The sequence below is a fragment of the Erithacus rubecula genome, assembly GCF_903797595.1.
Source record: "Erithacus rubecula genome assembly, contig: SUPER_Z_unloc_1, whole genome shotgun sequence".
NCBI lineage: Eukaryota > Metazoa > Chordata > Aves > Passeriformes > Muscicapidae > Erithacus > Erithacus rubecula.
The window spans coordinates 1,484,550-1,604,266 of record NW_027635590.1 but is presented as its reverse complement, the minus strand read 5'-3'; the positions used below and the strand labels follow the sequence as shown (position 1 = coordinate 1,604,266).

The 119,717-nt window shown below is 41.7% G+C and overlaps 4 protein-coding genes across 8 annotated transcripts; 2 read left to right on the top strand and 2 right to left on the bottom strand.

Annotated features, from left to right (window-relative positions):
- Positions 1 to 827: 827 nt before the first annotated feature.
- Positions 828 to 10,237, top strand: LOC306814617 (serine/threonine-protein kinase PAK 3-like). Of its 2 annotated transcripts, XM_079330842.1 has the most exons (13): positions 828 to 1,236; positions 2,138 to 2,175; positions 2,579 to 2,701; positions 3,211 to 3,333; positions 3,559 to 3,739; positions 4,661 to 4,724; positions 5,919 to 5,967; positions 6,779 to 6,891; positions 7,444 to 7,561; positions 8,205 to 8,304; positions 8,741 to 8,937; positions 9,506 to 9,643; positions 10,027 to 10,237. In XM_079330842.1, exons 1-13 carry the CDS (start codon positions 1,158 to 1,160, stop codon positions 10,114 to 10,116), a joined length of 1,413 nt encoding a protein of 470 aa, XP_079186968.1. In that variant the 5' UTR covers positions 828 to 1,157; the 3' UTR covers positions 10,117 to 10,237. The 2 variants fall into 2 exon arrangements, with proteins under 2 accessions (XP_079186968.1, XP_079186969.1); XM_079330843.1 differs by lacking the exon at positions 9,506 to 9,643.
- Positions 10,238 to 12,908: 2,671 nt separating this feature from the next.
- LOC306814620 (serine/threonine-protein kinase PAK 3-like) lies at positions 12,909 to 82,845 on the top strand. 3 transcript variants are annotated; one of them, XM_079330848.1, is made up of 13 exons: positions 12,909 to 13,335; positions 14,237 to 14,274; positions 14,678 to 14,800; positions 15,310 to 15,432; positions 15,658 to 15,838; positions 16,760 to 16,823; positions 18,018 to 18,066; positions 27,032 to 27,144; positions 27,697 to 27,814; positions 28,460 to 28,559; positions 28,996 to 29,192; positions 30,285 to 30,408; positions 82,836 to 82,845. In XM_079330848.1, the coding sequence occupies exons 1-12, from the start codon at positions 13,257 to 13,259 to the stop codon at positions 30,372 to 30,374; spliced, it is 1,275 nt and encodes a 424-aa protein (XP_079186974.1). In that variant the 5' UTR covers positions 12,909 to 13,256; the 3' UTR covers positions 30,375 to 30,408; positions 82,836 to 82,845. The 3 variants fall into 3 exon arrangements, with proteins under 3 accessions (XP_079186974.1, XP_079186973.1, XP_079186975.1); XM_079330847.1 differs by lacking the exon at positions 82,836 to 82,845 and having other exon boundaries at positions 30,285 to 30,486; XM_079330849.1 differs by lacking the exons at positions 15,310 to 15,432; positions 82,836 to 82,845 and having other exon boundaries at positions 30,285 to 30,486.
- LOC306814625 (acrosin-like) lies at positions 44,088 to 47,025 on the bottom strand. The gene is made up of 5 exons (XM_079330859.1): positions 46,484 to 47,025; positions 45,968 to 46,180; positions 45,405 to 45,670; positions 44,986 to 45,122; positions 44,088 to 44,577 (listed from the first exon to the last, which is right to left on the bottom strand). Exons 1-5 carry the CDS (start codon positions 46,543 to 46,545, stop codon positions 44,242 to 44,244), a joined length of 1,014 nt encoding a protein of 337 aa, XP_079186985.1. The 5' UTR covers positions 46,546 to 47,025; the 3' UTR covers positions 44,088 to 44,241.
- On the bottom strand, positions 52,465 to 108,690 carry LNPEP (leucyl and cystinyl aminopeptidase). 2 transcript variants are annotated; one of them, XM_079330823.1, is made up of 19 exons: positions 108,418 to 108,690; positions 87,860 to 87,966; positions 84,892 to 85,732; positions 82,397 to 82,535; positions 80,053 to 80,184; positions 77,724 to 77,844; positions 76,928 to 77,082; positions 76,480 to 76,593; positions 68,096 to 68,227; positions 65,340 to 65,471; positions 64,084 to 64,244; positions 60,180 to 60,268; positions 59,350 to 59,530; positions 58,485 to 58,641; positions 56,893 to 57,077; positions 56,094 to 56,255; positions 55,150 to 55,290; positions 54,096 to 54,177; positions 52,465 to 53,119 (listed from the first exon to the last, which is right to left on the bottom strand). In XM_079330823.1, the coding sequence occupies exons 3-19, from the start codon at positions 85,707 to 85,709 to the stop codon at positions 52,988 to 52,990; spliced, it is 3,033 nt and encodes a 1,010-aa protein (XP_079186949.1). In that variant the 5' UTR covers positions 85,710 to 85,732; positions 87,860 to 87,966; positions 108,418 to 108,690; the 3' UTR covers positions 52,465 to 52,987. The 2 variants fall into 2 exon arrangements, with proteins under 2 accessions (XP_079186949.1, XP_079186948.1); XM_079330822.1 differs by lacking the exon at positions 87,860 to 87,966 and having other exon boundaries at positions 108,418 to 108,674.
- Positions 108,691 to 119,717: the final 11,027 nt, after the last annotated feature.

Genomic DNA, 119,717 nt, shown 5'->3' with positions numbered 1-119,717 from the left:
TGGTGCTGCCTGGGGCAGTCTGGACCTGCAGTGGCAGTTTCCTGCTCCCTCTCTGTGGCAGTGGTGGTGGCAGTGGTGATGGCGGTGGGTGTCTCTCTCCCTGAAAAGCTCTGTTTGGCACTGCCACTACCATTAGTCTGCCACACTCGGCATGTCTGTGGTGACTTGTACTGCTGCTTTGTAGCCTATTCCTTCTACACTGCTGGGCTCCTTTTTGGCTTGGCTGGACTCAGTTAATTGCTGCTCTGGGTTATGTTACATTGCTGGAGCAGAGAAACATTCCCACACGCCACCCTGCCCCTGATGGTTTAGGCAGTGTGTCAAAGCTGCCACTGCCAACACATGCCAACCATCTCAAACCCATGTGCTAAAAAATACCATGGAATGATGAAAATGAGTGGGGAAATGGTGGTGGTGCTGGCGCCTCAAGGCCTCGCTGAGCAAGACAGAATGATCCACTATGCATTTCTGGTGATGTCAATTCTCTGCTTAAATAAGAATCAGAACTATGATAGAATCTGATTTGAAAAAATAGCTCTAAAAAAATCCATGACCTAATCCCATTAGAGAAGGAGAAACATCTAAATAGTAGTGCTTCTCCATGTTTGCTGCTTTCTAAAACTAAGAAACAGCTGGAACAGGAGTTGTGGTTTTTGCTAAGAAGCATTAGTAGACAAAGATCACTACTATGCTTCCTCACATCATGGTCCCTTGTCAGTCTTCAGCTTCTCAGTGTAGACTATAGAGCCTTGGTATGTTTTTGGAGTCATTCTTAGATGCCATGAGCAATACACTGGAGACTAGGAGGACCTTCGAGTATATTTGCAACAGAGGAGAAATTTGCAGGCATTTTTTGGCATTAGCTGTAGAGAAGGTCTGCTTCTGCACATGACCTCACCAGCCAGCCTCCTCATTGTGACGCGGAGCTCCTATTGTGATGTCGGCGGCCGCATCCCGGCGCTGTCACGGCAAAGTTGCTGTGCCGAGGCTCGGGAGGCCTCAGTGTGCACAGCGGCTCGTTGGCGCGCTCACTGCAGCCGGGAGCTGCTGCTCGACGAGGTCTCTGCCAGCAGGCTGCACCCTGACAGCACTCTGAGCAGTTTTGTTTGTGCCCACAGGTGTTGTCTGGTGCAGGCTTGAGCAGCACTGCTGCAGCCATGGACAGAGTGTGTGCTGCTGCAGTTTGCACGGTTTTTTCCGTGGCTTATTCCGGCTACTTCTTCACCCAGCTGGCACGTAAGTAGAGGCTTTTGCTGGGTGCGGCATGTGGAAACCAAAATGCCACAAAGAGGCCTTTGGCTGGGTAAAGCTGCTGTCACCCTCAGCCTCAGCTGAGCAGGGGGTGTCTCTAGGCAGCGGGGCGTGGGCTGCATTTGCAATTTGCATTTGCTACTGCTGGCCAATGCCATGGCATGGCCTGTGGCAGTGGAGTCTGGAATCTCCTGATTTTGCTGGCTCAAGCAAGACAGGTTTCAAGACAGGAAAGCTGGGAGAGCTTGGCTTGTAAAAACTGTGTGCTGCTCTCCAGGCCTGGGGAGAAGCATCTTCTTGTCTGCATGCCCTCCTCCCAGGATGTGTCTGTCAACTTGACACTTGCTGTGCGCTAAAAGAGCCCTTCCCTGTGTGATGAAATCATGGGAACAAGTTGGACAAGGCCTCTGAAATCAACATTTCAGAAGAGCTCTTGGATGCTCCTGACCCTGGAGCTGTTCCTGTGCTGCGCCACAAAGGAACTGCCACCATGGCTAAGGGGGTTTGGGTGAAGCTCTTCTGAGGAACCGCTTTCAGCAAGCTCGTGGCAATTGATGCTTGCCATCTCTCCAGAACACTGAAGCCCAGGAAAGAGAGGAGCTATAGCTCCTGCTGGGTGGGGTGAGGCAGCAGCAGTGACTGTTCCAGAAGCACTTGGACTTTCTCAGTCTCAAGTTTCTGTGGGATGAGTGGCCAAAGAGGACAAAAGGTAGACACAGGGCAGTACTTTGTGCTCTTGTCTTGCTGGCTGTGTGACACAAGGGTTGCTGTTGGAGGGAAGTAGTGAAATCAGAACGCTCTGTCTTTGGGCGGGCTTTTTGGTGGGCCTGCCCAGTGCTGGCATTTTTCTCACAGCATCCGCTTCTTTTTGCCTTGTGTGTTGCAGGTCACATCGCCCGCGCCTGGAGAGAATCCGCTCCTTGGGTGAGTGGCAAAGGAGCCTTTGGCCTTGGTAGCGTTGGACAGTTGTGGAGCAAGGCGTGAGCTGGGCGTGCTGCAGCCCAGTGCCAGCCTGCTTGGATGAATGAAAGTACACTCCAGGCTCTTTGCAGCAGCAGCAGCGGCAGCAGCAGCAACATGCACAGGATCTCTGGCTGTTTCCTCCAGTTCCACTTCAGAGCTTTTTCAGCAGAGGAAAGTGGGCTTGCTCAGTACTAGGAGCCATGATGGAATTTCTCCTATCCAAGAGAGTGCAGTCTGCTCTGAGTGGCCCATTTTACTTGAGGCTGACCAACTTAGAATGCAGATGGTTTCTCCTTAGCACATGTGGCTCTACAGCTGAATATAATGAAGGTTGCCTGTCCCTGACATTGCTGTCTGTCTGCAGAGCCCAAAACCAAGCACCCAGCCTCCTGTGGCGGCATGTGCTCAGGAAGAAGAGGCCAAAGGGGAGCAAGATGCCCACCAAGCGGCAACTGCTGCCACTGCGGGGCCTGAGCACGCAGCATCAGTAAGTGGCAGCTGTGGGTAGCCCTGTGGCTGCAGCAAAGCAGAGCTGGAAGCGTCTCATCAGACAGCACCTGCCATGCGTGGCTGAAGATGCTGAGGGCTGGAATCTTGCCAGCACTTGCAGAGTGCTTCTCCAGGGCAGCGAGGCCTGGAAAAGGGGTGTGCAACTTGGGCGTTTGGGCATCAACTTCCCGCTGCTCTGACAGGGGCTGTGAATTTGCCTCAGCAAGAGACAGGAGGTAGCACAGGGGTGTCTTTGGATGCTCCCGGGGTACAAGTGAGGCCCTTTGTGCCCAGTGGCTGTGCAGCCTCCCAACCCCATGTGAGGGGAGCTGCACAAACACGCAGTTCACAGGAGACACTGTCCCCTGGAGGGACCTGGCCCTGTCCATGGAGCAGCTGTGGGTAGCTAAAGGGAGAGCTGAGATGCAGCGGGGCCTGTAGCTGAATACACGTGCGGCTCTGAAGGACAGGTTCTTTCCTGTCCCTCATGCTGCTGTCTGCCCACAGAGCGCAAGGGCAGCGCCAGCACCTGCTCTGGCTGCCTCTGTAGCCGAGGAAGAGGCTGAAGAGGAGGATGCTGCCAAGGAAGCTGCCCCTGCTGTCAGCCCACGGCCTCAGCAGCCAGCATCAGTAAGTGTCTGCTTTGCTTAGCAGTGTCTGTGGTGTCATTTTGTGCATATGCGGAAGCAGCCTTTGGATTTTGAGCCGGCAGTTGGAGTAGGGGCAGCAAAAGCCGAGAGGTCAAGAGCCCTGGATGTGGCCGGCAGCATCTTCCTAAGGGCTTGCATGTGAAATGGGACTGGCGGGGCATCTGTGCCGGGCACCTTTCTGACCCAAATTCATTTCTTGTCCCAGAGCTCCAGCGCGTCTCTCGTGCCACCTGCACCAGCTGCAGCTGCAGGCTCTGAAGAGGCCTCCAGTGGCCAAGCTGGGAGCTCAAGCACGAGCAGCTCGTGTACCTGGAGCACAAGCAGTTCCTCTGGCAGCACAGAGCATCTGCCAGAGAGGACAGAGGACGAGTGGCTGGCCATGCTGAGTATGTCCTTTGTGATCCCTGTCTGCTGGAGCGGGGCCTTGTGTGTGCGTGTGTCAGCACGAGCTGTCCCACCTGGTGCTGCTGCTCAGCTGAGTGTCGGTGCTGTGGCCTCCACACAGGAGCTGCTGTTGTGCTTGGAGGTGCTGAAGGAGCAGCGGGCTGTTGCTCCTGCCTCAGAGGGCAGCCTGGCCTGCTTTGCCTTTGCCTGAGCCTGCCTCGGTGCAAAAGGCAAAGCAGAGCTTGTTTCTGGCTGAGCAGGAGGCTGTGACCCTGTGAATGCGCGGGGCTCGGGGAGCTGCTGCGGGGCCCAGCTCCTGTGGGCCACGGCCGAGGCCATCTTCAGAGCTGGGCCGGGCCTCAGGGCTGGGGCCTCCTTGCTACGGCCATTGCAGGAGCTTCTGACAGCAGCTGCTGCTCTGGAAAGCCAGAAAGGCCGTGCTCAGGCAAAGTCCTGCTGTCAGCTGGAGATCGCGCCTCTGCTGGAAGCACTTGGCACTAATCTTCTGGTTCTGGAAAGGGCAGCTGTTGGTAAAGATTGCTTCCAGAAGCCAAGGTGCCTTTGCTGTTTGCAAGGATTAAAGCTTTGGTTGAATGCCACAGAATGTTCATTGCCGAGAACAGAAAGGTTTTGTTTTTCTAGACCGCAATCTAGGCTGCAGTTTTCTGGTCCCTGTCTCCCCTACTGTTTCCCCATGTGCTTCGATTTTAGTTCAGACTTGTAGCTTTGCGCAGGCCATGTTTGCTGCAGAGCTGCTGGTCTTGCTGCTGCTGTTCTGGCGCTGGTGGTGGTGCAGTAATGGTGTTGTTGCTTCTCAGCTGAGTGAGTTGAATGGGCTCAGTGAGAGTGGGGCCGCCTTTCAGATGTGCTGCACGGTGCGATCTCTCTTTTGAAGTGAGCATCATTCCTTTGCATTTCTACAGGGATGCTGGTGAGCCAAGGAGATGCAGAGGCTAAATACACAGACCTGGAAAGCATTGGCAAAGGGTGAGTGCAGCCACAGGTCCTTCTCCACAGGGAGGGGCTGTGTACTTTGCTGGTGTCACATCTCCCCAGAGTGATGTCAGGCAAGCTCCAAAGCTGTTCAGACACTGCGTTGAGATGCTGCCGTCTCTGAGTACTGGTCAGCATTGAGAGCTGTGCTCCAAAGGCATGGCAAAGACACCTGGATGGTGGCAATGTCTTTTCTGCAGCAAAGAGCAGCACCTGTCAGATCTCCTGTCCCTCAAGCTTTTGGACCCTGTGTGCTGCTTTCCTGAGCAGAAATAATTTCTGTGTGTCCCAAAAGAATACTGAATAAGTGGAAATGAAAGGAGGAAAACCTTCATTGCCTGCAAAGTCAAGGTAGCATCTCAGGACTGTCCGGGAAGAGCTCTCAGTAATAGTTCTTTGCAGCATTTTGCTGAAAACAAGTCCCAGCGGTTGGGATGAGCAGCAGCTAGTGTAGAAGCCAAAAGCAGAAATGAAAGAAGCAGCTCTTGTTTGCAGCTGAGCTGGAAAAAGTCAAAGCTTCAGGGGAAAGCCCAATGGTAATGCACTCCAGAAGTAAAGGAAACATCTGCCTGATGGCAGACCCCTGGTGCATCCTTGTGAGCTTTAGGCCTTTCCTGCAAGGAATCCACCCAGCTCTTCCCTTTTGGAAGCCAGCTCTGCTGACTGGAAATGGGATTGTTTTGCAACATTTCCTCTGCGAGGAGCCAAATGTCCAAGAAGTCACCTGAAAAGTGGAGTCCCTCCTGTGTCTGGTGTGCCAAAGAGAAGCAGCTGCCCATGGCTCTGCACCCAGAACGCAGCTGTCTGAGGATCCTCTGCTTTGAGTGCTTCTCCGTCTGTGTGTGCACCCGTGGAGACCTTGTCAGCTGGAGAAAGGATCTGTTTCTGGAAGCTTTCCTCTGCTGGCGCTTCCATGCCTTCAGGCTTCTCAGAAGGCCTGTGTGCTGCTGCCTGAGTTGGGCAGATAGACTCCAAGGAGAGGTGTGAGCATGCCCAACGGGCATGTGAGTGTCTGCAAAGATCCCCCACGCGCACAGCTCCAGAAGGAGAAAGGGGAAAAAGAGGCAGAGCACAATCTGTGGTGGTGCATTTGCTCCTTGTCCCAGGACTTTGTTTCCTGTTGGAGTGCAGTGTCTGGCACCTGCAGGGACTAAAGGCCTTCTCCTTTCTCTGCTGTTCTGTTTCTAGGGGTTTCGGCACCGTGTGCACGGCAGTGGAGACTGCCACAGGAGAAGAGGTAAGCGTCAGGCAGTGCTGCAGCTGCAGCAGCTCTCCAGTGCCCTCCCCTCTGCTGCGAGCTGTGCCTGAGCTTTGGCTCGCCGCTAGAGCTTTGCTGCAGAGGCAAAGGAAGTGCAGAGCAGAGTCTGCCTGCCAAATAGAGTGGGGACAGAGTTTGTCCTTGTCAGCTGCTGCAAGCAATGCCAAGAGGCCAAGGGGTGTTTTGTAGAGAAGGACATACTAGGTGGGTCTTAGCACCAAGGCTGTGTCTTAGAGAATGTCCCTGCTCTTTGGGGCTGCAGTTTAGGGTTCTCGAGTTCTCATTTGTGGCTCTTAGGAAATCCATGGGAATTGTGCTGGAAGTTCCTTAGCCTGCTGTAGTGCTGCCCTTGGCATGTGTGCTTAGAGAGAGAGGTCTGCAAGGAGCCTCTCAGGGGCCTAAGCCCTAACCCCAGCCCGCCATGTATTGCCAGAGCATCCAGGCCTGGCCTATTTCTTTTTACAGTCAGGCAGGAATTGCAAATGTCAGTGGTGTGCAGAAAAGTGTTTCAGTGGAGCAAAATGAAAGTTGCTAAAGTGACAAAGGGCAGGGAGATGTCCTTTATGACGTGGTCATCACCAGGGCATTTTTTCCCTAGGATTTGTAGGATTGCATGTCTTAGAGGGGCTAAAGGTCAGGAAGTTTCTAGGGTGCCATTTTATCCGTCATGTCTGTAAGAGTTTGCTTTGTTGTTGTGCAGCGGGCTGCTGGAGTCATGATCAAGCCCCCAAGTTCCCTTTGTGATCCTGTGCCAGACTCCTTTGGTTCATGGCTTTCTATGTCATTTTAGGTGGCCATAAAGAAAATTAGTCTCCTGCAAGAGAGCAGCAAGGAGCTGTGCGTGAAGGAAATCCAGGTCATGCGGGACCATAAGAACAGCAACGTGGTGAACTATATAGACAGGTGAGCGGTTCTGCTCCTCTGCCATGAGCGCTCTCTCACCTCCAGCAAGCCAGAGCTTCAGCGACTCCTTTGGTTGCTGGCAGAGAGTGGAGCTGTTAATTCCTCTTTCTGGGCTGACCTAGGGTATCTTGGGAGCAGATTGTGTTGGAGCTGCATTAATCTTTCCTGCCAACCCTAGTTTGAAGTGTGCCCTCAAAGACCAGGACTGGGCCAACGGCCCAGCTTTACTCAGTTTTACTGAGCCAACAGCCTCAAAGTTCCTCCTTCCAAGTGCTCCCTCCATGTTTTCTTGCTTGCTTTGGCCTTTGATTTCCTTTTCCACAAGGTTCTTAAGCGCTAACCAATCACTGGAGACACTCGTATCCCTTGCTCTCTTGCATTGCTGGGGACAGCAAGCAGTCTTTTAGACCGCACAGAGTTCAAGCCCTATAGAGCCTAGTGAATGACTATTCCCTTCCTCCTGTCTTCCTTGGAGAGAGAGACGGAAACAAGAATCCAGCAGGTCACGCAGGAGCGTGCATTCATCTCCAGGCTGTTGTTTCCTCCTTTCAGCTTCCTGGTGCACGAGGAACTCTGGCTGGTGATGGAATACATGGACGGAGGTTCCTTATATGACGTCATCAGGGAGACCAGGATGGCAGAAGGAGAGATTGCAGTCGTCTCGCGGGAGGTGAGGGACGGCGCTTGTGCTTCCCGTGCCTTGGGTGGGAAGGGTGGGAAGGAGAGGATTGATTTCACCTTCCCAGCTTCCTTTCTGCCTTTCTCTTATGACTGCCAGGAGTAAGAGCATCTGAAGTGCCTGCCAAGGTGCAGGCCCTTCTTCTAGTGTGTTTCTTTGTGTTTGCCACTCTAAACACTTGTCTGGAGCCTGTGCGTGTACTGCATTCCGTCCCGGTAACAGCAAACGTGCTGGTGTCAACTGAGTGGCAAGGACAAAGGGATACCCGCAGCACTCTCGCAGAGCTCAGTCTCAAAAGAGGACCTTGCACCCAAAGTGGCGTTTGCAAAAGCGTCCGCTGTCGTCTGGCTGGAGAGAGCAGAGCCACGGCATCAGTGCTCCTTCAGTTTGTGTTTGCAGGGCACTGGTCAGATGAAAGAATTGCCCTTTCTCTTTCCAAAATAAATACACCCTCACTTGGGAAGGCACTGCTGCCCTCATGTTGGAGCAGCAAACTCTTGCTCTTACCAGCAGCCTTTCCTGCCATGGCTCACCACTGCCCAGCAAGTCAGTCTTGCAGATGTGCTGCTTCCCTGCTTGTGGCATGCAATCAGATGCGGAACTCCTAGGCTCATGTTTCTTTTTCCTCCCTCAGTGCCTGCAAGGCCTGGATTTCCTTCACTCCAATAACGTCATCCACCGAGACGTCAAAAGCCACAACATTCTCCTGAGCTTGGACGGATCTGTCAAGCTGGGTGCGTGTTGCTGGCCAGGCTCAGCCGTCGTGGGCTGCGGGCTGGGGGTGCCTTTGAGTGACTGCCAGTTCCCCAAGAGTGGCGCCTGAGGCAGTGCAGGCTGCCCTGCTGCAAGGGCAGAGCACAGGCACAAGGTGCAGGGCGGATTGGCCTGGAAGGAGGTGTCAGGAGGGGCTTTGGCTTGTGTCTGTCCCTTGCCAAGCAAGGCACTTTCAGTCACGAGCTTCAGGAGACTAAAAGGCACTGTGTGAAACGGGGAGCTTTTGCTGAGGTGCCAATCCCATATTTCCTCAGCTGCAGGCCTAAGGAATGCCAGCATGGCCCCTTTTGCAGGTGGATTGCCCACTGCCTTCTTGGACATTGGTAGAGGGGGGAATTCTTCTGTTTGCTTTCCTAATTCCCGCTGGCTTGATCTGAGTGGGTTTTTTCTCCTCAGCTGATTTTGGACTCGCTGCTCAGCTCACGGCTGAGCAGAGCAAACGGAGATCAGCTGTCGGGACTACTTACTGGATGGCGCCCGAGATTTTCACCAGGAAGCCCTATGGCCCCAAAGTGGACATCTGGTCCTTTGGCATCGTGGGCATGGAGATGGTGGAAGGAGCGCCTCCTTACCTGATGAGAAGCTCCCGCACGGTGCGCTGCAACTTCTCTCACCCCCTCCTGTCACTCTAACAAAATCTGCCCCCATTCTTCCGCCTGGGAAGCTTGGTAAAGCCTGAAGACCGTGGCTTCTGGGCTGCAGAGTCTCTTGTGCTTCTTGCCCTGTATTTTCCCCTGCCATTTCATTATGAACAGTCCAAAAAATGGTGATGCCCTTGCCTTGATGGAACCTTTGCCTTAAGGTTGCAGCCAGCAGCACCGAGCTGCATTTCTAGGTCAAATCCTTGGGAATAGTAGAGTTGCACCAAAGTGCCTCTTCCAAATGGACTGTAGAGGTGGTGTCAGCCGTCAGAGAAGCAAAGGGTGCTTTTGCTGGTGGACTTGCTCCTAATTCCATCAGGCAAGGAAATCAAGGCTCAAGGCAGGAGCTCTTGCACATTGGGCTGGCTGTGCTTGCCTCTGGCTTTGCGTTCTGTTGCTTGGGCTAGGAAAGGCAGGGAGGAAAGCGCCACTGGAGAGTGGAGCTTGCCCAGTGGGGTGTGGGTGAGCAGTTTTGGGTGCGGGGGAGACAGGTGCAGTGTGACGTTGCCTTCTGCTCCAGGTTCGACAGCTGATCAGCACCGGGGGCACCCCGAAGCTGCAGAACCCCAGGCAGCAGTCCGCTTGGCTGCGAGACTTTCTGCGCTGCTGCCTGCAAACAGACGAGGACAGGCGCTGGTCTGCCCGGGAACTTCTGCAGGTAAAAGGCAGAGCGGCCGCAGGCTGCGCCAGCTGCCCGCTGCCAGGGGCTCCTCCTGGGCTCGAGTCCAAGGTGTCAGATGGGCCCCGCTCCGGAGAATCTCCAGTCTGGGGGCTTTTCAAAGGAAAAGCAAGGAGAATGCTGGCCTGGGATGGGCTTGGAAGGAGCCCTCCAAGGTCACCAAGAGCAAATCTCCTTAAGCTGAAGCCATGTGGTTTCATGCCTTTGTGGGACTGTGAGTCACAGTGGCCTGTGGTAGCAGGGTCCTGGAGACAGAGGTGCACAGCATGCCCTCGTTTCTGCCTCTTTCTGGTAGCCAGAGAAAGGCTGATTCGGCCTGTAAGGAAAGTAGATGCTCATGTCTTCTTTTTCTCTTTGGGCAGCACCCGTTTGTAACCTCAGCCCAGCCGACCTCCAGCCTGACGCCTCTGCTCATGGCCGTGCAGCAGTTTATGGCTGACAGCAGATTCTAGCCCTGGAAGAGGCCATTGTTCTTTGTTGTAGTTTGTAGTTCCTAGTTTGTAGAGTCTAGTCAGTAGTTTCTAGTTTGGAATTTGTTTGGATTGCTAGTCAAAATAAAGACTATAAAACCTTCACTGTGTCAGATGCTTCCATTTGTTCTCACCCTGTGAACAAGCTCTAAATTTGCTTCTTAATGGTCAGGCGTTTCTAACCACGGAATGACTCCCGGATGGGCACCGTTTGTGGCAGAGTTTGGAAGTGGGCAGAGCTCTTGTTCCTTCATTGTCTCCAGGACATGACCTCCTATGGAGATAGAGGCTTTTAGCTGTGAAGAGAGGAGCAGAGGAGAACAAAACCCAGCAGAGCTGTGGTGTCACTGCTGGGGACGCCGCTGTGGCCGTGGTTGGGTTGGAGCTCCAGGGAAAGGTTAAGAGTGTCTGTGTTGCTCTGGGCAGAGGGGGAGGCAGCCAGGCTTCTCCACAGGCTCAGGTGCACGTGAGTGTCCACTGGGGACGTGAGCCCTGCCAAGGGGAATAAGGCCAACATGAGGGAGCGAAAACCTCTGCAGTTTTGGATGTGCGTGAGCCACGGCCTGTGTCAGCTGGGCACCCGCCACAGCTGAAGGAGCCGCCCAGACAGAGCGGCCTGGGGTCACGCTGCGTGCCAGGAGGCTGGGAGGAGACACAGCCAGGGCAGGTGACCCAAAGGGGCCAAGGAGCTGCTCCAGAGCCTCGGACATCCTGCTCAGTATTTCAAGCTGGCACAGGGAAGGACAAAGGAGGGCACATTTGGAGTGAAGGCATTTGTCTTCCCAAGTCTCTGTGAGGCTTGAGGGGCCCTGCTGTCCTGGAGATGCAGAACACCTGCCTGCCCATGGCAAAGGTGATGGCATTCTTTGCTGTGGGAATTGCAAGCACACACAGCTCTCAGGGCCTTGTGTATACAGGCTCAGAGATAGAGATGGATACAATGTTTTCCCTGAGACCTTGGAGAAGGCTTGGAAAATTCAAATAGTGAAAGTGAAAGGAAAGCAGACTGTAAACAAAATTGTAAGTTTGTAGTTTAAGTAGAAACATGTTTTATGCAACACAGAAATATGTATTCTGTCAGCAAGACAATATGTTGGCTAAGTTAAGAAAAGATTTTATTGTTTAGCAATAGTACCTGTTCCAAGGGTAGTTAAAAGTTTCAAGATGTATCAATGGAAGTTTGAGAAGTGTTACACAATTGGTTGAACTTGGATGCCTCGTGGCAAAGCCAGAAAAAGGGAAGCAATTAATGATTGGCATGAAAAGATTCTAAGAAGTTTCATGGGAGTATGTGATTAGCTAAACAACTAACAGAAGGCACTGTTACTAAGAATTAAAGGGCTTCTGATATTACGGCATTGGATGCAACACCTAGAATGTCACACCCTTCTAGGAGACTGATGGCATAAGGCAATCCACCATTCTTTAAACATTTTCTCAGTTGCCCCATCTCTCGTAACTTGAAGTTCCCAATGCAATGGGAATATGAGTTCTGTCACGGGGAAAAAAGCCAACATGTAGGGAGCGAAAACCTCTGCAGTTTTGGATGTGCGTGAGCCACGGCCTGTGTCAGCTGGGCACCCGCCACAGCTGAAGGAGCCGCCCAGACAGAGCGGCCTGGGGTCACGCTGCGTGCCAGGAGGCTGGGAGGAGACACAGCCAGGGCAGGTGACCCAAAGGGGCCAAGGAGCTGCTCCAGAGCCTCGGACATCCTGCTCAGTATTTCAAGCTGGGCACAACAGGGGGTGGGAGGCCACATTTGGAGTGAAGGCATTTGTCTTCCCAAGTCTCTGTGAGGCTTGAGGGGCCCTGCTGTCCTGGAGTTGCAGGATACCTGCCTGCCCATGGGAAATGGTGCAGGAGTTCTTTGGGTTTTTTGCCTGTGTGCGTGCCTTAAGCATTCCCTATGCAATTGCATTGTTCTCCACCTGTGAGCTTTCCAGCTTTTACACTTTCAGTTCTCTGAACAGTCCAGCCTGCTGGTGGGGCATTGAGTGAGAATGGCTGCGTGTGGTGCTTGGTTGCTGGCTGGCCTTAAACCACAACATGAGAGATAGAGGGAAAAGCAGTTTTCATGCAAGAGGAAGAAGAATGAAGCATGCACATTTTGGAATGGTGCTGGTTGCCTGTTTTCCTAAGCCTGCCTTCCTGGAGCCTGTCCAGCACCTGATCTATTTGCTCTCTGCCTCACAACTTCAGTTTTTCTGGAACCGGCCCGCTTGGGCCCACTGCTTTCTTCCTACTAGCATTTTGTGAGTGGCCCACAAGGTGTTAGGATTTTCTTTTCCTTTCTTTGCCTCGTGTCCACAGCAGGCAGTTCCTTTTGATGCATACGTGTGTCCAGGGGAGCTCTCTGAGGTGCACCTCAGTTGGGCAAGGCTCCTTGGAAATGCCACAGCAGTGCAACAGCAGCATGATGTGTTTGCAGCGGATGTCTGGCTTAGCTTTCCATGGCTTCATCGGTGCTAGCCTTTTTTGCAAACCCTGTCCCACCTTGTTCTGCAGCAAACGTGAGGAAGAAGGTCTACCAAAGTGCTTCCTGAGGTTTTGCCCCCAGCTCTCATGGAAGCACTGATTTCTTTGATGCTGCGTTTTAGAGCCCAAGCTGGAAGAAGCCTTGTACTTTGCCACAGGAGAAGGAGTGGCCAAAGATCCTCTTCTCTTTTTTGCTTTGCTCACATCATGGTCCCTTCAAAGTGAGGGCTATGGGGGCTCGGTGTGTCTTTGGAGTTACTCTTAAATGCCTTGAGCAATAGCATAATGCACGAGGAGGACCTTGGTGTTTCTTTGCAGCAGAGGAGAAATTTGCAGGCATTTTTTGGCATTAGCTGTAGAGAAGGTCTGCTTCTGCACATGACCTCACCAGCCAGCCTCCTCATTGTGACGCGGAGCTCCTATTGTGATGTCGGCGGCCGCATCCCGGCGCTGTCACGGCAAAGTTGCTGTGCCGAGGCTCGGGAGGCCTCAGTGTGCACAGCGGCTCGTTGGCGCGCTCACTGCAGCCGGGAGCTGCTGCTCGACGAGGTCTCTGCCAGCAGGCTGCACCCTGACAGCACTCTGAGCAGTTTTGTTTGTGCCCACAGGTGTTGTCTGGTGCAGGCTTGAGCAGCACTGCTGCAGCCATGGACAGAGTGTGTGCTGCTGCAGTTTGCACGGTTTTTTCCGTGGCTTATTCCGGCTACTTCTTCACCCAGCTGGCACGTAAGTAGAGGCTTTTGCTGGGTGCGGCATGTGGAAACCAAAATGCCACAAAGAGGCCTTTGGCTGGGTAAAGCTGCTGTCACCCTCAGCCTCAGCTGAGCAGGGGGTGTCTCTAGGCAGCGGGGCGTGGGCTGCATTTGCAATTTGCATTTGCTACTGCTGGCCAATGCCATGGCATGGCCTGTGGCAGCGGAGTCTGGAATCTCCTGATTTTGCTGGCTCAAGCAAGACAGGTTTCAAGACAGGAAACCTGGGAGAGCTTGGCTTGTAAAAACTGTGTGCTGCTCTCCAGGCCTGGGGAGAAGCATCTTCTTGTCTGCATGCCCTCCTCCCAGGATGTGTCTGTCAACTTGACACTTGCTGTGCGCTAAAAGAGCCCTTCCCTGTGTGATGAAATCATGGGAACAAGTTGGACAAGGCCTCTGAAATCAACATTTCAGAAGAGCTCTTGGATGCTCCTGACCCTGGAGCTGTTCCTGTGCTGCGCCACAAAGGAACTGCCACCATGGCTAAGGGGGTTTGGGTGAAGCTCTTCTGAGGAACCGCTTTCAGCAAGCTCGTGGCAATTGATGCTTGCCATCTCTCCAGAACACTGAAGCCCAGGAAAGAGAGGAGCTATAGCTCCTGCTGGGTGGGGTGAGGCAGCAGCAGTGACTGTTCCAGAAGCACTTGGACTTTCTCAGTCTCAAGTTTCTGTGGGATGAGTGGCCAAAGAGGACAAAAGGTAGACACAGGGCAGTACTTTGTGCTCTTGTCTTGCTGGCTGTGTGACACAAGGGTTGCTGTTGGAGGGAAGTAGTGAAATCAGAACGCTCTGTCTTTGGGCGGGCTTTTTGGTGGGCCTGCCCAGTGCTGGCATTTTTCTCACAGCATCCGCTTCTTTTTGCCTTGTGTGTTGCAGGTCACATCGCCCGCGCCTGGAGAGAATCCGCTCCTTGGGTGAGTGGCAAAGGAGCCTTTGGCCTTGGTAGCGTTGGACAGTTGTGGAGCAAGGCGTGAGCTGGGCGTGCTGCAGCCCAGTGCCAGCCTGCTTGGATGAATGAAAGTACACTCCAGGCTCTTTGCAGCAGCAGCAGCGGCAGCAGCAGCAACATGCACAGGATCTCTGGCTGTTTCCTCCAGTTCCACTTCAGAGCTTTTTCAGCAGAGGAAAGTGGGCTTGCTCAGTACTAGGAGCCATGATGGAATTTCTCCTATCCAAGAGAGTGCAGTCTGCTCTGAGTGGCCCATTTTACTTGAGGCTGACCAACTTAGAATGCAGATGGTTTCTCCTTAGCACATGTGGCTCTACAGCTGAATATAATGAAGGTTGCCTGTCCCTGACATTGCTGTCTGTCTGCAGAGCCCAAAACCAAGCACCCAGCCTCCTGTGGCGGCATGTGCTCAGGAAGAAGAGGCCAAAGGGGAGCAAGATGCCCACCAAGCGGCAACTGCTGCCACTGCGGGGCCTGAGCACGCAGCATCAGTAAGTGGCAGCTGTGGGTAGCCCTGTGGCTGCAGCAAAGCAGAGCTGGAAGCGTCTCATCAGACAGCACCTGCCATGCGTGGCTGAAGATGCTGAGGGCTGGAATCTTGCCAGCACTTGCAGAGTGCTTCTCCAGGGCAGCGAGGCCTGGAAAAGGGGTGTGCAACTTGGGCGTTTGGGCATCAACTTCCCGCTGCTCTGACAGGGGCTGTGAATTTGCCTCAGCAAGAGACAGGAGGTAGCACAGGGGTGTCTTTGGATGCTCCCGGGGTACAAGTGAGGCCCTTTGTGCCCAGTGGCTGTGCAGCCTCCCAACCCCATGTGAGGGGAGCTGCACAAACACGCAGTTCACAGGAGACACTGTCCCCTGGAGGGACCTGGCCCTGTCCATGGAGCAGCTGTGGGTAGCTAAAGGGAGAGCTGAGATGCAGCGGGGCCTGTAGCTGAATACACGTGCGGCTCTGAAGGACAGGTTCTTTCCTGTCCCTCATGCTGCTGTCTGCCCACAGAGCGCAAGGGCAGCGCCAGCACCTGCTCTGGCTGCCTCTGTAGCCGAGGAAGAGGCTGAAGAGGAGGATGCTGCCAAGGAAGCTGCCCCTGCTGTCAGCCCACGGCCTCAGCAGCCAGCATCAGTAAGTGTCTGCTTTGCTTAGCAGTGTCTGTGGTGTCATTTTGTGCATATGCGGAAGCAGCCTTTGGATTTTGAGCCGGCAGTTGGAGTAGGGGCAGCAAAAGCCGAGAGGTCAAGAGCCCTGGATGTGGCCGGCAGCATCTTCCTAAGGGCTTGCATGTGAAATGGGACTGGCGGGGCATCTGTGCCGGGCACCTTTCTGACCCAAATTCATTTCTTGTCCCAGAGCTCCAGCGCGTCTCTCGTGCCACCTGCACCAGCTGCAGCTGCAGGCTCTGAAGAGGCCTCCAGTGGCCAAGCTGGGAGCTCAAGCACGAGCAGCTCGTGTACCTGGAGCACAAGCAGTTCCTCTGGCAGCACAGAGCATCTGCCAGAGAGGACAGAGGACGAGTGGCTGGCCATGCTGAGTATGTCCTTTGTGATCCCTGTCTGCTGGAGCGGGGCCTTGTGTGTGCGTGTGTCAGCACGAGCTGTCCCACCTGGTGCTGCTGCTCAGCTGAGTGTCGGTGCTGTGGCCTCCACACAGGAGCTGCTGTTGTGCTTGGAGGTGCTGAAGGAGCAGCGGGCTGTTGCTCCTGCCTCAGAGGGCAGCCTGGCCTGCTTTGCCTTTGCCTGAGCCTGCCTCGGTGCAAAAGGCAAAGCAGAGCTTGTTTCTGGCTGAGCAGGAGGCTGTGACCCTGTGAATGCGCGGGGCTCGGGGAGCTGCTGCGGGGCCCAGCTCCTGTGGGCCACGGCCGAGGCCATCTTCAGAGCTGGGCCGGGCCTCAGGGCTGGGGCCTCCTTGCTACGGCCATTGCAGGAGCTTCTGACAGCAGCTGCTGCTCTGGAAAGCCAGAAAGGCCGTGCTCAGGCAAAGTCCTGCTGTCAGCTGGAGATCGCGCCTCTGCTGGAAGCACTTGGCACTAATCTTCTGGTTCTGGAAAGGGCAGCTGTTGGTAAAGATTGCTTCCAGAAGCCAAGGTGCCTTTGCTGTTTGCAAGGATTAAAGCTATGATGGAATGCCACAGAATGTTCATTGCCGAGAACAGAAAGGTTTTGTTTTTCTAGACCGCAATCTAGGCTGCAGTTTTCTGGTCCCTGTCTCCCCTACTGTTTCCCCATGTGCTTCGATTTTAGTTCAGACTTGTAGCTTTGCGCAGGCCATGTTTGCTGCAGAGCTGCTGGTCTTGCTGCTGCTGTTCTGGCGCTGGTGGTGGTGCAGTAATGGTGTTGTTGCTTCTCAGCTGAGTGAGTTGAATGGGCTCAGTGAGAGTGGGGCCGCCTTTCAGATGTGCTGCACGGTGCGATCTCTCTTTTGAAGTGAGCATCATTCCTTTGCATTTCTACAGGGATGCTGGTGAGCCAAGGAGATGCAGAGGCTAAATACACAGACCTGGAAAGCATTGGCAAAGGGTGAGTGCAGCCACAGGTCCTTCTCCACAGGGAGGGGCTGTGTACTTTGCTGGTGTCACATCTCCCCAGAGTGATGTCAGGCAAGCTCCAAAGCTGTTCAGACACTGCGTTGAGATGCTGCCGTCTCTGAGTACTGGTCAGCATTGAGAGCTGTGCTCCAAAGGCATGGCAAAGACACCTGGATGGTGGCAATGTCTTTTCTGCAGCAAAGAGCAGCACCTGTCAGATCTCCTGTCCCTCAAGCTTTTGGACCCTGTCTGCTGCTTTCCTGAGCAGAAATAATTTCTGTGTGTCCCAAAAGAATACTGAATAAGTGGAAATGAAAGGAGGAAAACCTTCATTGCCTGCAAAGTCAAGGTAGCATCTCAGGACTGTCCGGGAAGAGCTCTCAGTAATAGTTCTTTGCAGCATTTTGCTGAAAACAAGTCCCAGCGGTTGGGATGAGCAGCAGCTAGTGTAGAAGCCAAAAGCAGAAATGAAAGAAGCAGCTCTTGTTTGCAGCTGAGCTGGAAAAAGTCAAAGCTTCAGGGGAAAGCCCAATGGTAATGCACTCTAGAAGTAAAGGAAACATCTGCCTGATGGCAGACCCCTGGTGCATCCTTGTGAGCTTTAGGCCTTTCCTGCAAGGAATCCACCCAGCTCTTCCCTTTTGGAAGCCAGCTCTGCTGACTGGAAATGGGATTGTTTTGCAACATTTCCTCTGCGAGGAGCCAAATGTCCAAGAAGTCACCTGAAAAGTGGAGTCCCTCCTGTGTCTGGTGTGCCAAAGAGAAGCAGCTGCCCATGGCTCTGCACCCAGAACGCAGCTGTCTGAGGATCCTCTGCTTTGAGTGCTTCTCCGTCTGTGTGTGCACCCGTGGAGACCTTGTCAGCTGGAGAAAGGATCTGTTTCTGGAAGCTTTCCTCTGCTGGCGCTTCCATGCCTTCAGGCTTCTCAGAAGGCCTGTGTGCTGCTGCCTGAGTTGGGCAGATAGACTCCAAGGAGAGGTGTGAGCATGCCCAACGGGCATGTGAGTGTCTGCAAAGATCCCCCACGCGCACAGCTCCAGAAGGAGAAAGGGGAAAAAGAGGCAGAGCACAATCTGTGGTGGTGCATTTGCTCCTTGTCCCAGGACTTTGTTTCCTGTTGGAGTGCAGTGTCTGGCACCTGCAGGGACTAAAGGCCTTCTCCTTTCTCTGCTGTTCTGTTTCTAGGGGTTTCGGCACCGTGTGCACGGCAGTGGAGACTGCCACAGGAGAAGAGGTAAGCGTCAGGCAGTGCTGCAGCTGCAGCAGCTCTCCAGTGCCCTCCCCTCTGCTGCGAGCTGTGCCTGAGCTTTGGCTCGCCGCTAGAGCTTTGCTGCAGAGGCAAAGGAAGTGCAGAGCAGAGTCTGCCTGCCAAATAGAGTGGGGACAGAGTTTGTCCTTGTCAGCTGCTGCAAGGATGCCAAGAGGCCAAGGGGTGTTTTGTAGAGAAGGACATACTAGGTGGGTCTTAGCACCAAGGCTGTGTCTTAGAGAATGTCCCTGCTCTTTGGGGCTGCAGTTTAGGGTTCTCGAGTTCTCATTTGTGGCTCTTAGGAAATCCATGGGAATTGTGCTGGAAGTTCCTTAGCCTGCTGTAGTGCTGCCCTTGGCATGTGTGCTTAGAGAGAGAGGTCTGCAAGGAGCCTCTCAGGGGCCTAAGCCCTAACCCGAGCCCGCCATGTATTGCCAGAGCATCCAGGCCTGGCTTATTTCTTTTTACAGTCAGGCAGGAATTGCAAATGTCAGTGGTGTGCAGAAAAGTGTTTCAGTGGAGCAAAATGAAAGTTGCTAAAGTGACAAAGTGTTGCCCGATGCCCCAAACAGAACACAAACTAACAGAGTCAGTTTATGCGGTGCTTTATTCAGGGCCCAGGGAACCTGCGGACTAGCGTCTAAAGTCAGGATCTCATAGCTCCCTTTTTCCATTAGGTTTTTATACTTTTTTATAAAGTGGTCTACGTGCAGAAATACACATTCTTCAAAACAATACAGATACATAAATCTTGCAGGTATCATTCCTAAAAGTTATAAATTCTGCATGCTTGTCTACTTAGAACTATAGGCTACCCCCCTTAATCCCCCTTGTATATTTGCCCATCACCAGAATCCTTTAATTATTATTATTATACTTTAGCCTTATCTTGAAAGTTTCTAGATGTCCTATATGCCTTACTAAATTCTTTGATTATTGTTTTCACAGTTCTAAATGTTCTATATGCTCTACTAATTCTTTTCACTATTGTTTCACAAGGTAGGTTTTCAGGGCCTGTCCGAAAACTGCAGTTTTCTAAGCCTTAGCATGACTACTACTATATCTACATTAGTCCTTTTTCTCATTATTTCGGTATCAACTCCCCCCTTTTGAGCATTCTTCAGATTTTCTGCAAGGATGCTCAATTCTTCAAGTTGTGGTTTCTATGTAGAACGGTGAGTCTTCTTTTCGAGTTGGCAGGATTACTTCTTTCCGGGTCAGTGCTTTCATGACACGTCGAGTATTAGTTCCCTCTTTGGCAATCATTCCTAAAAGACATCTATACATAATCATGCATACTACAATAATTAATACAATCATTATTACATATTGTACAATTGATGATATCCAACCAGAGACTTGGATTCCTAGGGAGCTAAACAGTGCTCCTACCCAGTTATGTTCAGCTTCTTCCTGGACTTCATGCACTTTTGTTTCAATTTGTTCCAATTGACTTATGTCTTTTTCTACTTCTTCTGTGACATTTGGGATATGTATGCAGCAATGATCAACCTTTCCTTGGAGGTATTCACAGACTCTATGTTCTTTTAATAAAAGCAAATTTAATGCCATTCTATTTTGGATTGTCATTTTTGTTGTTGCCTGCAATTGTAAATTTAGATTCTTAAATCCTTTCTTTGTAACTGTAGCTAGCTTCTCAGTATGTCTTAGCAATTTGTACAGCATCTCCCGGTTTCTATATGTAGAAATTGGTGCAAACAAGGATTCCAATACCCACCCAAATTTAACTCCTGATGAGGGTTCATGCCATTCATCTTCATTTCCCTGTCCTAGTTCTTCTGCTACTTTATTTGTTTCTTTCTTTGCTCGTGACTGCATCTCTTTCTTCGTTAATTTAGACTGTTTCTAAAAAGGACATAATGTGGGAACCCCTAAGGTAATTTGTGTTACAGGCCCGTCTAATGGCAAATGTGTTGTCCATTGTTCATGTCCCATAATCCATACTAAATTTCCTGGACTCCTGATAGTTGTATCCTTACAGCTCAAAGTTTTTGTAGATGTGCTGGTTTGAGATACTTCTGTGTGAGTGGCATTTCTGCTTCCCGTCCATTGGACACACCAATTAACTTGTCCAATGTAACTATAATGTTCTAATATGCTGGGGCCCCATACCGTTTTTTAACTGTCCCACGAGGATTCCTGCCGGGATGAGTTCTGGCATATAATTTCATAATAGCTTTCATTTTTAGGTATTCTTTTCTTTTGCCAATGTGGTAGAAAACATTCCCACTTAGCATCTTCAGGTTTTACTTTTCCCCCTGTCACTAATTGAATTCCTCAATCCCTAATTTGTCCTAACCTTCCATGGCTAATTAGACAATCCTTATAGGTTAATATTCTTAATGTTTCTTTAACCTTTTCCCATTTTACTTCAATTTCGATTTTATTTCGTAATTTTAATTTACAACTTTCATTCTTACCTCTTTTTATTAGGGGTAAATTTCCTACTGGAATCACTCCCCAAGGGATTGGTTCCCCTGCAGCTTGTGGCAGAGGTAAACATGCCGTTATTTTTGATACGTTTTGTATTTGTCCAAAATTTCGAATTAACCCTACTACTAAATTTTGTTGTTCCTGGTTTCTCTGTAGTGCCAGGCTTGTATCTCTCAATCTATTCCACACATTTACTCGTGCACTGACTGGTATTACCTGCACCGAGTACCCCCTTCGGGTTTTATTTTCCTTTAAAATACCTACATTTATGTCCCCATAATTAAAGTTTTCTCTAATCCACACAATGCATGAGAATTGTCCTACCTGATCAGCTTGCATATGAGATATTGTCAATGTGGTGTTACTTCTTTGCTGTTCCATATCCCAAAATGTCACGATTCCTTCTGTAAATACTTCGTCTGTGGTGATTTGTCTCCAGGCTACCTTTACTTCTTTTAATCCAGCTCTCTGGTTGTCAGAAAACAAACAGGTTAAATTTATTCCCGCACCTTCTGGCACCATTACATCTGGCTCCGGAACTGTAATTTTAACAAATGCTTCTCCCACCTGCATTATACAGACTAATGTTAAAAGAACTAAGTCCTTGCCCTGAACACCAGCTTTGTTGCAGACAGAGGCTGTACTTCCCATCTTGACGGGACCTTCTTGATTCGAGTGTAGTGAATCCAGTTGTCGATCTCTTGGACTTTCACTGCCGTGTAGGTAGTCATGATTACTTGGTGAGGACCGCCCCATACTTCTTTTAAGGGTTCTGTATTCCAGTTCTTTACATATACTTGATCTCCTGGCTGGATGTCATGGACAGGATTTTCCAAGGGCAGAGGCCGGTTCCACTGCAATGCTCCCCACAGCGCTGTAAGGACTTTATTTAAAGACAAAATGTAACTTAACAATACTTGATCTCCTACTAAGTGAGGGTCCCCTTTGTAAGTTGCAGCATGATATGGCTTGCCATACAAAATTTCGTACGGACTTACTCCTATCTTTTCTCTGGGTTTAATCTTGATTCTTAGCAAGGCTAGAGGTAGTGCCTGGGGCCACTGTATCTTTGCTTCCTGACAAATTTTCTTAATCTGCCCTTTTAATGTCTGATTCATTCGTTCTACCTGGCCACTAGATTGTGGTCTCCAGGGCGTATGGAGATCCCAGGCTATCCCTAATACTCTGGCTACCTCTTGGACTACTCCAGCTACAAAGTGAGGTCCCCTATCTGAGGACATTTCTAATGGGATCCCAAATCTAGGAATGATTTCTCGTAGTAAGGTTTTAATTACTTCCTTTGCCTGGTTAGTCCTGCACGGGAAAGCTTCCGGCCACCCTGAAAAAGTACACACATACACCAGTAAATAACGGTACCCTTGTGCTTTTGGTAGCTCTGAGAAATCTATTTGCCAATAGTCTCCTGGTTGCGGCCCTACTTGTAACTTTCCTAGTTGTACTTGCCTTCGTGTCACTGGGTTATTTTTAATACAGACAGGACACGTGGCGTTAATCCGTTTTGCCATTGTTAACATCTGGTTGGAAATTACCTCATGTTTTAAAAATTGTACCAATGCGTCTGCTCCCCAATGGCACTTGTTATGTTCGATTTCTAAAATTGTTTTCATTACTTTTGTCGGCAGTAGAACCTGACCTACAGCTGTGACATACCATCCTTTTTCATTCTTCTGGGCCTGGAGAAATTGAGCAAGCTTCTCATCTTCATGTGTATACCATGGTTTCTGCTCAAGAAAAGAAGTTGCAGGGTTAATTCGCACTGGCAATAAAGCTAATTGTGTCCATACCTCTCGGGCAACCTGTTTGGCAACTCTGTCAGCCAACTGGTTTCCTTGGAACGCTTTTCCCTCTTCCTTTTGATGTCCTTTTACATGCATTACTGCCACTGCCTGAGGTTTATGCACTGCTTCCAATAGTGCTAATATTTGTTCTTTGTGCTTAATTTCTGATCCTTGAGAATTCAACAGTCCTCTTTCTTTTTATAGTGCTCCATGTACATGTATTACTTCAAAGGCGTATTTTGAATCAGTCCAAATGTTTACTTTTTTCCCTTGACTCAATTCTAAGGCTCTTACCAGAGCATGTATCTCGGCTTTCTGGGCTGAAGTTCCCGGGGTTAAAGCTTGAGCTTCTATTATTTGTGTCAAAGTCACTACTGCATATCCCGCATACCTGGTTCCGTTTTCCACAAAGCTGGATCCATCTGTAAACAGTTCCCATTCCGGATTCTCCAAAGGCTCGTCTTTCAGGTCTTTCCGGCTGGCATACACCTGTTTAATGATTTCTACGCAGTTATGTGTCAATTCGCCTTCTTCTTCCTGGCTGCTGCTCCTAAGAAATTCTGCAGCTGAGCTTTTTCTTTCGATACTCGGTATCCAGCTTGTCCCAGCATATTAAGTAATTCAATAGTGAGTCTGAGGCAAACATTCTTTTCTGTGGAGGCTATAAAGATGTCATCAACATATTGTAGGAGAACATATAAGAAAGGTGATTCTTTTACCTGAGTCGTCTTCCATTCTTCTAACTCTCGAGCCAATTGATTTTTAAAAATAGTTGGTGAGTTTTTGAATCCTTGTGGTAGACGCGTCCAGGTGAGCTGCTTCTTGCGTCCCGTGTCTGGGTTCTCCCACTCAAAGGCAAAGTATTTCCTACTTTCAAGTGCCAAGGGGATACAGAAAAATGCATTTTTCAAATTAATTACTGTGAACCACTTAAACTTTTTTGACACAGCTGTCAACAATGTATACGGATTAGCTACTACTGGGTGTATATCTTTAGTGATGTTATTAATTGCTTTTAAATCTTGAACTAATCTATACTTACCATTTGGCTTTCTGACTGGGAATATCGGAGTATTGAATTTTGACTCACATTCCTGTAAAATTCCCAAGCTAAGAAATTGTTTAATCATGGGTGCTATTCCTATTCGTGCTTCCAATTTCAAAGGATATTGTCTTACCCTTACTGGGGAGGCTCCTTCCTTTAGTTCTATTACAACCGGTTGTGCTGCTTTTGATTTTCCAGGTACTCCTGTTTTCCATACCCATGGTACTACAGCTTGTTTTATTTTTTGTGGTATTTCTGCTGCTTCAACTTCTTTTACTACAAACAACTTAGCAATATTCTCCTCAGGAAATTCCAATCTTACTCTACCTTTTTCAAATATTATCTTTGCCTCTAACATTGACAATAGATCCCTCCCGAATAGCGATTCTGGGCTATTTGGCATATATAAAAATTGATGATCAAATTCTTTCCCCCCAAATTTTATATCTAATGGCCGCAAAAATGTTCGTTCCTCAACTTGTCCCGTAACCCCCACCACTTGGATAGTAGAATCACTCAAAGGTCCTAGCTTAGTGTTAACAGCTGAATATGATGCCCCCGTATCTACTCTAAATTCTAATGGTTCCCCATTTACTTCCATTATTACCTTTAAATCCTGGTCTAGTCAGCTCTGATTTTGGTAATTCCCCATCATGAGGGCTTGGGCGACACCTTGGGGATTTCCCGGGAAAGCACCTGTATTATTCATCAATCCCTGATTTCCATTTCCGCTGGCTATAATTCCTCCCCCAAAACCCATGCCTTGGTTGAGAGGACACTCATTTTTCCAATGTCCTCTATTTTTACATAGAGCACATTGATCTATCCCTAGCTGTATTCTCCCTCTTCCCATATTAAATTGACCCATAAGTCCTCCCGCACCCATTGGCATTTCCCCCTTTGCTATTCCCCTTCCTTCTCCTCGTCCACGTCCACGACTCCCCCCTCTCATATTATTTCCAGCCGCTTGCTGTAACACTGCCAACATAGTAGCCTGCTGTTTCCTGGCCGTTTTTTTTCCCTATTATTATATACCTTCCACGCAACTTCCAACAGTTTATCTAAATTCTGAGTATCCTTTCCCTCCAGTTTTTGTAATTTCTTTCTAATATCTTCTTGAGACTGCCCCATAAAAATTAATGCTAGCTGTAATTTTCCCGATTCCCCTTCAACTTCTAAATTAGTGTATCTACGAGCTGTCTCCTTAAGCCGCTCTAAAAAGGTTGACGGAGACTCATTCTTTTCCTGCCTGACCGAATACAACTTAGACCAATTCAAAGTTTTTGGTATTCCATTCCGTATTCCTTCTGTTAACAAATCCTGATAAGCTTTAAGTCTCCGAGACCCGCCCGTCAAGTTGGGATCCCACTCCGGATCTTCCCTAGGTACCAAATCATTTACTGTACCATCCACAAGCCGCAACCTAATCATTTCTCGTGCTTTCTCTGTCATAGCTTTAAACACCATTTCCTTTTCAGTAGAATCCATTATTGTGTCTAACAAAACTTGTAAATCATTCCAATCTGGGTTCTGAGTCTTAATTACCATTTTTACCACCCGCGCAGTTCGTTCAGGATCCTCCCGATACGCCCCCGCTGATTGTTTCCAAATTAGTAAATCATTCGGAGAGAAGGGAACTTTCACTATGACCCGTTCCCCCTGCGGCCCGACAGCTTCACGGAGCGGAACCATTAAATGAGCACCTTCTTCCTTTTTCTTCCTTTCCACCTCCCACCGCCCTCTCCGAGTTCTTTCACATAAGGGGGTCCGAGGTATATCAGTGGTTTCTATTTTTGCTTCCCGATCCCCCCTTTCTACCTCTGGCATACTTTCTCCACGTTCCTCCACCGGAGGGGCACTAGGGGCTATCAGCAAAGAAACATCCTCCTCAGGTTCCGAAAACCTAACCGAGCATTCCTTCTCTTTCTGCCAACCCTTACATCCATCACAATTCTGCTTTAATGTTTCCAAAACCATGATCCCACACTCCTTTTGCCACTCCGGTTTATCTTTCAAATAATAAAAGAGGTCTAGATACGGTATTTCATCCCATTTTTCATTACTTTGCAGAAAATGCATCAGAGGTGTAATAATGTCAGGATTCAGTGTACCGTTCCTAGGCCATTGCATACCATCGGGTTCATATAAAGGCCATACATAATTACAGAAATCAATCAATTTCCTTTTACTTAGTTCTTGACCAAAATTCCCCACATTCCAATGTTGTAATAAACAGCCCAAAGGCGAATCGTCCGGGATTTCTATCCCAGAACTTGCCATAGTTCTAAACGTTTTTAAAGACATCATTTCACCCTTTTTTTTTTTTTTTTTTTTTTTTACAATATACACCACACAACACTCACACCCTTTCTACAAACCTTACCACACTGCACACCACACACAACACTCACACCCTTTCCACAAACCTTGCCACACTGCACACCACACCAACACTCACACCCTTTCCACAAACCTTGCCACACTGCACACCACACACAACACTCACACCCTTTTCCACCAATCCACCAATCTTGCCTTTCTCGTCGCCGCGAGTGGCAAGTGCTGAACCTGCGCAGTCACTGCCGCGTCTGACGGTCAGCGCCTAGGCTTTTCCACAACCTTAAAGACGTCTGTGACCCCCGTGCGGAATCGCCGTTCCGACTTAATCGGCAGGCCCCCCTTCCCCTCAATAAAAGAATAAAGCACCTTCGGGCTTACCTCCAGGTCGTCCGTCAGGCGCGGGGTCGGGCACGGGTTGATGTTCTCCCCAGAAATCACCTGGTGCCGGCGTGGAGTGGATCAGCCCACGAACCGCCCCAGCCACCTCCGGAGTCCCATCTGGGTCGCCAGGAAAACTGTTGCCCGATGCCCCAAACAGAACACAAACTAACAGAGTCAGTTTATGCGGTGCTTTATTCAGGGCCCAGGGAACCTGCGGACTAGCGTCCAAAGTCAGGATCTCATAGCTCCCTTTTTCCATTAGGTTTTTATACTTTTTTATAAAGTGGTCTACGTGCAGAAATACACATTCTTCAAAACAATACAGATACATAAATCTTGCAGGTATCATTCCTAAAAGTTATAAATTCTGCATGCTTGTCTACTTAGAACTATAGGCTACCCCCCTTAATCCCCCTTGTATATTTGCCCATCACCAGAATCCTTTAATTATTATTATTATACTTTAGCCTTATCTTGAAAGTTTCTAGATGTCCTATATGCCTTACTAAATTCTTTGATTATTGTTTTCACAGTTCTAAATGTTCTATATGCTCTACTAATTCTTTTCACTATTGTTTCACAAGGTAGGTTTTCAGGGCCTGTCCGAAAACTGCAGTTTTCTAAGCCTTAGCATGACTACTACTATATCTACATTAGTCCTTTTTCTCATTATTTCGGTATCAAAAGGGCAGGGAGATGTCCTTTATGACGTGGTCATCACCAGGGCATTTTTTCCCTAGGATTTGTAGGATTGCATGTCTTAGAGGGGCTAAAGGTCAGGAAGTTTCTAGGGTGCCATTTTATCCGTCATGTCTGTAAGAGTTTGCTTTGTTGTTGTGCAGCGGGCTGCTGGAGTCATGATCAAGCCCCCAAGGTCCCTTTGTGATCCTGTGCCAGACTCCTTTGTTCATGGCTTTCTATGTCATTTTAGGTGGCCATAAAGAAAATTAGTCTCCTGCAAGAGAGCAGCAAGGAGCTGTGCGTGAAGGAAATCCAGGTCATGCGGGACCATAAGAACAGCAACGTGGTGAACTATATAGACAGGTGAGCGGTTCTGCTCCTCTGCCATGAGCGCTCTCTCACCTCCAGCAAGCCAGAGCTTCAGTGACTCCTTTGGTTGCTGGCAGAGAGTGGAGCTGTTAATTCCTGTTTCTGGGCTGACCTAGGGTATCTTGGGAGCAGATTGTGTTGGAGCTGCATTAATCTTTCCTGCCAACCCTAGTTTGAAGTGTGCCCTCAAAGACCAGGACTGGGCCAACGGCCCAGCTTGACTCAGTTTTACTGAGCCAACAGCCTCAAAGTTCCTCCTTCCAAGTGCTCCCTCCATGTTTTCTTGCTTGCTTTGGCCTTTGATTTCCTTTTCCACAAGGTTCTTAAGCGCTAACCAATCACTGGAGACACTCGTATCCCTTGCTCTCTTGCATTGCTGGGGACAGCAAGCAGTCTTTTAGACCGCACAGAGTTCAAGCCCTATAGAGCCTAGTGAATGACTACTCCCTTCCTCCTGTCTTCCTTGGAGAGAGAGACGGAAACAAGAATCCAGCAGGTCACGCAGGAGCGTGCATTCATCTCCAGGCTGTTGTTTCCTCCTTTCAGCTTCCTGGTGCACGAGGAACTCTGGCTGGTGATGGAATACATGGACGGAGGTTCCTTATATGACGTCATCAGGGAGACCAGGATGGCAGAAGGAGAGATTGCAGTCGTCTCGCGGGAGGTGAGGGACGGCGCTTGTGCTTCCCGTGCCTTGGGTGGGAAGGGTGGGAAGGAGAGGATTGATTTCACCTTCCCAGCTTCCTTTCTGCCTTTCTCTTATGACTGCCAGGAGTAAGAGCATCTGAAGTGCCTGCCAAGGTGCAGACCCTTCTTCTAGTGTGTTTCTTTGTGTTCGCCACTCTAAACACTTGTCTGGAGCCTGTGCGTGTACTGCATTCCGTCCCGGTAACAGCAAACGTGCTGGTGCCAACTGAGTGGCAAGGACAAAGGGATACCCGCAGCACTCTCGCAGAGCTCAGTCTCAAAAGAGGACCTTGCACCCAAAGTGGCGTTTGCAAAAGCGTCCGCTGTCGTCTGGCTGGAGAGAGCAGAGCCACGGCATCAGTGCTCCTTTAGTTTGTGTTTGCAGGGCACTGGTCAGATGAAAGAATTGCCCTTTCTCTTTCCAAAATAAATACACCCTCACTTGGGAAGGCACTGCTGCCCTCATGTTGGAGCAGCAAACTCTTGCTCTTACCAGCAGCCTTTCCTGCCATGGCTCACCACTGCCCAGCAAGTCAGTCTTGCAGATGTGCTGCTTCCCTGCTTGTGGCATGCAATCAGAAATTCGGAACTCCTAGGCTCATGTTTCTTTTTCCTCCCTCAGTGCCTGCAAGGCCTGGATTTCCTTCACTCCAATAACGTCATCCACCGAGACGTCAAAAGCCACAACATTCTCCTGAGCTTGGACGGATCTGTCAAGCTGGGTGCGTGTTGCTGGCCAGGCTCAGCCGTCGTGGGCTGCGGGCTGGGGGTGCCTTTGAGTGACTGCCAGTTCCCCAAGAGTGGCGCCTGAGGCAGTGCAGGCTGCCCTGCTGCAAGGGCAGAGCACAGGCACAAGGTGCAGGGCGGATTGGCCTGGAAGGAGGTGTCAGGAGGGGCTTTGGCTTGTGTCTGTCCCTTGCCAAGCAAGGCACTTTCAGTCACGAGCTTCAGGAGACTAAAAGGCACTGTGTGAAACGGGGAGCTTTTGCTGAGGTGCCAATCCCATATTTCCTCAGCTGCAGGCCTAAGGAATGCCAGCATGGCCCCTTTTGCAGGTGGATTGCCCACTGCCTTCTTGGACATTGGTAGAGGGGGGAATTCTTCTGTTTGCTTTCCTAATTCCCGCTGGCTTGATCTGAGTGGGTTTTTTCTCCTCAGCTGATTTTGGACTCGCTGCTCAGCTCACGGCTGAGCAGAGCAAACGGAGATCAGCTGTCGGGACTACTTACTGGATGGCGCCCGAGATTTTCACCAGGAAGCCCTATGGCCCCAAAGTGGACATCTGGTCCTTTGGCATCGTGGGCATGGAGATGGTGGAAGGAGCGCCTCCTTACCTGATGAGAAGCTCCCGCACGGTGCGCTGCAACTTCTCTCACCCCCTCCTGTCACTCTAACAAAATCTGCCCCCATTCTTCCGCCTGGGAAGCTTGGTAAAGCCTGAAGACCGTGGCTTCTGGGCTGCAGAGTCTCTTGTGCTTCTTGCCCTGTATTTTCCCCTGCCATTTCATTATGAACAGTCCAAAAAAATGGTGATGCCCTTGCCTTGATGGAACCTTTGCCTTAAGGTTGCAGCCAGCAGCACCGAGCTGCATTTCTAGGTCAAATCCTTGGGAATAGTAGAGTTGCACCAAAGTGCCTCTTCCAAATGGACTGTAGAGGTGGTGTCAGCCGTCAGAGAAGCAAAGGGTGCTTTTGCTGGTGGAGTTGCTCCTAATTCCATCAGGCAAGGAAGTCAAGGCTCAAGGCAGGAGCTCTTGCACATTGGGCTGGCTGTGCTTGCCTCTGGCTTTGCGTTCTGTTGCTTGGGCTAGGAAAGGCAGGGAGGAAAGCGCCACTGGAGAGTGGAGCTTGCCCAGTGGGGTGTGGGTGAGCACTTTTGGGTGCGGGGGAGACAGGTGCAGTGTGACGTTGCCTTCTGCTCCAGGTTCAACAGCTGATCAGCACCGGGGGCATCCCGAAGCTGCAGAACCCCAGGCAGCAGTCCGCTTGGCTGCGAGACTTTCTGCGCTGCTGCCTGCAAACAGACGAGGACAGGCGCTGGTCTGCCCGGGAACTTCTGCAGGTAAAAGGCAGAGCGGCCGCAGGCTGCGCCAGCTGCCCGCTGCCAGGGGCTCCTCCTGGGCTCGAGTCCAAGGTGTCAGATGGGCCCCGCTCCGGAGAATCTCCAGTCTGGGGGCTTTTCAAAGGAAAAGCAAGGAGAATGCTGGCCTGGGATGGGCTTGGAATGAGCCCTCCAAGGTCACCAAGAGCAAATCTCCTTAAGCTGAAGCCATGTGGTTTCATGCCTTTGTGGGACTGTGAGTCACAGTGGCCTGTGGTAGCAGGGACCTGGAGACAGAGGTGCACAGCATGCCCTCGTTTCTGCCTCTTTCTGGTAGCCAGAGAAAGGCTGATTCGGCCTGTAAGGAAAGTAGATGCTCATGTCTTCTTTTTCTCTCTTTGGGCAGCACCCGTTTGTAACATCAGCCCAGCCGACCTCCAGCCTGACGCCTCTGCTCATGGCCGTGCAGCAGTTTATGGCTGACAGCAGATTCTAGCCCTGGAAGAGGCCACTGTTGTTTGGTGTAGTTTGTAGTTTCTAGTTTGTAGTTTCTAGTTTCTGGTTGCTAGTTTGTTTAGATTGATAGTCAAAATAAATAATACTTTAAAACCTTCACTGTGTTGGAAGCTTCCCTTTGCTCTCATCCCGTGGGCAAGCTCTAAATTTGCTTCTTAATGGTCAGGTGTTTCTAAACCATGGATGGGCACAGATTGTGTCACAGTTTGGAAGTGGGCAGAGGTCTTGTTCCTTCATTGTCTCCAGGACATGACCTCCTATGGAGATACAGGCTTTTAGCTGTGAAGAGAGGAGCAGAGGAGAACAAAACCCAGCAGAGCTGTGGTGTCACTGCTGGGGACGCCGCTGTGGCCGTGGTTGGGTTGGAGCTCCAGGGAAAGGTTAAGAGTGTCTGTGTTGCTCTGGGCAGAGGGGGAGGCAGCCAGGCTTCTCCACAGGCTCAGGTGCACGTGAGTGTCCACTGGGGACGTGAGCCCTGCCAAGGGGAATAAGGCCAACATGAGGGAGAGAAAACCTCTGCAGTTTTGGATGTGCGTGAGCCACGGCCTGTGTCAGCTGGGCACCCGCCACAGCTGAAGGAGCCACCCAGACAGAGCGGCCTGGGGTCACGCTGCGTGCCAGGAGGCTGGGAGGAGACACAGCCAGGGCAGGTGACCCAAAGGGGCCAAGGAGCTGCTCCAGAGCCTCGGACATGCTGCTCAGTATTTCAAGCTGGCACAGGGAAGGACAAAGGAGGGCACATTTGGAGTGAAGGCATCTGTCTTCCCAGATCACTGAGAGGCTTGAGGGCCCCTGCTGTCCTGGAGATGCAAAACACCTGCCTGCCCATGGGAAATGGTGAAGGAGTTTTTTGGGTTTTTTGTCCCTGTGCATGGCTTCTACATTCCCTATCCAAATGAATTGTTCTGCACCTGTGAGCTTTCCAGCTTTTACCCTTCCATTTCTCTGCACATTCCAGCCTGCTGGCAGGGCATTGAGTGCAAATGGCTGTGTGTGGTGCTTGGTTGCGGGCTGGGGTTAAACCACAACATGAGAAATAGAGAGCAAGTGGTTTTAATGCAAGTGCAGGGAGAATGTAGCATCCAAATTTTGGAATGGTAGTGGTGATCGTTTCTCTGTTTTCCTAAGCCTGCCTTCCTGCAGCCTGTCCAGCACCTGATCTATTTGGTCTCTGCCTCAGACCTTCAGTTTTTCTGGCTCCCTGTGATGCACAGATGTGCCCAGAGAAGCTCCCAGAGGTGCACCTCAGTTGGACGAGGCTCCTTGGAAATGCCAAAGCAGTGCAGCAGCAGCATGATGTGTTTGCAGTGGATATGTTGCTTAGCTTTCCATATTTTCTTAAAGCCTACCCTTTCTTAGGCCTGTGTCCCACCTTTTTCTGGGGTGGACCTTTTTGAAACTATGAATGTATTTCCTGGGACTGGCGATTCAGTGTTGTTGAGGTTGCGTTTTCACTTCTTATATGTATTACTTCCTTGCTGGCGTTATCTCTGAAGTAAATGGAGAAAATCACAGGCTTTCATATATAGAGAGTTACAGTGGATTTTCATTACAATTTATCTTCAGTAGGATTTCAATATAGCACTGCAGTTTCTCCAAGTTTGAATCAATTTTCCATAGCCCCTCTGACTTATAGTGCATGCAAGGGTTCATCCCTAGCTTTAGCTTTAGCACCCACTTTTTCTGGTGCATTGTGTCACAACTGACGCGATACGGTGTGTGGTGTTCCTAAATAATTCTTTTAATCCTGAATAAAGACACCAGATAACATGTCAAGGAATTGTTTCTTGGAAATGTGGTGAACAAAGAGAGCACAAGAGATAAAGAGGGAGACAGCGGGACTGATCCACTATGTTTTATAGTTTTCATGGTGCACACATCGTATTTGAAACAGATTTTTGCCAGTGTTTCGGGCATGTGCAGTCAGCCCTTAGGTGTTTTCCAGGATGGGACTCAGGTGTTGGAGTTCATACAGCAACACTGAGCACAAGTCTCAAGGCAGAAAAAGAAGTTGGCTCAGCTCAGCGTTTTCCCATCTCCACAGCACTTTTTCTTCCAGCCACAACTTTTCTGTAGCAACAGTCAGAATGTTTGAGATAAAACATGCTTATGCCTGCTCTCTACAACAGGTGATTGTGTAAGTTATTATCTTGTTGTGCACAACACCAATTTTTTATTACTCTAGTAATATCTGAAAGCATGGAGTGTTTTAATATCTTGTGAGATTTTTAAAGAGGAATGCAGCTTTTATGCTTCTTGCAGAACTGCTGGCCAGGAGGGTGAAACATGCAGTAAATAGCATGAGTCAGCAGTGTAAGGAAAACTACTTGGTTTACCTGAAATGATAGAATCACAGAATGCTTTGGGATTTCAGGGATATTAAAAACCATCTGGTTTCAACCCCTGTGTTATGGATAGGGCCACCTTCCACTAGACCTGGCTATCCGTGTTCCGTCCAACCTGACCTTGAACACTGCTAGAGAAGGGACAGATGCAGCTTCTTTGGACAGCCCATGCCAGTGCTTCAGCAATCAAGAATTTCTTCCTAACATCTTATCTAACCCTGCCTTCTCTCAGTTTGAAGCCATTTCCCCCTCTTCTTTCACTGCTATGTCTTTTTAGTGTCCCTCTCCAGCTCTCCTGTAGCCCCTTTAGGTTCTGGAAAGGGGTGTAAGGTCTCTCAGAGCCTTGTATTCTCCAGACTGAACAAGCCCAGTTCTCTCACCTGTCCGTCATAGCACAGGTGTTCCATCCCTCCATCCTTTGGCACTTGCTCTAACAGGTCCATGTCTATCCTATGCTGGGGGATCCAGAGCTGGATACAGCGTTCTGGGTGAGGTCCCACCAGGGCAGAATGAAGATGCACTCCCGCTGACCTGATGCCCATGCTGCTGGTGATGCAGCCCAGAACACAGACAGCTTTCTGGGCTGTAGTCCCAGCTTTCTTGAAGCTGATGAGGTTCCCATTGGCCGACTTGCTGAGTTTGCCCAGGTCCCTCTGGATGGCACATCACTCCTCAGGCATGTCACCTGCTCAGCATGATATCACCCATAAATTTGCTGAGGGTGTGCTAGATCCCTCTGTCTTCTGTCCTTGATGAAGATCGCAACTGGTTCCAGTATGGGCCCCTGAGGAGCACCACTTTTTACTGATGCCCATAGGGACAGTAAGTCATTGACTACTACCATCTGGATATGCTGGTCCAACTAATTCCATTTCCACTGAACAGTCCAATTAATTCCACTTCCACTGAACAGTCCCCATCAAATTCACCTCTCTCCCATTTAGAGCAAAGAATGTTGTGAGAAATAATGTCTCAGCCCTTACAGAACTCCAGAAGATGACATCTGTGTCCTTTCCCTTGTCCACTAGTGTAGTCACTCCACTGTTGAAGACTGTCAGGTTGTTCAGAGGAACCCTCCCTGGATGAATATCTGCTGGTTGGCCAGCTGGGCACCCCTCCCTTCTCCTGAGAGATTTTTTTTTTGCCACCCAGATTCTTGTGTGTTGATGCTTGGTTGGCAAGTAACAGACATGGCTCAGCTGAGGCCTTATTAGCAGGCCATGAAAATGGCTCATCTGAGGACTCAGTGCAAGAATCTAGCTGCTAAACTGCATGCATTAGCAAGGTTAGACTATAGCAGCCTATTCATAAAATTGATACTACTGCAGCTAGAGGATGTGAGAGAAGGAAGAGATGGTTAGTTTGTTGCTATATAGAGGATAGATGCAGTAGGTTTGCTGCTAAAAAGCGCGTATACAGACATAGCTGAAAAAGTAGAAGGAGTGGACATCTCACGCTTGCAAGAGCCAATAGTAGGAGAGGTGTATGTACTTAAAACCAATGAAATTATGCCAAATATGCTTAAGTCATTATGTTTTGGATTATAAATATAGATGGTGCCTTCAATAAATCAAACTATGCTTTATCAATCACACTGATTGGTTGCATATTTCCCTTGCCAAAGTTCCTCCACACTTGTGGGTTGAGTCATGCTCAGAATGCATCTCACAGAATGTTGGTGGTGTGCACAGCACACACTTAGTCTGGGAAGCCAGCACAGACTCCTGCCAGAAGTAATTTCTTTCTGCTTTCCAATAAACAGATCACCCAAAATACAAACTTAATGTGTCCAAAAACAATTTCTAAAGTTTTAAACAACAACACTAGATGAGTTTTTTTTTGTATTTTTGTTTGTTTGCTTGTTTGTTGGGGTTTTTTTTGTTGGGTTTTGGCGTTTTCTTGGTTGATTTGTTAGTTTTGGGGTTTTTTTGCTGATTTAGTTTTTTGAAACATACCTGCAAAATGTATAATTAGTGTCCTTATGAGCAGTGCTTCTGATATTACCTCCTCTTCCACTCCCCAGTTTGATGCATATTTCCTTTTCCTCCTGTCCTCTTTGTATAGTGCTGTAGATTGATACAGATTAGAGTGCATTCTACATTAGTGCAGGTTATAGTGCATTCTACACTAATGTGTAGGTTTTTCCCTCCCAGTGATTGAATGAACTCCAATTGGTTGTATCCTCAGGCTGTGCCTGTCCTCTGACTGTACATCATCAAACTGTACATTTTTCACTAATGTCTTAGGCAGAAATTGTGTAAGGCACTATCAGATTTTTCCTCTTCTCATGTGATGAATGCCTGGTCAATCTTTCACTCCTCATACCTCTGTTAGCATCACCTCAGTGCTTGCTGAAAAGCTTTTCAATCATCACGGCTGCAGCAGGATTTCCTGTGTGAGGAGGCAGATGAAATGGCCCTTGAGTCCTGGGGACACTTGGCTGCTGGTGGAGTGTGAGGGCCAGAGAAAGGCACTGGCACAGAGAGAAAGCAGCACTCAGAGACTTTGTCAGGGAAATGACAATTTATTTTGTTTTCTTTGGCTGAAGAGCTCGTGGAGGCATGCTAGTGCTACTGGCGGGGCGGTCTCTTCTTGAGCCAGGGAGAATCTTGAGATCTGGGGATTCTCTTCTTCCGGGCACGCCGGGGCTTCCTAGAAGAGCGATTCCTGCCCTGGGTAGGAGCAGAGGGGCTGCAGTCCCGAGCTGATGGACCTGCCATCACCACCGTCTGCTCCTGCTCTTCCTGGGGCTGGTCCTGCTCTGAGCAGGTGGGCATAAATTGGACATGGCTGGGACTCTGTTGGAGATTGGTTTCTGATGTACCAGCTTCTTCCTCTACCTCAGAGCCTGCGGGTCCACTGGTGTGAGTCACCTGCTGGGAGCTAGTGTAGCTGGAGCTACTGGAGTTGGTGTTGGCATGACGGAAGCACAGCAGCCTCTGGGCTTCACTGCTGCACTGGCCTGCAATGACATTGATGGTGCCATAGACCAGTGATGCTGTGTGCCCATTGAGGAGAGGCTCCAGCAGCTCAACTAAGGTCTCTGCATTCGGACCGCAGACACAGAGGCCATGCAGGATGGAGCCCTCTGCAGCCTCTGCTCGCCACCACTGGTCCTTGTAGAGTGCTGCCAGCCTCCAGCGCAGCCAGGGAAGCACAGGGTCCAGCAGTTGCTGTTGTCTTTGGAAGAGTTCTGCCCAGACCTCAGGCAGGAGGCCACCAATGAACTCTGACTCTGCAGCCTCCTGCTCATCTGGAGAGAGCATCCTTTGTGGAGAAGGTGGAAGGAACACCCCAGGGTGATGGGGTCTGTTTTGGGCCAGGTGGAATGGAGCACTCCCTGCCTGGCTGCTGTCCTCTGCCAACTCTTCTGAGGCTGCGATGGCAAACTGCAGATAGTCCTGTTCACTCCGCTCAGAAAACTTGACAATCTCTATAGGTCTGCTGCAGAGTGGACATGCTGGATTTGTCTTGGCCCACCGCAGGATGCAGCCCAGGCAGAACTGGTCATTACAGGGCAGAGCAGAAGCCACATCACTTCGAGTGTTGTGGCAGATGGGGCAGCTCCAGTCTGCCCCCGTGGCCATGTTTTCTTGCTGCAGCAGGCTGGGGAGAACTGAGGGCCAGAAGCAGCTCCCACTTGCAGGCACACGCAGTAGAAGTCCAGGCTTGAGCTAAACTGTTCCAGCCAGGCTCTGCAGGAACACATGTAACCAATGAGGGATGTGATATCACAGTCCATCTCCTGATGATGGAATTCTCCACCACCCAGTGATGTCACAGTCAAATAGATGTCTGGCCCCTGAATACAAGCAGTGAGGGATGTTAGGTTACAATCTGTCTCCTGGTGATGCCATCCTCCCACCCAGTGATGGTTTACAACAGGATATCTGTCCCTGCATTTCCTTGTGCCTCTCACATATGTCCAGGGCTACTGCAGCTCCATGTTACACTCTCTTTTCTCACTCATGCCTTTGGCTCACCACCACAGTTAGACGCCAGTCACCAACGCCTTGGCCATGTCTCCAGTTTTAATATAATTTCATCACTGGCATTTCTATGGACATCCTTGTGAATTTTTAGCTGAATTTTGATTCCTTATTTTGAGCAGGATTTATCTTGTGTATCCACAGCATCCATAAGCAGTTTAATTTTCCCCTTTTTCCTACCAAGCATTTCAGCACTCTTATGAGGCCACAGCTGTTTCTTGAATGAAGCAGTTAAAAGGTGTACAGGGTGGAAACAATAGAGTACTTTTGACAAGGGAGCCCAGGTCAAACTTCATAGAAATAATTACCTGAAGGTAATCCACAACCTGGCTCCCCTCACAGAGATCTTTGACAAACGATTCTAAAATAATTTCCACATTATAAGGAATGGTATATCTTTGGGTATAGCTCTTCTGCTTCCTTTGTTCTCCACTTTCACTAGAAGTGGAGAATTAGAACAACAAGAACAATTTACAATTGACTTTTTTTCATAAAGGAAACCCCACAACAAAATAGATCTCTTGCTCTACTTCAATGTTCTCCCTTTTTAGGCTGCAGAATTTTTTCAGCTCACAATTCACCTGGACCAGGTGGACAGTATAAATTAGTGCTCAGCTGGTGTTTTTCAGTAAAAGTGTGCTTGAGTTTATGTCTGAAAATTAGTGTAAAGGGACATGATTACCACAAAAGCTGTTCTCAAACATAGTGAGTTGGGTAGAAAGGTAGGTGAGTAGGTGGGTAGGTAGCTAGATATTTGGACAAACGGATGGACAGACATAAAAACTGCTTTTTGTTAAGCTTCGAACTATGTTGCACACGAATTTAATTCTATATTAACCCTAGGATGCTTGTCCACTAGAAATGTAAACAAAATACATTAATTTTTAATTGTATATGTAATTGACAGCATCCAGTGGATAGATATAAAAGGAAAGAGCATAAAAATTGGACAATAATATCTCAGTCACCTATCATCATGAAGGAAAATTAGCAGCATTTCCTCAAATAAGCATTAAATCAGGAAAGCCCCAACACCTTTGATATAGTGGACCAAGAGAGGGAATTAATCCCCTATGCAGCTAAGAGTGCTTACTGAAGTAATGATAAATTAACTCTCTGAAATGGATTTTTGTCTTCCCAGCCTTGTGAAACAAGATTCATCACTTGAAAAACAGTAATGATACCAGTAAAGTCAATAGCATGTGACAGAGGTGTATTAAAGCAATTATTTAGGAAGTTCAGTGCATAAAATGGATTATTGGGATCAAAATGGGGTCAAAAGCCCTTGAATTTCATGAATTTATAGGAATATAAGAGGAATGGGAAAAAAATCCTTTCTTCAAGTAAGTGAGGGAGAGGGAAATGCTTCCTTGGAGTTTTTGTGCATTCACTCCTGTATGCACAGGTATATTGTCCGAGCTGAAAATAACTGCAAATGATTCTGTGAAGACAGAACTTTTTTAGTGATCTTGCAACTTTCATGGTCTTTTGAGTTGTATAACCAAAACAGAAGTATAAAAATTTTGCATCTGTCCTTTGATGACTGTAAATAATCAGTCTGTCTGATGAATAAGGCAGAGTCACTAGTCATGCTAACAAAGCATCAGCAGTTTGGCTTTTAGCCTTGTAGTATCTGTTTCTTCATACAAATGGACTTGCTGCTGTTGGCAATCAACATGTTGGAAGTAGTTAATACAAATAGATTGAGATATCACTCACCACTTGCCCCACCAGACTTGCAGAAGTGATAGAATTTATCCTTCAGGATTTCATATCCTCAGTGCATATATCTGTATTTTGTCAGAAATGGCCAGAAGACTGAATTTAAACATTTATTTAATAGTGTAAGGAAGGAAAAGAAAGTCAGAAAATATGGGGGAAAAAATTTCTGTAAGCTATACCAAAAAAAAAGGATCTGTCACAACTCTGCCTAGCATTGCTAGATTAGCTTTCCTTATTCACTAGAAACAAACAGTAATCCAACATCATGCTCTGCAGAATGTCAATAGGATATTCCCTGAGAAAACTAAACATTTTTCTCTATTACCAATTTTATTTGCTGGTAATATCCTTCTCTTTTATATATATCTAAGTTGTACAGATTATTACAGAATAAAATATTCAAATAAAAATGTCTCGTGTTTTCTCCTGGTGCTATTCTAGCCGTGCCTAGTAGCCTACATCTAGTGAAATATTATTTTGCTTTTTGTTAATTAGTAAATGACTCCTAATTTTCCATGTCACATGCAATTTCACGTGTAACACAGGCTCTCTCAGTGTGCCTTTTTTCCTAAGTATGAATATCTAAACAACAGATACCAACTCAGTGTCACCAGGTGTGGATAGTCATCATGGTATAAAGACTGACAAAGAAAGTCAGTTAAATCCAATGCCCATCTGCTAAGACATTTATATACAGAGAACTACCAAAGCTGCAGCCTACAGCAGAAAGTCAATGGAGTGAGCATTCAGATGTTTGCTGTCAAACATATGCTGAAACAATGCACAGAACTGTGATTGTATTCAGTAGACAGACAAGGACTTGTGCATGCATGTTTTATAACATGGCACAAAGGGAAGAGCTGCCCATCATCCTGAATGAAGCACTTGATATTCCTCACTCCACAACATGGCAGTACTGAATTATTTGCAGTAGAAAAGACCCTTAAGATAAGTTCACCTGTAAACCAAAACCCTTGTTATAAGTACAAATCCAATTATTTAAAGTTTACAATTTCCTGCAGGGTGAAGGAAGGTATTGCTTTCCCAGATGCAGCAGAAATGCATAAGCCAAGAATGATTCCTGACAGCAAAACAATGGAGGAAATATCTAGCAATAAATGCAATCCAGCAGGAGTCTAACCTGGTATGTTTCCTGTTTAAATTGTGGGCAATGGACAAAGCAAAGGAGAGCTATCATGATGCTGGCAGGTGATGATAAATGAGGGCAGAGGAGGAGGAGGACCAGGCCGTCAATATGTACAGGAGCAGGGCTGCCATCCGTAGATACCAGAAGTGGGGGGAGGAATGAACTAAAAGGAATCCCATCAAATTCAGCAAGGACAAAAGGGGTTATCACTTCTGCTTGGCCCTTGTCAGACCACAAAAGGATCCTGCATCCAGTTCCTGATCCACAAGTCAAGGATGGAAATTGGCAAAACAGGATGAATCCAGGGAAGGCCACCATGAGAGTGGGGCTGGAGTGCTGACTCTGATAGGTGCAGTTATGGATCCAGGACTGGTTCACTCTGGAGAAGAGGCCATTCACAGAGGTGCCTGGCAGGAGAAAAGAGAAAGTGGTGTCAGTTGAAGCTAGAGAGATAAGCTGGAGATAAGGAAAAACCTAGGTCAGTGTGGTGGAGTGAGGGCCCAGAGAGGTTTTGCATCCTTTAACTGGTAGCTTCCCTCTTTTCATTATAAATCTCCTTTCTTTAACTCTTGGCTCTTCCCAGACTTATCTGGGTTTTTAGTTCCTGTATTGACCGAGACCTTTTGCATATTTTTGTACAGCTTCATAAAAAATGCATATTTTATTAATATACACAGGCAATGGCCTTTGAATTGAGTAAGAGCAGACTCAAGGTGGAGAATGTGATTGTTTTGAATTATCCATATCCTATTACCCAGTGTGATGCCTTTTCTCTTCTGTAAACTTACAGAGTTTTCGAAAGCCTTTTTTTCCTTAAGAGAAGGAAATGTTGTAGGCTCTAAACACTCATTCATCTTCAAAGTACATATGGCTAACCTATTTACAAGAGAGACTTATATTCTTGAACAGGCGATAATGAGAATATCTTTCTGACTAAAGATAAATCCCAAATACTTACCTTCGGGCCCTTTCACTTCCTCAGTGGAACAGAAAGCTAACTTTGGTTAGGTTAGACAACTTAGGTTGTCTAGATTTATAAGCTCTTTTTTACCCTATAGATTTTTGCCACACAATTGTGGAAACATACCCATGCAGCAAATGTTTGCTTGCAAAATACATACAGCAGTAGAAAAGAGCTCCAAAAAGCAAGCAATATGTTACCATTTAACAATTATTACATTATTAATTAATAATTAGACTTAGCAATTGGATGAGGTGGTGTGAGATTCACAGCCAGAAATGTATGGCTTATGAATGTAATTTTGAACCACACAACCTGTGCAGTGGTTTGGGCGAGATCTCTCAGTAGTAACACACATGTAAATCTAGTGGTAACTAGACGTATTTTGTTGTTGCACTTACAGAGTTAGAGGCATATGGTTATTTAGAGAGATGCTCCAGCCAGGGGGAGGAGCCAAGCCTTTCCTACCTAGATAAAATCTGAGATTTTGAACAGAAAGATACCTTCTTTCCACTGGATTCCAGAGGAAAGCTGGACCTTTCCACATCATCCCTGGACCTTCAGAGGAAAACTGCACTGTTCTACAGGAGCACTGCTTCAACAGAACCACACCTGCCACTGCAGGAGGATGCAGCCACCATTTAATGGGACTGCTGCCAACACTGGGTGTCAGGATGTATTCTGACTGACTGGGTGTCAGGAGGTATTCTGACTCCACCAGTGTTTTGCAACTGTTCTTTGTAATACTTTCTATTTCCTTTCTCTTTTTCTTTGTAATAATTTCTATTTTAATTTTCTGTTCTTTGTAATACTGTATTTTTATTTTCATTTTCCTAGTAAAGAACTGTTATTCCTATTCCCATATCTTTGCCTGAGAGCCCCTTAATTTCAAAATTATAATAATTTGGAGGGAGGGAGCTTACATTCTCCACTTCAAAGAGAAGCTTCTGCCTTTATTGGCAGACACCTGTCCTTCAAACCAGGACAAATTGTATTAATCCAGTGCCAGGTGGTCCCATGACCATGCCAAGGAAGACCTGGGGGTTTTTTACAGTCTCAAGACTGTTGCAAGAGTTTTCTCTTTTGACATTAAGCAACACCTTGTAGAGGAACTTGCCACCACCATCTCCTTTTGCTCTTTCTGGGGCTGCACCTGCTCTGTACCAATCGGCACAGATGGCTGGAGGATGCGGAGCGCACAGAGGGCAACTTCTGATGTGCTGGGCTGGTCCTCCATGTCAGAGCCTGCAGGGCTGCTGGCAGGGGATGGATGCCAGGTGGGAGTCCCTCCCTGGGAGCTGGTGGAGCTGATGGAGCAGGAACAGGCCTCAGGGCTGTTGTCCTCCTTCCCAGCAGCATGGGAGCACAGCAGCCTCTGGGCCTCCTCACTGCATTGGCCCACAATGAAACTGACAGTGTCTTCAACCAGCTGTTCTGTATATTCCTCCAGGACAGGCTGCAGCATCTGGACCATGACCTCCCCATTGTCACAGGTAGATTCAGAGCTTTAGACAAGCCCTGCCTTAAACTCAAACTTTTGGCAACACCTGAAATTTAGGTGGCCCACATCTAAAATCATTTTGGCCTGCAAGTTCTAAGGATGGCAGATCAGGTCTATTTATAAAATGACTTATTTATTGAACAGACAGCAGATAACTGAAACAAGGCCTTAAGAGTTACTTACTGCATGGTATAAAACAACAAGTTAATCTAGTAGATTACATAAAACAGTACACATTATTATTGTATCTATATTAAATCTAGCAAAAGAAATAATATAAATTAGGAGTCAGATGTAATTTACCGCTGAAATGATGATAATGTACACCAAATCATTTCACTCAGCCTCAGAGAAGTAACCACAAATCAGCCGTCCTCACTTTGGAGGAAAATCCCACAAATTTGTGGAGGAGATTTCCCACTTTGTGAAAATTTGGTGCAGCTTTTATAGTTTTTAAGGTAAGGTGTCCATCAGTCAGAAATTTCAGCTTATCTTTCCAGATGTCATTTCCACAGCAAGACGTTTGCTGTCAGCTGGGAGTATTACTCCCATGGTGCAAAAATAACTCACTACAAGACAACTTGTTTTGTTTGCATTTTTTCATTAGTAAGAAATAGGTATGTCCTTCTGGGGCAAGATGCTCTGTTACTCCACCAGATAAAAGCAACAGATAAGCTCTTCTGGGGTGAGATGCCCTGCTGCAGCCATCTGGACCACAGAGGTACAGGGTATACAAGACTGCTCTCACTGCCAGTCACCATGAGGATGCTGCCAGCCCCCTCTTAGCTGGTGAGAGCGTCCCCTTGCAAAGAAGATTGAGGAACAGCTGCAAGGTGCTGGCAGCTGTTTCCATCCAGGAGGCTGAGAAATCCTGCCTGGGTCCAGCCTTGCATCTAACCTGGCTGTGGTGTTAACTGTTTGCTTAAAACTGTCTCTTTCTCTCCCTCTGGCCCTCCCCTCTTTCGTATTCCTGTCTTCTCTCTACTTCACTGTTTACTGTTAAATAAAATCCATACTATTGACTTTGGCACACAAGTGTTGTCTGCACCTCAATTCCTCCATAGATGTTCATAGATAAAAAAAGAATGGCAAAAACCAAAAGGGTCCAAAAAAACCCCACAAATTTTTATTAACTACACACTCACCATGGCAATTGGCATATGTTTTGCCACTGTCTTCTAATAGGAAGAGAAACAAAAGAATAAAAGAGGGAAAAAGAAGGGAAAAGAAATCAGGTAGGAGAGCAAGGAAGTTCACAGTCCTGAGTCCTGCATTGGTCTAGCCAACAGGTTTCCAGGGTCCCAAGAGAATGCCACCCAGCCTCTGTGGTGGTACATTTTTATAGGTAAATTGTCCCATTCTGGTATTGGGCTCCTCACTCTTCATGTAAATGAGCTAGCATGTGCAACCCAGTATTCTGGACCTTTCTGGAAATGGGCTGGGGGGCTTTGAGGGTTTTTTGGTGATCTTGATTCTCCCTCTATTGGTCTTGCCTGCTCCTCGACCCCACTCCTGCACTTAAGCTGTCCTTTTTGTTGTGTAATCACTATGGACTGTAACAGGAAATTCAGCTCCAGAATGGTGCTTCATGTGGCTCCCCTTTCCAGGCACATCCTGCTATAACTTGCCTACTTGATGAGTGTTGATGTTTAGGGCACAGCAATGCATTAACACTTTACTGCTTATTGGTCAAAAAACCCAGTAACCATCTGTTTGGGACAAAAATCACCCTTAGGACACAGAAGGGCTCCACATTATTAATGACAGGACAACATCTGCACCCCCTTTTTCCTTTCTCTTTTTTCCTAGTCTTGCACTTGTTGTTGTTGCAGAATTAAGGTGCCAGATACCACTTTTCCACTGCAGAATAACAAAATGTGTAGGGAAAGCATTGATCTGTACAAAAAGGAGTGTGAGGCCAAATCCTTCCTAGATGAGGATGAAGGGATCCCTAAGTTCAGGGCTGCTTGGGCAATGATCAAGCCAGCAGAATTTTATAAAATTTGGATACAGTATATTCTCAGAGCAGAAAGTTTGGTTTTTTTTTGTTTTTTTTTTTTTTTTTTTTTTTTGCTTACAATTCAAAATTTAATTCAATTTAATGAAATTCAAATTAATATAACTCAGAATGAAAGGATTGTGGTCCACTACAGACCAAACTGCAGCTGGTCCATTCTGGTCTTCAAAATAATTTTTCCTTTAGGTATCGCAAGATATCCTTCAGTAGATTAAAGAATTGCAGCAGCTTCTCACGTGGAAGTGGACAGGGCTGTGTTGGACCTGCAGGTACTGTCTGCAGAGGGGCTGAGGTGAAGGTTGGCGCTGGTGTTGGAGTAACTACTGGAACGTGGAAATTTAATCCCGTCTTGTACCGGATCCAGTTGTAGTAGTACTGAGTGGAGCTGAAGATTGTAGGCCGTTTATATCTAGCACAGCCTATTGCCCAGCTGGTCACACCAAGTTGCCAGTAGAAGCCACGATTCTTATCTTGGCAGACAAGAGGCCCCCCGCTGTCACCCTGAAGCAGAGCAGAGAGGATTAACATGTTTTTGTGTGCCTGTCAGCAGTTAGAGCTGGGTACTTTCCTCATCCTTTACTCTCCCAGCCCCAGCTGGAGAACTGGATTCCTTGCAGAGCAAGGTTCTGCTCCAGTGCTGGAACCTGCAGAACCTTGACACCCTTGGCAGAAGGTTGAGGGCCTGTAAGGTGGGGCTCTCTGTCTCCCCTGTGCTTGGACGTTTCAGGGTTGGCAACCTCATTGAGTAAGGACCCACAGATGGCAAAGGGGGCAAAAGCTCCAGCAGTGGTGCAGAGCTGGGGGTGGGAGAGAGACTACCCAGGGAAAGCAGGTGCTGGGCTGTGCTTGGGTGGTGTGGTAGGGCTGCCCACTCTGCTGGGGGCTGGGGGACTCATAGCATGCTCCTACCTGGCAGGTGGCAATGCCGCCTTGCCCAGCACACACTTGGAAGTCGTGAATGAGTCCATCCATCCATTCGGTACTGTTGCAGGTGTCCCTATCCACGTACGGGACCTTGGCCTGCTGCAGGATATCATTACCTGCAGCTGTGAGCAGAGAAAGAAATGAGATCCCAGCAGCTCCTTGCTCATTCTCATGGCCTGCCTGTGTGTTGAAATCCTTCCCTAGGGCTTGGCTCTGCTCCTAGAGCAGTGTTAGTGCTATGTCACTGCTGTCTGCCGTTGGGCAGTAGGCCAGGCCCATCTCTCCAGAACCATATATCCCACAACCCAACTCTCATTTTGGCCTCTGCTGTCAGGAAGCCCCAGCCATCTCTCCCTGGCATTCCAAGCTTGCCCTCAGGACACAGGTCCTTTATGAGAACTCACATTTCACGATTCTGTCACCCCAGCCAGCAATGTAACAGTTGGTCAGCTCCGGTAGTTTCGTTGAAGGACTAGGCAGGCAGGCGGTCTGAATGGTGAAGCTGCACTTTGCTGGACGCACCAATTCCAGCAAGGCAATGTCGTGAAGTATAAATGGAATATTATATTTTTCGTGTACAATCAGCCGCTTAACCCGGTGCACTTCCACCTCAGGGCCTATCTGGCCCAGCGTGGTGGCTCCAAGCACGATGGCCCATTTCTTCATGGGACTGGAAGGAAGATGGGGAGAGGTGTGAGAGGGAGTCATGTGCTGCGACAGCCCAGCACTTCCCCGCCTTCTGCTTCCTGAGGCAGAGAGGAAAACAGAACTACAGAGAGCAAAAGTAGGCTCGATATATTTAAGCTGGAGGCTGCTAGGAAGCAGTGGCATGAGCCCAGGCCTCTCTGTGAGCAGTCTCTCAGCTGGGCCCTACAACGTCCTGGCACTAGGCACACTGCAAGGAAATGGGATGGGAATAGCACACATTGGTGTTGTGGGGATACCCCTGTGCCCAGGTCCTCCTTACGTTGTGACGTTGTCAAAGCAGTGGGCCGCTGTGAGGATCCACTTGGGGCTGATAAGGGTCCCTCCACAGATGTGCAGAGTTAGTGGTGGTTCCCAGAGAATGCGGACACTGGCAAGGCCGGCCCAGGCCCCATACCCGGGCATGACATTTGTGCCACCCACAACACGAGATGAGCTGAATGTAGGAGGCATGGGCCGGAGTCCACAGGTCTTCCTGCAAGCAGAAAGTCATTACTGTCCTGAGAGAAAGCTTGCTGCTTTGCACACTGAAGGTCAGCCAGCTTCCCTTCTCACAAGGCCTTGGATGCAAAGCTAGCACAGCCAAGGAATTTCCCTGGGAGCGCAATTTCTGCTTTAGCCCTGTTGACAAGTGGCACCAGCAGCCTGCGTGCTGGTCATAAATTGAGACTCCCACCCAGCGTTTTAGAAATTGGTATGGCCACAGGTGGCAAGCAGGCATCCTCAGGGAACCCCCTAAGCTTTTGCCTGGGCCCCCTCAGAACCTGGGGCTACTTACCCACAGGCGCCATGTGCAGGCCCGCACAGAGCCAGTAGGATGAGGATGCACAGCAAAATCATTGCTGTCAGAGACACAAGTCAGCAGCAAGGGGAGAGAGAGAGAGAGAGGACGTGTTGCCTCCAAGGCAGCTGCCAACGAAGTGCCCACAGAATTTGCAAGGCTGCAGAGCCCTTGGCGCTGGGGCTGATGTCACAGAGGGACGGGTTCTACGTTGTCGGCATGGAGCTGGCCTCTGGAGACGGTGGGGAGGGACAACATAGGGGCATAGAACCACAAAAAAGTCTGATTGGAAGGTACCTTTAGGACCGACTGGTTCCAAACCCCAGCCATGCACAGATGCCTTCCACTACACCAGGTTGCTCAGAGTCCCATCCAACCTGGCCTCAAATGGTGAAAGGAATAGGACAGCCACAGCTTTTCCAGGCAAACTGTGCCAGTACCATGACAATGATACGAGATTTTGCTTGTCATCCAAAACCCCTACAGAATTTGCAGCAACAATTAAAAGCAATACACATTCTGATTTTTAAAACAATTTGTGACATCGTTTCCATTTGCTTTGCTTGAGACAGAAAAATCAAACAAATGTAACTGTCCCAAGGTCTAAGCTCTTTTGGTGTTGTTTAGAAACCAACTATGAAAAACCCTTATTTAAAAGTAATTTTCCTTCAAGAAGCTGTAGCCCCTTCAAAGTTGAGCCTGTTTATTTAGCTGCTTCCATTAGACTGCTAAACAGCTTACCCCTATTTCAAGAGGTACAGCAGCTGTGCATGTGCATTTCAGCTACTGCCAAGTTCCTCTCTTTGATTACCAAACTGCAATTTCCTTAGCTTTCTTTTGATGAAGTTCAGGGAGGACCAAGAAGATGGAAGGTTCCTGCCCACAGTTCAGCTTCAAGTTCCCTGGTGTGCTATACAGCACACACATGGAAGGACCAGGTGTCAGCAGCCTAAGACACTGCATTTCCAGCTGCTGTCCCCAAGCCCCAGAGGTCCCTAGAACCTGCAGTCCTTTATTCCACTGCACCTTTGCCCTCCTCTCTGACTGCACACAGTTCTGGCCCTTTGGAGGGACCCTTTCCCTCTGTGCCTGACATGTCTGCCCTCAGCTTCATTTTGCAGATCCCAGTTCAGGGAGGCCTTGCCTCGCACAGGAACTGGCAAACACAGTTACCTGTGAAAATAAGTGTATTTTCTTAGGGTCACTAAAGGCCATTTTATTTCTACAGCAATTAAGTCACCATCAGCCACTGCACACATGTGGAGGAGGAGTGTGGGCAGGACAGTGTGGGTCTTTGGCACTGAGACTTCCTTTGGATCAGAAGGCATTGCCCCAGAAGGAAAGGTTGTGCTCTGCTGCAGCCTGAACGGCTGCCAATGACTCCTTCCCTAGTATGCCTTAGGCTCCCACTTCCAAGCTGCAGTTGTAATTGAGTACAAGATGAGGCTGGGTTTTTGTTTCTTTGAACTCAGTAAATCTGGTAATCCCCTTCCCCTGCCTTCCTCACACGGGAAAAGAGAAACAAAAATATTTGTTTTGGTTTGTTGCTGTAGTTCTTTGGCTTTTAAGGCTGAAATATTCTTCAGGCAGTGCCAGCAGTGGTATTTCAGGCAAAGTGGGCATGAGCTCTAGACCTTTGGCTTTTGCAAAGGGAAAAAGAGAAAAAATAAATAAAGAAAAAAAGAAAAAAAAAAAAAAAGAAAAGAAAAAAAAAAAGAAAAAAGATAATAAAAGGAGGATAAATGTTTCCCCTGGAAAGTGTCTTTGCACCAAGGGAAGCCTGAATCTCGTGTGGCTGAAGTCTCACCCTTGCAGGTTCTTGAGGGCTTTTGTTGCTGATGGCCATGTCCTGTGATCAAGTATGATCTAGGGAGGACTGCAGGTGTCACCTTTGGGCACTGAAAGTTGCTGTGGTCAAAACTGTGGGTTTTTGGTTTTGCTTTGGTTTGACACTTCCTCCAGTTTGGAAATACCCCCTTCCCATTGCTCCTCCTTCTTTTACCCCCTTAGAAGGGCAGGAAATTTATTTTTAGGCTGAAACCCTCTGACTCCCCCTCTGTTATAAATATTTTTAGATTCCCATTGTATACAATGCAGATTATATTACAGGCTGTTTTATATGAGTATGGGAAAAACTGCAAGCCAGTGTTTTCACAACTGTGCCTTGGAGGAGAAGCCATGCCGAGGTGTGATGGTTATGGACTTGGATGGATGCAGGAGTGGATGATGCCTGGCTGTGCACACCCAGCCCCAGCTTGTACCTTCCCCCTGCTATACAGATGAAGAGGCAGCAACTAACTGGGGAATGATGAGCAATGTTGTCAATATTTAGTATGAGAAGGTGGAAGGGGAGTCTCTGCTGAGGGTCACCACTGTTGTGGGTTTGTCCATTGCACAAAGTCCCTGTTGCAGAGCATTACAGCACACGCAGCAAAATGTGCCATGATACTACATGAATAAACACAGTTATTTCCACAGGCTTTTAAAAGTATCACAGCCTTTTAACCAAGGGGAAAATCCCCAAAGGTTCTGCTGTGAGCCTTCACCACAGGGCTGGATAATTCATAGTTTGATTTTTCACAGAGCCTGTTCCTAATGATGAGATGGCAAGACAGATGTTAGTCTGTGATTTTCCTTCTTTTTTTGTTCTTGAGTTCATTATCATGATGCTGATTTGATCTTGTAATCTTGTGCCATGCAAAGATTTTTAAAAAATCTGTTGTGTCATGAACAAATCTGAGTTGTCCACTCAAAGCTGAAATATGAAAAGCAGTTTCATAATTTCAGGAACATTTGTGGACAGCATTTGTTCCAAAGCTGGAGCAGAATGGACTTGGGAGAAAGGACAGCTCTACACCATCAAGGGATACAGTGAAAATGAAATTAAGAGAAGTTGGTATTTCCTCCTTAGATGGATGCACTGATTTCTCCATCAGCTGGCTCCCCATTATCAATAGCAAGTGCCACTTTTTTGCAGACCTCTGAACCCTGCGCAAGGATGTGCAGACACCAGTGGTCATGCACAGCCACTGGCATCATGAACCCTGTAGCTGGAACCATCAGAAAGAAGAGGACTTCGCTCCAACAGAGCAGGACTACTACTTTAACAATCCACATCACTCATCAACTTCCTTGGGGCTATGAGAGGTCTTCTGCAGGCAGGCCCATGTGGCTCGTTGCTGTGAGGGAAAGATGATTTTTTATTTTTTTTTTTTTTCATTTTATGTGCATAATTTAGATAAACACTTCTTCCTTAGAGGGATCCTGCCTTTAGAAATGGACATGTGGGGGAAGAAAGCAGTCCATTCTTACACAGAGGAGAAACATGCGTGGTTCTGGGCCAGCCTGCACAGACCTAGGGCTAAGGGCCCTAGTAATAATGGCTGGACTCGTATGCACCTGATGCCCACTTGGAATGTGAGCATGATAGCCACAATAACAGGATGGAGTTTTGTCTCCTATCCCCAGACACCCCACCCCAGTGGGTACAGTTCATCCTCAGGACCAAGAAGGATGAGCAACACATTCTCCATGACTTGTTCTCTGAGCTGGATGAGATCCGTATGAAAGAGGCTGAGTGGAAAGAAATGGCAAGTCCTGTTTGCCAGCTGCAAGGGGACAGAAGTGCCCATGCTGGCAGTACTCTTGGGGCTCTGCTTTCTACTTTCTGGAACATTTTCTGCAGCTGCAGGTGCCATGTGAGCAGCCTTCTCCTATTGCTACCCCAAAGCTTTGGCAAAGGAGTTTGAGATCTGGAGCTGATGAGCAGGTAAAAGACAGTATCAAGTGCAGGATCAAGCCCTATGTGGTCACTCTGACCTTGCACAGTGTCTGAGCTGAGGAGCTACACCACCAATGAAAGGATGCTGCTAGACAATTGTGCCAACAGCACCAAAGATACTGAAGGCAATGTGGGAGCCACATGTCTCTGGAAGTGGCCAAGCTTGGTTTGTCACACAGCCCTTCACTCCCAAATCAACCCTGCCCCAATGACATCCTTTTTCAGAAGTTCTACTGTACGTTTAAATTCTGTAGTCATCCCTCTAGAATTGTTAGACTGGCTCATTAAGTCAATTCATAAGGCCTCCAAAGAAACATCTGCTTACTACATTTCAGCCTTTAAGTTTGCATTTTGTACAGCCCCTAATACTTGGTGTCCTACACTGGGTAGTTTCACTTACTAAGTACTACTGAGTAATACTATGAATTCCATAATTCTGCATTACCTGGGTTAGCTTGAACAGTTCAAGTTTTTGTCCTGCACCTATGGCTAAGCTTAACTAGCCATACCAGCTAGCCACACTGGCACTACTCCTAACCAGAATCCAGCTAATGGGACATCCAACCCTCTGGCTCTTAGGATGGAGTGGCAGTCCTTACCTTCCCTTGGAGGCCTTTTCACAGCCCTCCTAACACTGAATTTCTTTTCTTTGTCTTGCACTGACACTTCACCCTTTTCCTGACCCTCACCCTGCCCCTAAGCCCATGTCCAACATGAACCTTGCCTGCAAAGGCCGTCTGCCTTGCACCAGGTCTTAGCCATTTCTGTCTTCATCAATTCCCAATGCACTCAAAAAAAAAGAGAATTATATTTAAGCATTTCTCATGGAAGGAGGAATTGACTTCAGTACAACTTATTAATAAGGCTGGAGACTCCCTAACAGAAAAACTATTTAAAAACCTCTACAACTGACACAACAAAAGTAGGCATATGCAACAAATGGCAAAACGACAAAAAACCTCCCCAACTTTCCAGATTTTCTTGGTACACTTTCCTGTCTAAAACTCAGTTCCATGTTACGTTTCATAGTTGTCACTAAAGCATTTTAATAGAATAGTAAATTTATAAAATTCCAGAGCAGAAATTGCGAGGAAGATGGGATGCTCTTTCAGAGTTTTGATTTTAAATGTTTTAAGACTCAATACTGTGGCCAGGGATGAAATAAAACATGTGTGAGGGGACAGCAGGGATAGAAAAATGGAAGTTTACAACTGACTTCTCATTTAATTTAAGAAGTGATTAGAAAGCAAAAGATTATACATATATGTATACACACACACACATGTATATATGCAAATATTAAAATATGGAAATAGTACTTCTGTAGAATTTCAAAGATTAAAAATAAAGGATGAATCAAAATAATAACACATGACAGTATAAAAACTCCAAGAATATTAATTGCAATTCTCATTCCATAATTTAACAACAGTTCTAAATCTGCTTGCATGAATCCACAAAAGATACTTTTTTATCTTTTCATTTCACTACCAATGTATGTTTACTCTTTCATGTATTGTATATTTATACACACTATACTTCCAAAATGGCTTTTTCCACCATTTCTAAAAGACATAGATTGCACTGCAGCTTGCACATCAGGTTTTGGCTCGTATTCTTCAAAAGACTTTAAGGATTTGTCTCATAAGATTTTTTACAATAGTATAAAAATAAATAATTAAAATCTAAATTAAAAGCTTTTCTAAAACTAATGCCTAAAGAGTGAGCAATTATGACAATATACACTGTGATTTGAGAGTCATCAGTCAATGAAAGACCAGAAGTTTACAAAACTGAGGTGACTTACTGCAAACCCTCTACAACAAGCAGTGAAAGTCAGTAGTCAAAAAGGCACAAATCAGTATCAGTCTAAGAGATGAACCAACCCGAAAAAATACAATTTTGTGTATTTTGGTCAGAGTTGGTCAGAGACTGATACAGCAAAACCAGTAAAAGGTCGACCATTAATGATGAGATTCTCAAAACTATCTGACAAATTCAGAGTAGAAGTTCCAAAGCCACACCACTGTTTCTGGAAATCCCATCTCTACAACACCTGTTTTTGCTATCTGTTTCTTCTTTTCCATACTACCATCCAGCCACTTCTATATCTCAAACTCTGTACTATTAGCATAAGATTTTTTTTTTGTGTGTGTAATTCCTAAAGAACACTATGAAAATAAAAAATCCAAACTTAAATTGTAATTGTATTTATTTCACCTCTTGAACTTTGTAACATTCACTACTACTTACATATCTGAAATATAATTCTGTTTCACAACAGTTTCTAGACCTACAAATGTGGAAACCACACACAGTTCCGCATTATGAAAAAAAACCTACTGCTCCACGAGCAGTCTGCAAAGAAGTAACAGTTCATGGTAAGTCTTTCTTTTTTACCTGTCAGTATTAACCCACTGCCAAGAAACTGTAACACAACTCCAAAGGAAAGAGCGTAAGTTCCACATATAAAAGAATATTTAATCATTTGTGCAGATGTTTGGTCTACAGATGAAAACAGTTTCAGGGTAAATACTTACATATTGCTCAAAATGCTTCAAGGAAAATAAAAATTTATCTGAGACATGCCCTGAGCTATCTATATTCCTTAATAGTGCAATGTTGCAGTGATGCCTGGTTTCACCCTGGCTTTTGCAAATGAAACTCAGTAACTGCTCACAGAGCTCCTAAATGGCCGACACAGCACAGTATTGTATGCACTACAGCAGTTCTTGTAGCTTTGCCAAATTTCTCTCCATCCACTGGATGTTGAGTTGAATTGTATCAATTGCTTCTTTTACACAACGCAGTTGAGAACTCTCCTCTGACTTTGACTCAAAAAAAGACTTGACCTGCATAGCAAGAACAAAGAAAAAAAAAAGAAAATATTAATTTAAATCAACACTTATCAGACAAATAGTTTCAGCAGCAAAGGCTATACACATTGCAGGAAATCCATTTTTGAGAACTGTTTGTATCCGTGCAAATCTCTCAAAGGAGTTCCCAAAATGCAAGGAAAGCATTTTTCATGGATAGAGCAGCAATAACTCATTTGGTTTCAATATGCCATTTCACCAATAAACAGACATTAACTTACTATATCACAATGCCAAAAGAGACTATGCAGTGCTCTGGAAAAGGAGTCCTATTCTCTGACAAAGAATTGTTTGTTGTAAGCAACCCTCTTCAGTATTCTGGAACAGCCCCCACACCCTATCATCATCATAATTGTCAACGCTAACACTTAAAATATTACAGATCAAACCATTAACATCTCTCTCTACCAAATTACTTGAATGAAAACATTAGACTGAACCGTAAACAATGCTTGGTACATTAACTTCAAGGTCTTGCTAGGGAAGACAACAGAGCTTTTTAACAGTTATTAAACAATTCTCAGCTGATACTCAACTTCCACAATAACTCTTTGGGATTGTTGATGGAAAAACAACATAAAGCAATTTTTATGGCACAGTACCACATTTCACAGATACAGAAGTCATAGCTTGTTTACAAAATCTAGACCAAAATTACTTTTAAATCTTATCATTATTTTGTGAGACACTGTTCCAGTGCACAGGAAACACAACAGTACAAACCAATATCTGAGTTCAACTCTGTAATGTAATTCTGTCACAGACTTAGTATACAATTTCCCAGTGTCTGTCCATATATTTACCATGGGTCAAATGGGGAAAGCAACTGATATATATATACTTGCAACAGGGTGTCAAGGATATAAAAAGATGTGTTTTCCTCATTCTTCAACTAAATTAAAGCAGCATTGGCACTAGAAAATACCCCTTTCTGGTAGATCAAGCCACCAACCTCAAGTAGATGTGCCTTTGTTGCAAACTGAGAAGTTGACCAGCTAATGATATTCTGGATAGTATATGAGCCTAGGTGAAACCTGAAAAACAAACAAATATTTTCAACTAGGAGACATTTTAAGATGCCATTTTGGTATATGCATACATTCTTTTCTACTATTTCTACCTTTTTGTTTAGAAATAGGAAAATATTAAAAGCACTTAAATTCAATACCTTACATTCAAATTACATACCTTATTTTTCAAAAGAAGTATATGGACTTAGAAATCCAAGCCTCTAGCTCCCTATTCCCTCGAAAAATATAAGAGCAAAAGCCATGGAAAATTTTCAAACTCCTATCACAGATAAAAGAGTAAAGAACTGAGGACACCACACAGTGAATATCAGGATCTCTATTTGTGGTATGTATACGCTCTAAAGCTTTACCAGAACTGAACTTCCAACCAGGCTTTCTTTCAAGCACGGTAACTGTAATATTGGTTATGAAGAGCTTGTTAGAGCAGAAGTTTTCACGAGGAGAAACTTTTTTACAGCATGCAATTGTTTAAAGTCAAAGTTGGGATTTAGAAACAGAACTTTCAAGTACTGTTGGCTTTTCGAAGACTCGGGGGACCAGCTTTTCTGCTAGGTACCCTTCAAGGCCAGTGAAAGACACCATATTTCTGAAGCAAGTGGGATATTTTGGTTACTTGGTTTTAAGAGTGCTGTGACAATTCAGAAACAGTAAATGCTGAAATAATTCCCTGGATGTCCTTTTGAATCCATTTGATTCACATAAATATCCTGCAACTGAACCAATCATCCTAGAGATGGCAACCTTCCAAGAAAAATTAAGATTGTTTAGCATTACTCTGAGGCTCTGCAACAATTGCTGAGACTTCAATTTTATGTAGCAAGTTATATTTGTACACTCTGATTTTCAAACATTATTTAGAATTTTAGTATTAATCTTCTTATATGAATGCTACTATTTATTGTCATGTTTGAAAGAAACAAACAGGTGCTTTTGCCACTGTGAGTTTGAAAGTTTCAGCTGCATCAAAAACCTTACTTTCGTGTAAGTTTTTCCCAGTTCTCTTTGACGAAGTCCCAGGCCAGCAAATATCCAGGCAAACTCTGGCTAACGGTTGCTATGATATGTGAAAGCTCCTGTGACCTGATGATTTCTCCTTCAAGACTGTTCTGCATTAGCCTAGGAGACAAAGTATATGCTAAGAGACAGAAAAAAAAGTCTGTTCACATGGGTTTCCTGAAAGTCCTCGATTAGATGGAAAAGATTATATAATATATCAAGCAAACAACTTCTGACATCTGGAAGAAATCAATGTTACATTTTATTACAATAACTGTATATACTTAGCTTTAATTTTCAGAAATCAGAAGAGTGACCTTAGGTCTAATCCAAGCACCTAAATTTTCACTGGTGTTGGAAAAGGAAATTCTAATAACTTGTAAAAGAAAAATAATACATCAAAGAGCAAAGAGAGGGAAGCCAAAGACTAAATTATCAGGACAAGTTTGTGTTCTCCCTGCAGTATAAAGTCTACAGAGAGGAATGTAATGTAAAGTCAAATCTTTACCCAAAGAAAGAAATGGAAATAGAAGAGGGAAAAATCCAAACAAAAAATAGACCTCAATTAATTAATTATTACTTTGATTATAAATACATATCAATCTTTTAAGGTTCTATAGAATAGCCTGCAATTTTGTTACCTGCACTGCAAAATCTGAAATTTCGTGTTACCAGCAGTGCAAAGCCTTTAAGTTTAATTCTTTTCTCTCTACACATATTCAGAACTTGGTTTTTTGTGCGGATGTCATTTTTGAGTGAAAAACATCTGGTTCTTCATGGGTATGGAAGCCTGTGCAAAACATTTAGATGGATTTTCTTTAGCAATCAGAAATTTTTTAACAGTAGAAAAAAGGCAAAACTTTTCCAAGAAGATTTTATCACTTGTAATTTACACAGCATACAACTTTTTGGCTCCTTCATACCAGATTAGCTTTCTGGCATCTTCTGTGCTGGCCAAGGCTTCAATCATTTTGCTTTTCTCTGCTTCAGAAACTGAAGCGAAGTACATCTTCAGAAGGAATTCCCAGCCATCATTAGACTTGGCTCCAACTGCAAATATGGCTTTCATAACATCACTAGGCAGACTACAGAGAAAACCAAAAGCAACAAAACAAATAAACATAGGGGGCACAAAAACACTCATCCGAGGAAAGAAAAAAGAAGTCACCAAATTAAAATATTAACTTGAAGGAGATGCCTCTCTTTGGAACAATTTGATTCTGTAGTAATTGGAATTATTAGGATTTGGCATGACTGAATTCATGCCAATCTAATACTTCCAGTCACTAGGAAAAAGCAAAACATTTAGCCACATGAAAACAAAGTAAATTGTACACAAAACTGAGAATTTTCTATGGCTCAAAATACACAAGAATCCACAGCAGTGGAATAAAAAGTGGGCTTTGGCTTTGCCACTAAGTAATCTTCTTTCAGCAAGCAGCTCAGGAAATGCAGATGAAAGAAAATGTATGGCTGGTTTTGCAGCTGAAATTATGAGACTGGAGACAAAATCTAGCCCAGTCATCCTCACTGCAAAACACCAATTACTTCCACACATGGAACAGTTTAAGACACAATCACATTCTTTATCAGTATGAAGTCAGCGGGGTGGGGCTTTTTTTTCTTCTGATTGTTCTGTTTGGTTTTGGGGTGTTTTTCCCAAATACAATGTAACAAGAAAACAGATGGGTAAAAGAAGTGGAAGCTCAGTTTTTGTGGTACCTTACTGTTCCATTAGACTTCATCCATGTCTCAAACATCTTGGCAGCAGTTGTTCTACAGTTTCTTATATCATGAGTACAGGCAAAAGACAGCAGTGCTGACCGGAGCTCTCGTTCAGACAGGGTCCCATCATCTGTCCAGTGCTGTTGATCAATTTTATCTCCAAGCAAGTGCTCTATCCTATGCTAAAGGAGGAAAAAGTCACTAGCAATAGCTAATTCCTTCCAAGAGGATTTTCTAGATATAAAATCAGTTAAAAATAAGGAGAAAAAAAAAAAAAAAAAAAAAAAAAAGTTGAGCTTTTAAAATGTGGAAGTTAAACATAGTAGTTACTCATCTATTTATTCCACCTTACACATGATATTTCTCAACTGCAGGAATAAGTATCAGATACCACATAAATCTGAAAGATGGGCCAGGTTACATCTTTCCATTGCACATGGAAACCGGAGATTGCTCTTTGAGCCATAACTCAGACTTACTTGTAATCAGCTTACAATCTCAATGTACTACAACTTCTGTAAGTTTAACTGCTCATAACATCACCAAATCACAGTAAATATGTCTTCATTTAGCACAGAGAAACAACTTCTGTATGTCTATAGGCTGAACACCCTTCAGTTTTATAGTTCTGCAGCTTGCCAAACCACAGCTGGATCCCTGATCAACCACCACAACTCAGCTGAAACTTCTGGAACTTAAATAAAACTGCACAGACACTGCATTGCAAAACAGAGCTCAGGCTGTTAATAGCAGATACATAGCAACTTTGGGAAAATTAAAATAGTGCTCTTTTTTCTTATGTTTCTTTAAGGACACACACATTATTTCTACCTATCATAAAGAAAACACATTTGCTATTTTATCTAATAATATAATAATTTTCTTATAGACTAAACCCCTTTACTCACGTTTTTACACCATAAAGCAGCAAAGTTCATTTTAAACCAGTAGATGAGTATTGAGAAGAAGTTCCATAAAATGAAGGTATAGAGAAATTAAAGATATATACTCATCAAGAACAGAACCTACAATACTGATTTCACTGTCAAGTCTGTAGAACTGTATTGTATTACTCTATCACACAACTGGAACAGGACTATGACAGCCATACTTGTGTTTCTCTTTTTAAAGAAAATGGTTCTGTTTTTTTCTCCTGTATCTCTACAAAGCAACTAGATCTACGATCTCCAGCCACTCTAACTTTTGAAAATAACTTTTCTGTGCAAAGAAAGTATATGGAATCTGTTCAATTACATATTTGTATTAAATTGACCTATTTGGGCACTTTAAGATAGCCCCAGACACCACTGTGCTCCTACTGTACCACACTCCCTACAAAACATTTTGGGGCATATGGGTATGGTATGGAAACAGGGAAAGGAGAGGAGAAGAAGCTGGACCAAAAAATAGCATTTTGGTAAGAGACCATTAGAAAAAGTTGGCAAGACTGGCAACTCTCTTGAATCACTGTCCAGCTTAGTGAAATTAATGAATATGTTCAGCTGTCAACATGTAAAAAGAGAATATAACTATAAAGAACATTATAACTAATTATTTTAAATTATCATTTATGAAAAACTAAGACATACCATGACCCGTGCTGCCAGTTGTTGCTCACCCTTTTTGTCTAAAAGGCTGTATATAAGACTCAGCTGAAACAAAGCTTGAGTAAGTGGTGCAGTGCTGTTCTCTTCATTGAGGTAATCAATCAACTCAAAGGCCTTTTCCAGAGACTCTCTTCCTAGACTATGGGTCAATAAACACAAACATTAAAATGGACTGCAGAACAAAAGCACTTCCTGAAACAAATCACAAGTGATGCTTTCGATTACAGTAACAGAGAGCGAAGTGATAGAGAGAGTGACATAAGAAACAATTTACATTGGAAATTTTCATATTTTAACTTCAGTGAGATTATAACAAAGCAACAATGGCCACTAACATGCCTTCAGTTAACAAAAATTGAAAATGAGTAAGGAAGTGCAGCAAGGACATCTGAAAATTTTCATCATAAATAAGGGTACTCAAATAGAACAGCAGCTTCCAAAGAGACTATCCATAATGGTCAGCCTCACCTGCTCTAAGCGTGGTGGCGAAGCACATGAGAGGGCATCAGTAAAAATTTAAGATGGAAATGGCTTATTTTTCTAAAGAAAAGCACTAGAGGAGTACGGGAAAACAGTCTAGCAGGCAGATTATTGGACACTAAAGAAAACAGTGTCTTCCAGAAATGGAAACTATCATGTGGCTCTCTGTGATCCACATAAATAGATGATGCTATTAAGATGAGGGAGATAACATCTACAGCATCAGTGAAGAGTTTTAACAAGGCTATGGAAGACTGAATTAAACTTTCTCTAAAGCAGTTGTCTCTAGAAACTAAAAAGGATCTTCTCTGACTTGGAAGAAACTTGAAACACACATTAAATACCTTTTCCAATACAGAAGTCTTACCGTGCAAGGTTGAAGATATTGTTGATCAAATTTACTCTGTCTTTAGGACTCAGAGCAGTGTGGTTTTTTTTCAACAGATCAATCAGTGTTTTCCAGTCTTCAGCATAGTGTACTATGTAATAGCCGTTCATGTCCACATTGAATTTTATCCATTCCACCTCTTCTGGAAGTTCAATGATAGCTATTGGACAAACAGTATGTTATCAGCAGAAACAAACATTTAACAACTTGTTCAAATCAAAGTCTATGAAGTAGACTAGTTCCAGAAAGACAGTAAATTCTTCCACACTATTTCCCCCTACACTCAAGAAGGAAAAGCCAGGATGAATGTCTCTACAGACAGCTCAAAAATTTGAGGTTGTACTTCCTCCTCCCTCTTTCTATATCTGACCGAAAGAACATTGTCACAGTCTGCCCCGATTTGCATCAGTTAATTTTTCTCCTTTTGTCTTGTCATTCTTTCAAACGGCCCCACCTACTGTTCCAAATACAATATTTTCCTACACAATTATATAAAATAAACATTTCAGTGGAAAGTCCCTTCCTAACATTTCAGCAAACTGGCAGACTAACTTTCACATAAATTGCTCTCTAAGAACATGCAGTGTGAGAGATTGCATGTATGCACTGTGATGAAAACCACAAGCTTTCACAAATTTTAAACCTGTGCTTCTGTTCCAGTAGCTGTCATGCATTTATACACACAATGTACAGGGAACCATCTCCCTGATGCTGACAACACCAGCAGTACTTTGCTCCAGATCTCTGAAATCATAATTACGTATCTGTAATACTTAAGTAATTTGCGACTGAAGCTTTTAGTCACATACCTGACTTCTGATCCAGTAAATAGGCATTAGTACAATGGGTGAAGTTGCACCTATTTGTTATGTAAGTTAGAGGAATATGCCACAGGTAACTGCAAAGGAAAACAAATGTTTACTGACATGTTATATACATATTACTTCCCTGAATGGTTTGGTTTAATTTAATTTAATTTAATTTAATTTTGTATACTAATAACACTAGAATGACTGAAAGCTGTGTAAAATAATGAAGTATAAATCTCACTAATATAATCAGAATATGATGAAAGAATAAATGTACAACATGCATAGAAATTATATTTTTAAATTCCACCATGTTGAGAAATGGGTAAATTTTACAGAACATATTAGGTTCAAAGAGAACTTTTAAAGTCATCTAGCTCCCCTGCAATGAGCAGGGACATCTTCAACTAGATCATGAAGATGATCAGAGTCTCATCCAACCTGGCCCTGAATATTTTCAGGGATGGGGCATGGACCACCTCTCTTGGCCACCAGTGCCACTGTTTCATCACCCTTACTGTAAAAATAGTATTCCTTGTATCTTATCTACCCTCCTTTATTTTAAAACCATTATTCCAGCCCTATCAAGACAGAACCTGCTAAAAATCTGTCCTGATCTTTCCTTTAAGTACTTGAAAGAATGCAGTGAGGTCACCCCAGAGCCTTTTGTTCTCCAGGATGAACAAACCAAACTATCTGTCCTTGTACAGGAGAGGTGTTCTGTCCATCTGATTGTTCTTGTGAACCTACTCTGGACTCACTCCAACAGGTCCATGTCCTTCCTATGCTTGGACCCCAGAGCTGGATGCAGGGTTCCAGGTGGGGTCTCACCAGAGTGGAGCAGAGGGACAGAATCCACTCCCTCCCCTGCTGCCCACGCTGCTTTGGATGCAGCCCAAAATATAACTGGAATTCTGGGCTGTGAACACACACAGTTAACCTGTGTCTAGTATCACCAATCCTGCCAAGTTCTCCATTGCAAGGTTGCTCTGGATTTGTTCATCCCCCAGCCTGTGCTGAAACCAGGGGCTGCTCTGACCAAGGGCCCACTGCTCAAGTTTGTACAGATTCCTCTGGATGGCACCCCTTTCCCCAGGCACACCAACTGCCCCACTCAGCTTGGTGTCATATACAAATTTTCTGTGGGGGAGCTTGATCTCACTGTGTAGGTCACTAACGAAGATCTTAAACCACACTAGTCCCTAATGGACTCCACTTTTCTTAGTACTTCTTTCCCAGTTCTCACATGCTAGGTAGCTCATCCAAACTCATACAGACAGTAAATCTCCAGATGCATCAGAAATTCATCCAGTATTATTTTTATCTGAATCCAACATTATTTTTCTGATCTTTTACAAGTTTTAACTAAAATTTTAAAATTATCCAAGTACAAGACTCAAATTCCAAATCATGGTATAGAAACCATAATTAATTGCATTGCACAACGACTTTCTTAAGTGAACTGCAAACTGGAAGAATAAATGCTAAGGAGGCTCATAATGATGGCAAGGACTTCGATATTTAGAGAAAAACACAAATCGGAGTGGGATGAAAAGCTGCACACACTAATCTGATTTTGAGAGGGACCACCTGTATGACTCACACAGGGCGCTCTTTTTTCAAAACTTTTTCATGCATGCCCCAAATTTACTTCAACTAGAAACAGAAATTACTTAGCTTAAAAATTACTTAGCTTTCTTTCTCTGCATAACAAAAGTAAAACAGAGCCTTCTAAATTCCCGTATCTCAAGAAACAAATTTCTTTCACAGACCTAGTTTTCTGCAAGACAATGAAATGGACTCAGCTCCTGTTGAAACCTCAAACAACTCAGCAAAACCAGAAAATTCAAAAGAATTCACACTTACATATTTTTGTTAGAAGACACTGTTGAGGTAAGTTACATTTGCAGGAAACAAAATTTTAAAATTTCCAACTGCAAAATCATTGCATCTTCGGTATTTGCGTACGTACTCCCTTTCAGGTTTTGGTACAATGGATATTGCTTCTGTCATATATTCAGTCATTTGCTGTCATGCAGTAGTGTAATTTTAAAATTTCGAAGCCAAGAATGCACTGATTCTAGCTTCTCTACCTCCTTGGAGCAAAGCCCAAGGTATACACTGAATTTTGGAAGTAAGAAGGATAGGATTTAAAGTAGGATACTGCATCTGTAACTTCTGTAGATCTTCTGCAACCTTCTGTTATGGGCTGATGTTTGGACTGGCTTTTTTTTTTGCTTTTTTTGTGCAGCTGCTAGTTTTTTTTTTTAGATAGTTTTATTTAGGCTGGTGTTTTTTAGCTTTTTTTTTTTTGCTGCGTTTTAGTTGTGGGCTGTGTTTTGCTTTTTGCTGTTTGCTTAGCTGTGACTTTTTTTTTTGGCTGCTTTGGCTGTTTTTTTTTCTTTTTTTTTTAGCTGTTTTGTTTGTGCTTTTGTGTTAGCTTGTTTTAAGTTTGCTTTTGCTTGTTTTAAGCTTGCTTTAGCTTGTTTTGGGCTTGCTTTGGCCTGCTTTTGGCTGCCCCTCCACCTCTCTTCCTTCTTTTTGCTTTAGGGTTTTGCACTGACTTTAAAAGACAAAAATTTGGACTTTGGGGGCCGCTGCTGGAAGTTAGCTTAGGAGGCTTTGCTGCTTTTTTTGGCGAAAACTGGCTAAGTTTGTTTTATTTAGGTTTGGGTTGGGAGAGTGTTTTTTTTGTATTTTTGTTAATAAAAAGTTTTTTTCATTTTTACTTCAAAAACAATTTTTTTTAAGCTTAGTAAAGGAAAAAATTGTAAAAAAAAAGGGGGGGGGGGCTTTTTGGAGCTTTTTTTTCTTAAATTTGTCTTAAACTTAGACATACTTTTTTTCTGGTGCTGATAATCTGAAGGTCGTGAGTTCCTCACACGGGGCACCAAAAAGTATGTCTAAATTTAAAACAAATTTAAAAAAAAAAAGCTCCAAAAAGCCCCCCCCCCTTTTTTTTTACAATTTTTTCCTTTACTAAGCTTAAAAAAAATGTTTTTAAAGTAAAAATAAAAAAAACTTTTTATTAACAAAAATACAAAAAAAACACTCTCCCAACCCAAACCTAAATAAAACAAACTTAGCCAGTTTTCACCAAAAAAAGCAGCAAAGCCTCCTAAGCTAACTTCCAGCAGCAGCCCCCAAAGTCCAAATTTTTGTCTTTTAAAGTCAGTGCAAAACCCTAAAGCAAAAAAAAAAAAAAAAAAAAAAAAAAAAGCAGCCAAAAGCAAGCCAAAGCAAGCCCAAAACAAGCTAAAGCAAGCTTAAAACAAGCAAAAGCAAACTTAAAACAAGCTAACACAAAAGCACAAACAAAACAGCTAAAAAAAAAAAAAAAAAAAAAACGGCCAAAGCAGCCAAAAAAAAAAGTCACAGCTAAGCAAACAGCAAAAAGCAAAACACAGCCCACAACTAAAGCGCAGCAAAAAAAAAAAAGCTAAAAAACACCAGCCTAAATAAAATTATCTAAAAAAAAAACTAGCAGCTGCACAAAAAAAGCAAAAAAAAAAGCCAGTCCAAACATCAGCCCATAACACCTTCCTTTCTTCAGTCTTGTTAAACACACAAAACTTCCTCAAAAATAGAGAAACCTTTACTTAAGAGATCTGCCTTTTGCTATTGAAAACCAACTCATGATGTCAAGCTTAAAAGCTTCAGGGAAATGATGCAGGTAAGAAATTGAGATTATAAAGGGTGTCACTGATTTTTACCAGTTGCCTCAATGGAAATAGACATAGACCTTCAGGCAGATACTAGATGTGTGAATTTCTGTGCTGAATTCTCTAATACTACCTGCCTTCCAAGTAAACACTAAAAGGCCTAAATACAAGTAAGGAAGATGTACAAGGTTTAAGACAGCAGTCTGCTTTTAATGGATAAAAGGTTTTAAGAAGGAAATAACCTTGCATCTGATGTCCAATTTTCTGGTTCCACACGATACAAAAATTTCTCTTGTTGTACTGAAATATTCTTTCCCTTTCGGACAACAGTGACTAAAGGAAATCCTTTATGCTCAATCCAAGTCTTCATCATTTTTTTTACATCTAATGTTCCATTGGTAATCTGTAAAAACAATCATAACATAACAAGAAAATTGCAAATGGAGAAAACTTCCTTAAGTTACCAATTAAGTGGTAGCATGATTCCACATCTGTAAACAATCACTCTGACAGTGAATTTGTAAATTTTCACCACTCCCAGGGGCCTGGCTGTGCAGCTGGTTTTTAATCAAATGAAGAGTGCACCTGCCTAGGCCAGGAACTGCCAGCTTTTCCAGGAACATGCCATGAGAGACAGTATCAAAGGCCCCACCAAAGGTCAGGCAAATAACACCCACAGCCTTTTCCTCAACCACCAGGTGGGTCACCTAGACATAAAAAGAGACCAGGCTGGTCAGACAGGACCTGTGCCTCCTAAATCCATGCTGCCTGGGCCTGATTCACTGATTGTCCTGTATGTACTATGTAATGATACTAAAGATGATCTGCTACATGACCTTCCCTAGCACTCAGTTCAGGCCAACAGGCCTGCAGCTCCCTGGACCCATCTTTCCCCCACCCTTCCTCCTGTCTCTCCACCCTCCTTTTCTCTAGCAAATCTGACCCTCACAGCCTTGATGAATCTAGTCCTCACTCTCTTCTGCCTTGCTTTCCTGAGCCCTTCACACTCATTTTAAAATCAGACACGGCTTTATGCCTGCCTTACAGTCTGCTTTCCTAAAATTTCATTGCACTTGTTAAAACGGATGCTACTAGTAGACAGTAACCCAAGACCTCTGCTTGGCTGGATTTAGCTATCCCTTGAAAGTAATTTTTATGCTGAATTTTATTACTTTTATTCTGGTCTTAACACACTATCCATGTAATTCTAGAGAGGATATGTCCATATTGGATGGACTTGCATAGCAGTACACACCCACTCATAGTGCTTTTCTGGGATGATACTCAATGTAGCCCTAGAGGCTTCAGTAATCTATCTATATAAGAGAACTTTGGAATAGGATAGCAAAAAATTCTGAGTATTTACCTGAAGTACATTATTCTAATTTTTTCATAAACAAGGGAAAAAAAAACCAAACAAACTTATGATATTCTCAGAAAAGTGGAGAACAAAAAAAAAAAAAAAAGAAAAGAAGAACAGTGTGTCAAAGATGGATACCTCATTCATGCTGTCCCATAGGTCATCACTCTGAGCAGTTCCGTAGCTGTGATTATGCAAGTATACCTCAATGCCAGCTTGGAAAACATCCTTACTGAGATAATGCTTCAGCATCAAAAGAAGGGAAGCCCCCTATAGGGAGAAGAAAAAAAAGAAAATTAATCAGTAAATTGAAGTTATAGAACTTTTAAGAATATGCATATTTTAGCTCTTTCACAGTACAGGAGTAAGTCAGAAGTTGGCAGATCTTATTCCAGTAATATCCTTCAAACACACTCAGTTGCCTTGGAAAAATACTTCTACTATTTCATGAATTCAGAAAAGGCTAATGCAGTTTGAAAATCTTTCCTAGTTTCTTTGGAAACGAAAAATATTTAAAGGCTCAAACTACAATTAAAAAATAGACTGGTAGAATTTGATATTTTTTCCAATTAATATAATCTGGAAAATATTGTCTTCTTCCTGCTATGTCTCTGCTGGCTGCCATTTTTCATTACCAATACTCATCTGTATGGTACAGAACTGCACTTACGAGTCAGTGTCTAACAGTCACACAATGTGCAGTTCTATCAAAAACCTAAAAACACAGAAAAAAAAATGAGATACACCATTTGGTAGGCTGGGATTTTAAAAATGATAGAACAAGAAAAACAAGTACATTTTTATGTGTTTAAATACAGCCATGTCTTGTAAATAAGGAAAAAAAAAAGTAGTTTCAGTATCAAAAGGGCTGTGAATGTTTCTATGTCAAAGCCACGAATAAGTAAATTGCCTGAGGACTTGCATGCTCTAGAACTGAACACAGATGAGCAGCCATAGATCAAGAATAGTTTAAAGGAGCACTTTCCAGTTTTGATACTATTTCTAGGAAAGAAACAAGTAACGGAGAAGATCTTAGACAGATAATTCATTGTTCTCATGTTCCAAACTCAAGTTCTGGAATTTGAGTAACATTGCATCTGAACCTGAAGGCTGCCTGGTTACTCCCTACTCATCAAAAGCCAGGAGTAGCCCTTACAACAGTTTTTAATAATATGTCCACAATTTCCTCTCCTGTATGTATCCATACTTAACCTACAGCTTTGCTCCTTTGTTTTTCCTACTGTCATATCCTTCCATACACTCTTGTTGCAGGTGGATCTTGTCCAACCTACGGGTGTTAGGTTTCCTGACAGTCTGAAAACAGTCAGACTAAAAATAAAATTGTACAATTATTTCTGTTCCAGACAGTACAATGTCGAGGTCACCCACTAATCTGTGTCAGTTGACAGCCCAGTAAAACAATTCTGTTGTACAATTCAGTAACAGACAACCCTTTGCTTATAAGTGACTACATTACAAATGTCTTTTCAAGTGAACTGCCAAAAACTCCACCTATGCCATAGGGACAAGAGTAGCAGAATACAAAAACTTCATCCATGAAGAAAAAGCTATGCAATAAAATCCTCTGCATACAGAAAGCAGCTGTGAGAACACTATTTCTGACATAGTGCAAAACCCTTTTGGCCAGCTCTTAAAGGTGTAAGTTGGTATAATTCTATTCGAAATGTGCACACACTTATTAGTAGCAATGAAGTAATACAATAATTCTCCAAGTATAATGTTATACTGATTTAATGAAATTCCAATCAGTTAGGGAACTTTTCCACTAAAATTATATAGAGATGTTTCAATCAGTCAAAGACTGACAGAATTTGTATCTCTAAAGTTAGTTGGCTACAGACATAATTGTGCTAAATGCATGGCTTCCAGAAGTTCACCAAAAATGGAATTACTTGAGACAGCACCTCTGAAGCATAAAACAACAGCCATGCCTTTTGGTTAAAAGAGAGAACCCAGATTCCATTTGTCAACCAAGGTAACCTGGAAATCACACACATCTGTTCTTGCAGAGTCCAAAATAAATGGAAGTACCTATTCAAGGATACCAGACGACATGTGTTGACCAGTTGACACTTGCAAAAATAAGTCAGAGGAAACAAACCAAGACTGTCATGGGAACTGCATTCCACTGAGCAGAGGAAGAGATAGCATTTGACTGTTTTCTAGTAGAAAACAGCTGTCCTCATGATTTCTAATTAGATGAAAATGCAAGATAATGATAGAAAGAAGTGGCAGCTAATCCAAAATAAACAAAGGTTTTCCTCAACACTACCAAAATCTGGTATGTAAAACCTGAGACAATGCGAATAAAAATTTTGCAAATACAGGCATTTCCTCTCTCATGCATTTTTAAGCAAGGCTTTAATAACACAAGCCTCACACACAACTCCCACTTCACATTAGAAATAATAATGTTTCAAACAACCAGAATATGCAGTAAAATAATTTGCATTCAGAGGCAAGCTTCCAGTACAGGATATTTCTAAAATACTGTTTTATCTTTTTTTTAAGCCAGGGAGAATATAAGATTGAGTGATTACTTTATGCTTTGTTTTTACCCTTTTTTTAATCTTTAAACTTGTTATAGTCTACTCTCAGAATAATATATGCCTAACTGGTTATGTTGCTTTGCCTGTTGGTTCCCGTCTCACATCTTCATGAGTATTAGATTTTGTGCTCAAGCATCCAAAAGTATGGTAAGTAAGGCCACAAACACAGATACATAATATTTTCCTAATTAAATGCCACACAGATGCTCAAAAACGTAATTGAGAAATCCTACATTGTTTAAGTATTTACTTGTGATTCCACATTTGTATTTTCAATAGCTAATGTATCACTATCCAAATATTTTGCAATGTTTTCATAGTTACCTTGATATAAGAAAGAGCATCAAACATTTCTTCGATTTGCTCTGAAGACTGAACAGCAGAAGAGACTGGATGTGAAGAATTCAAGACATCCTTCATCATAGCCTTGAAAATTAAATTAAGGAAATCTTCATCCTAGAAGAGAAATATTTTTTTATATTTATATTTTTTATATTCTTGAAACATACATGTCAAGCAGAAAAATAAAAGTGGTCTCTGCTTTGCTTCTCCATTGCTCTAGGCAGCAAAAGAACTGACGGTTTATCATTTTTAAAAGCTACTATTTCCCTGTCAGATTTTAGCAGTGGAATCTCACTTTTGAGTTTGCATCATTATAGTGACTTTTAAGCCTGTCTCAGGCAACTGTGTCATTGGCACTAAACAAAATGCACCTTCTAAATAAGTGTATGTCAAATTTCACATTTGGCTCACCACTGTTCTCAGTTCACTTACAGAGGGAATGGAATACAAAAATATTACTTTCATGTGCTTTAAGCATGAAGTCTAGAGAAATTATTCACTACAGTAATGTTTGGGAGAATGTAAACAGCACCTTAACTAATGATTACCAAAGCATGAAGTCTAGAGAAATTATTCACTACAGTAATGTTTGGGAGAATGTACACAGCACCTTAACTAATGATTACCAAAGCCTCTCACTTCTTTTTTTTCCAGAATGAGGATATTTGAATTTAATACATTGGTGTCAGATAAAGAAAACCCCAAATGCTGAAAAGAAGCTTATCATATTGGTATTTGTCCATTTCACTTCATCATGGCAAGAAAACAATTCTCTATACAGCAAAAAACCCAACAATAACAACAACAAACTCACAAAACCCCTCTGTGAAATATAATAAAAATAACTGTTAAAGTTTAAAATGTTAAGCTATTCTTGAATGGAGAAGTTCTGGGTGATGTCTTTTATTTTTATCAAAACACATTCTGGCACCATCAAACAATGAAATAAGATATTGGTCAAGGCAGCTTATGACACAGCTTTTGGAATGAAGTACACATATGTTAAATGTGTCCTTGTTAAAAAAGGACGCTACTTGTGTCCCACCCTCAGCACTATGCAGCCAACAAGTAGATTGGCTACATACTTTTGTACATACTTTTGGTGACAATGAAACCGAACAACCAAGCTAGACCAATTGAGAAGTTTTGAAATATTCAGTGCTGTAAAAGAATTCTACTGGACCAGGATAGCAACTCAAGTTTCTTTATACTAATAAGTGCGAATTAAGATCTCAAACTCACACTTCTTCAGAATGCTGAGAAGAACACATTCTATCAGGCAGAACACAGTCAGTACAAATCAGGTGTTTAATCCCATGACTAAGATATAAACACTCCGAGAAGTTTATTTCAGGGCTAAGGTATGTCCTCTCCTTGGAGATATCTTTATCCAGAACGCAAAGTTAGTCTCTCCACTACCCTCTACATTTAATTCCACTGACCTTTTTTTATCTGCCTGTCATTCTCAATCACAATAAAGTTTTATAGCAGTAGCTGATATGCTTTCCTAGGAGAAGAGACACCAAATCTGAATCCATTATGTTTTCCAGTGTCTGAAAAGCTAGGTCACTTAGTACATGAGTGAGTTTGTAAATAATCGCTATATTATTTTATCAGAAATATTCTATCCTTCAGCTATATATGTAAACAGAAGTGCCAGCAGAAGCAGTGCTTTGTACTAAATGTAACTCAAGGCTATCAGAATCCTATGTGGTGGACCATTTGATACTTTTATGTCAGGCCCGCTCATTCATGAAACCCAAACTGATTCAGACAAGCAAGTACGACCACGACGGGAAGACAGGAGTTACACCATGTAGGGAAAGAAAAAAAAAGGGAAGTTGTAATTCAGAGAACAAAGAGCATTTAGCTGGAAAGAAAAGACTATTCAGTAAAGGCAGCAGATGTACAAAAAATGTAACAATCAGCAGATGTACAGCAGTTTGCAGAAAGAACTATTATATAAGCCATTATCTTTGAGAGAAAAGTCTGATGTTGCAATGAGGGAATTGATCACTAATATTATTGGTTAGCAAGCTATTAACAATTATACTATTACCTTTCCAGGCTCATGCTATTCTAACTCAATGGTGAAAATATTATAAAATCTATGGACACTTTTAATAAACATCTCTGGTTGTACCACTACTAGGGACTGTGTTTCTTTCACATAATGTGCACATACGTCCTCTTTAAAGAGGAGACATACGATCTTCTAAGGTTATTTTGGACCTGCAGTGCATCCTGACTGCACCAATGGTGAGCTTCAAGGATTGCTGAGGATGTCCTTTCATTGCTGGCTAATAAACAAGTTAGTGATGCAGTCCTTTCCTCATAAAATGTGCAACAGTATCTCTAAACTAGAAGCCTTCCATAAAAACTGCTCATTACATATAGCAAAGGAGCAAAATCTTAAAATTCAGGAAAAGAAACCGATACAACTCCTTACATGGGTGAAAACTAACTGTCCCAGGTACCCCTATAAAAGCTCTTATGATCTCAATCACTGGAAGTGAGTGGAGGGATGCTTTAAAAGCATGTCAAGTGTGCACCTGAGATTAACTCAGATGAATTTATAACATGGAAAAGTATATATTCTGCATAGCAAACTTCTCATAACTCTGAAGACACAGTACTCCAGCTGTAAATTCTCCTGCAGATGCTTCCCCTGCATCCATAGTAACGCTTTCATGCTCTAATTTGCATGTGGAGGGGACCACTGGGAAGGTAAAAAAAGTGATCTTGGAGAAAAAAATCTGTGATTTGTACTCTAAAATACTGTCGTAACAGCTGAAAATTATGGCTGCAGCACCATCTACTGATGCAAAGGTGTCAAAGCAGCCCCTCATGACCGAAGTTTGGCTGCTCCCTGACTTTTTAGATACTGTAGAAAACCAGCTTTGTTTCAGGGGAATGTTGAATTGTTCCATCCTTTGCCTGTGGTTTATCAAGTCAATCAGCCTCTACACAAGCAACTTTTCTAAGAAACATGAGAGAATTAATAAAATCTATGAAAGAGAATGGTTTGCAATCTTCCTATACATTGAGACATACAGAAGGTATCGCAGAGAGCTGTTATGTTATCTGCTGACTGGAAATCTTTATTTAAATCGATAGCAGCACAATATTCTCTATGATAGACAGAGTACAACGGGCTTTGTGAAGACCAAGTACAGACTAACATAAACACTGCTAATGCTGCAATAACAAGGGATCATTTGACAGGGACTGGAGCAGATGATGATAAGAGAAGAGTTAAGGGTGCCCCCAGAAACATATAACCAAGTAATATAGAACTCTATAAGAACTCTGAAAAGAGTGTCAGACATTAATAAGCTGAACCTGGCTTCTTTACAATAAGGCAGGGACCTCAAGAGCCCTACATTTTATTGATTATTTGCAAACAGCTGTGAAAAGGCAAATTGATTAACCAGAGGCAGCAGAAGTTTTACTCAAACTCCTTAGCTTATGAAAACGCTAAGCCTGAGTGTCACAATGCACTTGATCTAGTTAAATACAAACCTGAAGTTTCCTTACATTACTTCATCAAAGCTTGTGCACATGTTGATACAGTACAATACAAAGCAGATTTAATAGCAGCCACCTTTGCTCAACAGCTACAGGTTGCTAGGGCAACAGTTAAAATGTTTGGACTGTGGAGCAGAAGGTCATAGGAAAAAACATGCTCAAAGAACAAACAAGGGAACATAAACCTAGTAAACCATGCCCTAGATGCAAGAAAGGTTACCACTGGAGCAATGAATGCCATTCTAAATATGATGAAACGGCAAACCTCTGCCACAGAAGGGAAACTCGAAGATGGGCTTGGAATCCTGTGTCCCACAACAAAATAGGATCCAGTGGCAGCAAACCCACACAGCTCAAGTTCAAGGAACATCAGGGGGACCTCAGGCAGTGCGGGGATGCCACAGCCACAATAAATGACATTTGTTCACCTTATACCTACAGGTTTAAATGGACCCCTTACTTTTAAATGTCATGCATCGTTACTCAGGAGATCAGCATCATCTGAAAGTGGACTTTTTATTTTACCAGGAATAATCAACTCTGATTCTAGGTGTGAAGGAAAGAAAAATAGTGCTAAAATGTCAGTTTGTGGTAGCAAGTGCTTTAAAACCAGTGTGACAGCAGTTTTCAAAGGTTTTGTTGTATCATTATGTGGATTATATACTGCTAGCAGCAGATGACCCTGCAGTATTGCAAAACTGTTTTGTCATTTTGTGTTTTTCTCTTGACAAATATGCTCTTCATACTGCAGCAGACAAGGTTCAAACTGTTCCACTATTTAAATATGGAACAATTATTTGAACAGAAAATTGTTCCTCAGCCCATTGTGCTGTGGACCTCTATTAAAACGCTATATGATTTGCAAAAATTATTAGGAACTATTAGTTGGCTCACACCTACCCTTGGTATCTCCACAGAGGAACTGTCACCCTTGTTTAATTTACTTAAGGGAGACAGAGATTTAGTATCTCCTCTCCTCACAAGCTGGATGCAGAAGCCAGTGAAGCATTGTACTTGTAACAAATAAAATTGAAATCTCTTTTGTACCCAAATTACAAGCAGAGTTACCACTGCGGCTTTTTCTTAACCTGGGTGAATTGTAATCATATGCACTAATAGCACAGTGGTGTATAAGTAACAATTGTGGATGATAAAGTGGGTATTTTTACCTCACACAATTTCAAAAACAGTAACTACATTGCTTGATGTGATTGTTAGACTTGTTCCCATAGGATGAAAATGATGCCAGACCCTAAGTGGGGAAGACCCTTCTCACATCCACAGTCCTTTGCCTGCAAACAATTTTCAAGATATGTTCCAAGAATCATTATCTTTACAGGCTGCCCTGACAGACTTTTTGGGAAACACTGTTAATCCTTTGTAAAAAATACACTTTTGCAATCTTTAAAAGATCTTTCTTTACAGACATGTTTTCTGACATTGTCACAGCCCTGTCTGGAGCAAAGACAGTTTTCATCAATGGTTTTGGGAAAGTTCAGAAGGCAGCTGCTGTTTGGAAAGACTCCACAGGGGATTGGGCAAACTGATTTTTCAGCCAAGGTCAACAAAACCAGTAGGGTTAGCAGCCACAGTAGAAGCTTTTCAATAATTTCAAAATGAACCTTTCAACTTAATATCAGATTCCTTGTATGGACTAGCTATTTTAAACTGTATTGAACATGACTTTTCAAAGCAGGTACTCAACAAAGATTTGCTTATGCTATTATCTACTCTTTATTTTGTTCAATGTAGATCTCACTGTTTTATGTATCTCAGGTCTCACTCATCCTTGCCTGGACCTCTGGCAGAAGGCAATGCAGCTGCTGATGCTCTGATGATGATGATGATGGCAACAGTTTCAAATCAAATTACACAAGCAAAGTTGTCACATTACTTTTATCACCAGAATGCAAAAGCTTTGAGTAAACAATTTGATCTTACCCTTTCTCAAGCCAGACAAATTGTTCATTCTTGCCCTGATTGTATTTGTTTAATACCCTTACCTACCACAGTAGGTACAAATTCAAGAGGTTTGGGTGTCAGTGAAGTCTGGCAAATGGTTGTTATCCACATTTCCTCTTTTGGCACCCTAAAATATGTGCATGTATCAATTGACACATATACCAAATTTCTCGTTGCCTCTACTCATAAAGGTGAAAAGCCAAGAGATGTCATTGAACACATATTGTGAGCTACTGCTATCTTAGGAGTCCCAAAAGTAGTGAAAATTGACAATGGTGCAGCATATTTTTCACAACCAATGAAAACCTTCCTTTACTGTTAGGGTATACACAATTTAACCAATATACCGCATTTCTCAACAGGTCAAGCTGTTGTGGAACAAATACATGCCCTTTTAAAGAATATGTTCTTAAACAAAAAAGGGGGGATCCCCTTGGTATAACACCTCAGAACAACTGGAAAAGGCAATGTTTGCTTTAATTTTTTTAAGTATTTCCAGATTTGATAACAAAACAGCAAGTGAAATAAAGTTTTCCATGATATTTTAACAGATTCTTGGCCATTTGTCTATTATAAAGACTTGCAGAGTGGAAAATGGCTAGGCCCTGTGTTTTTGTTAATGGGGACACAGTTATGGCTGTGCTTCTCTATCAACAGGAGCTCACTGGTTACCTGTGAAGAACATCAAACCCACCACAGAAGTGATGAATACTTGAAGACATCATAATTGTAGTTTGGTAATCAGTTGTAATGAGTTTGGGTACAACCCTTTTTATCATCCTCAGCATATCCTCAATGAATGTGAACCAAGCATGGGTACCACCATCAAAGATCAAAGTTTGGCTTACATTAGCCAAAGCAATTAACCAATCTCCCTTTGCATATCCATGACCAGTCCTAGCAATCCATTTCAAACATGTCTGGTTGGCATCCTTTGGACAAAGGATGAATGGAACAAGCAACACAATCAAACAGTTACATGTGGTTATACAACTCCAGGTAAGCGTAGATCATTGTGGTGTCTGGAATCACAGCAGTCTAATGCTGGCCAGTCTGTGAAATGGTATATGGGCGATACTGATGGAGGCATGACAAAAACAAGTAACTTCCCTGCTCTCTCACTGCTGCCTCAAGAGCTGGACATACCTGGCTCTGCAAAACCTCCTTTGTGTTTTAACTTTAACTGTGCTAATGATCTAAAAGCAGACAACACAGTGGTTGACATAACTGGTACTGGCATTTATTGTAATGCCTCTGCCTAGTGCAACTTTACTACTCCCTCACAAATCAGAACAGAGACCAGTGCAATAAGCCTGCCTGATAACATATTTTTAATATGTGGCAACAGAGCATGGAAAGGCATTCCAAATAATGCAGTTCATGTACTTTCGGTAGTTTGACTGTGTTTCACCTCAGTCTTGAAATTCTTAACCAACTGAACATTACGACATAGCAAAATAAACATGATGCTAAGTCATCTAACCATGACTGTAACTCTGAAGTTGAATTCTGGAACAGAACAAAGATATTTTTTTTTAGCTCCTTTGTTGCCTCTATTGATACCACACATGCCTTGAACACAATTAATAAACTAGGTTGTTGGCATGCAAGGGAGAGTAACACTACTAGTAATGCTGTAACAGGATTGTTAACAGATGTCAACTCAGTACATTATGCAACACTGCAAAACAGAGCAGCAATAGACTTTTTACTGTTAGCCCAGGGACATGAATGTGATGACCTCAACAGAATGTGCTGTATAAACTCGAGTGACCACTCTGAATCCATTCACAAAAGCATCCAGGAATTGACAGAGCTGTCTGGAGAACCACAGCAAAGCCAGAGATGGGATCCTTTTGGCCTATTCTCCTGGTTGTGAAGATTTAATTTTGGAGCTCAGGTAAAACGTAGTTGGTTTTGCTGTAGTAGGACCTACAGCACTTTGGATGATTATGTTATGTTTATGATGTTTATTTTCTTGTATTCAACAGCTTATCCATCAGAATGTAAAGCAGGTAATGCTTATGCAGACACAAACTGTATTAGTTTTGCAATACTAAGTAAAAAAGAAAGGGGGAAATATATGGAAAGAAAACACCTTGTAATTAAGAGAATATAGCATTTAGCTAGAAAGAAAAAACTATGCAGTCTAGGCAGCAGAGATGTAACAAAGTCCTAAAAAATGTTACTTGTTAGCAACAGGTACACAGGTAAGGGATAGTTTGCCAAAAGAACTATTACATAAGCACTTATCTTTGACAGAAAAGTCTGATGTTGCAATTAGAGAATTGATCATGAATATTATTGGCTGGCAAGCCTATTAACAATTATACTACTGGCTTTCCAGGCTCATGCTATTCTAACCCAATAGTTAAGATACTATAAAAACCATGTAATAGCTTTTATAATATTTTAATAAACATGTCTGGTTATACCATGACTGGGACTGTGTTTGTTTCATATACTTGCAACCTCAAGCATATTCAATAATATAAAGCTTCCTAGGTCTATTAGGAAAAGCAGAAGTAGACAAACTTGTTCAACAACATGTCTGGACTTGTTCTAGAAAGACTATAATTTGATATATAGACATCTACATGTTTTAACACCTATTTCACACAGAATGCTTTAACCTTCACAAAACACAGTAGACAGCATGTAGATTATTACCAAAATAAAGCAAAAAAATTTAAAATCCACAGAAACAATATACCCCTCTCAAAGCCACTTCCAATATAATAAAATGCAAAAGCAGAGATGTATCATGAACTCAAAACTAATTTCAATATAGATTTTTCAGTATCAATCATTTATAGGCAACAGTATAAACAGATAATAGTGAAGACATAGTAAATGCAATTACAGAAATTACTTACTGAATGTAATTCTGGAAAAACCTCCTCCATGGCAAAGTATTCCATGAAAGTGGCAAATCCTTCATTCAGCCAGAGATCATTCCACCATTCCATAGTTACTAGATTGCCAAACCACTACAAAAAGACCAAAACCATCATTATTTTCTTAGAATTAAAATCAAATAAGAATGTATCAAATAAGAAGTACTCCATCCCTCCTCTGCCTCATCTTGCTGTAAAATGAAGATCAGTCAAAGCCATAGTAAAGTTTTTGAAGCAACAACTCCTTAAGCATGGCATGAGACTTGCACTCTGCATGCTCTGCTGTAGAAAATACATCCGCAGATTTTCTGAACAGATACAATGCACAACCCAGTCACAGTGAGGAGAGAGGTAAATTCAAGGACAGAATTATACTTAAAAATCAAAGAAATTAAAAAAGAAAACAATAACCTTTCCAGACTAGTACCTGATGGGCAAGCTCATGTGCTATCACTGACGTTATTAGCTTTTTATCCCTCGCTGAAGAAGTATTGTTGTCAAATAAGAGTGCAGTTTCTCGGAAGGTGATCAAACCCCAGTTTTCCATTGCACCAGCCTGAAAATCAGGAATTGCTACCAGATCTGGAAAAGATTTGGAAGATTAAGAAAATTGCTAATTAAAGCAATCCTTTCTTTCAAGCCTACTAATTACATTATATTATCATTAAAAACTAATTATTGAAATGCTGTGGTGTGAACATACACTCAAAATCTCAAGTACATAAGCCCCACAGATTGATAATGTTTCTCTAGCAGTACTCTGACACAAACAACTTAAAGAGACCCTGCCTATGGATCCTGCATGAACAAAACTAACATGGAAATGAGATGGCTTAAAAGTACACCGCTGAAAAGTAGTGTCTTAGAAGACTGCATTTAACTACCTTTCCAGTGAACCAATGTATGTAGGAGTCAGGCCGCAGATCTTGCAGCTGCAAAAATGGTTCCCAGACTGAGAATGTCCTCACTACCAAGTTCAGAAACACCAAAGAAATTCTTCTGTGTAAATTTACGTAAAAATGTAAGAAATCTGGTTTCAAAAGCTTTCCAACTTTGGGACTCACTTAATACTTGCACTTAGACAAACATGCAATTAGTTGTTACAATTATTTAATAATTTAATCATTTTAACACTTTTTTAAAAATGAAAATTCCCATGCATTTTTCAGATCAGAGCTGCTGCTGTGCTGTAGGACTTTTTTCTGAATTCCTACAGAACTTACCCAATTTTTCAAGAGGGTATTTCATGAAGAAGTACTTTTGGTAAAATTTCAGAAACTTCACTGTTGTGTCTAGGGCATGCTCAGCTTGGCTTAGATGCTGCGGTATGGCATAGACAGATACCTAGTCCAAAGAAAGAAGAGAAAATATTTGAAACTTGTAGCTACGAGAGACCTAGAATTGAAGGAGGAGCTGGCAAGAGTTCCTGAAACAGACAAGACATTTTTTTGTGAATACATACATAAATTATGTACAGTAGTTATGAAGCCGCTCAAAAAAAACCTAATTTTTCTTACTTGAGCTTCTGAACTTGTCAAATATAGGGACACTGTCCTGTGTGTATGAAAGCACAATTCAAGAATAACAACATTACAAAAAGTGTTCAAGAACAGTCTACATGACAAATTTTAAAATCCCTCATGAGTTATTAAGTGACCTTCCCTGTACACCTCAACTAATCTTTAGACTACAATAGCATTTATAGTATAGTATGATCACAGTAGTATATTCAGCAATAAATTATCACAAAAAATAATAACTGCCATAAAGCTCATCCCTATCTAATGTATGGCCACATTAGACACATTAGATGTAAAATATAAAAATTGATGTTGAATTGTCTCTATCAAGAAAACATCTTCGATTAGGCTACAGGCATATTCACATTTAGGACAACCTTTCTTACATGAAAAAAGAAATATGTGGAGAACCACATCCCAGCTCTATAAAAAAAAGGACTCCCTCCTCCTGTGCTACAAATTAGTTCAACAAATGAAGTTTAAAATAGATGGAAAAGGTCCTTTTAATTTTTGAGTTTGAATGAAGCACATACAAATAAGAATCTAGTCTAGTGTTCCTGGAGTACAAAAGTATTATCCACTGCAAATTTTAAGCTCAAAAACATAAGAGTCTCCCAGGATCGTCTGGAGTTGAGAAAAGTCTATTGGACTATGAGCATGAAACAACTTTACTTCAACTCTACAGTATCTTAAAGCTTTCATGACAATAAATTTATTCTGTGTGAAGCTCAAATTCTTTGGATCTCCCAGCCATAAAATGCTGGAAGCATTTTGAGTCAGTATTTCCTGGAAAATGTCAATACATGCCTCCTTTCTTCCCCGGCCTTCTAGACACCCATGAGACTATTTTAGACCTACAAAAACTCTGACCTTACTGGGTATTCTTATGCTTTCTCCTTTCAAGGTAGCAAGTACTCTTAATAAGATTAAAATACTAATTTTTAAAAAAAAAAGATGAAATTAAAAACAATAAATTAAAGATAAGTAGTAAGTATTCTTATTAAGTTAAAAAATTATCTGCTTCAAAGAACTGACTGTACGATTTTACCAGAGTACAGCTCAAACATAGTCCTGAATAAAAGCTACAAAGCACAAAAAAAAAAAAAAAAAAAAAAAAAAAAAGTAACAATCTGTTCTATTCAGAATCAAAGCCTGTCTAGTATCTTTACTTGTATTTGTTTATTGATAAATAATAAATAAAGAGAGGACTTCTCCTTCTGCAATGCTACTAGTAATGTTCCCTCTGGCTTTTTCCAGGTACATAGGGCACTTCTGACAATTCACCACAAAGGGGCAGCTTCTGCTAAAAAGTCATGAAAGTCGTTGCTCCCATGAAACTTCTGCACTTTCTAAAATAAGATTAAGCAGCATATACTAATATTACCACATTTATTTTTTTAGTTGCTCTAACTGCACACACTGTAGAAACAGGCCATACCCTTGCAAAGGACAAAGCTTAAGCAGGATACCCACTGTTTGATATCTGGAATCTTCAGAAAAACAAAATTAAATAATTGTATTTAAGTGATTAAATACATTTAAAGTCAGCCTAAATTTGCTTTACAGTAGGGCATGAGTTTTTAGATATGTTATCCTGGCAGGTAGAGAAAATTTTTGTGGCACTGCTTGAAACCACATGTAGGTAGGTGTTCCTTGAAACTTGTCACATCTCTACATCCTCAGAACAACTCCTGGTTTTCATGATATTACTGTTCATGGATGAAACAGTGAAAAGAAGTGTTTAAAGCTTCCAGCTCTGAAAGCTCTTAGGAATTTTACATTTTGTTAATTTCCACTGTTAACAAGACCTGATGCAGAGTCCCTTGCAGTAAAAGTACATTCAGTCTGGTATCACTTCAGTCCACCTTACAGCACATGGCTTTTGTCCCCTAGCTATGATGAGTATAATTAAATGAAGAAGGTAATTAAATTTTAAAGTGACAGAGTTTACTTGCTGGTTTGGGAATCTTTTTGTTTTGTTTAGTAGCCTGGTCAGCTTGGGAAGAATGAAGCAGAACTAACAAACACATACCAGAGTCCCGTTAGTTATCCTGCTGATGTTTTTCAAGTCTGCAACAACAAAAGCTACTAGATAGGTACTCATCTTCAAACTCACAAAAAACTCATCCTGTACAATTCCATTTGTCACAGGTGTAGTGGCTTTCTGCAGGGAAAATGAAGTACTATTAATACAGACAAAAGAACACTAAGACATAAAATAAATCAGTGTTAAAGAATTATTTCATGCTACAAACTATTTATAGGCAAGCTAACATAATATATTTATGCTTTTGTTATCTTTAAGTGGGATTGATGGTATTTACAACAATGCAACAAACTTAAGAAGACATTAAACATTTATGCATATATACACCAAAATTCTTTGCCAAATTTCATCATGTAGTATTACCAAATAATTACTCTGCTGAAGAAACTAATGTCATTTCGTTTGCATATAAAGTCCCAGTATAATCCAAAATCAACAGATCAGCATGAATTCAAGGGAGGATTAGGCTAGACCAGAGACACAGTTCAGCACAGCCTACTGAAAATACTGGTGTTACATGACTTAAATATTTGTCTCTTTCCATAAGCCTCAGTAAAACTAGGTAACCACACGTACTTACTATTTTAAAACAAAACCAAACAATGTTTTGGCATTTAACTGTCACTGAAAATTTAACTGCCAGCCTTAAAGAGAAATGGATTTTTAAACCTGAAGATATAACCACTAAAATAATTTAATCTGACCATAATATATGAGCAGAATGCCATCTTTTAATTCCTCCAGTGAATTGACAAATTTCTGCCTTTAGTACAGGTTTTGTTTCATAAGGAGATGACAGTCTATTTAAGAAAATCTGATGCAGCTGCAGATAAACTGGTTTAAAAATTAGCTATCCTCATTTAAAAAAAAAAAAAATCACACCAAAAACAGGACAAACAAAACCACAAAAGGTAGCTCTACAAGCCCAAAATATGCAGTTTATTTCTAGCCTTAATCCGTGTCAGACACTATATATTACCAAGCGATGTACACACTGGCTGACAAGGCCTACTTCTGAGATCTTTTGCTCATGTAGCTATAGATGTATACTCCAGCAATGTCTGCTGCACACATGACAAAATATTCTGAGACAGACGGAACCTATAAGGACCATGGAATCTAAATTAAAGTGAATGGCCCATATGAGGCTCTAACCCATAACCCGGCATTATCAGCACCTCGCTCTCACCCAACAGAGCTAACTGTGAGTGTATGCAGTAGTACTACATCATCATCATTTACTTTCTGTACATGAAGAACTTGGGAAGCTGTTGAAAGATGCCTTAGCCACTTTGTCCAGCTCCTAGCAGAGGACAGTGAGTGAGCACCCTTTCTTGTTCACCAAGTAGTGAGTGGTCCACCAGAGTTCATTTCTTCTTGTAATAGCTAAGAATCACTACACATCCAAATAAATGTTCGTACACCGTGGACAGATATTATTTCATTAGGTTGCAATTATTAACTTGATTTTCAAAAACAAGGCACCTTCATCAGCACCTGAGTTTTGGACAACTTCCTGGAACTCACGCTGCACAGTGTACATAAATGTACCAGCAACATCAAAGGTGTAATTTCTTCATTAGTGATTAGACAAATATCAGTATTGAGTTTGTGCTGAGTGATAAATGGTGTTAATGTTTTGATGAGAGAATACCTAGTTCAGACACAGTCTAGGTAATGCTAGTCCCTCCCATCTGTCTAAATTAATAAGGCCTCCGTAAAGGTTTGTCCAAAGGCATTATGGCATAAAACATCACCATAAAATTCAGATATGCTCTTACAAGATTTAGTCTGAAAAATTCCAGCTGAAGGAATGTCAGATCCCTCATTCACATTCTGGAGCTGACTATATCTGTACTCATACTACACCTCTCCTCATTTAGCCACAGAAGCACATCTTTCAAGATAGGCCTATCTTTCACAAAGACAGGTGCTAGTTATACAAACTACTGCTGAAGGTATTCCAGTACTCTGCACATGCACAGCAGCAGCTAACAGAAGACTTGAAAGCAAACCTTAAGGGCTCTTGAGACCAATGTCACCAACAATATAATCTTTGCAAAATAATGATCCATTTAATTTCAGCAGGAATCCTTCAGTCATTCAACTGTCTGTCAGTAACATCCTACACTGAGCAAGGCATTGAACAGCTGTTTTTCCTACAAAGTTCAAGTCTTTGAGAACAAAACAGTTGGTAAGGTCATATAGTTTATAGCTTATCCACTCAGGTCAATCCCCTGGACGTTAATGCAATAAAAATACAATCAAAACCACTGAAATAAATTACCTAGGCAGCAGCTCTACTAAAATTGCCCTACAAAAGCAGTACCTTTGGCATATTTGACAGAGTGGAAAGTTTCTCATCCCTTTTGATCTTGATTAAAAAAGTAGCTTTAAGTGCTGGTTCATCAAAGCATGGAAAAGCAGACCTTGCTGCCAGAGGTTCAAACTGAGTTGCTGCAAACCACCTAATGGGAAGAGTGAAGAAGAGCAAAATAAGAATTATTAAAAGCATAAATGTCAGTTTATTTAGGATAGAACAGTCATTTCCCTCCCAAATGTTCTAATAGCTTGTTATGATAATAGCTTTTTGAACAGTAGATGACAAGGTTAGTCAGAATAAATGTTTCTTTCACAATTTTTTTCTTTAAAACTCAGTACTGTACTTATTTGAGGAGTAATCTTCTTGGCTATTTTTTGCTTTCTGAACAAAGAACAATGCACTTGGAATAACACACTTACAAAACAATAATCAAAATATAAGCCAGCCAGTTTCCAAAGGGAGGGAACAAAAAGAAGATTGAAAAATTAAATTAGCGAGCGTGCCTGCTAAATAGGAGTTTGGAAATCTCTGCAGTAGATCTGCAAGGAAGCTTCTTCCATCTAATTGCCAGGTCATTTCCTGCAGATGTTCCCTAAGCTCATCTAACTGTATGCCTGCCCCCTGAGCTGGATAGTGGATGGATTCTCTCCAAGTTCATGTACTTTCTTGTCTCAAATCCGACAGCTATTCATATCACAAGAAGACTCCTCAGGAGTCTACACTCCTTCTCTACTATTTTTATACTAAGTAGCATACAGCTTCTGATGGAGAGCACATCTGACTTCTGCACTTGCAAGACAACACAGAGTTCAACAAGTCTACTAATTGAAGTATTTACTGGAACTAAATGGAGAAGATGGCACATACTGTGGGTTTTTTTCCTTGCTTGTTTTTGGTTTTTTTTAACCTACTGCCAAGCTACCAACAAGTGTTTGAGTTTATTTGTTCTGCACCGTGATTCAAACATTTTTGGACATACAGTTTTTCTTAGAAGGCACAGTGCTGACAACTCACAAGATGCCTACTGCATACCTACTTTCAACTTCTTACTCTTTTCTTCTCCCTGACAAATTAATGCAGTTTCACCCCAAGATTATGCAGAAGAAAAACAAAGAATAAAGAGCCATTCTGCAAAAAAAACATAAATAAGGCACTTTTTTTTTCTTTTCCTTTGGCAATAAGTTAAGCAAGCTATTTTGCCATCTGGTAATTTTGTCTTTTTGTGACAATATTAAAAATATTTAAAAGAAAGTAAAACTAAGCTAAAGAAAATATATTTTTGTGCAAAATCAGCTTCATAGTTTGAGTTTTATACAGAAACTGCAGTAACAAGAGAGTTTATCAGAGTAGTCTGCATTTGTAAAACTACAGACAATAGCAGACAGAGACAATGCCCCTGGCAAAAAGAACAGTCAGACATGTCAATGGCAATTATGAAATCACCAAAGAGTTATCTGAAAAGGATTTACTGAAAAACATGCAGGTTAAAGCTTGTTACATCCTGCTCCTGAACAAAACCAGGTAGCACTGGACTGAAGGAGGACAAAACCTCAAAAATTACTCACAGATCCTATTTTTTCTCTGTGGACAATTATGCATTCTCTTTCTACTAAAGTAAATACAAAAAGAAAAGAAAGCTGCAGCTACATCAGAATAGAAAAAAAAAAAACCCACTGAGTTTCAGTCATTAAGGTGACTTTTGCCTTTTATATCCATTGCACTCTTACACCTGCTTCATGGTAATGCATGTTTTTAATGTTGGCAGTAAGTTGCTTAGCTCATCCACACTGCTTTTCCTCTTTTTTATTGCACCACACTTTTTCTAGAAAACCTGCATGGACAATTACTTGCCCACAAAGGCATGAACACTCTTAAATATATGACCAGTATAATGATCATTTGAAGTGCGGGCGGACGGCCAATTTTAAATAATCTTCCTGCTAAAAAGTCCTTATTTATTCTTCGTAAAATAAGTGCAATGCTTCCCTTTTCTCCAGTCACCCGAGACTTTGTCTGACTGTCATGACTTTTTCACATATGATTGAGTGTCTTGGCAATGATATCTCCCAGCTCCCTTAGGACTGTGTGACCATCCCTTTGGGCCCCATTGGGCGCTTCTGGTGGTTTTGAACCTGACCTCCTCCTATGATGACAGGACATTGTTTCCTCAGTCCCTGTCTTGAGATTCAAGGGCTTAAGAATCATGGGGAGAATTTCCAAAGAGAGAAACTAAAAATTTAACAAACCAAAAAAGCCATACTATAACTATGTACAACCTCCACGCTGAAGTACATTTCAATGTAGAACAAGCTGCTCTGACTTAAGGAACTCACCCATGAAAGACATTTTTTGGGTAGATTAATCAAGAGATTAAAGACTGATTTTTCTCAACAAGAGTAAGTTGCATAGTATGTCCAATTAAAAAACTCAACATTTTTACTTCTGTTATCAAAGCACAATCTAGAAGTGATAGAACAGAGAAGCTATATTAGTGGGCATACCTCTGCTTAGACTTCTCATCCTCATAAGAAATTTTGTAGAAGCCATAGTAGGTGTCTGATAAATTAGATGAGTATTCCATATTGACAGTATAATTCTGTCCTGCAAGGAGAGCCTCTGGAGCCATGAGTGCAATCTGATCATGCAACGGATATTCCAGGAATTCAACTGGCTTTGCTTGATGTCCTTGTGCTGAAGTAATTGTTGCCTTGGTGATATTAAGGCCTGCACTGTGAAGTACAATCTTCCGAGTTACATGAAGGATGTTGACCACTATTTTTACAGAGCCTGAAAATTTCAGAGTAGTTAAATTTGGCTGCAAGACAAGATCATAGTGCAGTGGTACAACATCAGGAGGAAGTCTAATTTTTGCCCATGGAAACAGTTTTCCATTGGTTGCCAAAGGGTATATTAGTTCCATTGTATGATTTTTTTTATGGCAGCCTTCTTTGGTAAATGTACACTTGGGAAGAAGATAAATCACTATTATTAATGAAAATGCAATCACAAAAACAACTGTGCAAATCACCATGGTCCTCGTAGAGGGCACTGAGCATGATCCATTTGGATTTTGTCTATATACAGACATGTTACTCTGCAGACCCGAGCTTCTATTCATGAAGGACATCCCCAACAATTTTGCTGATGACTCATAATCCTCTTCATCATCATCCATTTCATGCTCTCCAAGGCCACGCACCAAGAGACGGGAGCTTCTTGGCTCATATTCCACTTCATCAGGTTCCAGTGGATGTAAACAAGGCTCCTTTGCCAGGTCAACCACATCGGGCTCCTCTTCAAACATACTGTTTTCAATCATATTCCTAGGTAACTGGACTCGATCTGAAAAAAATAAATGACCATATATTACATCATAAAACAACAGGCTTGAGTGTAAGGCCTCAAAGATATTTCACTGAATTACAGCATGGGAAGCATCTTTACAGTACATACCATGAAGATCTCTTCCATCTTCTCTCCTAAGTTAGTTTCCTGGAAATATTTCTATGCTTTTCTGCCTACCATAATTTTGATTTCAGTATCTTCAAAAGGATGCTTTCCTTGTACATAATCAAAAGCACCTTACATCATATCTGGAGGTCAGCTACACCAGCCCACTGCTCTTCTAGTCCACTGATGCCTCTGGCTTGGCTGCATTTCCTCCACTCCAGTAAACTATACTTGTACTCAACTAAATTGTTTAAGTTGGATTACTTCTTATGTTGTAAGAGCAGCCAATGTAAGAGCATGTTATGTTGTAAGAGCAGCCAACATAAGCCAATGCTTATGTTGTAAGCAGCCAATACAGCTCTAGAAGGGTTTCAAATATGCTACTTTTTGAGTTCTTTAGCAGAGCAGAAAATCTGCCAATGGGATGTCAGTCACACAAATAAAACACCTATTTGACATTTTAAAACTTTTCATAAATATTGCAAAAAAGTAAAACTATTTCTCACACAAAAATAGCAGTTAAAAACTGTAGTTCCAATAGACATCTTAATTTAAGATCTATCTCATACAATCCTTGAAACAATCCGCACATCTAAGAAATCAAATCAGTGCCAATCAGACTGTCTGCCTCCATAAAATTTGTACTTAACAGAAAATGGACCAGTGAATATAAATGAGGAATTGAAATTCAAACCAAATTTTGAAATCACATTTTTATAGCATGCAGTTACATTTTAATGAAAATTCTGATCATATCTGCCATTGTTTATGTAAACAGTTATCTTTTAGCTAATTAGTCTCCCGTCACAGGTTCCATCCAAGGGACTAGACAGTACTTCTGCTCAACTGCAAGGGTTCAGAAATGAACCTAATCTCTTTCAGACATGCATGTCTACTGTCAACTGCACAATATTCACATCACACCTCTATCCTCCACACAATTCGTTTCCAGAAGAAGAAAGTTGGTTTTTGCCCTGGATGTAAACATACTGTAAAGTAGGCTTTTATTAATTTATGGCAAGAATGTACATTTTGCCAATCTATAAACAACCCAAAATATAACTGTTTCTCCAATGTATTATTTATTTTATTTTTCATTTTGTTAAAGTCAAGTTTCTATATGGCTGAATATCTCAAAAGTGAAAATAAAACATTTTAAAGAAAAGATGACAAGAATATTTTCAAATCAGATATACTAAGTTCCTCAGCATTTACTCTAAATGTATCAAGACTCTTGTTTCAAGGCCATAAACTCAGAAAAATCGAAGTGTCAGTAGGTGTAGCAATGAAAAAGCCTTAAAACAAGGTTAATAAAACAAAAAAAATCCTTCCCTAGAAAATTCAGTAAGAGAAAAGTACACTAGTCAACCTGAACAGGAGGTATTAGTGCTGTATGAAAGCAGGGAGTTTGGTGACATTTGAATCCACCAGTTCTAAAAAGGAATAGAATCGGAGAGTCACAAGATATCTGAGGCTGGAAGGGACTACAAGAGGTCATCTGCTCCAACCTCTAGGCAAAAGCAGCTTCCAGAATATTCTATTCTTATGGCATTTCCCAGTACATTGCTCAAGTGCCAGCCTTCAGGCTGTGGTTGAATTCAGTGGTCTAGCACTATGATCTCTAAACTGGAACATGTGTACTTCCATGTCAGTTTGGGGGCCACACAGAATAGAGAGGACAGAAAGCTATGTTAAATTACAAGTGAAAACACATAGGAAAACTAGTGGAGGAAAAAGCATGGAAAGAAAGTATTGTGCAGCAGAAACTCTTCTACAATTCCTCTGTCCAAGAACAGTTTATTAAGAATTCACTAGACTACTACTAACAGAAGTTCCTGATTATTCCCCTCAGCTGGTTGCTTTTGAAATCTGGTGACTTGCTTTGATCAAGTTTGAAAACAGACCCAAGACCAAATTTCTTCAAGTCCCAATGTAATCCCACCCCAAAACAACCAGCTGCTGGTGGAAGACACCCAAATCCATATCTGCTATGTAGAAAATGCAGGTATTAAGACTCACATCTTAACCACTCCAAAAGGTAGCAGTCAATCAGTACACAGCTCCAACCCCAGCCATGGCATGTGCAGCTGCATGGCCAGCAAAAGAGGTAGAAGACAGGGGAGGCACTGCAGAGGGAAGGAGGAGAGAAATGAAGTGCATAAATCTAGCAGAAAGTAGGTTTCATCAGTTCTGATGATTATAGAACAGTTTGATTTTTGAAGAGCTTATTCTCTAATAACTTTCTTCTAAAAACGTTATTTTTAAAGTTGCATGCAGGTATTAACAACTTTTTCAGTGAAAAAGAATGATACTAAAAAATCTCAAACTGAAACTAAGGTACAAAAGTTAGACTAGAAGTTAGCTTCAAGACAATTCACAATTTTAATACCTAGAGATATTAATTTCTAGGAAAATAATAGTTATAGCAAATTTCTACAGAAATACTTGCACAAATTGGAAGTAATCAAACTACGTCAGATCAAAATTTTACTGCATATCAAAAGCATCACCAAACTACTAATCCCCACTGGAAAGAACACAGACCAAGTATCAAAAGATTACTAGAGTTATTTATGCTGACATAAAAGTCTTTTGCTTTATTCACAGAATACAGTTCTTGGAGATGAATGACGGAAAATTTGTTTAAAATTTTAATACTCAGATAAACTCTGAACTATTTGCTTCCTGCTGGTTCACTGGCATTGATAATATGATAGTGTGAGTGAATTAAACTTCTATGACATTTCAGTTTTAACCCATGGGCTGTTACAATATGAACTAAACAGCCACATGAAGGGGTAGAAAACAGTATTCTTAAACTGAAACATGCCACAAGGAATAAGAAGCAGCTTGAGGAGCACAACTGCAAGCATCACATTTCACTGTCATCTCTTATACCACGTATGGCCAAGCAGCAAACATTCCCATTTTAAAACACATACAAAGCAGATTAATTCAGATTCCAAATACAACACAGGACAAATAAGTATAAACATAGGAGTAGGAAAATTAACCTGGAAAGAAGCTGCATGGTTCCAGGGAACTGCCACTGTCATGCCAGGGGTTACAGGTACACAAGAGACATTTGTAGTCACACCAGTGAAGTAGTGATCTAAGCTGCTACAAAGCACTACAAAGCTATCTGCCATCAGGCATGGCAATTTAAATCTAAACCTTTGCTAAACACGAGTTTAGTGTGAGAGCAAACAAGGAGGTAAAAGAAAAAAGTCTTGGAGGTGAGTGCTGTTGCTGTCTACATAGCACTAATGAAATGCTAAGAGCCTAAAGGTGGAAGCTTAAGCTTTTACCTCCATCAGCTAAAAGTTTAAACACACCCAAACAAAAGTGATTTTACACAATTCTTCTGCAATTTTTTTCTGGAAACAAGAGATTTTAAACATCTTCCCCAATACATGATCTATTATCACATTTAATGGTGAATAATATGAATACTTACAGTCAGAAACAATCCTGAGAAAAGATGATGTTAACTAAATGATTAACAAATCCAGAAAACTAATCTTCCTCATACTGAAAAACTGAAGGAAGGCATTTCCTCAAAATCGATGGTTCTGAAAGTTTCTTTAGAGCTGCCTCCTGCAGCACAGATTCCCAAAAACCCATTGTAAGATATCACCTCATTAGAATATTCAGGGATCATAACAAGCTGGGTTTATTATTTCCTGTGAAGAGGACAAAATGCTTAGATGCGAACTTCAAATGCAGTTTGCACCAAGACAAGAGTATGATGAGCTGGCTATATGTACTGCAGTCTTGGACAATGCAGTCCCCACTGGCTTTTACAACGTGACCTAGGTGGTATAGAGTAGTCTGACTTAAGGACACAAAGGCAAGTGATAAATTAGCCACACAGCTTACTCCTATAAGATGTACATACTACACTTCTACATCCTTTCACAAATTAGTCTTTAAACTTATAAAGCAACTTTACCACAATACTCAAGTTCACTATGAAACATGATCCTACAGGAACAATCAAGTTTTGAGAATAAAACAGAAGTCTAGCACTTGCTCCAAGTATTTCTTTTGTCTGAAGAGGTTCCAATCTCACTAAGGAGGAGAATATAAGCTTTCCCCTGAAGTTTAACAGGCAATACAATGTTTTAAATCTTAGTGTGGGCAACGACATTCATGATGTTTGGGTTTTGGAATCCATTATAAATATTATGTAGAACACAAAAAGAAATTATTCCTTTATATTTCAGAGACAGTATCTTCCTGTAATGCTATTGATACATCTTTTTAGTTCTTCAAGTATGTATTTTTCCCTTGCAAAACAAAATCAGTAGTCTCTTGTCTGTGTCTATCCTGTCTGGGTATTCTACCTCAGAGCAGAAATCTCAACACTCAAAATTCTTATATGAATCTAAGTGACCCATTAATTGAGTTCATTCTTTTTTAAAGATATGCAGAAAATTCCCAAACTCATTTTACTTTTCAATTTCTCAATCCAGATTAAGAGGCTAAACCGATAAAACCTAAAAATCCTATTTACTCTTATTCAATTCAGACAAACTTGCCACTTTCTGAAATCGAAATTCAGCACAATACAATCTTTAAAGAGTGAGTAGATATCATACAATATTTTGACTGAAAAAAAAGTTAAAGGAATTACAGTAAAACCTGACACAACGTGGCAACCAAACTCCCTCTGCAAATAAGTGAGAACCTTTCTGTAATTCTGAAATAACCTAGGAGCAAAACAACTATTGGGTAGCATGCACCAGCAGAAGTACAAAACCCAAGGCCAAGAGTGTAAAGGGGTAAAAAGTGTGGCGACCAACTGGAGTAGTAACTGACTCCCACTGAATGTAAACTACTTCAGCTGCATATAAGTAATGGGAGAGAAGGTGCAGAGTTAAGCCTGCCCTAAACCAGACATCCATGCCTGGTGGGTCAGGAAAGAACATAAAAAAACTGTGAGCCAACTACTTGTCTGCTACCAAGCGACTCACTGATATTACGTCAAAGAATAATTCCATCCAATGATTTCAGGAATAGTTGCTTAACAATGCCATTAGCTATTGTGAGCCATAATTCTGTTTTGCATACATAATTTTCATGTCCAAATTTGAAAGCATTGGCTCTTTTTTCGGCAGAAGCAGCTGCTGAAAAACAGCAAATTCTATAGACAAACCACATAAATTTGCTCCTATTAAAAGCCTGGTTAGCTTTGGCGAAGGCCATCCAGCAGGGCAAAAGCCAACTTGAGATAGACTTTTTCTCTTTAAAGATATTTTTTATCTTCATGTACCTGTCTAAATGTTGCCTTAGCTACAAGTACTGGTGAAACACCTGAAAGATTTCAGCACAGGTTCTAAGATCGGAGTACATTATTCCTAAAACATGAATGAACTTGCTACCAGGATGGTAAAGTGAGTTTAAGATGCTACTGGGCATAAATACCACATCACACACTCTAAAACTGAAAGAACAAAGGCTCCACTATCACTTAAGAATTGGAGAATTAGTTCTATACTGTTAAGGTTTAGCGAACAGCATAAAATTCCTTGTATCCAAGACTCTAAAGAATTATTTGAAGCACTTACGAGCTGGCATTGTGTATGGCATGTAAGCACGCTCCAAGCAGAGAGATGCATGCTTGCATGCACATCTAACTCAAGTGTAAAAATAGTAAGACTGGTTAAAGTACCTGGAAGCTGACTTTGGACAAGCAGTAAAGGAAAGGAATGAGGTAGTTACGAATAAAGCAGGTCACTGATACATAGCCATGAATACAAAACTGCACCAATGCTACTACTCTTTAAGTGATTTAGTCCTTGTCAGTAACTAATATTATGTCACATGGAAAAACCAATGAAGGAATTCTGCAGAAATAATGACACATATAGAGTCACTGGCTTCTCTTGTGTCAAAAGCACTAAATTCAGTATAACTATTTCCTAGAAAAAGAAGAAAAAACAAAGGCTGAAAATTATAATATATATGATTACATATTATATATTTCATTTTTTTTCACTGTAACTTCAAATTTTTATTTTGCTTAGTGAAGTAATAATTTCTCATTGCGTCTGAAAAAAAATTAGAAACACTGTACAAACTAAAAAGAACCTATTAGCCATGACAGATGTATTGAAGTTTTCTGCTACAATTGCACTGTCTTTAAGAGGTAAAATGATTTGTGCAGATGTGGGTCTAGAAAGTTTCCAAGTAATAGGTGTACCTGCTATAGAATCTGTTATTTTAGGAAAAAATGAACACATTACTCCCAGCAGAGTACTCATCTATATTTATGAGAGAGGAAAGCAAAAATATACCTATTCAGTGAAACTTCTCACACATATCTTACATCTTCAGTCATCCCAAGCTAGTGAGCAGAACAACATGAAATATGAGACCTAATTAAAACCAGATGTACTTGCATTGAACAGTTTCCATGCAAGAAGGAACAAAACAAGCTATAGGAGAACAGTATAATGAATATTCAGCAAGATTTCAGAAATATTATGTGTTTCTATTATCAGTTTCTATTTAAATTTAAAATAACTCAACATTTTAAATGCACAAACCACTAAGGCTGTCACTATAAAAAAAAAAAGTCTTAAGGCTCCTTTCTCTCCTAGAAAGGCTAGACTTGACTGTAAAAACAAAACTGTGATTTTTCACATTTAAGAGTCATCTAAAATGTGCTTAAGGACATCTGAGGTACTAAGGATTTGGAAACACTTTTAAAGGTTTATACTTTTCTTCCTCAACTGTCTGAATGCAAATCTGCATCTTCAACCTCAAATTGGGTGACAGTAGAGACAGAGAATAATACACCAAATCTTTCCAAACTGTCCTATCTAAAACTTCAGAACTGCTTCTATGGAAAAGCAACATAGCATACGATATTCAGTCACCCTTTTTAAATTTGGGCATTTAAATTAAATTGGATTTTTAAATTAAATTAAGCATAGGCCAAACTTCTACATTTAACTAATAAAAGTCATAAGCTTATTTAGTTATGCCGAGTTACATAGTAAAAAGACAATTTCAACAGAATTGTAAAAATCCAAACTATATATTTGGGCTCTGCTCTTACTAATGGCAATTCACCAATTCTACTTAACAGGAAGCAGCAGATCAAACATCCAATTCCAAACTACCAAATATTAATGTTTCTATAGAAGACAGAAGGGAACATTCACTTGTGCACTTCACGCTGGACTCATTGTTTGAGACTTGATCCAAAACCCAAAACTATTGTCCTTGTTATTATTTTGACATTGCCTGAGAGAAGAGAGATGAGCAGGCCAAAAAGGGGAGTGCCAAAACAGATTCACTGTTACAGATACTCAAACTATCATACACAGGCCTTTTCATAAAACTTTGATTCCAAATACTACACTGGAAGCCCAAAAGGTGAGAAATATTTCAGAACGTGCAATCACTTCCTCAATGGAGACTAAAGATCACCAGTTCCAAACATCACTAGTTAAGGGTTTTTACTACTGCAAATCAGCATTAGAGTTTGAGTAGACAAAAATAAGAAAAGTCAGGGTTACAGACAGAATACAATTGTCAATCAGAATTTTTTTCAACAGATGAGGAATAAAATAACCAGAAAAGAAGAGGTTTAACTGACCATTAAACACCTGAATTGAAGGATTTTGAAAATGCACACTTAAAACATAAATTATTAGCATTTTCTTAGATATAAAATTCATCCTTTTCTAAATCTGAAGAGGTTTAATAAGGCTAGAAATTTAAGCTAATGCTGTTTATGTATTTCATAACCTAATATGACAGAAATGAGTTCAAAAAATCCAGCAGAGAAGGAAGCAACATTCTACCCTACTTAACCACTTCAGCAAATGAAATGAGGAAAAATAAAGATCAAGATATAGAAGTGACAACTTAGAAAACTGATAGTATTTTATGTCAATAGTTTCGTGAAAGATAAATATTTTAAGAATAAAACCCTCAAGAGATTACTGAGGCAATAGGATTTTTTCTTTTTCACAGTCCCACTTCCTATTTATTTAGGCATCATTCAAATCCATATATATCTATTCTGTTCTATTGATATGTTGCATTATAAGATATTTCACACAGGATTTGAATGCATAGATGACATGATCTCATCACTGAGGTAACATCTTTTTTTCCCACAAAATTCTCAAAGAATACAAATAATCAGCATTGGTTGATCTTTGGCAGTATATGCCAGTAAATGCTCAGTCTACAAGTAAGTGCTTAAGACAGAAAAAACCTCCTGTTATCAAAAGAGCATTCTGTTACATCTGGATGCAGATTCAGAGCTGCTTTCTCTGTTGCTGCAATTTCAAAACCTACTAATCTAATCAGAAATAATCTCAGGTCTGTAATAAGGCTTATGACAGGTTGCTTGCTCAGGCAAGCACTTAAAATCTCAACAAAAATGATACAAAAGACACTTAAATGAATTGGCTAAAAGCAACCATACTGGTATTTAATCATTAAACTGTAATTCACTGCTGGTGAAGCATCAGCAGCAAGGAAAGGAAAGCCAGGCTTTCTCACTATTGAGCATAAATATGAATTCTAGATTTTTAAATCAGTTAAGCAACAGATGAACAAACAGACACACTCATATGCAGAAGTGCTTGTCATCTTAATGTTCATGGCCAGTCCAGAACTATGGGTTAGAGCCCCTCAATCCACCTGAACACTGAGTATGAGCATGTAGAAGCCCCATTACTTTTTGATAGCTGAAAGGAAGCCACCTCCAAAATTAGTTCTGAAACAGAACTGTCTCCCACCTCTGCTCAATCAGGGAATTTAACAGAAGGAGTAAAGTACTGACTGGACCCAGTCTGCACCTATGCAATACAGTTGTTGCTGTTGTCACAAATACCCAAAACAACTGGTGGTCAATCCATACAGAGTTTACATGCAATTCCATTTCCCAAAAAAAAAAGTGAAAAAAATATGAACCTGAAGCCGTATCTTACAACCTTCTAACTACCTTCTGCCCATTTTTAATTACTCAAGTATCCCAAGGAAAAAGTCTTCAGCATTTTATTTGCTATCAATATTCCATGCTCAGCATGCAATTATTCCTAGAACTGCAAGTTCCCCGCTACTATGTAGCAACCATTCTTTAGGAATTAGATTTGCCTTTTGTATGAACTGTTGATTGCTGTGGTCTAGTGTCTTATTTTTTCTTGATGAATCGTATAAAGTAGGATAGTCAAAATCAGCACACAGTGGTTGCTGTAGATTGATTTAAAAAAAAAAAAAAAGGAACGAAAGAGTTGAAATTGAACAAAAACAAAAGGCAGACATTTTAAACATTTTGCAAAACATGGTAGTAACAGTTGATCAGACGTATGTATATAAACAGGAGAAATGCTGTACGATTTTGTCTGAGAGGTATTTACCTTGGAAAGAACTTTGTTTTAAATTCTTTGTTCATTGTTTGCTGATAAGCTCTTTTGGACAGTCTGAGCAAGCAGCATTCTATCAATCTGTGCCCAAGAGTATAAAATTCTGGGGAAAAATTCTGAAAGGTTTAAAATTGCTTTCCCTAGTTTACAAATGCTCTGATCTATACAGGATTGAGATAATTCCTCTGAAGATATTTGGTCTCACTTTAGGTGCATTTGGAGTAAGTTGCTGCAAAGCAACCCTAGGCCTAAAGGTTTAGTCAGGCCTGTAGGTTAGGCTGCAGTGACAGTAAATACCTTCAGCAACAGCTGTTGAGTCAGAAGCAGCACACAGAGGTTTGAGCAAAGTTAACTGAACAGAAAAGGCTTCCAGTGGCTCAACAGGCCTAGAAGTTGTAGAATATGTACAATAAACTTGTCTTCACACAGGTGTAGAGAGCCTGATTTCTGAAATTGCTGATGCAGATAACAGAAAAGTAAAATCAAAGGCTATGCTTAACAATAGCTGTCTAAGGATGACAGCTCTTCAAGACATAGGCCTCTCTCCTCTTACATAATAGAGGTTTAGAAAAGAGATAAAGGTGCTATTTCATAGCTCAGCAATGATCTTTTCTGAAATGAATTATGCTGAATCTCAGCAGTTTAAGCGAAAACAGCATCTCATCTGTGCTCTCTTCTATGCAGCAGATATTTCGATGTTCTCAATTTTTTCCCAAAACAGGGATGCAGTGTCTAGTGTTCATGGATCCATCTCCCTTGGCTCATAGAGCCATTTTCCCAATTTCATTCTATGCCAACTCCAATTAAGATCAACAAAAATACTCAGAAAATTATTTGTTACTCACTTTTCCACTTTTCAGCTGTTTTGCTTTTGCAGCTGTTCAATTTAAAACTTAAGTGAAAATACCTGTTCATAAAGATTTTTGCAGTTAAAATGCATTAAAATGGGCAAACAGTGGATTATTTAAAAGAAGAAGATACAAGCAAACAGAAGTCTAAAATTGATTTCTTGCTAAAAAACAAAAGGCACAATTCAGAGGCTTGACAGGCAAATTAACCATTTGCATTTCTCTACCTAGTTCTCAGAGAGTCTGAGTCACAGTATAGGCTTGGGGTGAAAACATCTAAACAAGTGTAACTTAAGCGCTCAGTTACTGTCATGAAAGGTCTTCTGGGGAAAAAAAATCATCAGTAAGAAGTTTTGTCTTCATAGGGATTAAAGCAAAGCAGAACTTTTTAAGTTATTATCTCACCAACTCACAGAGCCACTGCTGAATGTTCATGATGAAGGAACTCAGGTCAGTATACAGATTTAATGCCTTCTATCCAGAAATTTAATTATTATTTAGTTAAATCTGGTTTGGGATATTTCTTTTTCATTTGCTCTATCAATGGGTTAATTAGTCTAAATCTAAGTGAGTTGAAATAACAAGGAAAAATTTAGAGCCAAAGGCTGAGCTAAGTTACTTAAATGTACTGGAATGAATGTTACTTAAATGCCAGTTCCCATACAAAATAGAGATTTCCCATTTTTACACCAAATTTCAAACGCACATTTTGGAGAAAAACAAAAACCAGATCAAAACACAAAAATAAACCACAGTTAAGTAGCACGGGAATTTTCCAAGTTCCTTAGTTTCTCTCCAACTACCTGAAAGGAGGTTTTTGAGGTGGGCGTTGGTCTCATCTCTCCGGTAGTAAGTGACAGAACAATAGGAAATGGCCTCAAGTTCACCAAGGGTGGTTTAGGTTGGATATCAGGAAAAATTTCTTCACCAAATGGATTATCAAAATTTGGAACAGGCCAGCCATGGAAATGATGGAGTCATCATTCTTGGAGGGATTTAAGGAGATGTGGATGTGGCACTAAGGAACTTCGTTTAGTGGTGGACTTGCCAGCATTAGGTTAATGGTTGTAATACATGATCCTAAAGGTCTTTTCCAAATTAAATGATTCTATGATTCAATAAATAACTGTCTAGTATGGGAACTTCTAATATTAGGTATAAATTCTATAAATCTCATTAGGTAAACTGCACAATTTATAGACCATCTCAATTTATTTGCTGATGACATACTATATTTCTAGCAGTTAAAACTGGTAGAACACCTGAACATTTCTGGGCCTACTCCCCTGCTCAACTCACCACTTACTCTAACAGAATGTACATTACCCCCTTACCACATCCCACCATCTTTCCCAGACACCTGTGTTCAGAATAATGCAGACACTGTTTTGTTTTCCATTGTTTTCTTTGTTCTTTTTCTCCTTTCAGAATAATAGTTCTGGACATCCAGCTGCTGCTATCCAGCAAAAGATTAAACAATTAAAAATGTGAGCAAGCTCTTCCTACTTCTCCTCTGAGCTACATTCACTGATTCACTGTAGGACTGTACACCTACTTTCAGGAATAGTTAATACAGGAATTAGTCTAGTTCCTTATTCTGAAATCTTGGGACAGTCACAAGCTCTTAACTACCTCCTTCCTTACCTTGGTTTTCATGCAAAAATATAGGACTCACTTAGCTTTTCTAACTGCCAGCTCTCTCTGCTTTGCCACTGTATATCTTATCTGGTCATACCTTGAAAACAAATGCCTCAAATTTTTGGAGGAAGCTATTTTAAAAAAAACAAACTGTGAAGTGGAAACAAAATAACAAATATTAATTTCAAAAATTGTTTTTCTGTTCTAAAATATAACCCAACAGAAATTATATCAGTTTTGCTGAATTTTGCTCATAGACAATTGATTTACAGCACAATCAGTAAATAACTCCTGTTGCCACTTGCTTGCTCTTTGGGATACAGAAATTCACTTGCAGAAAGAGTACAAAGGTACTGGCACAGCCTTCTGATGATCACATGCCAAATGTCTGAGTATATTGGGAAATCTATCCAAAATTCTAACTAAAACCTCAAGCCTTCATGGGCCAGGCAAGCAGTGATGTTTCTGTTCTATCCTCCCTCCCTCAGAGGAAAGGAAATCTGAGAAGGAACATCAAGAAAAAAGTTATATTTATTCAAAGTCTTAATGAAAGCAAATTATTCATCTTACAGCATTTCTGGACCCAGAACTCAACATAAAATCTCTAAAGACTGGCTGCATGGATCTTATAGGAGACCAGCACAACTCCTTAAATTCAAGGCATGCTCAAATTTGAATTCACACATTTACAGGCAAAAAAACTCCAGAAAATTTACTTATGAAATCTAATTTTTGAAAGATACACAGTGTTCCATGAACAAAATACAATAAATAAAACATAAGTAGAAGAGTAAAACAAGTAAAAATCTTTATCTTTTCAAAACTCTTTCTGCAGAACTGTGTCTTGCAAAAGCAGTGATTGATTGAGGTCATTGTATTAACACTTAAATATTGCATTACACTGTTTTTTTTGCAGGTAAGTATCAATAGATATATCACATCAGACATTAAAAATTACTGAATTGAAGAAAGCAGCGATTTTTTACAAGGCTGCCTTTTAATTTTACAATCTTTTCAGCATGCTCTAAAAACTTATTGGTTTATGATTATTATTCACTGTCATACCAATTTAGCTCTTCCTTCTACAATGTGAATTACTTCCTGCACTGTTATGCTCTGGGCTGTCTGCAATTCAGCCATTAAAAATTCTGTGTTTGAAGGGAATGAAGAAAAGCTTATCTTATCTTTTCCAACAAGCTTGTTCAGCAAACAAAGCCCATGTCCACAAACACATTAGTTATGCTAAGATTCTGACTTAAGATTTCCTTCTTCTCTACTGTGTGTTCCTAATCATTCCATACATTGTAAGTTCCTTCTGAGCAAAATAATTCAACTCTACATAGAAAAATTATTTGCTCTTACTAAAGCAGGACAGTACACAGAGTCATTCATGGCATTTCAAATCTGCACCAGTCTAAGTGAGAAAACAGTTGTAACCTTTACTCAGCTAAAAAAGACACAACAAGCCACTGGGATGTCAAGGAAATCACAAGTACTACTGGAAAGCCCTCTGGCTTCATTTCACCATGGTTTCACCTAGCACTTGGGAGCTGAGGCTCTTCTTTGCTTGTGTGTATGCAGCTTCTGCTTTCCCTGAAAATATCTTCATCTCAACTTCTGACTTTTCCCTTTTTTCAGCCTTCTGATTCTCTCCCCCACCCTGCTGCACAGAATGAAGCATGTGGCTGCGTGGGGATTAGCTGCCTATCAGGGTTTACTTACAACAAGAACATTTAAGCAAAATGTTTCATTACTGGTATAGTCAGTGTAAAGGGTTAATATACAGCCACCGACAGGAAAGCACAAGTCTTTGCATTTAGGAACATAAACTTTCATGCCTACAGTTATTTTAAACATGTTAAACCTATCTTGAAGAATCTTTACAGGAGAACAACATTCCTGGTAGAAAAGAGAAAGCTTAGGCTGCTACAAGATAGATGTCACCATTTTTCTCTCTCAAATTACTGAATTCAGATGAAAAAAGAGAAATAATCCAATGGAAAAAAATTTTTAAAAAAAACAACAAACCAAATTAAGAAGTATTAGGCAATGTGAAGAATTACTATGAGAATCTGAATCATCCATGGGATTTGCCTCCTCTTAGAGACAGAAGACAAGCAACACGTAGGCTAAGAGCATGTATTTAATTCCCACTATGCAAGATTACATATGCCTTGCTAATTTTTAATAGACCAAAACTGGACATATATAGGCTTATACATACTTTCATATGCTGAATGCAACTAAAAAACCAATAATTTTTAATTTTCTTTTTAAAAGGCACACACACACACAGTAAAATGAAACACGGTGTGCTGCTTTTTGTAGTGTCCACATCTATATGCAAACAGATATTATGACTGTATGATTTTAATAAATCATTACTTATTTATTATTTTAATAAATCAAAAGGCAGACAGTACCTATCATTTGCTCATACTTGAAGCACATATGCCACTCTGCAAGGGTTTGATTTCAAGATGCAAATAACTGGTAGAGGTTTACAAGAATCTGTAGAGTTAAGAATATATCACGGCTTCCAATGGACAGATAAAAGGTCTTCAAAACCAATGTTGATTTTATGAAAAGAAACCAAAAAAATCTTCTTTCTCAAAAAAAACCCCACCCTAACTTGAAAATTAATAGATTGTCCTGTATTGCAAAGGAGGGCAAATTCTGCTTTCCATTCCAAAATACGCAATAGAACTCAAGTTCCAAACCTCACAAGGTTGCTCACCCCTTCAAGCTGTACTGCGAGGTCTACTTCTGCTCTTTACTCATTTATGTGCATTTTAAAAATGAATGTGAGATAAATACTGCAGTGACAAGCATCTGCAGCAAAACCTTTCCAATTCACTGTATCATGGAAATCAAAACACTGTGTGATTATGTATTGTAAGACTCTCTCTTATCTGAAGTTGCCATAAGAAACATGAGCAAGGAACATAATTTCAAGGAAGTCACTATTTATTAGTCTTGGGTGCTTCTAAAAGGTTCTCTGAAAGTCTCTTCCTGATTTTTAAGCAAAGTACCATTGTATTTTCTTTGGCAGGACCTCAGGCTGAAGAACTACATGGATCAGCTACATTTCACCATTTACCAGTTAGATTCATATGTAAATAGTCAGGCCACTACTGAGACTTGTTTTCAAATCTTCACTTCTATGTTATCAACAAAAAAAAATACCATAGAAGGGGGAAAACTGAATGAAACATTTACTGAATACTCCATCTATACAACTAGCAAAAAATAGTAAATCATTTTTGTCATAATGATTATCTGGAGACAAGAGGAAATAAAACTTAAGGCTGACCAAACCAAGGTTAGTCTAGATTTTTTATATCCAAAGGTATATATCACATCCATTCTCATTTAACCATATATTTTCAAGTTAAAATCTGGTACTAGTTAGGGTTTCTACAAGAAAATGCAGGGGAAGCAGAGGGAAGGAAAGAGGAAGTGGTTTTAAATGACACTTTTCTTTTTGGACACTACTGAGAAGGAAAACCTCCCACAAGGTTGAGGCAGTCTTCAATACTGAGCCACTTATTGAACAAAAAACAGGATAGGAAAGAAGCTTCTGGCTTTAATTACACAGTATGGTTGTTTCAGTTTCCTGTTTCCAAAGACATGTTTTGCAATTAAAATCACATAAAATGTTTAACCACAGGGGTCTAATGAAAAGGTCCTGAGTCTTAAGAGACACACGGGAAGTTGTGTCTCAAATTTCTTGAGCTACTCAACTCCCATATTAAGAACTGCTGACCAACCTCTTCACAACATCTGTCCATAAATTTCATGTCTGATAAATACCAGGCTCATCACAGCTGCAGATACAAAATATCTCTCTGCTGGTACCAGTTGTTCTGAAGAAAAAAATTTTGAGAGTTTTCTGAAAAATCTAACAACTAGGTATAGAACCTGATAGACTGTATACAAACTGATGCTTGCCTAGTATTTTTGTTCTTTTGTTTGCTTTTAGCAATAAATTAATAGAATCATATCCTCTTGCCTTGAACACTCCATGCAGAAGCAACCTAATGTGCTCTCTGGATGACTATTGTTACTTAATACACACACAATAATTCCTACCGTACCAAGCCATTTGTAGATCAAAAGCACACATAACATGTTCACTGCACTGTAACTGGCAGTCCACTTCACAGAAAGCAAGATGCAACAAAGCCTAGAGGTTACTGCCTATAATTCCTGATACAGTAAATTTTGTATCATCTTAGTGGAGCAAAAATACATCTACCTACATTTTTCTCAGCCTCATGATATAATATGAAAAAGATGATAAAGAAAAAAGTGGCAGTGTGTCTGCCTGGTAGCTTAAGACACACTGAGATTTAAATTGCTCCAAAACCCTTTCCAGATATTATATATCAGCTTTGAAATTATCATCATAACAACCATCACCACGGTGATGGGGTGTGGACATCTCAGATACCAGACACTTTCCAGAAGGTCCCTTGCAAACTAAATCATTTAATGATTCACACTTATAATTATTCATTTGTACCAAAAGAGACACTAAAGCCTCATTAATATCTCTATCAATGATAAAAAGTACAAGTTTTGACAGCAACTGACAGTTTATACATGTTGCATTCACAGTCCTGTTTTCTAAAAACCTACTCTTGTTCTTCTCTTATAATGGTTTACAGATCAGAAGTATGAGGCTTCTAAAGTATATCAAAGTGTTTTGGTCTCCCACTAACACGAGTCTTGCTATGTCCAGAACTTTGGCTTTTCATGCATAAAAAATATAAAAGTGGTTCTACTAATGTGCTACCAACTCACTATTACTGAAGAAATGGTCAGTTTTTATACAAAAGAAAGGCTTAAATAAAAACCACTATTAGGCCTAGAACAGTAGGTGAATTAGGCACATTCTTGGTTTTGAAAACAATCGATTCTCCATAAAAGTCCATGGCACTGTGGTAGAAGTATTGTTACACAAGAACTCCAGTTAACAAAATACATTCCTTCAATATCAGAGCAATTACAACCAAAGGAAAGCTCTCTGCTTCTCACAGTTATGCTTAGTACAGTGCACTGAAACACTTCTCCAAATATCTTGGTGGGAGTTCTGACTGGAATAGACAAAACAAATCCCAAAATTCAAAACTCACCTTATTTCCACACAAATTAATGGCTGATTGAAAGCATCTTGGGCTTCAGTGGAATCAGGATTCCACCTCTTCACTCTCCACCAGATGTACTGAAGACTACTGCTTCAATAGGCAACTACATGCCCCAATAATCCAGAAGAAGAGCTGGGCTCTCAAGTCTTCCTTGAACATCTATTTTAAGATAACACTCACACAGCAACAAAGGATCAGCTGTGCCCTAGGGACATGAACTGCACAGAACCCAACACACTGTAAAACCCTGAAATACCTGTCTCTTTGATCAATTGGATGAGCTTTCCAGACATGCTCCCTCCCCCCCTTACTCCAAACTTCCTTTAGGAGTATCCATCCTTCTGCGTGCAAGAAGGCACACAATCTTTTTGTAACTATTACAATTCTAGGTTAATATACTTCCACTGTTTAAAGCAGTATTATAAGCAGTCAAAACACAACCTCAAAAGGTACATATGTACTCTTTAAAATACTTTTGAGGGAATTAAAACCCAGATCATACAAAATCCTGGTGTACTTTAAAAGTTAATATGATCTTTTCTTAAGGTACTGTTGGACAGAAGTATAAGCAGCAGCTGCCATGCATGCATTTCTCTGACAGACAAAATACTGCTCCCAATCATAATGAAATCTTAATGTTTTTGCTCTTCTACACGATCGCTGCTTTTGTACTTCATGAAAAAATATTGTGCAGGAGAACAGGAAATTCACTGAACTTTCTTAAACCACTGAGTAAAGGATGAAAAGAAAAACTAGAATTTTATGAATTCATCACTACTTAAATCAGAGGATGCATTAAATAAATTCAGATTCTTTGTATGTAATTTTTACACCAAAGCCCATCTAATATGAAAAGAGTATTCTGACCAGTGAAACAAACAGAGGTGGTTTTATCCTTGCTTTTATTTGTTTCTACCCTTTTTTATGGCAGTCATTACAGGGCTTTATCCAGCACACACAGCCTCAACAATGTGAAACGTGGTTGCTCAACTTTACATCATCTTTCTAAAAAAGATGACAAGACAATCCTGGAATACTTTTGCAAGTAAATATTGAGGTCAGCATAAGATTTCATAATTTTTCACTTATGAGATAAACACAGGTACGCCATGGTTTCATTCTGCAAGTGGGAAAATAACTGCTTAGTGGAAAAATACTAACAAATTATCAACACTGAGCACCTATACTCTCATCTATAGACATTCTTTAAGTCACTGAATATCCCTTCCAAACATCTCATGATTGGCAGGGAGTTCACAGTGAATCAGTAAAAGCAAACACATACCCAACACATTGAAAAAACAGGTTCCTGTTCAGCTGAGCTGACATAGGAACACAAGTGCAGATACTACAACATGACTTTGTGGAAAACTACTACCCAGCAGCATGTACTCACAACATAAAACTCTCACTTAGGAACAGATTAAATCAGCTTTTTTTTCTAGTAACAATTATTGGAAAAGGGAAAACACAGGGCAGGAAAAAATACATTAGGAACAGACCTCTTTGATGTTTTCTATCTACCATCTTACCAAAAAAAAAAATTACTCAATCTGTTTTTTAGGACTAACAGTTTAAGACAAACAGGAACCCTTCTGCTCCATCACACAACAGTGGAAAATGTCAGCAGTCCAGGCTATGCCTGCTGCCCCCAACAGAATTCAAGTTATGCACACAAGAACATGCCCCTGCAACCTCCAATACATTTCTGTACTGAACAAAATTAACACAAGGAACAAAAACATTTTAGAATTGACAGGAACTATCTGAAATACCTAGACATTGCAGATGACATTTTCATTTTCTAAAGAACATTACTTAACTTGATTTATTACTACTTTTCAAAAAAAAAAACCCCACTTCTTCCCATGAAAGTCCTTTTGTTTCACTCATCAATTTAGTAATGTAATTAATATCAAAGATTGCATCTGTTGTGCATGAAAAGGATAAAAATAATTCAGAAATGTCAGCGGAAGTGAATGTTATTTGCACTTCAGCAGATCATCACAAGTTATCCCATCTGCAATTGCAAGTTCATTCATGTCACCTCTCTTAAATGAGAAATTCTGTAACATCTCACTTCTACCTCTTTTTTCCATCTCAAGTAGAGAAGTTACATATTTAATATACTTAACAGGAAGTGATGAAATGACTTTTCAGAAACACATACAACCTAAAAAATAAGCAAAAGACTTGCAAAATAATTTGTATCGATGTCCAAAATAGAGATGTCCAAAATTACATTACATATTCCCTTTAGTCTGTATTTTACTTCTTTCACTTAGATTTGAGTTTTTTCTTTAAATTTTAGTGAAACTGTTTAGGTAACAAATGACTACTCAAAATAAATAAATTCTGCTCATTGATTCAGAGCAGAATTCAAAGGAATGTGAGAATATATAACCTAGGAGAGAAAAATTACGTGCAACAATAAGGAAGACTTTCATAACCTTTTGATTACACTTTGATTATTCATTGTTGGGGAAAAAATCTCAAATTAAGAGCAGTCATGCAAAATAGAGGAATCCATCTCAAATCCACCTCAAAAAAAACCTCCTACCATTTCTAGAGCATTTACTAATTTACAGCATTCATAACTTCCAAGGAGAAGTGCAGATGAGACATCAGGAAAATGTTCTTCATTGAGAGGGGGGTTGGTCACTGGAACAGGGATGTGGTTATGGCATCAAGCCTGCCAGAGATCACAGAATGTCTACATGCTGCTCTTAGTTATATAGTTTCATTTCAGGTAAACCTGAGAGGATCAGGGAGTTGTACTTAATGATCCTTATATCTCCTTTCCAAGTTGAGATATTCTATGATTAACTCGGCTATTCCAAGTGCTAAAAATAAATATGCAATTAACTGTTCTTCCTCAGACAGACCTCATACATTATCTCCACCTAAATTCCTAGGCAGAGGGAAGAGACAGTCTAGATTTCCTCAAAGTGCTCCAAAAATAAGTTTACAATACATGGGTGAGGGGTGAATTAAAACAAAAAAATCCTAAGTTTATTTAGTTTATCTGAACATTTTGACTGCAGAAGCTATTCAAACAGTAAAGAGTTCAGCACACCCACTAGGATTTCAAGGAAAAGATAAGGGTTTCTTTGACTTTTGAAATGCATTATGGCTGTTTTTTCTTTTATTTAAGGGAAAATCCCACCAAATAGTGAACTAGAAAAACTGGTATTTATATTCCCTTCAGTGTGTTGGCTGTCTTAAAGTCTGTTTTAAGATACATACTCATTTTGACACAGCTCTACTCCCAGAAAGTAAAACAAGAAATTGTCTCATCACTAGTTTGCCCAATGGGTATTCAGAGTTCTGAATCCAACTAAAATGCTATTGCAAAACCTTAAGATCTAGACTGTTTCCTCTTCCCTATGTCTTAAAAGTGTAAAAGCCCCAAAGAACTACAGAGAGATCTGCAAGTATAGTACTGCAAGCTTCCTGTGATAGGCATCCTTTCTTCTGAATTTAAACAGCACTTTGCACAGAAGTCAATACAGACTCACAAACAGAACTCATAACTACTGTATACAAAAAACAGAGTTTATTTGAAAAACCTGATGCCTACAAAAGGTTCCAGACCACCAAGTATGCAAATGAAAATTCTATTCAAAAAGCCAATAATTTAAGCATCCTTTGCATCTCAGATTTTTGCAGCTGCTATTGAGCATCAAACATGCCTCAAGATCATCTGAAATAAGAAGAAACATCTTCGCTCTAATATTTGCACATTCTCTGAGGTGCCCATGCCAGCAGAACCACTTTTCAGGAAGAAAATTATTGACCAACTTCAGCTCCACGTTTTCTTAGAGTCTTACCATCATCTGTAGGCTTTTCATTTCAGGGAACAAAATTAGGATGCTCAGCATGAATATTGCTTTTCACTACCTTAAGCTACATGCTCAAGCCCACAGGCCCATTTCTTCTGGTTGCACGGAGCAGAACTTTTTAAAAGTTTTGTTGCACAGTGCAATATAATATTATGTCAAACAGACCTTTAAAACAGCATTACACTTCTTTCAAAGGGAATGGCCTTAGCAAGATGACTTTAAAATAAAATTCTCCCCCAAACTACAGTACTAGTAAAGACAAGCTCTGTTTCCAATGCATATAAAGAATGCAGAATACAACCCTGTGACTGAAATAGGCTGTAGTTGAAAAGACCTGGTACTAAGGCCAGGATTAACTAGAGAATCAAAACATCAACTGCTTGTATAAACTGTAATTTTAGCAAGACAATACAAAGAGGGGGGAAAATGAAAAAAAAAGAAAAAGAAAAAAAAAGGAGGGAAAAGCTCTCTTGCTAGCTGTGCTGCCAAAATATGCCCAGAGCTCATAACCTTAAGTTTCTTTTGGATTCTAAACAGCAGCATCAAATGATAGGAAATATATAATGTGTTTGAAAAAAGGGAAATTTAAGGAAATGAAGATATATTTAAAGGTTCATAACAAGGTTTGTAGAACCATAGAATGGATTAGAAGGAATCTTGAAGATCATCTAGCTCCAACCCCCTTACCATGAGATAGAAAATTTAATTTTAAGTGTTAATTTTAAGGATTTTTCTGAATTTTACTTAAGTTTCAAACTCTGACTTGGCAGGTCACTGAGGAGTTAAAATACAATGCAGCAAACTCTACCTGGTACTTAAGCGATGACCATTAAACACGCTTATCATTTAACAGACCAAATCTCCACCTGTAAACAAACTGCCGCGGTTTAAGCAGGAGGGCTGTTGTTTTACCCACTGTCTAATTCCATATTTGGCCATGGTGGCGAATCTAACCAAACACACTTTGGTTTCAGTTTGATCTGAGAGCTTCATTTCCTCCTCTGTCCTAGATGGGTTTAATGCACTATTAGTAGAGGCAGTAGCAACACGGACTTTTCATTTCAGGCACAAGCATAGGATGCAACACACACTGCTGTATCACGATGCCAGCAAACGCTCCCGTATTCTTATCTGTAAGCATATGCAACCACATCGGTATTTCAAGCGCTTCTGTCAATGCACAACTCTGAAAGCTTTCTGGCGTTCATGAACACCCCGAAATACTATTTCGTGCACCACTGCTACTTCTGTATTTTATTTCTCCTTTCGCTCGAGGGAGGCGGGGGTAGTGCGGGGAGGTGCAGGGGCACACTCTGCTGAAAATGCCCCGATCAGGAAAACGTCATGAACAGCGGTTCTTCTTCCTACTTCCCCTCAGAATCATGACAGCTTTGGAAGGACAGGCGCCGGTAAGGCTCCTTCAGTGCTGCCACACACGGCGAGTGCACACCCGGTGCGCACACAAGTGGTCCCGGCCCCCGGGGTCAGTGAGACGCGCAACAGCGCCGAGAAAGCGAGGGAGCTCCTCTCACCGCTGTCCTTCAAGACACCTATTCCTAATTACCCTGAGACTATTTTCAAGCCGCGGACCACGGAGGCAGCAAGCCTACGAAGCCTCTCGTTTTCCTCTGGCAAGCAGCTCCCGCTGGACGCGGCTCGGCCGGGAGGCCCCGCGGCCCCGTCCCAGACTCCCGCCCGGGTACTCACCGCTCGGAAAGGGCTCCATCTTCCACCCGGAGTCCGCTCTCAGCGGAGGCGCTGCCACAGCTCTTCACTCCTCCTCCTCTTGCCGCGGCATGCTCCCAGGACGGGCTCGGTCCGTGCCCACCGCCAGCACCGCCCCGCCGCGGCCGCAGCGGAACAGCCCGCGGCTCCTTCCCTGCGCGGCAGCTTCCACAGCACGGGCAGCCCCTGCCAGCCACCACCACCGCGGCCTCAGCGCCCGCTTCCTCCTCGCCCCTGGCTGGGCCCCGCGGCACCGCCTCCTCCCGCGTGGGCCCGCCTCACGCGGGTGCCGGGGCGGGCTCCGGACGGCGCGGAGCGGGTGCCGGGCTGCCGAGGCCCGCGCGCCGCTGGGCAGAGCGGGGCGGCCCCGCCGCGCAGGCCCCGGCCTTGCCGCCGGACCGGCCTTGCTTGCATCTCCCTGCCTTCCACCGCAATTTAACCGTACTTTTTGTTCAAACAATTAAAGAAATAATTCCCTTATCATCCGGTGTTCTGCAGTGCAAGGCGCAAGAATGAAAAGGGACAGCCGACTGCGTGAAATGTGGTCAAGTGATACTACAAAGAAAGACTGGATAGTGTTCCAGGAACCAAACAATGAATTATACAAATCAGACCTGGTATTTGAAATGGAGCCAGGCATCCATGGTGGATGCCACCATGTAATATGAAAGTATTGAAACACTATTAGAAGTGGCTATTGCGGGGAAAGTAGAGAAGTACAAACATTTTCAAGAGCAAATTCAAGAACTAAAAAGATGGTACAAATACTGTGTTTATGGGTTTTCCTCTTGGCACGGATGGGAAGTGCCATGTGGCAATTGTGAAGGCCCTGGGCCTCTCCAGTTTGAGGAGAGAGGACTGCCCATGCTCTATGGTTTTGGGGCACTTTTTACTTCCTTGGACATTGTGCACATGTTTGCAAGTAAAGTATGTAGTATTGTATAATCATATGTAATATTTAATATCCACATAACATCTTGTACTCCTGTGTTTGTTATAATATGTATTAATACCTTTAATGAAGTATTGATAGGTGACAGTAACTCCTGTTGCCAACCCCTGTACCCCCAGAGGATCTGAGATACGGGAGACAAAAGCTTGTGATTATGGCTGAATATCAACAAAGAGCCATAAGATTGAAGGCAAGCACCATGAGCCTGAAGCCACTGCAATCCTCTTGGCATTTGGGAGGGATTGTGTGTAGAGATGACATAGGAATTATCGTGTGTGGTATGTCACATACCATCAATTTGGGAGAAAATTTCCTGGTGTTGATCAAGGTGGCCAGCTGCCTATACTTAACCTGGAAAAGGAACATATATAAATTACATGTGTTCAATACCTAGCCTCATTATTGACTTGTCTGCTCCCTGACAGCTACGCTTCTGTTATCGTTTGACTGACTGGATAACTTTTTTTCTTAACACAGATTTTTAAACACTGATTTTTTGGGAAAGGAAAAAATGGAAATTGATTACTCTCAAATAATACAAATTTAATGCCCCATGTTTATTTTAAAATAGAAAAATCTGAGGTTAATTATTCTTTGAGTAAATAATGGGACAAGGGCCAGGAGTCCACAAGATCCCAGGCATTAGTGCAGCCTCTGTGTTTCACAAACCTAGAAGAGCACTTTTTCATACATGATCATGTTTCACAGACTTAGTTATGGTGACAACCTTGTAGCACAATCTAGGTCGAAGTCATATTTCACACTAAGTCCTTGTAGTTTAACACTGGCCCTAATGTTGGCACGGAGCTAAGTAAGTTTTAATAGCCATCACATATTCTCAGACACCCCTTAACAGATCACAACAGCTCACCCTCAAACAAAAAACTTCTTTAAATTATTAAACCATCATCTCATTTCTTTTGATGGATGGTAGGTAGATCTCCAGAGCTTTCTTTTTAAAGCGCTAACCCTGTCTGGCCTATATTTAAGTAAATTGAAGAAACAATACCTATATAACTAACTTTGCTGGTATTCTGCCCAGTGTCATGCAGAGACTGCAGAGAGGCCTGAATGGTGTTTTTTGAGCACCTCATCACTTGCTTTCACCATTCTTCATTTCTGCTAATCAAAAATCCTTAATTAATAGAATACATCTTTGGGATGCTAAAAAGCTGAAATAAGATCAGGCTCCATTACATGTACAGAGATTTCCATATCCAGATTTTCTTATTAACATCAAATTTTAAGATAATACAATGGGAATTAGTCTTACAGAATAAGTCAGATATGGAGCTCATTTTACAGTAGCACTGTTTGTACTGTAGTAGAAAAATAAGGATTTCACTGTAGTTTTGTATAATGTCATTTAGGAAAAAATTGAATGAATTTGAAGGCCCATCTTCACTTGTGTTGGTAAAAAGCTAGAAATTTTACAATATGATTTTAAGAAGTGCCTAAAAGTTACAGGTCCTTTCCACTATAAAATAACTACAGTTTTTAGTTATAGCTTATGAGTGATTTGTTGAAGTGAAGAATTCTAGTTTTTTTCTTTTTTCAGATTTTAAGTCAACTGTTACCACAATCTCTCTCTCTTTTTTTTTTTTTTTCCTTTTAAGATGCAGAATAAAACATTTCTGGGATTACTCAAAGCCCTAAATATATCTTTAGAGCAACTGCGATAACCTGTATTGTGCCTTAGTTTGGTTACATCTGTTCAACAATATCTTAATTTAGACTTTTTCGTAGGTTAAAATATGTTTGCCAGCCAACCTGCACCTTTTTTAACTTTGAAGACAACCCATCTCTAAAGAATGCTTTAGATCTTCCAGCTTTTAGACACCTGGAAACATGACTCAGACTGTCTTTTTCCAGTTTATTTTTCTTGTGAAAGGCACAGAGATTTCATGAACAGTACAAGTGTCAGTAGACACTTGGGTGCTTTTGACCCAGTGGAAAGTCTTCAATTGCTTTCAACCAGATCTGCATGTGATTAGCAGCTACACACAGTAAAGCTTTGTAGCTGAGAAGTTGCCAGGCCTCCAGGGGCTGGAAGGCAAGGGTTCATCAGTCTTGCTAAAACATGTCAGAAGTAACCCAGACTCAGGTGTGGAACTGGTGAATCATTTGGTTGACAACCGTAAAATAAGATGAAAAACTTGTCCCAACAAATACTCATGCCTAAAGCTTGAGCTGAGAGATAAGGAATAGAGAAGTTATTTTTATTCATTGACTGAAGTGGTTAATATTACTGATTAGTATGTTAACTTCTTCCTGAATATGAGGTTTTGTATTTAAAGCCAAAATTGTTTCTTTGGTGTGCACGCCACTCTGAAAAAATCTGACAACCTCGTCCCCTGCCAGCAGGAATTACAGCCCCTAGCAACCACTTTTTTGCACAGAGTTACTGTCCCAAGCAATCCATAGCACTGTTTGCAAAATAAATGTCCTTATCTATGTGTCTATTTATTTCTACAGGTGTAACCAGTTAAATAATTAAAGTAAATAATTTTGTGAATGGTGGAGCTAAATGAGGCACGGTTGTTTTCGCCTATCTTAACTCATTGCAGATTCTTGGTAGGAGAAGCAACTGCTTCCATGGAAGTGTTGTTGCTATCTGCAATACTTCCTAGATATATGTTCCTTGTTTGTTTTTTTCTTGTTTGCTTGTTTGTTTCTTTTCTGGTGGGTTTTTTTTGGTTTTGTTTTTGTTTTTAACAGCATGGTTAAGTTCACATTGTTACCTTGCCTCTCGCCATGTCTCTTGCAGAAGCATTAAGACCACCGTATTTTCTTAGAATCCAGGAAGCTTTTATGCTCTCTGGCCTAGAACAAGGATTTGACACAGTGTCTACCCCATTTACAGTCCCATTCTCCATAGTCATATAGAAATAAACACCTCTGGCACATGAGCCTTTGGGTAGATTACAGTGCTACATTACAGATAAAAAACCCCAAGTAAACCCATTGTAAAGAAGAGTCATAAGAGGGTTAGAACACTGGAACATTTTATTGTTTTATAGTTATTTTGCCATAAGTGCTTTTCTTGCTTTACTGATTTTGTTTAATCCATAAAAATAAATAAGTAGGCTACCGTAAGAACTTTCAGGCCCTAAAATTAAACCAGTGCATTTTTCTCTTTCTCTTGGAATATTACTCAATTCTTGGAGTACCTCTGTTCTAGAGACCTGTATCTAGTGTTTAATTTCTTTAAAAAAGCGTGCACTGGTTAGAAACTATATTGTATTATAAATATATCCATCAGGTAGCACAGAAATAATTTGCCAGTGTTTGTGACTAGAATGCTATGGGGTTGCTTTTCCCAGAGGAGAAATTAAGATACAGTTAAGTGTGATGATTTCGGCAGATCTAACAACTTGCCGGTTTCCAAAATGGCAATGTTCTTTTCCCTGCTCTGTTCTTGCCTCATGTTTTATTGCTTACCTTAACACCAACTCTAATGCTTGTTATATTCCTCTGCAGGCTGATTTCAACTCTTCATTTGCCTAGTCTGGCAGAAAACTAGTTCACCAAAATATGGATAATTTAATTTTGGGTTACAGAGTTTTATCAGAATCTGCAAAGTATCTGGATAACAATAGCAACACGAGGGCTCGTAAAGATGTGCCTAAGCAACCTCATCTCAGAATTCTCCTCTGCTTCCTGTAGGAAACTGTCTGTGCCAGTCTGCCCCTAAGACTTCTGTTCTTCAGCTGATGCACAGATATAATCTCTTTCCAGTGATTCCATTCTCAGCTCAGCTGAGGATGCAGTCACTTCCTCTTATCCACCATAAATTGAAGCTAGATAGCATTGAAAACAACCATTCTTAAATACTGAGAAGAAATGGTAGTCAATTGATTCACTAAGACAGAAGTTTTATAAAATAGGAAGTCTACCCAGAATAAATCCACAGTGGCCATTTTAAAAGCACTTAGTATTGACAAGACTTCCTTTTTTTTTTTTTTTAATCAATACTGAATTACATCAGCAGTAGTAAAGCAACAATGGATTTTGAGAACTTCAATTACTGTGCTTAATGAATAAGATATAAACAGGATGCTTAATAAATAAGATACAAGCATAAGTATCCCATATTTTATAGTCAGAATAACACTGGAATTTAGGAAGTCATCTGTGCTCACCCTCATCTCCAAAGTACCCCATGAAGCAACTGAATAGTATTACTTTCTCCTTTTCAAACTGGAGGGATGCTGAAGGGCTACGATCTGAGATTATCAGCCACTTGTCAGATGCATTGAAAAACCAGCAGTATTTATTTCATGTATTTTTATTTGTTATTCTTTGTCTAGCACTACAAAGTTAAGTGATGTGAATCAGGCAAATATTGAATATGAGAAAAATGATGTTGATGAACCATCCAAAGTGACTTTGCTCCTGATATGCTGAGTTCTGTGAACATGCCTGCCATAAGGTACTAAGCTGGTTGATTGTGTTCTCGATCTTCCATAAAGCAGAAAAAAGCACAAAGTGTAGTGGAATGGTCAGTGTAACACACCCATATTACTGCACATATTTCTCTGAAGTGTTCAGTGTTGACACCCCTAGTTTTTGTGCAACAACAGCGTGACATGCTTCTGTAGCAAAATAAGATGATGCTCTCTCATAGTCTTAAATTATTTATCAAACTGTAGAGCTTTCACTTGCAACAAAAATGTAGCCTTCAGTCAGATTGCATATGTTAAAGAATAGAGAACATACCATATGCTAAACAAAGTGCACATACCAGTGGCATCTATTAAGCCCTGTACTCTAACTTACAGCATCTCAAGACAACAAGAAAGTATAAAGCCTGGCCAGTGTGTTTGAGCTCTAATTCAAGTATATATTCAGAAACTAGAGTTCTTTCCACTTGCTTGTGGTGAATTTTTCAGTGGTATTTATTTCACTGAAAGTCTATCTGCATGTTGGCAGTGTCCCTTTAAAAGCAAATCTTTGAGAAAGGCAGGTAGCAAATTACTTGATAACACTATGTTGAAGAGACATATCCTAGCTTCTGATCAGACATTGTAATTACTAAGTTTTTAAATAAAAATTGAAAGCACTTGTGGGTATTAATACAATCCTTTTATTTTCTTTCTTTCAAGGAATAATGTTTAAATGGTAATGCTTTAATGCAAAATGCTAATGCTAATGCTTAAATCTTAATGCTTTTTAGCCCCTTTTTATCCCTGTTATCCATTCTAAGCAATAGGTTGAACTTAATGGGGCTTTTGTGCTGCTGCTTAATGCTTATTATGTGCTATTGTGAGAAACTAGTTATAGAATTGTTGCTGAAATTAAATTTCTAGTCTGTGTTTGTCCTTTGAAAAGTCTCTGTTCATATATTTTGTCGACAATCACATTAAAAATTACTGATTTTGTGTGGTTCTTATTAGAGTAGCAGTATATTTACAAGATTTCTGCAAAGAAAGTAAATACAGTGAGTCACAAAATGGTGGCATGAATACTCATGGGTAAGAAATATAATCACAAACAGATATGTGAAATTTGCAGCTGATGGCAGATGGGAAAGATAGTTCTGGGTGGTGTACAAAAACATTTATTTAAAATCAACTGGCCATTTGGTCAGGTTAACTTTGACAATCCAAATAGCTGTAAACCAATATCATTTACTGGACAGGTACTGCTATCAGTTAGCAAAAATTGGTATGGATTAGAAATTCATAATCCTCCCACTTCTGGCTCCAAATGCAGGAAATAATTGCCAGTAATGAAAGCACCATTAATATACAAAACTGTTTCTGGGCACAAGACATAGTACTTAATAATGACATTTTATCTGGAATACCTTTCAAGTATTGACAAGCCCTTGAACTAAAAACCCAAGCAAATTTGTAGTTCAGCTTTCTTGAAGGGTTTTATCTGGAGTTCTCGTGCTCCTAAAAGTGGGTGGTGCTCCCTTTATTTTTTTGACACCTTTCACAGTAGTAGTTCCTTCAAGACTGAGTCATACAATAAAACAAGATATTGTTGCTGGGGAAAAAAAAAACCACAAGAAAGAAATAGAGCATGAATTATTTAAAAATCAAACAATATTAAATGTCAGCCTAAGGACTCAGTGTTAACTAGTCCTCTCTGCTTTTATTCCTTTATGCAATACTTTAAATACATCAATTTTTATTTAGATCCCCGTTCTCAAGACTGTGTGTATACTATAGTGTTAATGGGCCACACTGCTGATATGAATAGGTAGACTGATGTAGCTGTATTGGTCTTCTGTAGTTTTATAATTACAAAAGCTAATGATTCAACTCCATTGTTTCCAGACTGATGACTAGCTTTCCCATAGACTAGTGTGAGAGAGTGAAAAAGTAGCTAGCTTTCCTGAAAAAGAAACCATGGAAATAAAGCACAATACCTGTACAATATCAGCTCTCACTCAGATGATTTCTATGCAACTATAGAATCATCACCACTGTGATGCTATAACATGTCTCCAACATAGTTGCCAGCCAGGAAGAGGAGAGACAGAGCTCAGTGTTTCACAGTAGCTTAAATTGTCATGATTTGGTGAGCTAGGATACTCAATTGTACCAGGACATTTCCAACTCAGGAGAAGACAAGGCAAGGCAAGGCAAGGCAAGGCAAGGCAAGGCAAGGCAAGGCAAGGCAAGGCAATTATTCTCTAGAACAACTAACTGCAAATATGCCTATGTAATTACTAGCCTGATGTTGTAATATCCTACCTTGTTTTCCAAAACACCCACAGCATGTCTGCACTTATTGGCCCCTATCATAATTAAAATGCCATTCTTTCTATCTTATCTCTCCACCCACTTCATTAACCTCAATAGCATAGGAAACCTAGGCAGAATACCTAACCTACAGTTCAGAAACCTTGGACCAGACTCCTAAGAATGGTGTATGGAGAGCAGCTCACTTGAAGCCTACAACTGAACTTTTCACACTAATCTTGTCCACAGTGACACAGCAACAACAGTGGCCAAATAGTGGTTGTAGTTACTTCAGTAGTCTTAGGAAGGGCGTATCTGTTGAAAATAAAATAGATGGTTGTGAATAACATCCAAGAGTCTTGCAGTCCTGTTTCTGAGGAATTCTCATGACTTGGACTGTGTGTGCATCAGCCTGTTTGTACTCACTGTTCTGAGAAGTTTAGTACTCACCAGTGCTACCTTGGAGAAATATCAGTGTCTTCAAGGAAGAGAACTCTGTAGAGGCTATAAGAAGGCTTGTAAGACTGTGCTGTAGGTGAAACTTCCAGAGTACTTTCCATGTCTGGAGGGATCTTACAAAACCCTCCTGAATACCAGGAGATGCACACAGTATTAGAACAGAATGATTCTTGATAGGATATCTCTCTGAAATGCAGAGCATGCATATTGGACCACCAGTGTTCTATGAAGGGATGTAATACTAAGAATACGCAATATAATCAGCACGTAACAATGTCAGGGGTAATCCACTGAATATCCAACAACTGCCTCGAATCACTTAGCTCTGATTCACAGCAGTATGTTTCAAGCATAGATAATGCTTTACAACTGCCAAATGAGAAGATGAACTGTAAACAAAACCAGTCACATTAATATGAGAAGGCTACTAAGAGAAAAAAAATCTCCATAGGCAGCAGACAAGATGCCACTTCCATATTTAATAAAAAATTGTGTGAGTGTGTGCCTGAAGGACGCTGGTATCTAATAATAGCATAGCCTCACACAATCTCTTTCTATGGCAAAGGTTTCTGGACACACCCACGAGGAGAAATCTGAGCTGGTCATAAACAAGAGGCTGGGCTGGGAGCAGCAGGAGCATACTGCCTCCCCAAGACAGCCAGCTTTATGACACTAATGTGGCACCTGAGCTGCGTTAAACGCTTGGACTAAATTCCTCAGAAGACACTGGAGTCTTCTGCAAAAGAACTTTCTTGCATCCAGATTCCCCTTTAAAAGAGTCTTATAAACACAGGTGCTTAGGTTCTCACAAATCCAGGTGAAAAATATATCAAGTAGAAAGACAAAAAGCTCTCAGGCACATGAAAGATCTAAACTCTCTATGTATGATGAGATAGTTTTACATAGATTCTCTTTATGTGTGGTGTTAGTTGGTTTTATGAAGTGTGTATTTGTTAGAGATTTATATACTCAACTTTATTTAATTTTGCTTCTATTGCTGTTCCTATAAGCTCCAGAAAGTACCATTCTACCAAAAAACCGGTGCCAAGCTAAAGAAAAGAACTTCTACTTCATTCAATTGAGATAAGATACCAGCTAGAAGTTAGGTTTAAAAACTAAAAAAATCTCAAACCCCTGAGGTTATACTGGCAAGATGAGATGACATCACATCAGTGTTTTTTAAAACCACGTTTCAAATGCTGACCAATGAATAACAGGTCATAAGCACAATATTCTTAGAACAAATTTAAGGTGTCACCTGCTTCATAATATTGAAATATTCCTACTTGCCTATCTACTTTTGAAATCCAGTTATTTGGTATTTATATCATATTTAACTTTATGGACATGTATTCACAGAACAAATGTAGGCTCCAGCTGTTAAAATATTGAAGGTACACTGACAGACGACTTGACCATTTGTGCTTGGAAATACAGAGAGTGATAAATAACAAAATATTCAAGGAAATCTCAGGCACTTCCTAGAACCAGTTGAAAGCTTTTAGTCCACAGTATACAATTTGGGCAAGTATTGCTTGCCAAACTGCTATTTTTGCCCGGAAATGTGCTGTTAGCAATAAAATGTTAGTTGGCAAAACGTTTTGTCATCAGCTGTGGAATTCCTAGATGGCTTAAAAGATAAATTAGTCTAATTAATTACTTGGCAGTTTCAGTAGTCTTCTAAAATGCAGGTGTCTTAGGATATGTCTGTATGTTTGGATGCTTAACAGCCTGGAGAAGGCAATCATTGCCTGTACTAGATAAGAGGTACCAATGATTTGTTCTGTCCCCATTAGGCTTTATATCAAGGAACAGAGGAAGTTATCCAATTGTGCAATATAGCACCTCCTGAATTTTGAAGAACTTTATAATAGTGATTAAATAACTCCTTCTAGGGCAGTTTTCTCAATAAGAAATTAACTTTTATTTTGACAAGAGCTTACTAGTGTAAAAATTGCATTTGGTTTTAAGTCCTTTTGCCCAGTGTGGGGTTCCTAAAGGTAGCCCGTTGCCAGTGCTTAATAAATAAGTATAGGAAATAAAGGAATATATGCAAAGACAGCTTTTCAGCTTCCATAAAACTTGTGTGAGACAGTGATTACTGATCATATGCATGTCTGTTTTGTGAGCTATGTATGCTTTTCAAAGTAAAACCTGAACACAAACACAGTTACCAAAAGATTAAGTCTCTTTCTGTATAATTTAAGCAGGGCTCCACATACTGCAGTAGTAGGAAATACTGGCTATGGCAATACATTTGGAGGACATTGGCTCATATCATACTGTATCGATGAAGGCTGAACTAACATAGACATTGGGCTAAACTGCTACACTTGATTAGCTAAATATCCAAACTCTACCTCATCTTCTTTTCTCTGATCATCCAGTCATGCTCCAATACTCTAAGACATGAGTTTAATTTGATTGATTGTGGTATTCTATGCTTTTAGTTTGTTGGTTTGCCTAAACATCTTCTAATTCACCCCAGAATAATTAGTTCTAACAGAGTAACAGAATAAAAAGCTGATTGAAATATGTGAATATGAATATAAATATTTTTCAACAAAAATTATCATGTTGGAACTGTATCCTCACAGTGTTTCTCATAATTGAGTTTCTCTTAAATTTCCTTTTATGTGCAGCAACATAATTCCAATTAAAAGCACTTTTTTACTATGATAGCCAGTAAAAATTACTCGTCAGACAAAATGTTTGTAAAATTGATTTGTTTGTTACTATTAGAAGAATGGCTTTGTATTAGTTTAATCTTCCTGTAAATTAAGTTAAAACTGTTGCTTTTATCTGGTTCTTTGTTCATTTCCCACAAGAATATATGGACTGAATGCTTACATTTCATCTGCATCTGCAGTAGATAATCACCCATATTTTCTATTTTTTTTTTCTCTGCCTCTGTGGTAGAGACAGTTCATCGGTCCTGACAGCTATTTACATTATAGATAATAGATATTTTTAAAAGTGTAGGGGAAAAAAGAAGAAAATACAGTATATTAAAACCTGACTTATGACAAAAAATAAAGCTAGAATGGTATTGAGAAGCACTTCCCAGTACTAAATCTGGCTAGTAGCTAACTCCTTAGCTATCTGGCTGTCCCAGAAGGCTGATGCAACTTGGATAACACTGTACTGCTTGTCAGAGGTAGTGTAAGGAGAAGAGA

What these genes read in the sequence shown, in the direction of transcription:
- LOC306814625 (XM_079330859.1), bottom strand. Translation starts at nt 46,545, where the DNA reads ATGATTTTGCTGTGCATCCTCATCCTACTGGCTCTGTGCGGGCCTGCA. An exon ending in TGCTTTGACAACGTCACAAC is followed by an intron (nt 45,671 to 45,967) that starts GTAAGGAGGACC and finishes TCTTCCTTCCAG; the next exon opens with TCCCATGAAGAAATGGGCCA. An exon ending in GCGGCATTGCCACCTGCCAG is followed by an intron (nt 44,578 to 44,985) that starts GTAGGAGCATGC and finishes GCTCTGCTTCAG; the next exon opens with GGTGACAGCGGGGGGCCTCT.
- LOC306814617 (XM_079330842.1), top strand. Translation starts at nt 1,158, where the DNA reads ATGGACAGAGTGTGTGCTGCTGCAGTTTGCACGGTTTTTTCCGTGGCT. An exon ending in GGCCTGAGCACGCAGCATCA is followed by an intron (nt 2,702 to 3,210) that starts GTAAGTGGCAGC and finishes GTCTGCCCACAG; the next exon opens with AGCGCAAGGGCAGCGCCAGC. An exon ending in GGCCTCAGCAGCCAGCATCA is followed by an intron (nt 3,334 to 3,558) that starts GTAAGTGTCTGC and finishes TTCTTGTCCCAG; the next exon opens with AGCTCCAGCGCGTCTCTCGT.
- LOC306814620 (XM_079330848.1), top strand. Translation starts at nt 13,257, where the DNA reads ATGGACAGAGTGTGTGCTGCTGCAGTTTGCACGGTTTTTTCCGTGGCT. An exon ending in GGAGAGAATCCGCTCCTTGG is followed by an intron (nt 14,275 to 14,677) that starts GTGAGTGGCAAA and finishes GTCTGTCTGCAG; the next exon opens with AGCCCAAAACCAAGCACCCA. An exon ending in GGCCTCAGCAGCCAGCATCA is followed by an intron (nt 15,433 to 15,657) that starts GTAAGTGTCTGC and finishes TTCTTGTCCCAG; the next exon opens with AGCTCCAGCGCGTCTCTCGT.
- LNPEP (XM_079330822.1), bottom strand. An exon ending in CACATGAGCTTGCCCATCAG is followed by an intron (nt 76,594 to 76,927) that starts GTACTAGTCTGG and finishes GTCTTTTTGTAG; the next exon opens with TGGTTTGGCAATCTAGTAAC. An exon ending in AATTGGACATCAGATGCAAG is followed by an intron (nt 60,269 to 64,083) that starts GTTATTTCCTTC and finishes TTTCCTTTGCAG; the next exon opens with TTACCTGTGGCATATTCCTC.